At 51.2% G+C, this 135819-nt stretch overlaps 3 protein-coding genes and 1 non-coding gene across 5 annotated transcripts; 3 read left to right on the plus strand and 1 right to left on the minus strand.

Moving 5' to 3' along the window:
- The first annotated feature begins 2623 nt into the window (after positions 1–2623).
- On the plus strand, positions 2624–2817 carry LOC118631320. The gene has a single exon (XR_004959802.1). It is a non-coding gene; the product is annotated as a U2 spliceosomal RNA (small nuclear RNA).
- An 8038-nt stretch (positions 2818–10855) lies between these two features.
- ATP6V1C2 (ATPase H+ transporting V1 subunit C2) lies at positions 10856–52985 on the plus strand. 2 transcript variants are annotated; one of them, XM_036263021.1, is made up of 13 exons: positions 10879–11007; positions 12900–12967; positions 29125–29210; positions 34207–34301; positions 39202–39293; positions 41814–41912; positions 42364–42432; positions 44554–44646; positions 44729–44822; positions 47051–47188; positions 48001–48098; positions 52121–52253; positions 52706–52795. In XM_036263021.1, the coding sequence occupies exons 1-13, from the start codon at positions 10879–10881 to the stop codon at positions 52793–52795; spliced, it is 1284 nt and encodes a 427-aa protein (XP_036118914.1). The 2 variants fall into 2 exon arrangements, with proteins under 2 accessions (XP_036118915.1, XP_036118914.1); XM_036263022.1 differs by lacking the exon at positions 47051–47188 and having other exon boundaries at positions 10856–11007; positions 52706–52985.
- A 458-nt stretch (positions 52986–53443) lies between these two features.
- On the minus strand, positions 53444–78251 carry PDIA6 (protein disulfide isomerase family A member 6). Its single transcript, XM_036263020.1, has 13 exons — positions 78185–78251; positions 71700–71841; positions 66769–66826; positions 66283–66409; positions 64126–64232; positions 62787–62917; positions 61876–61990; positions 61243–61383; positions 60226–60310; positions 60026–60098; positions 58137–58295; positions 54467–54563; positions 53444–53898 (listed from the first exon to the last, which is right to left on the minus strand). Exons 1-13 carry the CDS (start codon positions 78201–78203, stop codon positions 53830–53832), a joined length of 1323 nt encoding a protein of 440 aa, XP_036118913.1. The 5' UTR covers positions 78204–78251; the 3' UTR covers positions 53444–53829.
- Positions 78252–119031: 40780 nt separating this feature from the next.
- KCNF1 (potassium voltage-gated channel modifier subfamily F member 1) lies at positions 119032–120635 on the plus strand. Its single transcript, XM_036263387.1, has one exon. It carries the CDS (start codon positions 119032–119034, stop codon positions 120517–120519), a length of 1488 nt encoding a protein of 495 aa, XP_036119280.1. The 3' UTR covers positions 120520–120635.
- Positions 120636–135819: the final 15184 nt, after the last annotated feature.

The raw sequence follows: 135819 nt of genomic DNA on the forward strand, positions 1-135819 counted from the left end.
GCAAGAGAGTGGGATATCGGTATTAAAGCTTTCACAGGTGGAGCAGTTTCAGGTGATGACAAGGTGCAGGGTGTGGCCACAGGAGTGAGCAGCTCACAGGACAAGAAAGGGACAGTCATTGGCAAAGAGGAGATCCAGGTGCTTAGAGGCAGGGGTGGACGTGGCCATGAGGACACGCAAGCCACCCCTGCTGGGGCGGGAGAGAAATACTGCGTGAAGGTCAGATGCCCGCGTTTTCACTGAGGTAGGAGGGGTGACCAGGTGACGCCACTTCACTCGTTCTTCCATTCATTTGTTCATTTGCTCATTCACGAAACACTGATGGTGGATCAGCTTGACTCCATGCTGAACCAGGCAATATGAGTTTTGTCATCGTCAAGGCCCTGTCATCAAGGACACGAGTCTTTGCTTTCTCTGTCCCATCCCAGGAGGGGCAGAGGGTAGCCTCAGGGGCAAGGCTTTTCCGTGGACATGGAGGCATCTGGTCTGGCACTGGCTGTGTCCATGGGTGTCCTCAGGGGAGGCCCTAGCAGGCAGCCAAGGGAAGTTGATGTGCCACCAGCCTGCTTGCCTGAGAGATGGCTCCAGGGGACCCCGAGGGTTCGGCGTCAGGGGGAGAGCACAGAGCACTCTGGGAGGAACAAGAGTGAGGACAGCGGGGTGGGGGACAGCAGGGATGACCTGGAAGTGCCCAGGGTAAAACAGGCCTCTCCACGCTCACAGATACCTGGCTCAGGGTCACGCCAACCCGCCCCTGCGAGCACCTCTGAGTGGACTGACGCCCCGCAAGCCCCGCTCTGCGTGTCGCTGGGAACAGACTGCCCCCCTCTGCCGCAGGCGTCCCTAGAGCAGCCTTGCAGGAAATTCATGCCGCTCTTCGTGGCTTTTGTGTGTGTTGAGAACCATTGCTCCTTTGTGATCTTCTTACGCAAAATCCCCTGTAAGTGCAGTGCTCATTTTCAAATGGAAAAATGATGGCGTGCTAAGAAAGACGCTGCGGGGTCCGTCCTGTCTGATGTCGTCTGTGGGGCGTCGCTCCGGCCACCTCAGTCCACGGGGAGGGAGAGGGGCGCTTGGAGAGCCGCCTGAACGCTCACAGGTGCCCCCAGCAGTTCTGAACGGGATCCTGAGACCTCTGGGAGGTAATGCTGGGCAGGAGCCTCACTGGCACCCTCGGGAAACACCCACCCACACGGTCCCCCCGGGGTGCTGGGGCGAAGGGTGTGGCCTGTCCTCTGAGCCGACAGCAGGCTCCCTGGAGTGAAAGGGAGGCTGGCTCGGCCATCGGCCAGGAGGAGTGACCCAGAGCCTGAGCCTGTCCTCGGCCCCACTCTGTGTGGGACACTGAGCCCACATCAGGGGCCAGTGATGATTCAGAAACAGGATCAGGATGACCCGGTTTATCAGCAGAGCTGGCCTCAGGCTGAGGGCCAGGGAGGGGATGGGCAAGGCCCAACCACCCCAGCCACCCACACAGTGGCTCCCCCAAAATGTTGGCTGCTTGATGTTGACATTAAAATAGAGGTCAAATATTCAGAGAACCTGACATTCTTGACCTCTGACATTATTAAGCTCAGCGCGGTTCTCAGAATCTTAGTCTCAGCCATGTTTGCCAGCTGTTTCATGCACCAAGGATATATTATTCATGGCAAAGAAACAATACGTATTTATCAAGTAATTAAAGGTCTGATTGATACATGTATTCAATAGCAAAATATGTAACAAGATGAGCATTTGCCTATTAAACAACCATTTACTGTTCTGGGTGTTGGTGATTCAGAGAAGAGTGAGGTGTGATCCCGCCCTCTAAGCAAAGCACCGTCCAGAGATGGGGACAGACGAGTAACCCAGGATTACAGCGTCGGCCACTGAAAACTGTGAGGGGGGATGGGAGGTGCGGGTGGCGTGGGAATTCAAACAAGAATCTGAAAAAGTTTCACAGGAGGCTCATGCTTGAGCTGACTTGTTCTTTCCAGGTTACTTTTTTTCAGTAGATGGTATTTGTGGTAGCTGTATTGAGATAGAATTCACATACTATACAATTCATCAAATAAACTGTACCATTCACATTTTGCTAGCCTGCAAAGGGAGATTACTCTTTTGGGAGGTAACTTTTTATTTTAATATAATTTCAGAAATTACAGAAAAGTTGTAAGAAGGTCTACAGATAGAGACATACAGATATATGGTGAGATTTTACATTAACGGAGAGACATGTTATTAGTATTTTGAAACGTTTGAGAGTGAGTTGAAGACATTATGTCCCTTTGCCATCCCTGTTCCAGCCCTAGAACCACCCAATTCTCCCAGAAGCCCCGGTTCCTTTTAGTAGACAATGGTATTTATTTATTTATGTTTTTATTTTTTAATCCTCACCTGAGGATATTTTTACATTTATGTTCAGACAGAGTGGGAGGGAGAGAGAGAGAGAGAAAAAAAAAATCAATGTGAGAGAGACACATCGACTGGTTGCCTCCCACATGACCCCAACCGGAGCCAGGGACGAACCACAACCGAGGCATGTGCCCTTGGCCAGACTCAAACCCAGGACTCTTTGGTCGGCAGGCTGACGCTCTGATCCAAACTGGCCAGGGCGACAATGGTATTTAGAAATCAAGGTACAATAGCTTCTCGGCCTTTTGGCTAAGATTAAGTGTAGTATCCATTGTTAGCAGTTTAATATCTTATATGTCCTTTATCCAAGGACATAATATATATTAAGTGGATTTCTGGAATTGGGAGACGGACTAGGCGCTTGCTCTGTCCACTCCACGCATCGGCCTGGTATTGCAGAACATCCCCTTTGGGGAAGAAAGAAAGAAATCAAGTATGGACTATTGATGTGTTCAGTGCTACTGGTAAATCATTGCTTCCAGGCTCTCTTAATTAATAGAGCTAGGAAATGATTTATCTATCTATCTGTCCATCCATCCGTCCAGCCAGCCACCCATCTATCCTTCTATCCATCCACCTTAAAATCTAGGAGTTCATTACTGATACCTCTAGTTCCAATCCAGCAACTCAGGGTTCATTCTAGTTTTCTCTTTTTCTGTATTTGTCACTTCCTTCCCTCTTGAGAAATCTGGCTTCCATTATTCATTTGCATTATACGAGGATTGTTAACTCATGCTACTGTGAGAAGTGAACTACTAACTAGTGTGCAGCAGTGACCTTTTAACATCTTGATGCAGTCCTTTTAAGATCTAGATTGTGCATTATATTCATATCTGATCTTTTACAAATTGGAGTCTTAATTTTGCATTTCCACTTAGAATTTTATGATCGTTTCTTATGTTGTTTAATATTCCTCGAAAACTCTTCTTTTTATCCTCACCCGAGGACATTTTCCCATCTTTTGTTCAGATAGAGTGGGAGGGGGAGAGAGAGAGAGAAGCATCAATGTGAAAGGGACACATCGAGTGGTTGCCACCCACACAACCCAACCAGGGCCAGGAACAAACTGCAACCGAGGTACATGCCCTTAACGGGAACCGAACCCGGGTCTCTCTGGACCACAGGCCGACACTCTAACCGCTGAGCAAAACCGGCCAGGGCTCCTAAAGAACATTTTTAATGTCAGCATGGTTATACCATTATTAATTTTCCCGATCCCCTTTTACTGGGTATATATGTTGTCGCCAACTTTTAGTCTTTTAAAAAATTATCTTATAAACATAAATGGATGATTATGAATGTCACTTGTGTTTAACATACATACCAACACTTAGGTACACAGTGTTATACCTTTGTGACCTTTTCAAACCATTTAGAACTTCTAAAACAGAATAGATTCAAGAAGAGCAAAACATTCTCGCTCGGCTTCTTCTGCTTCTCCAGCATTTGAGCTCCTTGTTTTAGGTGATCCAAACAATACTCACTGAGCATCTACTCAGCACCAAGAACTGCACAGTGAATGAAGCCTGTAATCCAAGGTAAAAAGACCTGCTGACTGGGCCAGGGCAGGTTTGGACATTCTGTTTTCATCAGAACACTCTTACTAGACCTTGACGTCCCCATTTCACAGATGAGGAGACCAGAGGACAGAGATTGGGCACAGCTAACAGATCATAGAAATGAGACTTGAGACCAGGTCTTCTCAGCGCTAAAGCCAGAACTCAAGACCCTCTGGGGGCTCTTTGCTGTACCCCAAAGACTCTTCCCAGAAGCCCTTGCCCCACTCTACTTCCTAACAGGTCAATGACATCAAAGACATGTTTGAAGTGACTGGACGCACAAGTGACAAATGAACCACAAGTTTCCCATAAGGCGGAATCAGTATCTTCCAGAAGAACTCTGTAAGGGAGAAAAGGAACTTGGAAACCAGAAACAAAAGGAGAAAAAGAAGCAGAGAGGAGTGGGGCTTTTTTTTTTTTTTGATTGATTTCAGAGAGAGAGAAAGGGGGAGGGAGAGATAGAAACATCAATGAGAGAGAACATCGGCTGGCTGCCTCCTGCATGCCCCCCAGTGTGGATTGGGGCCCACAACCTGGGCATGTGCCCCGACTGGGAATTGAAACGACGACCTCTTGGTACAGGGGTCCACACTCAACCTATGAGCCACACCAGCTGGGCAGGAGTGGGGCTTTTAAGGTAGCTACTACTCATAACACACCTTGACTGAATACTTGGTACGGCCAAGTCGCTGAACCATATCATCTAATCCCCAGAAAAACCCTGTAAGACAGATGACTGATGTAAGTTCCCTCAGCTGACGAGTGGAAGAGTCAGAAATGTTATGACAGACGAACCTAGTCCTTTGGACAGGACTGTGCGACATACACGCAGAAGCAGAAGAATGAAGTTCAAGTCCCAGATCTACCAGGAACTGCGCTCTTGATCAGATCACTTGATCGTCTTAGGCCTGTTTCCTCATCTGTGAAATGAGGCTCACGGAAGTTCTTGCATGTTTATACCTCCTTTCATGCCTGCAGCACACCCTGCCTGGTGTTTTGTAGTCCTACCTTAGTGAGTTGGGATGGCTCAAATGTCTGTTTCCCATACTTGCTTTGCTCTACCACCAGTCTGAGAACTCTGACTTATTTTTACAGATCTCGCACTATCATGCAGCTACTGAAAACAACTCATTGCATGAGGGAATGATCAGAAGACCTTCTCCTTCACTGTGTACATTTGGGCCAATAAATCATGAAAACTCCCCAGCCTTACTTTATCCAACAAAAACTTGAAAACCATCGTGATGTCTGGGCATTGGCTGGATGAGGAAACAGATCTTTGGGCCCTTGAAGAAAGATGCTGTTGACATCAGGATTACAATGAGCCACACTTCCTGCGTAGAACCCTACAGGCCGACTGAGGAAGGAGAGGCTGTGAGAAGTCCAGGGAACGTTTGCTGAGCTCAGAGGTTCCCGGGCTGCCTTCGTGCCTCCGATTCTCGCTCATCCTCAGAACAAGCTGGAAGGCGGGCCCCCTTTTTTTCTGATGGGTGGTCTGCACTCAGCAAGGTTAAGCAGGTTATCAGATGGTCTGATTCCAAATCTGTTTCTTCAATTGCCTCACAAGGGACAAAGCCTCTTACATTTTTTTCCCTCGAGAGCAGTGGCTCTCAACCTTCCCGTTGCCGCAACCCACTAATGCGCTTCCCCGTGTTGCGGTGACCCCTGACCATAAAATTATTTTCTTTCTTTCTTTTTTTTTTTTTTTTATCCTCACCTGAGGACATTTTTCCATATTTTGTTCAGATAGAGTGGGAGGAGGAGAGAGAGAGAGAGAAAAAAAAAAACGGACACATCGAGTGGCTGCCACCTGCACGACCAACCAGGCCCGGGGACAAACTGAAACCGAGATACATGCCCTTAGCGGGAACCGAACCCGGGTCTCTCTGGACCACAGGCCGATGCTCTAACCGATGAGCCAAACTGGCCAGGGCCATAAAATTATTTTCATTGCTACTTCATAACTGTAATTTTGCTACTGCTATGAATCGCCATCGGAAATACGTGTTTTCCGATGGTCTTAGACGACCCCCGTGACAGGGTCGTTCGACCCCCTGGTTGAGAATCGCTGCTCTACAGAGCTGTCCCTCCAGAAATGCTTCCCTGGGTTCTTCTCGGCAAAGCCTAGAAAAATTCCCCGGAGCCAGTTGTAGGTGGAAGTGTGCATCAGTGCTGATTTTGACAGAGCACCTGTGGGCGCTCTCTCCATGAAGTGATAGTTAGAGAGGTCCAGAGGTGCCATCCGGGAGAGGCCCAGAAGCACAGACCAGCTCGGCCAGCCTCGTTCTTCCGGTTCCCAAACCTGACCGGACTGTTCGATCTCCCACAGACGTCAGCGGGCTCAACGCGTAACCATTGCCAACTGCAGAGACATTTCAGGCCTATCTAGCCAAAGCCAGGTTCGTAATAAGCTAGAGATGATTCAGGCTGATGGCATTTCCTGCTCAGGCTTTCTTGTTAGGAAGAGAGAGTATTCTTCATGGCCTGGGTTCTTTCGGGCTGTGGGTACGAAGCACTTTTCATAACCTGGGGGTGTCTGAAAATCCGTGGTCAAGGCACAGACTTGCAGTCACTTAGCTGCGGCTTGTGGGGATTGGGGGTGGAAAATGAGCTGTCAAATGCTGATAGCTGAAGGGAAGGGCTTTCCTTCCATGGTGGGAATGATAGTTGATATTCTCCGAATACACCAAGGGACCAGGTCACACAAGTCTTGACTGATTTCTCCGTGTTAAAGACTGATCTCACTTGATAGGGGAACCTGGAGAAAAACACAAGTCACCTCAAAACTGATCAGTATCTATGTGGCCTTTGAAAATTGCAAATCCAAACCCCTTGGGCAAGTTAGTGTGATTTTTAACTCTCCCCCCACCCCTCTCTGTTTATTTTAAGATATAAGTTGTCTAACAAGATCTCTTTATTTGCCTTTGAAATAAAATGTCTCTGACTCAAGTTCTGAGCTGTGGTAAACTGCTGAAGACATGGGTTAAACGTCACTGATAAGATAGATTTGATACATTTCTTGATCTTTAAAAAGCAATCTACAGCAGGATGCCAAGCTTTATGTATAAAATATTCATAATCTCAATCATGCCCAAAAGTGTATATCTGTTTATATGAATATGCATTAAAAGTAACAAAGAGAATTTGAATGTTAACGGTGGTAATTTTCAGCTCATAGAAACACAGCTGATATTTTTACCTCCTTCTTTATACTTTTCTATGTTTCCCAAAATCTGTATAAGAAGCATAGCATTCTCTTTACAAGCAGGAAAAAAAGTTATTTGAGGGAAGTCAAGCTACCCCTACAGCAGTAGTCACCAACTATTACAAATTTCAATTTTTTTTTTTTTTTAAATCCTCATCCGAGGACATTTTTCCATTTTTTGTACAGACAGAGTGGGAGGGAGAGAGAGGAAGAGAGAGAGAGGGAAACATCGATGTGAAAGGGACACATCGAGTGGCTGCCACCTGCACGACCAACCAGGGCCGGGGACAAACTGCAACCGAGGTACATGCCCTTAGCGGGAACCGAACCCGGGCCTCTCCGGACCGCAGGTGGACGCTCTAACCGCTGAGCCAAACCGGCCAGGGCACAAATTTCAATATTTTTAACAAGACTTTTAAGATGTGAAAGACTAGAAAGATTTATTTTGAATAGAGAGATTTTCTGTAAGACCAGTAACACTGTAGGTCCCTATTATTTTCTTTATTTTTTAAAAATCCTCACCAAGGATATTTTTCCATTGATTTATTTTTCAAGAGAGAGTAGAAGGGAGGGAGGGAGAGAGAGAAACATCAATATGAGAGAGACACATCAATTGGTTGCCTCCCTTACAACCCCGACTGGGACCAGGGATTGAACCTGCAACCCACCTACATGACCGTGACCGGGATTCAAACCCATGACTCTTTGGTTCACAGGCCGTCGCTCTAACCGCTGAGCTAAACCGGCCAGGGCTCCTTATCATTTTCTTAATCAGATATCATGGCATTATCTTGTTCCTGATTCGTCTTTTATTTTGTGAAACAAGCTAGTTAGAAAAAAACGTCTTTATAGGAAGAATGGTGCGGCTTTCTTCTCAATGCATCGCCCAGTCTCCGAGGAGCCCGGTCAATGGTGCTGAACCATGAGGCGAGGAAACCGCCCATTGAAATGGAAACCCTGGGCTCTTTTTCAGAGTCGTGACCCAGTCCTGCAGTTGCACGGACACAAGACTTGGGTCAGAGGCCTGAGCTGCACTCACAGCTGAGCCATCAACCAGCTGTGTGATACCCAGAAGTTCACACTCTCTGCGTGTGCATCCCTACCCTGGTTTATAGAGGAAGTCTGCTCCAGTTGCAGGCTTCTGTTTTCCCTGGCTGGGAGAATGGCATTACTGTGCAAAGTTCAAAATTGGAGACCCATTGTTAATATCCAACCGGGACACTCCTTCCCTGGAATTGCCACTTAATCTCCCGGTGCGCACCAGGTTTCTTCACCCTCGGTTTCAGGTGTCCTCCCTCAGGAAGATGTTGCAAGGGCTGACTAATGCACACAAGTGTCCCAATTGGGATGTTGCGGAGACAGGTGCTGGGAGTTCCAAATCCACAATAGGATTGCAGCCCTCACACTGTGACCAAAAGCCACCTTCTCGTGCCAGCACATGGGGTGACGCCTTACCCTCTTTCCAAAGATCCGACTGAACGCATTCACAATACATGGGCGAGCCTGGTTCAGTAAGGGGTAGCCCATTCTGAAGGCAGCAACCATACCTTCTTCAACTCCCTCCCCCAAAGAATAATTCTGATTAATATTATTTTAAGTCTTTCCCAGGGAGCACAGAAAACATCGTCCACAGAGAAAGAGGCACTACTGTTTCCTCCTTTACTCCAGGGGAAATGAAGTCCCAGAGTTTTCTCTTTGTTTTGCTTTTTAACATTCGCAGGGTGATTTCTGGGGATGGTGAGCTCACATCATGGAGCCGACAGGGAGCTGTCAGGTCCTCCCGTGCACAGGGCGGTCTGGAAGGGCGTCGAGGGAGGTGGGCCCCTCGGGCAGCGGGGAGTTTCCTGGGCCACAGGGCCAAGCTCTCGCCCACGTCGACAGGAAGATCTGCTGCTCCGTCCAGGTGTGTCCCCAAACCTGTGACGCTGTTGCGTTGCCTTCCACAGGTCAGTCCTGTCTTTCGGTAATTGTCCCCGAGACCCTCATGCCCTGTTTCTCGGGGCGGAGGGGGGGCGGCGGCAGCCGAGGGCAGGTGTCCCCGGTCCGGTCCGGAGAGCTTCGCCTCTCTCGCTGCTCTCGGTCACCTGCAGGTCCTGCGGGCTCTGCGACGGTGGGGACCGGCGACCCGCCGATCTCCCAGCACCCCGCCAGGTGCCGGCGCCCGCGGACAGGGGCGCGCGTGTTTTTTCTGAGACTCGAGGGGCAGCGTCCTCTCTGCGCTGTCCTCCCTGACGGCGCGTGGCCCCCGCCGGCGACAGCAGGAGGCAGGCGGCCCGGTATGCAAATAGCCGGCGGGCGGGCGGGGGACCGCCTCCCGCCCCGATAAAAGCTCGGGGCGGGGCGCCGCGCAGAAGCCGCTGCCTCCCGGGAGCCGGCCGTGCGCTCCCGCCCTGCGCCCCGCGCCCGGCTCCCGGTAAGGACGCGGATCGGGGACCCCGGCAGCAGGAGAGACGCGCGCCTCTCGCGCCCTGTGTCCCTGCGCCTTCTCCGGCGGGCACCAGGGAACAGGCGCCTCCGCGGCGCCCTCCCCGCGACCAGGCAGGTGGCATCTCCCAGGTTGTGCACAGGCCAGTTTGTCCTCAGGCCATAAGAGAGGCACTGCGACCAGCGGTGTGCGCGGGGTTAGGAGGGACTACGCTTATCTTGAGTGGAGTGAGATGGGTGTCGAAAAGATGGACGTCCAGGATGGGTCTCTGCCTACGTCCTGTCTTCTCCCCGGCCGGTTGGAGATGCTTTCGGGGGGGGGGGGGGGGGGGCGCGGGCGAGGGAGAAACAGAGTGAGGGGAGAAAGGTGTGGGTGTGTACACGTTTGAATGAGCAGAACTAATGGACTTGGGAGGCCGCAGACGGAGCAGAAACTACCAGCCAGGCCCAGCCTGCCATCCACTCCGCAGAGTGACACCTGGTCTTGTGGAAACACAACTTTAGTAGTCCCTGCTCCCACACTTTTTCTTCTTCTTATTTTATAAAAAAGGGAGTCCTTCTGAAGTCTTTTTTTAAATTATTGATTGATTTGAGAGAGAGAGAGAGAGAGAGAGAGAGAGAGAGAGATTCTTATATATCCCTGAAGGGGGATCAAACCTGAAACCTTGGTGTATCTGGCCAATGTTCTGACCAATTACGCTGCCCTGTCAGGGCCAAACATCTATTTTGAAAGCTAGTGCCCATCTCAATGTTGGTAAGTGAAGATCTGGGGTTTGCCCAGGTGGCCTATTGTAAAAACACCTTGTCTCATGTCTGCCTCCACTCCATCCTGCATCCCAGAATATGCAACGTGGAAGGGAGAAAATATCGTTACAGAAGGTCCCCGAGCCCAGTGTGCTGTCTCCCTGGTTCACGATGTCAGGCAGGGTTCTTTCACTGGACTGGGGAGAGTGGAAGGAAAAGGAAGCGTGCCTCCCTCCCCTCCCCTTCTGAACAGAACCACCTAGGGAAGGACAATTTGGGGGAATCTTCGTGAAGACCTGAGGGCTCTTCAAGTGGAGAGAAGAACACAATGCCCGGCTTGTGCAAGTGGGTGTCCTTGGAATGATGAAATCTGAACTGGAGGGTTAAAGGCACAAAGAATAGGAAACTGGAAAAGGGACAGATTTCAGGGAGGACAACTTCCCAGGGAAAGGCGTGGTGAAAAGTGAACGTTTGACACTTCTCTCCTCCTGTTTCTGTGCGTGTGTGTGCCTGCGGTTCTGCTCAGTACCAGGATAGAAGAAGACTGGAAACATGTCAGAGTTCTGGTTAATTTCTGCCCCTGGCGATAAGGAAAATTTACAAGCTCTGGAGAGGATGAACACCGTGACCTCCAAGTCCAACCTGTCTTATAACACCAAGTTCGCCATTCCTGACTTCAAGGTAAAGTTCCTGGGGAGGAATGAGGTGATGGATTGGGAGGAGGTGGTGTCTTCTGGAAGTCACGGGGAAAGTAAGGACAAAGGCAGCAACACTGAGAATCAGCCTGGGGGTGAAAATGGACAGTGGGAGTCAAGGTCTGGATGGGACTTCATACCATAGCCCCAAATTAGTCACGGTACCTATGGACTTAGAGCGATAGGACAGAGTGAACGGGAAGAGGGGAGGTAGGGAGCAGTGTCTTCAAAAAGTGGGAGGAGCATCTTACACACTTGAGTTCTTGGGAGTTGCTTTCAGATTCTTCCTGTTTCGTCTTCACTATCTTTGAGGACCAATAATATAGTTTAAGCATGCAGCTTGGAGAGTGTCGGCCTTGACTGTGCTCTGGAATCAGGAACAGGGCAGGGAATCCAGAATCCCTCTGGTTCTGTTGGAGAAGCAGGTGGCAGAAAGAGGTTTGGCAGTGCATGAGTGTCTACGAGTTCTTGCACAAGAGGACAAAGTTGGATGGAAAGAAACACGACAGAGAAAGATAGGCACCGTGCTCCCACCAAAGAGAGTGGGCTCTGTAAGATCGTGGGTGTCCAAGGGGAAGAGTGTGGTGAGAGCTGGGAGGATGGAGCCAGTGCGCAGAGCCGGCTCTTCTAGCGCACGCCCTCCCTGTCGCCTCTCCTGAACCTCAGTTTGCCCCTTGTTGGCTGCCACACTTGTTGGTGATGCTCGTGTTTATCAAGCAGTATGCTGGGGACCAGGAACTTGAAACGTATCATCTCAAACCTTTCCAAGTCGCACCTTCGAGATCAGCAGGGCCTAAGAAAGGGCACCGGGGTGGTAGAGCTGGTTAAGCAGCAGCTCTGGATTCTGAACCCAAGTCTTGCTGACTGTTCAAGCCGGCCTCTGTTTGCCCAGTGACAGGTGTGACAGTGAGTCAATTCAACACCCACTCATCATTTACCCTTTGAGAGGCACCGCGCTAGCCTGGAGGGGACAAAGAGGGGAAAATATAGGATCCCCACCCCACGTTCTTAAAATCAAGCTTCTTGGCAAGAAGCAATTTCACCTACCAGAGCTATCCAGGCTCCAGCATTTCCTAGTTACTTTTTAATATCTGACTGGTGGGTGATAATGTGACAACAGTTTTTTCTTCTGATCCTGTGACCAGACCTTTAAATACAATTTTGGACTGTATTGATTTCCACACGAAGAAGCAGCTTGTAAGTAGTCTGAAAAGAAAAGGACCTCCATAAATGAAGGCATGGGAGGAAAAAGCTGTCCCCTGCCCCAGCAAGATCATTGTTAGGAACCTCAGAGAAGCCCTGGCTGGTTTGGCTCAGCGGTTAGAGCATCGGCCTGTGGTCCGGAGAGACCCAGGTTCAGTTCCCGCTAAGGGCATGTACCTCAGTTGCAGTTTGTCCCCGGCCCTGGTTGGTCGTGCGGTGGCAGCCACTCGATGTGTCCCTTTCACATCAATGTTTCTCTCTCTCTTCCTCTCTCTCCCTCCCACTCCACCTGAACAAAAAATGGAAAAATGTCCTCGGGTGAGGATAAAAAAAATATATACCAGCTTGCTTGCTGGTCTATTCCTCCTCTGCTATGGGGATTAATCCATGACTAGCAGGTCACCATTGTAACAGGAAAATGAGCTGAGCAGGCCATGACATCGTAGTCACTTCTTCCTATGGCAGAAATATGATCATTTATCCTATTGGCAAAAAAAATAAAAAAAATTATTTTTAAATTTCCAAATCCACTGATTCCCTTAAGAACTCTCCCCCGTTTCCAGTTTGGCTATTGACCAAGGGCAACTGACTCGAGGCGGAAGTTACAGAATTGCCTGCCTTGTGATGAAAAGGCACCTCACTTCTGAGCCTCTAATTTCTTTACGATCTTTCCAGGTGGGGACCTTGGATTCCCTTGTTGGCCTCTCCGATGAGTTGGGGAAACTCGATACCTTTGCTGAAAGGTAAACTATTTCTTATTTACTACATACAAGCGGGAGTTGGACATTGTTGTCAGACGACACAGTGCTGGCTTTGGCTGAGCCCGTGCTTGCTTAAACCAGGTCCTTGGAATCACGAGAAGAGCCAGGGTGGGTCTGGGGAGGTCAACACCAGCATGCAGGGTCCACTGCACAGTTTTGTTTGCTGGAGGCAGTTTTAAAAAAAAAGTTTTTATTGATGTTTAGAGAGAGCGATAGAAACATCAATGAGAGAAACATCGATTGGCTGCCTCCTGCACACCCCCAGTGGGCATTGGGCCCGACTCGGGGCTCCAACTGAGAATTGAACCTGTGACCTCTTGCTGCATGGGGGGATGCTAACCACTGAGCCACACCAGCTGGGCAGTTTTGTGTGTGCGTGTTTTTCTTTAAGGGGGCTGCCTTCGAACTGAAGAGGACTGTGGCTCAAGGTGCTGACACACTTAGATAATGGGTGCAGTTTCCCCCAAGGCTTTTTCAGTGTTTTGTTCGGGTTTGTTTTTGTAGCAACATGCGCGCCTAGTAAAAAATTCAACAACAGTACAAAAGGAAAGCTATTCAGTGAAAATTGTTTTTCTCTGACCTGCTTTCCTCTCTCCTTTCCCCTTATTTCTCCTCTTTTAAAGCAATGTTGTTACAATTTTCTAGGAGAGCCTTCCAGAGACAGCTAGTACATGTAACTATGAATATACTCTTTACAAAAAATTTTTTTTCTTTATTGATTTTTAGAGAGAGAGGAAGGGAGAGGGAGAGAGAGATGGAAACATCAATGAGAGAGAATATTGATTGGCCGCCTCCTGCATGCCCCCCACTGGGGATCAGGCCCACAACCTGGGCATGTGCCCTGACCGGGAATCGAATCAGCGACCTCCTGGTGCAGGGGTCGATGCTCAACCACTGAGCCACACTGGCCGGGCTGAATATATTCTTAAAAATAATATCATACGAATGATAGCATGTATTCTGCACTGTACTTTTCTCACTTAATCACATAATTAGAAGCAGGCTGGTCCCTCCGTGCACATTCTTTTTACTGGCTGCATGACCTTGAATAGATGTTGCCTTAATTTATTTGAATTTCCCTCTGGATGGACATTTGAATTTTCTGGTCTTTTGTTTTATAAACAATCTAGAGTGACCGTTCTTTTCTGTACTTCTCTGTGCAGACGTGGAAGTGAGATAATTAGAAACGGTGGGTCGCCCTGGTGGTTTGCTCAGTGGTTAGAGCGTTGGCCCGCGGTCCAGAGACCCGGTTTGGTTCCCGCTAAGGGCACGTACCTCGGGTGCAGTTTGTCCCCAGCCCCGGTTGGGGTCATGTGGGTGGCAACCAGTCGATGTGTCTCTCTCACATCGATGTTTCTCTCTCTCTCTTCCTCTCTCTCTCCCTCTCGCTCTATGCAAAAATGTCCTCCGGTGAGGATAAACAAACAAAAACAAACAAAACAAAGCAAAAAGAGACGCCGGGTCAGAGTGTCTGCCTGTGCAGTGTGACTGTCCACATTGCCCTCGAGACATGGTCCCTATCAGCACTCCCACCAAGAGTGTATGAGGATATTTTAGAGTCTGAAAATAATTTGCTGTCTAAAAAAACCTTTACAAATCTAGGGCAAAATCACTGAAAGGATTTCTAGATCACAGAAAAGCATGCAACAGAATATACAAACCACCCATAACTGTGCCGTCCAGAGATAACCATTGTTATATTTGCAGTGTGTACATCCATTTTTTTCTACACTTAAATATGTATGCATACATATATTAATGCGTATACACCTCATAATAAAGGTGACATCATTTTATAAATATTTTGTAACTTGCTTTTCATATCCTGTTCTTCTGAGCTCACCATGAACTATTCCATGGTACTATTATGCCATATGGATTTGCCATCATTTATTAGGTGGTTTTAGAATTATTATCTCTTATTTGGGGGAAGATGAAAATCTGTTTGGCCAGGGATTTTTTTAAAGATGCAGGTGTGATAGGTGAGGAAATAGCCTTCCAGGGCCAGGTCGCACCCCCCGGAAAGGGCCCAGGCTTTGACTCTTGATCTCTGGCTCCATGGGGGGTTCCGATCCTCAGGGCCTGTGGACACGCGCTGCTTCTTCTTGTCAGTGGACTGGGGATATGGCTGCTCCTGTCTTTTCTAGTGCGTTTTTATGGAAAACGAATAATTGGGAGTTCTAGTGGTCAAACTTGGAGGATTTCTAACCTTCCGCATTGGTGCCCTGGGCCGGGAGTTTGGTTCTCTGCGTGCAGTACCCACTGCCTGTGACTACGAGGACTCCCTTGTCACTAACGTTTTGCTGTCTGTGGGCCGTCCTCGTCACCAGGGAGTTTGCGGCTCTCAGTCTCCAGGAAGAAACGAACCTTTGGCTTTCTCATCCGTGAAAGGGGGTGACAGTGACCATCTCGGTGCTTCCAGGGAGAAGTGAAGGGGAGTGAAATCGTGTTAAATCAAGTATCATCAAATCCCAGGACACGATCGGTGGCAGTTGAGAACAAATGGCCTGATCCCTAAATGTCAGCTCCTTCCTTGGGCTGCTCTGCGTGGTGGGTCTGACAGATCCGGCGGAGGCCAGACCACTGCCCTCGGCCCCCTGCCTCGGCCCCCTGCCTGGGCTGGCGACTGCTTGCGGGTTTCCGCCCCACGCACCGAGGCGCGAGGCTGTGCACCGAGGGCCAGCAGCGCTGGCTTAGCTGGACTGTTCCCAGGCCTGCGGCAGAAATGACCGCTACTTAGCATTGTCTCTTTCTGCACCTTTCTAGGCCCTTTTTGGCTACCCATTTTCTTCCTTGGTGCAAGTCCTTTATCCCCTTCTTCACCCAAGTCCTCTCTGGCTCGAACACTCTGTGGCCCGGGTTTAGTGTAACTCCCACCTTCATTTGTGCGTGGCAGTGTCTCAGTAGGCGTTCGGGCCTCGTTCCCTACCTGCTCGTTGTAGACGTTGCTTGTGGTGGTGGGTTGGCTTCTGTCCGAGAAAGAAGGTGAAGACGTGTGAACAGCAAAGGTGAGGTTCTAACTGTGACACACACAGGACCTATATGAATCAAGTCGTGTACTAGGTTTTGTTGTTGTTGTTGTTTCATTAAAAAACAAACAAACAAAAGAAAACAGGCTAAGTGTGATAAGAATGAAAGTCACTGTGTATTGTTTTACTTGTGGGCATATATACTGAAGAGCCAGCCTCGGAAGAGAGGAAAATGAGGTGGTTTGAGGCTCCCACAGTTATTTCTAGCATTTATCTAGTGCAGAGAGCAGGGGACCTTGTCTTAGAGTTCGTACTGGAGCTTGGGGTAAAATGATGGGGTACAGGAGACTGGCTTGAGGTGCGTGGCATGCCCTACCTGGTTGGAAAGCACCCCAGTGTTAGTAGGTAAATAAATGCTCGCTGGTCATGTAACCCCAGGCAGCCTGAACCCGCCGGCTCTGCTTCTGGCCAGGAGCTCGGAGAAGGGCTGGGAGTGTTCAAGGTGTATTGTTTCCGAAGTCTTTTATTATTTATTTACTGGGGCACTGGGGTGTTTTTCCACGTCGCTGGAAGGCGGGTTCGCTTACTGGATGGAGCCTTGCCTTTATTTTTGATTCGTTTTCCCTTCTGCCTTTGTTCATTTACTCTGTAGTTCATAAATACTTGAGAAACCAAATGACTGTGTCTTTGAGAAAGCTGCCCCCCTGTGTTTCATGTTTGAGTCCTTTACCTCGTAGCCCGCTTTGCCATGCTGGTTGGACCACTGTCTTTCCCAGGCACTCAGACATACCTCGTGGGCTTCTGTGGTACGTTGGCGGCTGTCACTATCACCGGAGTGCATTTCCCAGATTGTGGAGTAGCTGGTGGCTCTTCTTTTTGTTTTTAATTTTTTTTTCTTAATTGATTTTAGAGAGAGAGGAAGGAAGAGGGAGAGAGAGATAGAAACATCGATGAGAGAGAACATCGATTGGCCGCCTCCTGCATGCCCCCCACTGGGGATCGGGCCCACAACCTGGGCATGTGCCCTGACTGGGAATCGAACTGGTAGCCTCCTGGTGCGTGGGTCGATGCTCAACCACTGAGCCACACCAGCCGGACAACTGGTGACTTTTCTTTACCTGCATGGTTCCATGGAGTGCATTGAAGGTCGCTGATCAGAGTGTGGATGTATGTGCAGGGGTGCAGATCTCGGGGAGGCGGTTCTGCTAAGGGCTTCTAGAGAGAAGTAAAGTATAATTTTAAAAAACTACCCAAACTCTTCTGTTTCTACAAGAATATCAGATGTGTGTGACATTTCTTCGATGCATTAGACAAACATCTGTGTGACATTTCTTCAACGCATTAGACAAATACCAGTTGAATGTCTGTGTTCGCTGCGTGGTTTCTACCTTCCTCAAAGCTGCTTGGCCGTCCTGCTGTGTGTGCCCTCCTGCTCACTCCAAACACCGGGTCAAACCTTCTCCATGCCCCACTCACCCCCAGTATCATCTGCTCATCCTACTCAGCTCCCCCAGACCTGCGCCCCCTTCGGACCTTCTGATTTACCTTCTCTTGTTCCACCCTGCTGCACCCCTCCTCCATAGCCCTCACCAGAGAGGACTTTAACATTCTCTTGGGACTGTTTGATTACTGTCTGTCTCCCCAGCCAAGCTGTAAGTCCCGCAAAGCCAGCCTTTTGCAGTTACATCCCCAGAATGTACAACACTGTAGCCCCCAGTGACCAGCAGAATGAGTGGATGGAAGAGAAGTTCCTGGAATAGTAGAACTGCGCAAGCCTTTAGAGATCTAATATTACCCCTTCGTGTTCCAAATGAGGAAAGAAGCTTCTAGAAAGAGCCAGATGGGCTGGGGCCACAGGGCAATAGACCCTTGATCCAGATTCACCAACTTACCTACTGATGTCTGTCTGTGCCCACCTGGCCTCTAACTGGTTTCCACCAGCCTCACCAGCACTTGTCTTACTCATTACTCAGATAATTACTGTTGACATGTAAAAACAAGTAACAGAGCCCTGGCCGGTTTGGCTCAGTGGTTAGAGCATTGGCCTGCAGACCAAAGAGTCGCAGGTTTGATTCTGGTCAAGGGCACGTACCATGGTTGCGGTTCGGTCCCTGGTGCTGGTTGGGGTCGTGCGGGAGGCAACCAATTGATGTGTCTCTTACATCGATGTTTCTGTCTTTCTCTTCCTCCCACTCTATCTGAAGATAAATGGAAAAAAATATTCTCGAGTGAGGATTTATAAATAAATAAATAAAATAAAATGGTATAAAATATCAAATGGTATAAAAGGGTACAAAAAGAAATTACTTCCGCATTAGCTTCAGTTTTTTTCCCCATAAGTAACCATTAGTAGGGTGGTGTGGTTCCTTCCCAAAACAAAAATACACATACACTCTCATGCATGCATTATCCAGTTCAATATTTACAAGTCTTTTTTTTTTTTTATCCTCACCCAAGGACATTTTTTCATTTTTTGTTCAGATAGAGTAGGAGGAAGAGAGAGAAAGAGAGAGAGAAACATCGACGTGAAAGGGACACATCGAGTGGCCTCCACCTGCACGACCCAACCAGGGCCGGGGACAAACTTCAACCGAGATATGTGCCCTTAGCGGAAACCAAACCCGAGTCTCTCTGGACTGCAGGCTGACACCGGCCAGGGCCAGATATTTACAAGTCTTGAAGACCTTATTTTGAGATCTCTGCTAAGCAGAAACAGACTTTAAAAGATATATCCTAAGTATCTAGGGCAGAACCTGGCACATGGTTGGTGCAAAGTCCCTACGGCTAGTTCATTTGGCATTCCGCTGAAAGTAGGGGATTGACATACTTGTAACTTTGAATGTTCCCGTGAGCATAGCTCATCTTTCAGTGAATTTATTCTTTTCTTTGCTCCTCTAGTAGAGCTTTAATGCTTTATTCAGTAGAGGTCCTACACCATTTCTTACTGAGTTTTCCCCACATATTAACATTTTTCATTTTTTTGCTATTATAAATGAGATTTTTTTTCTCTAAATGCTTATTGTTTATAACTAAGGATTTCATGCATGACCTTAATAATCTGCCATCTTATTGTTTCCAATGCCTTTCAGCTTATTTTCTAAGCTGACAGGGAATCAAACTGGCGACCCTTTGGTGCACAGGACGATGCTCAACCGACTGAGCCACACTGGCCAGGGCAGCAAGGCTAATAGACACTTTTGAAGCAGGCACATGGCTCAATTATAGTGCTGTTGGATAGCGCTGGACTCAAGCTCTGGACAGTGCTTTTCAGATACACACATGAATTGCCGGGGATCTTAGTAAAATGCAGATTTTGACTTAGTGGGTCTGGGCCCATCTGCATTAAAAAAAATTTTTTGCCTTTATTGATTTTAGAGAGAGAAGAAGGGAGAGAGAGAGAAAGAGAGAAACATCGATGAGAGAGAATATCGATTGGCCGCCTCCTGCATGCCCCCTACTGGGGATCGGGCCCACAACCTGGGCATGTGCCCTGACTGGGAATCGAACCAGCGACCTCTTGGTGCACTGGTGGTCGCTCAGCCACTGAGCCACAGAGGCCGGGCCCAATCTGCATTTCTTACAGGCTCCCCAGCGACGCTGGTGTTGCCAGTCAGTGGACTCCACTTGGCGTAGCGTCTCCAAACACTAAATCTGTGGCTCTCAGACTGCACTGTGCATCAGAACCATGGGGAACGTTTGCTGAAACATAGATCACAGGGCTCCACCTCCGGAATTTCTGATTCAGTAGTTAGGGCTGAGGCGGGGCCTGGGAATCTGCATTTCCACAAGTTCCCAGGTGCTGGTCCTGGCACCGCGACCGAGAACAGCTCCTTCGGGTGGTCATGGGACGTTCTCTCATGGAAGGTTTAAAATGTGTCATTGTGACATACTGGGGCTTGCCAGATTTCTAAGAGCAGTTTCCAGCCACACGATTTTCCAGTACTATTGGTCTCTTGGTTTCCTTTTTGGTGCTTCTTTTTTTTTTTAATGCTCACCCAAGGATATTTTTCCCCATTATCTTCAGATAGAGTTGGAGGGAAGGAGGGGGAGAGAGAGAGAGAAACATCGATGTGAGGGAGACACATCGACTGGTTGCCTCCCTCAAGACACCGACCAGGGCCGGGGACCAAACCACCACTGAGGTACATGCCCTTGACCGGAATCGAACCTGCGACTCTTTGGTCTGTGGGCCGACACTCTAACTGCCGAACCAAACTGGCCAGGGCTCTTTGGTGCTTCTTTATGCAAACACAAGACAACCCCAGTATATATTATTGTATTTTCTCTTTGTAAACACAAGCTAGTAACCCACACGTGCTACTGAGCATCCAGCCTCCTTTTCGGGAGATTTCTCCCGTCTGTGCACAGGGAGCTCCCTGGCTGCCCAGCATCCTCGTGGGGGAAGTGCCTCATTGCATCGGGCAGCCAGGGATGGACACTTGGCTAATTGACTTTTATGGGGACGGGGGCTGTTACCAACCATGCTAAGTGTGTAATTTGTACCTGCATTGTTACTCTGCACGCTAAGTGTGCAGAACCAGATTGCTGGGCCCAGGGGTCATACGCCTTTGTGATTTGGACAGACGGGCCAGGTTTCTCTGGGCTGACCATTTTGCATTTCCAGCAGCAATGAAGGAGAGTCCCCATTTCCCTACAACCTTTCTAATCAAGTGTATTATCAACTTTGGGGGGGGGGGTTATGAACCTGATAGGTAAGTGCTACTTCAGTGTAGTGTAGGCTTTTTAAGTGCCTTTATTTAAATATAAATAAGATGCAACACAAGGCAACATTTAAAAGGTACACTTTGATGAGTTTTGACATGGAAGGTGGGGCAAACGTAAGTTTACAGTTCTTATGGGAAATAATGCAATAGTTAATAAATAATACAAGAGTAAACTGTTTCGCATAGTCACAACTGTAAACCTACCTTTGCCCCACCTGTATATACGTGAAGCCATCACCACAGTCAAGATAATCGACATCTCCATTACCCCAGAAAGTTCCCTTGGGCCCCTCTGTCACTTCCTGGACCTTCTTCAGCACTGAGTGGCCTCTGTCACTAAGATGGTTTGCCGTTTTAGAACTCTTATGTAAGTGGATGACAAGCTATGTAAGCTTCTTTTTTTGGTCTGTTTTTTCCATTCCGTATCGTTATTTGAGATTTATCCGTGTTGTGGTGTGTATACTGAGTCATTTTTTACCGCTGCATAGTATTCTATTTATGGGTAAGCTGCAGTTTGTTTACCCATTCACCCACTGGGGAACATTTTGATGGTTTCTAGTTTGGGGCTATGAAAACTAAAGCTGGTATAAACATTTACGCTCAGTCTTTGCCCTGACATATGTTTTCCTTTCTCCCAGGTAAACACTTACCCGTCGAGGCAGTTAGGGTCCTGGGTACCCAAAGTGTCGGTTCACACATCCCCTCCGACCCTCCAATCTTGGGATTGCTCCCTGGTCCTGTGGGATGGGTGTGGCTTGAAGGGGGGCAAAGTTAGGACCCTCTGAAGTGTGGGGCCCCTGAGCCCGGCCCCCTTGCTATGAACTAAGCTTGACACGGCACCTGCACTGAGTACTGACAATTTCGTGGTCATAGGAAACACCGAATTTTTTTTTTTAAGGAAAGTCCAGTCCTTGTAAAGTTCATTGGAGGTGAGATAGATGAGTAAGCAGACGATCAACCCTGGGTGGCATGTGAGCAAAGCAGGAGCCTTGGACAGATGTCCGTTTCATGTGCTAAGGCCCTTGTCCAGCACGTTTCCTGGAGGCTGCGTACTTTCCAGGAGCCGCCACAGTTCTGCAGGAGCCGCACGTTGGTGCAGTCTTCAGGGGTCTGCTTGTTTAGTGCGCTGCTCAGATGGGGAAACCAGCACTGTCGACTGTGATAACCGATGTGTGGGAGGCTCCTGAGTGAGCCCCGGGAGGGCAGCTGTAGTCTGTGTGTCCATGCCAGTCACACACAACGCTGTCTGCTGTGGAAGGACACTCGGGGCGTTTGTGTTGAGTGCAGGAAGCAACACTGAGTGGGGGTGTGTCCAGCACTATTTATAGTACGTGTTGGGGTGAGTTGCCTCACGGAGGGGACACTCAGGGGCTCATAAAGGCTGAGTAGCGTCCAGGTAGCTGGGGATGTTCCAGGTGGCCCAGGATGGCAGGGTGGGGTGAGGGGGTGGAGAAAGAAGAAGTCGGACAGGCTAGGGTATTGCTTGTCAACTGTTCTAAGGAATTAGAACATCAATATTTGAACGTCTTGGGAAACCACTACTATAGTTTAAACAGTACAATGGCATGCTAAGATGTGTGATTTTAGAGATTCCTCTGGCTGCTGTGGGAGGGGTGGACAGGAGGAGGCCATTGGGAGAGGGCGGGAAAGTAGCGAGGATGCTGTTGAAGGAAACCTGGAGAGAGATGGTGGGACCTGTCTGGGACAGTGACCCAGGATGGGCTTGGACAGACTTATGTAAAATGTGGTGGCGATGGCCTGGCGGTGTGGCTCAGTGGTTGAGCATTGACCCACGCACCAAGAGGTCACCAGTTTGGTTCCCGGTCAAGGTCCATGCCCAGGTTGTGGGCCCGATCCCCAGTGGGGGGCGTGCAGGAGGCTGCCAGTCAATGTTCTCTCTCATCGATGTTTCCATCTCTCTCTCCCTCTCCCTTCCTCTCTCTCTAAAAAATGAATAAAGAAAACAAACTTTGTTTAATATGGTGGTGATGGAGAGGGGAGCGGGGCCCAGGGACTGTGCAGGAGTGGCGCCCAGCATCAAGGGCAGACTGGCCCGTGACATTCTCCTCCAGGCTGGGTCTCCACCCTCAGAGCCAAGAGAAAGGCCAGGACGTGTTTTATCATCTGAGATATAATCCGCACGCTGTGATAGTCACCCCCTTTGACATGTACAATTCATTAGTCTCCAGTATATTTGCAAAATAATACAACCCTCCCCACCATCTAGTTTCAGAACTTGTCATCATGGAGGGAAAAACCCTGTACTCATTAGCAGTGACCGCCCACTGCCCACCCCCACCGGGTGTTTGGAGAGGCTCCAGGGACACCCCAGCCGCCTCTGCAGCTGGAGAAAATGTTTCCCTGAGCAGGCTACTGCTTTCTTCTTTAAAAAAGACTCTCTTAGCCCTGGCCGGTTTGGCTCAGCGGTTAGAGTGTCGGCCTGCGGTCCAGAGAGGCCCGGGTTCAGTTCCCGATAAGGGCATGTACCTTGGTTGCAGTTTGTCCCCAGCCCTGGTTGGTCGTGCGGGTGGCAGCCACTTGATGTGTCTCTTTCGCATCGATGTTTCTCTCTCTCTCCCTTCCTCTCTCTCCCTCCCACTCTATCTGAACAAAAAATGGAGGAATGTCCTCGGGTGAGGATAAAAAAATAAAAAAAAGACTCTCTTAGAGTAAACAGACAGGGATTTAAATGAGGAGAGATCTGCCCTGGCTGGTTTGGCTCAGTGGTTAGAACGTCGGCCTGCAGACCAGAGTGCTGGGTGTGGTTCCCGCTAAGGGCACCTACCTCGGTTGCAGTTTGTCTCCGGCCCTGGTTGGGGTTGTGTGGGTGCCAGCCACTCGATGTGTCTCTCTCACATCCATGTTTCTCTCTCTCTCTTTCCCCCTCTCTCCCTCCTGTTCTATCTGAAGATAAATGCAAAAATGTCCTCGGGTGAGGATAAAAAAAACCCACAAAAAATAAATAAGGAGAGATCTGATGGGGAATACTGTTATTACACCCAATTTGGCATTCTTGAATCGAGCAGGAAATAGTGAAGTCTTGTTTTAGCCCGGTCAGCTACCAAGGAGCCTTGTGGCCTTGGGCAAGTCCCCAGGTCCTGATCTCGAAAGGCCCTTCGGTCTGTGCCCCCTGCGACGATTCTGGGTGGGCAGATGTTATTGTAGTCAAACTTCCTGGGCATGACTAACGTCATGTTAAGGATTTTTTTAATGGGGGGAGAACTTCTTTCATTTTATTTTTTTTAAGGTAATGAAACACTTCATTCTATTGTAATGAACATTCTGATGAACGCATAAATCTCTGTCTATATTTTTGGTTAGCTCCTAAATGCGCGTTTCCTATAGACACTCCTAGACCTGTTTGTACATATTGCTGAACTGTTTTGCAAGGAAGTAGCAGAAAGTGCCATCTCATTGTACCCTGGTCAGCTCAGTGCCTGCAAAAATGTTTGCTTGTTTACCTGGCGGAGCGGAAACGGCGTGTGATTGTTTTCAGGTGTATTTCTTGGAGTACTGGCAAGAGGAAGTGTATTTTCAGGTAGCTCCACTCTTTTGAGGTGCCTGTTCTGGCGTCTGCCCCTTTGTGCCCGTGGCTGGCTGCCAGTCACACAGCTCTGGGCCGCTTTTCCGTGGTGTGCACTGGGGCCTGGCTGTCGTGAGTGGGGACCCTGCTGCTTGGTGGATTGCCTTCCTGGCCAACTGGCCAGGACTTCAGCCAACGTGTGTGGCTCCTCTCCTTTCAGACCGTCGTGCGTGGGGACTGCCCAGTTACTCTGAGAGACTACAGGACCCTATGGCTTTGAAGTAACACTTTGGAACAAGGACCTGCCCTGCCCATGTCCCCTCTGGGGGCACATTTTCTCTGAGGGTACACTGGCTTTTGAAGAGGACTGAGAACGATGTGGGTGAATCAAGCTGTATAAGGCCCACTTGAGTTCTGTTTTGCATGACAAGGGTAATTTTGCGGGGTGACTTTACTTGGAGTAAGCAGAGGGGAACCCCTCTAAAGGGGGGAATAGCAGCCATCATGGCAAGGCCAAAGTCAAAGCATGGTATCTCTGTGGCCAGAATCACTGCCCAGTCACATTTTCCTGATGACTTTGATGTAGGGCATGTTGATGTCATTGTCCCTTGGCTGGGACAAGCCAGAGACAAAGGAGAAGGGTGCGCTGCCCAGGGCTCCCTGAGTCACCAGCTACGTGGATGCTTCTGGGTCTCGCATGGTCTCAGGGCACCTGCACAGGAGGATGGGCCTTTAAAAATAAAATTTTAAAAGTATATGTTTTTAGCCCTGGCCGATTTGGCTCAGCGGTTAGAGCGTCGGCCCACGAACCAGAGAGTCCCAGGTTCGGTTTCCGCTCAAGGCATGTACCTCGGTTGCAGTTTGTTCCCAGCCCCGGTTGTGAGTGGCAACCAGTCGATGTGTCTCTCTCACGTCGATGTTTCTCTTTCTCTTCTTCCCTCTCTCCCCCCCTTCTCTATCTGCAGATAAATGCAAAAAAATAAATGTCCTCGGGTGAGGTTAAAAAATTTTTTTAAATTGATTTTAGAGAAAGAGGAAGGAGAGGGAAAGAGAGATAGAAACATCTGCACGCCCCTCACTGGGGGTCGAGCCTGCAACTGAGCATGTGTCCTGACCAGGAATGGAACCAGTGACCTCTTGATGCATGGTTTGATGCTCAACCACTAAGCCACGCCTGCCAGGCTCAAATAAATTTTTTTTTTTTTATGAATAAACCAGTAGAGAAACTGGCAAAGGATGTGAACACACTATGCCCAGAAGAAAGCCATTTGAGGAGTCAATACTCCTCTGAAAAGATGTCCAGCCTCACTGATGAACAGAGATGCAAACCAGAGACAGTATGATGGAAGTTCTCAGTAGCATCAGACCGGCTGCGATGAAGCCTGAGGCCTGATGTTGGGGAGGGTGTAGGCAAGCGGCACTCACTGTTGGTGGGCGTGCCCACTGGGTCTGTGTGCTTGGAGGGGAGTTCGGCCTGTTTGCTAAAGTTGCAAATGTGTATACCTCTCATTCCAGTGGTCGCTCTTTAGAAACAACTCAATGTGCAATAATAGAGACTGAATGAGGAAGCTCTGTGTCGACATGAAAATGTGTTCCCAGTAAACCGTGGAGTGAGAAAAGTAAATTCAAAACAGCATCCGGACTGTCAGTTTCCCTCCAGTGAGAAGTGTCTGACTCAGTGCTGCCACCGTTTGCTGATGACGGCAGCTAACGATCACAAGTCAGGGCCGTCTTTGCTAACGTGCAGTCGGTGATTTTTCCAGCAGTTACACTTTGGCAGACCCTGTTATTCTGAGATGTTCCGTCGCGGTGGACATGCCTAAGGGCAGTTGTATGGCCACACTTGGAAGAGTCAAAAACTTCATCGAGGCTAGAATTGGGAAGGGCAAAGAGTAATGAACAAAATGATGAGTTCTGATTTTAGATCTGTTGGGGAGGAAGCAGGCATGTTACTTTGGGTGCTATGGAGTGTCAGAGGTCATTTGTTCATTCAACAAATATTTGCGGAGCAGTGGTTTGGTGTCAGACATTGTGGTAGGGGCTGGAGTTACTAATACCTTTATGTACACAAGTAATTGGCCAAAGTATTACAGAGAATACGGTAATAAGAGACAGCAATTTGCATGCCTGGCTAGAAAGTTGATAAGGAGGAGCTGCTGACAACATTTCAGTAGGAGTGTCTGAGAGCAGGGACTGTGCTCCATTCACAGTGTCTGTGTCCACATCATGATGAACAGTGCTTGGCCCACGGTCGCTTAACGTATGGGATTTGCTAAAAGAGTGAGTGAACGAATGAATGAATTTATTGAGTCAGGGTCCCACGGATAAGAGAAGAAACACTCATTAGGATAACTCGAGGAGGGTCATTTATTTTTTTATTTTTTTATTTATTTTTTATCCTCACCCGAGGACATTTTTCCTTTTTTTTTTATCCTCACCGGAGGACATTTTTCCATTTTCTGTTCAGGTAGAGTGGGAGGGAGAGAGAGGAAGAGAGAGAGAGAGAAACATCGATGCGAAAGGAACACATTGAGTGGCTGCCACCCGCACAACCGACCAGGGCCGAGGACAAACTGCAACCGAGGTATGCGCCCTTAGCGGGAACCGAACCCGGGTCTCTCCGGACCGCAGGCCGATGCTCTAACCGCTGAATCAAACTGGCCAGGGCGAGGAGGGTCATTTATGAAGGGACATATAGTTGTGTGGGGGCTGTAGGAGGGATGATGCAGGAACCCAGGCAGATGGAGAGGTGCTGTCACACCCCGAGGCCGGAGGGGGTGAGAGGAAAGAGGCTACTGGGAGGGAACCAGACTTCCCCCGCCCCATCTCCTGCCTGATCTACCCATGAACCAGAGGGTAGCGAGCCCGATGCAGTCCACCAGGCTGCAGGGGGCACATCTGGAGATACCTGCCAAACTCGCAGGGCCGGGCACCAGCATGCATTGCACCCAGCTCCACAGGCAACCCCGGGAGACGAGCAGCATCATGCCCATTTTGCAGCCAGGGAAACAGACTGAGGTTAGTTAGGTGCTGGCTCAAGCCACAGTTAGTGAGGTGCAGAGCTGCTGTTCTAAGAGATGCCGACACAGCGGTAGAGATCGGAGTCCCACGTGGGCCATAGCGACTGTGAAGACAACAGTGTGGCTTGGTGGCCTGGGGCCTCAGAGTCCACCGGTGGACTGGATGGTTGAGGGGGGCAGCTGACTTCTCTGGGTCTCAGTCTTCCAATCTGTAAAATGGGGTCATAGCCATCTTGGAGGATTTTTGTGAGGATCAAATGAGGGAACGATTATAGAATGTTTGGCGCTTGGAAGACTTCCCTGAATGGCAGGTGTTCGCAAAAGGAACCCTCAGTCACACGCACCGTGGAAGGGCTCAGCTTTTGGAAATGTGCCAACATAGGAAACAAATGGCTTCTCTCCTTTTTTTTTTTTTTTTTTTATCCTCACCTGAGGATATTTTTCCATTTTTTGTTCAGGTAGAGTGGGAGGGAGAGAGGGGAAGAGAGAGAGAGAGAAACATCAACGTGAAAGGGACACATCGAGTGGTTGCCACCTGCGCGACCCAATCAGGGCCGGGGACAAACTGCAACCGAGGTACATGCCCTTAGCGGGAACCGAACCCGGGTCTCTCTGGACCGCAGGCCGATGCTCTAAGCACTGAGCCAAACCGGCCAGGGCGCTGCCTCTGTTCCTTTTACCTGGGGCCTTCCAGTGCCCTCCCTGCCAATCCCCCGGCCTCCACACTCTGTGCGGCCAACGTGGCCAGGCCGTGAACATGAGAAGGCCATGTTCTCCATTTGGAAGTCAATGACATGGTCCATGCTCCTGCAAACACCACCTCCCCCCTGGGAGCCTGGAGAATTTGGACAGGGCCTGAGGCAAAGATTTGGATCATCAAGACTTCTAGACTTTGATCCTGTTTTGGCACGTTTTCCAACTGAAGTTCAAATGGATCAGCTTCTAGGAGCAGATACTCTTTGCTACTACATTCTCTGTGCCCGATTAGCTATGTTAATGATTGTCATAATCCTGCAAAGTGGGTACGATCCACATTTTACACACAGGAGAATGCAGACTCAAAGAGATGAAATACATTTGGCCCAAAGGTATACGCTTGGGTGTGGGCAGAGCCATGCAAGGCGGCCCTTCTGCCTCCAAACACTCCCTGCCGCCTTCAGGAGACCCACAAAGTTCGATTTTCTAATTATAAAAGCAGTGCCAGATTGCAATATAAAAATAACTGAAATAGCCCTGGCCAGTTTGGCTCAGCGGTTAGAGCGTCGGCCTGCGGTCCGGAGAGACCCGGGTTCGGTTTCCGCTAAGGGCACGTACTTCGGTTGCAGTTTGTCCCCGGCCCTGGTTGGTCGTGCGGGTGGCAGCCACTCGATGTGTCCCTTCACGTCGATGTTTCTCTCTCTCTCTCCCTTCCTCTCTCTCTCTCCCACTCTATCTGTACAAAAAATGGAAAAATGTCCTCGGGTGAGGATTAAAAAAATAAAAAATAAAATAACTGAAATAGGAAGAACATGTTCACCTAGTGGCATCCATACTTTCTGGATACGTTTGAGTCTTGTTTCCCGCGTAGCATGAGCACAGTAGAAATGCTTCGCAGACCTTCTCCCTGGGGGCTGGTCCCCTGCTGCGCGCCCTGTGACTTAGCCCCCGACTGCGGGTCCTCCCAGGGCTCCAGCGCTTCGCGGTCCGCAGCCCTGCTGCGAAGAACAGCTTCATATTCAGGAAGCTTTTTCCGTTTGTCCTGTTTCCTTAAGACCATTTCCCAGAAGTGGAAATACTGGTTCCCAGGCCGCTGGTGTCCGAAGCCTCTCCCTACGCATTGCAAAGTGTCCTCCTGCCGCCGCCGGAGCTTGAGCGTCTCCAGGGCCCCTTCCTCCTCTAACTGGCCTTTTGTTTGTTCCCAAAGCCTCGTAAAGAGAATGGCGCAGAGCGTGGTGGAGGTCATGGAGGACGCCAAGGGCAAGGTTCAGGAGAACCTCCTGGCCAACGGAGGTAGGTCACGGCGGTGTCATCGCGATGCGTCCTCGGCTCATGCTGGCCCATGGTGGCCCTAGGTGTGGCCACAGGGTAGTGACGGAGGGAAATGTTAGGAACCTGCCCCCCTCCTTCCTGGTGACAGACCCCACACACCAGCTGTTAGCTCATCCCCAGATGTTTTGAAGACACGCCCCTTTGCCAGTTTATGGTCCCATCGTCTTTGTTACCCGGTAGCTAAAATCCTCCGTGAAATTAGAAGTGGAAATGTGTTCGGTGGGGTCTAATGGCTGCTTGGCCCTTCCCACCTTCTCCAGCAGCCTCCGCCCTCTCCTGTATGGAAAGTTCCATCCCGCCTCCCATCCCCCAACCGATTTCTCCTGCCCAGAAACGAGGCTGAACACGCCGTCACGTGCTGAGGGAGGCCTCACACTGAACTCTTAAGTCGTGTCCAGTAAAGAGAGAGTTAGACCAAAAATGTTTGGGTCCATTCATTGTGTACCTAGAATCTGAGTGCACTTGCGACTTTTTAAACGTCAGAATTAGGGGTTTACGCGTCTGTAGAGATTATGCAACCCAAGACTCGGTGCATCTGTATTGAAAAGGAGAGTACGGGTTCTGTGTTAGCATTGATAGCATACTTTCCCTCCTGGCAACCTTAAAAAGACGTATGTGCTTGTTTCAACTGACAAATGGAAACGGTCACACTCCCAGATCTGACTTTGGCTTCGGACGTGTATGTGGTTGAATAACGACACTTTCTTACGTTGCAGGTTTGAAAGAAAAGATGAAATGTCTAAAGAGTAGGTTGTGTGTGGTTTGCTGTGTTGTGTTGTGTGGTGCCCACGTGTCCCTGGGAAGGTGGGATCTCGATCTGGCTGTAGGGGTACGGTGACCAGGTACGACGGGTTTCCCAAGTGACAACCTCGCACTTGGTCACTATATCCGTACAAACCCAGAGAGCGCTTTATTCCCTTCTGCTTCCTGAGGTCTCCCCGCCTCTCCAGCAGCTCTGCCTGAGTCCCAGAGTGAGGATGCTTTGACTCTGGGTCCCAGGTGGACTTCTGCATCCTGGCCAGCAGCCCGCTTCCTGCCCTGACGGCCGTCCTCGGTGTCCTCATGCCTGCTCTCGGAGGCTGGCTGTCATGTGGCCCCTGGCAGCTTAAATGCCCAGCTTAGCTTCGTGGGCCTTGGTGGGCAAGGGGCCTGCTTCGCTCGAGCCCCCCGAGGGAGTCCCTGTGCCCAACAGGCTCGTCCTGCTTCCGCATTCAAAGGAGCCATTTGCTTTGGGCTTTTCTCCCATCTACTCAAACTGGTGGAATTAAAACCAGCAGATCCTCTTAGGACCAATACAAATCCGTAGATTGGAAGTTACCAAAATGCCTTCGAAAACGTAACCTGTTCGTTACACTGAGATTTCTCACTGATGCTCATACACAGATATTTTGTTAAAAAGATCAACTGATCTGCCCTGGCTGGTTTGGCTCAGCAGTTAGAGCGTCTACTTGCAGTCCAGAGAGACCCGGGTTAGGTTCCCGCTAAGGGCACGTACCTTGGTTGCAGTTTGTCCCCGGCCCTGGTTGGGTCGTGTGGGTGGCAGCCACTCGATGTGTCCCTTTCACATCGATGTTTCTCTCTGTCTCTCTTTTCCTCTCTCTCCCTCCCACTCTATCTGAACAAAACATGGAAAAAATGTCCTCAGGTGAGGATAAAAAAAAAAAAAGGCTCAACTGATCTGATTTCCCAGCAGACACCTCATAGGGCCCTAGACTGAAGAGCTGACCTGAGGTAGAGAGCTACTTTTATACATAAAAGCCTGGTCCTTAGGGCACAAGAATTTGAGCTCACATTTCAAATAGCGACCAAAGTGCTTACTTTCTGCTCAGTGTCCGGGTCACTTACTAGTAGGTGACGTTCTGTCACACCATCCTGGGCCAGGTCCCGTGGAGGAAGTTCAACTTTGTTCGACGTGTTTCGTAGTCTCCCGGCCTCCTGCAAGTGGGGTCCCGTGATCTTCCAAGGGTTGTTCTGCACACTAGGCTGTGCCAGCACAGGTCAAGGATGCTAGGACACAGTAAAGGCTCTGAAAAGGTCCGCAGTCCAGCGGCCTTCCCAGACTTAGTCTGGCTGAGGCTTCCCTGTTATTTGTTGGATGGGGAAGTCCTTTTCTTCTGCAGACCTGGTGGCTAACAGGAATCACCGGAGAAACTCAGTGTAGCCCCCGCAGGTGGGATTTTTCTTTTCTTTTTTTAAATCCTCACCTGAGGATATTTTTTTCCATTTTTATCTTCAGGGAGAGAAAGGGAGAAACGTTAATGTGAGCGAGACACATCGATTGGCTGCCTCCCACACGACCCCGACCAGGGCCGGGGACTGAACTGTAACCTTGACTGGAATCGAACCCACCACTATTTGGTCTGTAGGCTGATGGTCTACCGCTGAGCCAAACTGGCCAGGGCCCGCAGGTGGGGTTTCAGTCCACCTCCTCCTGAGCACAGGAGAGAGTTCCGGTGTGTGGAGGGCCAGCATCCTCATCCAGGAGCGGTCAGACCTGGTCCTGCTGCGCAATGTGCTCCATGACCTTGGCAGGTCACCTCCCTGGGTCTTGGTTTTCTCACCTGTCAGTGACTCAGCCCTGTGTAGGCTCTTAGCTTTGCCTGGGCTCCTTTTGCTTTTGTTCGCTCTTTGCCCTGAGCTAAGCGTTGGGCATGGAAGGGCACAGACGTGTTTGATTTCAGTAGAAATGGCCCAAACACGCCATTGTCTCACCTGGGCCCTAGAATATGCACAGACACCATCAGCACCTGAAGGTCCCTCTGGCTGACCAGCTGCAGCCCATTCGGTCACAGGTCCCGCTTTGGCGCTCAGATGTGATCACTGTTGCTCATGCTGCCCGAGTGAGCCTGCCTGGCTCGTGGTCAGACCTCAGGGGCCATCAGTCCTCAGCCTGGGCAGGGGGGTGGGGCCGGTTCTCCAGAGAGCAGGCAGAGGCAGCCACTGGGGGCGCTGGAAGGCCCAAGGACTGTCCCGGGCCCCGTTCTCACCAAAGGCTGTGTGCGTGGACCAGGCAAGGCCACCCTTGGATGCATGACCTGGCGTAATGGTCAGTGTCTGGAGCTGGAGCTGGTGCTCTGGATGTGGGGGCGGAGGAGGAGGAGAAGGAGAAGGAGGAGGTCACAGTCAAAACTTGAGGCCTCTGCAGGGATGCTGCACAGCCTCCTTATCCATCCCCTTCCCCTGCTTCATCCTCGGACACTCCTGCTCGGCTACTGAGTACCAAGCACTGTGCCGAGTGCTGGGCATTCAGAGATGATTGCCCTCCGGGAGCTGCCAGCTGGGGGCAGACCCACAGCGTCAGACCCTCTGTGATGAGATGGAGACCGAGACGGAGCCAGCACAAGGGACGGGCCGAGTCGAAAAGGGATTCCAGTTCTAGTGGAGACGGGGACTCATCCTCTCTAGTCTGACAGCCATGGAGGCCTGGGGATCTCTGAAAATGCACGGAGTCCAGAGCCTGGTCTGCAAAGTATTTCTTCTAAGCAACCAGACAGTGTGAGTCCGCACAATGACCAGGGCTGTTAGGAGGATTCGTGCACGGAGCCCTAGCTCCGTGCCGGGCACCGTGCCAGGCTCTGGAGACACAGAGGCAGAGTCGTCTGCCCTCAAGGACCCCAAAGAGCAAGAGAATCAGGCACGATCGGGCAGCGTCCACAGTGTAGTGGGACAGGCGAGTGTGGGTGGGCTCAGGCCACGGGGGGCAGGGGTGGTTGGTCTCCAATCTGATGTTGCAGGAGAGCGTGAGGGGTCAGCGGTGGCTTGGCTTGGGCGGTGGTGTGTCTACTGGGTGCAGGAGGTGGCAGAGGGGAGGGAAGGGGGAGAGACCCCAAAGCACACACCTGCCCAGCATCTCCTGCCTGGGCTGCCTGGCCCCTGGCCGTGGGTGGGGGATGGTTCCTGCCTGTCAGGGTGTGACCAGCATGCTTGCCCAGTGCCTGGCCCACCGTAGGGATCGGGGACTCCTGGTGCCACAGGAGGAGTCCTTCAAGACCTTTCGGTTCCACCTGTTATTATCCAGATATTCATTCAGGTCCGCCTGTGTCTGGACCCTTCCCACAAGGTCATTTCCCCGCCGTAGTGTGGCAATACCAACATCTATGCTCATGCCAAATGAATACCCAAATCTGTATCGGTCTGCTTGGCTGCTGTAACAAAGTGCCACGGGCTGGATCTTAAACAGCAGACACTGCTCTCGAGTTCTGGAGGCCGGATGGAGAGAAAGGTGCCGGCGGGCGGGGCTCCTGGTGGGAACCTCTCCCTTCGCTGGGTCCGCATGTGGGCCCGTCTGGGTGCGAGCACATGCGTGTCTCTAATTGTAAGGACCTTTTATATACAAATAAAGGACACACACCGAAAAACGCACATTCGTACCAGATACTGAAACCACATGCACTGATTCCAGCATTTTGCTGATGTCTAAAATGCCTTCTTTGAAACAGACCCAGTGTGTTGAAACCACCCCTGTCTAGTGCTTGGACACAGGAGCAGGAAGATGGTCTGTCTTGGGAGCAGGTGGCATCCAGGACAGGCTGCGTGTCTTTGGGGGTTGGCTGGGTGTCCTCTGGCGTGCCTTCGGGGTACCTCATATGAGAAGGCTGACTCAGCAGAGGCATGTGACCCAAGCAACTGGAAAAGGCAGGGAAGTAGCCTGGTGCCCCCAGAATCTCAACCGACTTTGTTCCCATTTCCTGGCAAAGCAAACCTCCTAAATGCAGGTCTCGGGGCAGCTATCTGCATGTGGTGGGGTGTTTTACCGAGGGGTTCAGGGTGCTGCCAACAGCCAGGCAGCTGGCTCAGCACTGTCCCCAGGGGGAACGTGCGCCGTCCCAGAACCTGAGTCTGTCGTCTGGCCTCGCTAACTGCTTCCTCGGTCGCATGGGACGCCGGGTTGGGGTGGACAGCTGTCTCCTTGCTGAGAGCCCCGCTCATGTGTTGAAATGTGTCTGTGTTCTTCCAGTTGATTTAACGTCCTTCGTCACACACTTCGAATGGGACATGGCCAAATACCCCGCGAAGCAGCCGCTGCTGAGCGTGGTGGACACTCTAGCAAAGGTAAGAGAGGCCCTCCCTCGGCGGACACTTACTCTCCTGTGCCTGGGGACCTCTGGCCGTCTGATGCAGTTGTACGTAGCATGTGGACCCCGGCAAAGCAGAGAGGGACCTTCTGGGAGGCTGGGTTCTAGCCCTGCTAGGTGACCCTGGGTGGGGTCCCGTCCCCATCTGCCTCCTGCCAGCCCTGAGCCAGTGTGTGTGTGGGGGTCTGAGGTGTGGCCCTCCAGGCCCTAGGCAAGGCCACAGACCTTTGGGTGCCCTGAAAATGGCAAAGACGACCACCTGCCTGCCCTCCACCTCTTCTAGCCCTGTCACCTGGCTGAGTGTCTGTGTCGCACAGGACAGTCCCCTCGACTGGCAGCTCCCTGAGCCTCCAGTGTCTGACCCAGCCCCGTGCCCTTCACTTCCCTGACCTCCAGCTCTTTCCTTTTCAAAAGGTGCTGATGGAGGGGGGCCCACCCTGACCCGCCCTTAGAACATGCCCCCTGCCCCCTGAAGGTCATTGTTCACTTGCCAAAAAGTATCTGTTTTTGTGGAGAGTTTGGCTTGGAAGCCCTCACTCCTGGGACCTGTCCTCCGGGGGTCCCTGTGGTGCCCGTGACAATAGGGAGGCAGTAAACGCCACCCCGTGTCTGCCCTCATGGTAAGCAGCGGTCTCCAGCTTCTGCTTCCCGGATGAAAGCACATGACTCTGGGGACCCTGGGGGTCTCACAGCCGTGCCGACTCCTGTGTGTCCCACTGAGGTGTCCCCTCTCCCTCCACCACACATGGGGCCCTCGTGGGTCAGTCTCCTGCTGGCCTGCGTGGCTGGGAGTGTCAGCCAGGCCAGGAACAAAGCCCTCCTGTTGTCTGTTCAGAGAGGCAGAGCCTCCTGGGCGTGGCCGGGCGGGCAGGTGAAGGACATGGCCTCTGGGACCAGTCCCTGTGACGCCCGGTCATCCCTCCTGCCAGGCTGCTGCCCTGCCTGTGTCTCTGGGAACATGGGCGGGGCCAGAAGGCTCGGGAATATGGGTGGGGATCCATGGGCACCACTTACATCACAGGTCCCAGCCCCTGCCGGACGGTTGGGCAGTGATTCTGGAAGGAAGGCCCTTCAAGGAGGGGCTGCCTGAGCACCTGGCAGGTGTGGTTCCCAGGAGGCTGTGGTGCACCTACCTCCACCACCAACCCAGAGGCGCGTGGCAGTCCGTGGGGCTGGCCGCACCCTGCCCTGCACTGAGGCCGACGGAACATCTCTGAGTCCCTGGGACAGTGCTCGCCGAGAGGCTGTCTCAGGGTCACCAGACCCAGTGATGAAGGCCCTGGAGCACACAGGGACATCGGTGAGGGTAGAGCAGGGTGGGGGAGAGAACCTGGCTTCTCTCTAGCCCAGGGGATCCAAAGAATGACTTTGGCAAGAAAGCAGGGAGGGGAGGAGGGCACGGGTTTGGTGGCTTTCCTGGTGTCTGAAACCATGCTGGGCTTTGATTTCTTTGACTCTCGTGTCCCCCTGGGAGGTAGGTGTCACCTTCCGATTTCAGATGGCAGCGGCTGAGGTTAGGTGCCCGCCCCCGGGCCTGCAGGGTTGAGGCATCACGAGGGAGGGGGTGCAGGTCCGGTGCTCTGTGCGTGGCTCCTCCCGGGCCCTGGGCTGATGGCCCTGCAGGAACCTGCTGAGTCAGCCCAGCAGGGGCTCTGGGTATGGCCCCGCACCCTGCCCCGCACCAGGGGCACCCATGTGGTGCCCGCAGCCCGGATCAGGCCTGTCCCGGGGGGGAGGTCTCATCTGCTACCTAGACACAGCCTCGTCCCTGGGAGAGCCACAGGGAGACAGCAGTCGCTTGTGGTCAGTGTCGAGTAGCGTCTTCTGGGTGACTGAGCAGGTCACAGTCCTGGACCCTCTCAGCAGCTGGGAAGGAGCCCGCCTGCCGCTCGCTAAGTGAAGAGGAGCGAGGACAGGGAGGGCTTCCGTCCACTCCTGGCCCTGCATAAGCCTGTCAGCCTGTCACCTGGTCGGGGACCCGCCAGCCATGCTGTCAGTCTCCACAGGCTAGGACATGCCGTAGCTTCAAAAAAGCCCCCAAATCTCCGTGGCATAACAGTAAAAGGTCTATGCCTCCGCCGATGCGTGTCCACCCGTGGCTGGCAGGGCCTGCTCCTTGTCAACTCACGTGGGGTGCTGGCTACTGGTGTCCCCGCCACCCGAAACCTCTCTGGGTGCTGCCGGGGGCCTGCCCCAGTGGCGGAGGCGGGGCTGGTGTTCGGTTCTGCGGAACTGGGCTGGCTAAGCACTGGCCGCCCCTCTTCGGGAAGCGCGCAGGTGACCCGCCCGCCCTCGGGGAGCTCAGCCTGTGGAGGGACGGACTCCCCTTCGGAATGACCTGCCCCGTGGATCGGAGCTCGCAGTAATTCCGCGACACCGAGCCCACAGAGGGGCAGGAGCTGACGCAGGTCACGCAGCCGGTCAGAGTGGGAACCGGCGTTCAGAGACGGGCCTGGCTGGGGTCAGAGTGGGAACCGGGGTTCAGAGACGGGCCTGGCTGGGGTCAGAGTGGGAACCGGCGTTCAGAGACGGGCCTGGCTGGGGTCAGAGTGGGAACCGGCGTTCAGAGACGGACGGGCCTGGCTGGGGTCAGAGTGGGACCGGTGGTTCAGTTCAGAGATGGGCCTGGCTGGGGTCAGAGTGGGAACCGGCGTTCAGAGACGGACGGGCCTGGCTGGGGTCAGAGTGGGAACCGGGGTTCAGAGACGGACGGGCCTGGCTGGGGTCAGAGTGGGAACCGGGGTTCAGAGATGGGCCTGGCTGGGGTCAGAGTGGGAACCGGCGTTCAGAGACGGACGGGCCTGGCTGGGGTCAGAGTGGGAACCGGGGTTCAGAGACGGGCCTGGCTGGGGTCAGAGTGGGAACCGGCGTTCAGAGACGGACGGGCCTGGCTGGGGTCAGAGTGGGAACCGGCGTTCAGGGACGGGCCTGGCTGGGGTCTGAGTGGGATCCGGGGTTCAGAGACGGGCTGGCTGGGGTCAGAGTGGGACACCGCGTTCAGAGACGGACGGGCCTGGCTGGGGTCAGAGTGGGAACCGGGGTTCAGAGACGGACGGGCCTGGCTGGGGTCAGAGTGGGAACCGGCGTTCAGAGACGGACGGGCCTGGCTGGGGTCAGAGTGGGAACTGGCGTTCAGAGACGGACGGGCCTGGCTGGGGTCAGAGTGGGAACCGGCGTTCAGAGACGGACGGGCCTGGCTGGGGTCAGAGTGGGAACCGGCGTTCAGAGACGGGCCTGGCTGGTCCCAGAGCCCAGGCCCCGCTCGCTGCGTCACTGTTTCCAGACGCCCACTCAGGTTTCGCTGGCTCCTGGTGAAACTGGAACAGTAAGGGTGGCGCAGGATTTCTTTTTCTTTTTATTTATTTGTTTGTTTGTTTGACTTTTTCCTTTAAAAACACAAAACAAACCTTATTTTAGAAATCAAGATCTGTGGCTGGTACCCGTGCCAGTTCCCTGTTATGGAAGATGCTACCAGTGGAGGAAACTGGAGCACGGCATCACGTGTACTATTTTTACAATTGTCTGTAACTCTACGCTCATTGCAAAGTAAGACACTTTTTAAAATTGTAAAAAAAAATTGTAAATCTTACCCCCCAAAATCAAACATATCCAAATGTAAAGCTAAGCACTAAAGGCCTCCCGTGACATCAGCTGCCCCATTCCCGCTCCCTAAAGGCTACTGACATTTAAAAGTTTATGCCTGGCTGGTGTGGCTCGGTGGATGGAGCGTCGTCCCATGGACTGAGAGGTCCCGGTTTGTCCCGCTCACGGCACATGCCTGGGTTGCGGGCTCGACCCCCAGGAGGGGGCGTGCAGGAGGCAGCCGATCCATGTTTCTCTCTCACATCAATGTTTCTATCGCTCCCTTCCTCTCTCTCTAAAAAAAAATTAAAAAAAATAATTTGAAGTGGCTCCTTCCATCCATATAAAAACTGTATCTATTTCAACTCACACGTGTTCATATCCTACAGATCAGTCTTTTTCATAGAATGGTTCTGGAGATGGCCCGGGTCAGCATGTGCTGATCTGGTGCATTTGGTGACGTGGTATCAGTGTTGTCCCCTGTGGCTGGTGGCGAGCCACCGGTGAGGTGCCACTGACCGTGGCCGAGGAGAGAGAGGTGGGAGGAGATGGGCACAGTGTGTCTCAGGAGCCGTGGGGATGGGCCCTGCGCCCGTGTGTGCCAGCACAGGAACCTACCTCGTTCGTGGCACCTGTGACGTGGGTGCCAGACTCTGGAACTGGCCCCAGGTTAGGGACCCTGGAGCAGGCGGATGGGCTTTGTCAGATTCCCGACAGCTCCCACCGCGGAGAGGGGCTCGCCGAGGCCGGGTGGCTGTGCTCAGTGACTGCACACCCGCCGTGGGAGCGTCATCTGTGAACTGGGCACTGGTGGGCGTTTCCTTTCCCTGTTTCCGGCCCTTGGGGAGGACACTCTCGTGCCTGCTGCACCGGAGTCAGGAGAGCTGGGCCTTGGCCACTGCAGGAGGGTGTCTGGGACGTGCTCCTGAGACTTCTGGAACAAGGGGCTCCCCTTAGCATGAGGCTGCTGACCTGCCCCTCCACAGAGCGGGAAGGGGCTGCTTGGGGCGCAGCTGAGCCCGGAGACCTGGCTCTGTCGGGGCTGAGCCATGGCGGGCCCCCTTAGAAGCCAGGATGAGGGCAGCCTGAGACGGGCTTGAAGTCACCCCAGAAAAGCCAGTCAGGCCTTCCCCGCCTCCCAGGGCCTCACTGTAGGGCCGAATGTGCATGTCTCAGACAAGCCATCCCTGGTGGACGGGCAGGGTTCGTTGTCTTTTCTTTAAGGACACCAGGAGCCATTTGTGCACATTTGAAAAGTTTGACCAACTCTTTAAACTCTTCTGCTTCCCAAATAGCAACTGGCACAGATCGAGACGGACCTGAAATCCCGCACGGCCGCCTACAACACTCTCAAGACGAACCTGGAGAATCTGGAGAAGAAATCCCAGTGAGTGTCCGTGTCCCGAGCCGGGCGGGCAGGACCCGGCTGGGCACGTGCACGTGCCGTGCAGATCCTGGGGTGACCAGGGTCAGTGTCTGAGAGCGAGTGAGACAGACAGACAGACAGACAGACAGACACAGAGGTACTTATTCTTAGAGTGTGCTGGGAGGGGAGGACCTGGAGCAGACCAGGGGGAGGAGGAGCCCCGGCAGGGGTTGATGGCACCTCCCTGCCTGTGCCCAGAGGGGAATATGATGGGGAAGGTGCCTCCTTCCCTCTACCCACCCTCTGCCAGGTTATGAAGGACACCGGGGTGCGCCCCAGGATTCTTCTTCCCCTGTGGGAGCTTTACAGAGGCCCCTCCTCCCATAGGCAGCAGGAGGCGGGTGTCAGCGCCTGGCCCTCTGTGAGTGCCAGCAGGCAGCCGGGGCCCGTGGCTAGAGCAGAGCAGCCTCGGGACTCGGGTGCCCTCTGCACCCACGGAAGGACCGCCGTGTGGAGAGGGAGCCGACTGGCTGGCCTCACAGACACATCTCCAAGGTGGTGGGAGGTGCCCGGAGAACAGCATGAGGCCAGTGTCAGAACGCCCGCAGCTGTCCTGTGAGTGAGTGAGCTCCCTGTTGTTGGAGGCATGTAAGAAGAAGCTGTGTGAGCTCCCGCTGGGGAGGCTGCGAGGTGATGACGAATAGGGCTAAGCTGGCACAGACAGTCCTTCCAGGCTCCCTAGTTTCTGGTTTGGTTCTGTTGCTGGTTCTGTGAAGATACTCTAGAGATAAGAAGTGGCTGGGGGGGGGGGGAGCTCAGAACCAGCTGCCCCCTCAGATGGCCATCCCCTGATTGGCTCACCACTGTGAGCCAAGAAAAAGTCACTAGGGACGTCCCTCCTACTTCCTCTTCTCTCTCCTGCTGGCCCCCGGGCCTGTTGTTACTTTTGAGCACAGCAAACAGTACACTTGTGGGAAATGCGAACCCGAGGGGGAGCTGCACCGCCACCCGGAACCGTCCTCGGTTGCCTGACTCGGTGTCAGCACTACGTGGGCACCAGCAGAGTTGCCCAACCCGGGGGGAGCCACCAGAGGGTAGAGAGCCCGGCGTAGATCCGTGGCGGGTTTTTTTCTTTTTTTTTTATCCTCACCCGAGGATATTTTTCCATTTTTTGTACAGATAGAGCGGGAGGGAGAGAGAGGAAGAGAGAGAGAAACATCGACGTGAAGGGACACATCGAGTGGCTGCCACCCGCACGACCAACCAGGGCCGGGGACAAACTGCAACCGAGGTACATGCCCTTAGCGGGAACTGAACCCGGGTCTCTCCGGACCGCAGGCCGACGCTCTAACCGCTGAGCCAAACCGGCCAGGGCTCCCTTGCGGTTTTGACCAGTGCGCCCAGGGGCCCTTCGCCTGCCACTCACACCCCAACTGTAGACCTAAGAGTGGTCTGGTCCAACCTCCTCAGCCAGCCGTAAGGAGGTTCACTCGCCAACACACAGTGACACCGAGATCGACCTGTTGACACACACTCCGAGGGAGGGCACGGAGGGTGGCGAGGGTGGGGCCGGCACTGCCTCCCTCTCGTGACTCTTTTCTTCATCTCGTAAGCGTCTATGAAGCACCTGCTATAAGCACTAGACTCAGGCCTTACGCTAGATCCTAAAGATAAAGGCCGGAATAATGTAGAACTTCTGCCCTTGGAGGGCTCACAATCATCCCTTCCGCAAGTATTTAGGGAAAGTCTCCGTTGTGCAGGGGTACAGGTGTGAACAAGGCAGGTAAGCCTGGCTGTAAGGAAACCTGGGGCCTTCGGGGCGGGACCCTCAGGGACTTGCCGGCGACAGTGTAGGAGGCCGAAGAGGGACGTGCAGGCTCCCTGGGCAGGCCGGAGAGCCTGTGGGATGGCATTTCACCTAAAGCTTTGGCCTCAGCTAAGCGCTCGAGAGCCATTTATTTGGGAAGCATTGCACGCCAATCGACCTGCTAGCTAACAACACGGCCTAAGTGCAGATGGTACGCGCAGTCTCCTTAGCTGGTCTTGGCCCATTTGCTGTAGCGGCCTTGATCCATGTGCTAAAAATACCATGACCTGGATGCAGACCGGGTTCCACTGGGCACATAGAAAGCTATTTCGGGTGAGTGTCCCCTGGCTGCGGGGCCTGGGAGGCGTGCAAAGTGAACCGGAGCTCTCCCCGGGCCGGTCTCTGCCCAGGACAGCCCGGGCAGCTTCGTGAGCTGGCCACTGTATTGACACTTGAGTAACGTGAGCCCCCAGTGGTCCCCTCCCCGCAGCAGTGACGGCACCAGGGCAGCACAGGTGTCCGAGGCGTTGGAATTAGCAGCCCCTCGGGTGACTGGTGATAGCACCTGAGGCCCTGCCCCCTCCAGAGCTGGGGGCACACTGAGCCCAGGTCCCTGCCCTCCCAGGGAACACCCTGAGCTGGTCCCGCCCCCGTGTGCTGTGGGTGTGCGGGGTCCGAGCCGCCTGCAGGTGCCTGTCTGCTGATCCCACCCACTTTGTCCCACATGGATGCAGGGGGAACCTCTTCACTCGGACACTTAGCGACATTGTGAACAAAGAAGACTTTGTGCTGGATTCCGAGTATCTGGTCACACTTTTGGTCATCGTCCCCAAGTAAGTGGGCAGGGAAGGTGTGCATTTGGGGTCTCAACCATCATGAAAGGAGACTGGCCCTGCCCAACAGAGAGGAGGAGGAGTCACCCACACCGGGTCCTAGGCCCTGGGTGAGGCTGGGTGGTGGTAGCGGGCAGGGCGATGCTGCTGCCCCTGAGCACCTGCTGGTGCCAGATGCCAGCAAGCGTACGGGGTGGCTGTGGGCAGTTGTGCCCCAGGCCACACTGGGCCAGGATTACGAAGATCAGGTGTTCAGAGTCTCACGGGGAGGCTAGGCCCAGGGTGGGGCTGGGTAGGGGGCTCCCAGAGCCCATGCAGGGCCTCAGAGGTTTGGGGCTCTCGGTCCTGCTCACCTCCGTCCCTTGGGAAAAGGGGTCTGCAGCTTCCTGAACATTCAGGACACCCCACAGCCTTTTCTGCAGAAATACTGAACTGCTCTGTGTTCTCGCAGACCAAACTACGCACAATGGCAAAAAACCTACGAATCTCTCTCGGACATGGTAGTCCCTCGGTCAACCAAGTAAGTGAGACCCCAGCTTGACTCCGGGGTCCCTGGGAAGCATGTGTGGGTGCTCTGGGGCACGTAACCACCAAACACGTGTGCCTGCCCCTCGACCCGGAGTTCCTTCACAGCCCTGCACCCAGCCGCATGCCAGACTCCCTCCATCTTTTGGAACCTCCCTGCCTTGCCCTCTCTTCCGGGAAGCCCTCCCTGGCTACCCTCCCTGGCTGCACTCTGCTCTGCCTTGTCAGCTCTGTGTGGTTTCTTCCCCAACCTGAGGATCAAGCAAGGGCCTGGCCAGGATGGCATAGAGTGGGGGAGGGTGGAAACCATCTCAGCGTGTGGCCTGCTGGGGTCAGAGCAGGAGTGGCCAGTGAGGACTGGGTAAGTGACAGAAGAAGGGGTAAAAGAATATATTCATCCTGGGAACACCAGCTGGGAAAGCCCGTGATGTCGGGCTGCGTGCAGCCGCTCGGGGAGGTCTCCCTACGTGATGCTGAGCCAGCCGCAGAAGGTCCACAGCAGGCGGCCGTTTGTTTACGTGCTAAAAGCGGACAAACTAAACCTCACGTGACTTGGGCCCAGTAGAACCATGGGGGTGTTTGTGGATAGGAAATGCCAGGCTCAGCACAGCGGTGACCCCGGGGGTAGAGCAGAATGCCGCGAGGGTGGGGTTTCTGCCAGAGGAAAATGTATATCTTAAGCTGAGTGGCAGATTCATAGGTATTTGCTGTTCTCTGTGCCTTTTTGTACGTCTGGAAGAACTTGTCATTTTAAAGAATGTGACAGTGAGTCCCATTCATCTGCCTCCCAGCGCACGAGCTCAGCCTGGGGACAGCCCTGCCCACTCCCACGCCAGTCCGGTGGCTGGAGGGCACCTGCCAGGGGCTGGTTCTGCGGGGTCACAGATTCAGGAGGCGCAGGGGACAGGACAAGCACAGCCTGAGGTCCCACGGGAGGCTAGAGACAGGAGCCAGGGCAGCGTGCCTGCAGGGGCAGGGGGCACAGACAGGCAGAGGGGCTGACCCTCGCAGCTGGCCTGCTTGGCAGGAGCGTCCCCTGCTCTCCAGTGCTGCCTCTCCATGGGGATACCGGCTGGGGGGCCTTGGCCTCAGACCACACCCCCTGGCCTCGTGCTGTCAGAGGGCCCCTGAGGACAGAGATGACTCTGGAAAGGTCTCTGCAGCCTGGGGTCAGCATCTGTGGGTGTGAGTTCAGGAACCAGGAACGGCCCAGCCGATGTGGCTCAGTGGCTGAGCGTCGACCCTGCACCAAGAGGTCACCGGTTCGATTCCTGGTCAGGGCACATGCCCAGGTTGTGGGCCCGATCCCCAGTGGGGGGCATGCAGGAGGTGGCTAATCGATGTTCTCTCTCATCGATGTTTCTATCTCTCTCTCCCTCTCCCTTCCTCTCTCTCTAAAATCAATAAATGAAAAAAAAAAAAAAAAAAAAAGAGAAACAGGAAAGGGCCCCGTCAGCATGCTCCTCAAGCTCTGCCTGGGTCCGAGGACTCCCATTATCGGGTCATCTGGCCAGCGGGACCCAAAGAGGCTTAGATCGCTGGGCCGACCGACCCATGCCTTTGGGGACAGCAGCCACCGTGGTTTTGTGTTGAGGTGTGCCGGGAGGCTGTGTCTAATTAGAACGCCGTGACATTGGATGTGACATGGCCATTGTGAGGTGGTTTCCACCAACTGACACTCCACCCCGCTTCCCTGTAGCCACAGCATGTCGGCGCCAGGGGCACCTGGGCGCACACGAGGTGACCAGGACCCAGGAGTAGCTTGATCTCAGGCATTTTATGAACAGGAGCCAGACCCCCGATCCCTGCCCAGCTAGGCTCCAGTCCCTCCCTCCCCTCGAGAGCCTGTGTTTGGATGGCATGAAGGCCCCTGGGACAGCCTGAGGCCGAGTGAAAGGGACAGGGAGGAAGGGGAGTAGCAGGCAGCCGCGGCCACAGAGCCAAGAGCTGGGAAGTGGGAGGGATGCCCTGGTCCCCCGGCCTCCGTGCTGTCAGGACCCTTGGGCATAGGCCACCGGGCGGAGGGGGACAGCAGCCACCGGTAGTGACCGCCTCCCATGGGAGAGGACAGGCCCCTTCCGCCCAGCTCCAGCGGGCAGACACTTCTCTCCACCAGACTGATCACCGAGGACAAAGAGGGCGGCCTCTTCACTGTGACTCTGTTTCGGAAAGTGATCGACGATTTCAAAACCAAAGCCAGAGAAAACAAGTAAGCGCCTGGGTGGGCTTCTTCGGGGTGTCCGCTCCCACTGGAAGCTTCGCAGTGAAAGCCTCTCACTTGCTGCTTTAAGGTTCACTGTCCGTGAATTTTACTATGACGAAAAAGAAATCGAAAGGGAACGGGAAGAGATGACCAGATTGCTGTCTGATAAGAAGCAACAATACGTGAGTACCTGCCGTAGGTCAGTGGGTTGTCAGGCGAGGTGGGGACACAGGGGCTCTGCCAGGTCCCCACCTCTCAACTCCGCTGTCCCCAGGCCCCTGGGCACACGCCCCCCGGGAACATGGGCTCTCCGGGGAAAGCCGGAGCAGAGTCTCAGGTGAGGTGACAAGTAACTGTGGAGCTGGTGCCTGAGCCGTGGACCGGGCACTGGGTGCCTTCCAAGACAGGTCTCACCAAGTCTTGGCACTGCCTTCCCTGGGGGCACTGGGCTCATTGTGTTGATGAGAAATCCAGGCTCTCGGGTTAGTGAGCCCTGGCCCGGGGCAGAAGAGCCCGGAGGTCCAGCAGGGCAGGAGGCTCTAGGCAGGGCCACCGCCTCCGAGAGAGGCCCACGGTCGCACTGCTGTCCTTGGCAGAGTGACTTCCAGGTGCGATGTGACGGCCTCCGTCCCTGCGCTGTATTTACCTTTGCTCTGCTCTTAGCAGAGTGGGTGCTTGTCCTTGAGACTTCCTTCCGACGGCAGCCACTCAGAAGCGTCTCGTGTGTGGGGGCAGCCGCGCCGCAGAGGGAGCGGACCAGGCTTTCGTCTTGAAAGGGGAGTCACTCCCCTGCTCTGTGAAATGGGCGCATTCCCGGCGTGGCGCCCTCTGGCTGCAGAGCGGGGCTAAGCCGCGTGGCCCTGTGGGGTAGTGTTCCTGTCCCCTGCCCCAGGCCCAGCAGGGAGGGCTCAGGGAGCACCCCCGTAGTGCAGGGAGGAAGAATGGTCACCTGAACGCCAGGTCTCGGGGAATCGGTGTGTAAACACGGCTGGGGGCGTGCCTGGGTGCACAGCAAGAAGTGTTCTCCTGCGGCCGAGTGTTTGCCCTACGCCTTCCCCGCCTCGGGCACGGGCCTCTGCACATCCGGCCTGAGCTCTCCAGGTCAATGGTCTTCAGAGGGCTCCAGACAAGCCGCCCCTCAGGGTGAGCACCAGCCACGGGGCCCCCGAAATGGGGTTCTTAGAGCCCCGCTGGACTGGCACATCCTCTTAGAGAGGCAATGGGAACTGATCATATAAAAGTGCCCCAAGCATAAATACGTGCACACACGCATGTGTACAGACGTGTGCACCGGAGGAACGCACACACTTCTCAGGTCCTCTGAGTCAGAGCCCTGGGCCCCGAGGCTCAGACTCGTGTGCCCAGGCAAGAAAGGTGCTCACCACCAGAGCTGAAACCCAAAAGGTTCCCTTCTGAACGTCAGCCCTGACACCTGGGAACACCCCCGAGGTCTCTTTAGTGACCCCCAGATCCCTGCCGTGTGTCTGGATGGGAGCCAGATAATGGCAGCTTCCAACCTGTCCAGGAGGCAGGCCCTGCCCGGAGGACAGGTGGTCAGGTCCTCTGGCACCCACCTGTGCGCTGGCATAGACCCCCCGAGGACCAAGGTGACACATGAGCCCGACACCTGCCACCTGGGTCTCAGGTTGCCAGCCGGTGCTTTTTTACACGGTGTAGACTTCTGCGTCCCCCCACGCTGCCCCGGGAGCCCTGCCAGGATCTCGGGGGGGTGGGGTGGAAGGAGACACATGAACTCAGAAACATTCAGTCCCTCTCGAGGCTCTCGCTGTGTGCCAGTGAGCAGGGGATAGCTGAGGTCAGCCCCACCCCGGCCTCTCGAGACTCTCTTACCCCTTGGGCTGTTTGGAGGTGGGCATGACCAGCGCCCTGTGCCTCTTTGGTTCTTGTCAGTCAGAAGGGACAGGCTGGGTCCCGGATGTTCAGTTCCCTTTGAGATCACGGGGTGGGGTTTTCCGGAGCTTTCCACCTGTTGAGAGAAAGGCGTGAAAGGGTGAGGTGTCCGAAAGGCGTGCCTGACTGGCTTCCTGCAGGACCCTGACCGCCAAGGAGGCTGCCACAGGCTGGACTCAGTGGAGCCACCTTGACCGAGGCCACACAGGCCGAGTCTTTACCACTGACACCTCCTGGAGCTGCCCCTGTCCTTGCCTTCCTGACTCAGGCCCAGGGGTGTGGAACCGGCCGCTGCCAGCGATCGGCCCTTTCCCTGGAATAGAACCAAACAAAGACCGTCCCAGCCCCGGGCCCGTCACCCCCCACACCTCCCGTCCGAGGGCACAAGCCCCGAGGGTGGGCTGGCATCGGCTTGCCTTCCCCCCCAGGCGATGGGGCTACTTCTGTGTTTCTGATGCATGTTTCCTGAAAGATTAATAAATCATTTCTGTGCCTTTAGCAAACCTCCTGTGTTGCTCTTAAAAAGGGATCGTCCACCTTCCCGGACCACAAGGTTACGGTAACCCCGCTAGGTAACCCTGCTAGGCCCGCTGCGGGGCACACCGACAGAGAGAGGGAGAGTGAGGGCGAGGGTGAGGTAAGCAACCCCGGGAGCCCGGGTTCCCTGGCTCGCATGTCCTCGCCCGCGCAGGTGTCTTCTGGAAACAAATCCTTGCCTCTCTGTTACCTGATATGGCTTTTGAGGGCTTCTCTTCAAGGAGCCCAGAATGGTGCCTTCTTCCTAATCTGTAGGGCTTCTTTGGGGCTGATCCTGCCCCCCAACAATGGATGGTGCTTATGGGCCAAGGGGCCTCTGCTCTGCCTGGAGGCGGCTGGAGCTGGTGACGGGGCGGGCCCAGCTGGGGGAGGGGTGGCCAGGCAGCCCTGCTGTCCTGCCCGGGCTGGACCCACCCCTGACCTTTGTGGGCAGTTGGAGGTATCAGGTGGGAGCTCAGAGCCTTGGCTGCAAGACTCTGAACTCCCCCAGATGACATTAGTGACGGCTGCCGTGCCCCGAGGGGTTGTGGTCACTGAGGTGGGGCTGGGAGGAGCCCCCTGAACACGGCAGCTGGTGGGTGATGCGGGGACCGGGCCAGAGCCTTCCAAGGTGGACCCCTCGGCAGCACAGTGTCAGGTGGAAGCCTGCCAGCTGCCCACTGAAAGCCCTGAGGTCAGGGGCTGCCCAGCGCCCCGCTGCCCGGTAGCTGGCCTGCTGAGCTTCCCCGGCTCAGGCACCCTGGAGAACGTGGTCCTGGGCCTTGCGCAGGCCTGTTGGACCGACTCGCTGCTTCTGCTGGACACTGGGCATTTCTTCTAAGCTGAGGGCTTGCTCTGTCAGACCTGTGCCCTTTCCTGGCTTGGTGTCGGGCGGAGTGGCCAGGAGGGGTCACGACTCTCCTGTCTCTGCAGGGTCCCCTACTGCGCTGGCTCAAGGTGAACTTCAGCGAAGCCTTCATCGCCTGGGTCCACATCAAGGCGCTCAGAGTGTTCGTGGAGTCTGTGCTCAGGTGGGTGGAGGGGTGCCCGCCCGGGCTGCCTGTGGCGGGGCGGCCGGAGGGAGCCAGCTCTGGGGCCACCGGGCTGCCCGTCCTCGTTTCAGCCCCTACAGCCTCCATAGGGAGGGCATCTCCCTCTGCTCCTCCTGGTCTTGGCCAGGCTGTCCCGAATCCAGTTCCCTTACCTCAGCCTTGAGGGCCCTCTGCCTGGAGCTCTGTCCCTTTCCTGCCAGGATTGGGGCAGGTGCCTCCTCCAATCTGCCCCACCTCACAGGTGCCAGGGCCCAGGGACCCCTGGAGGAAACCCCAGCAACTCGTATTCACCTCCGAGGCCCAACCCCAAAGCACCAGGAAAGAAAACCCAACCCTAACCAAACCCTAACCCTAACCCTAACCCAACCCTAACCCAACCTTAACCCAACACTAACCCTTACCCTAACCCAACGCTAACCCTAACCCTAACCCAACACTAACCCTTACCCTAACCCAACCCTAACCCTAAACCTAACCAAACCCTAACCCTAACCCTAACCCATCCCTAACCCAACCCTACCCTAACCCTAACCCTAACCCAACCCGAACCCTAACCCTAATCCTAACCCTAACCAAACCCTAACCCTAACCCTAAACCAACCCTAACCCTAACCCTAACCCAACCCTAACCCAACCTTAACCCAACACTAACCCTAACCCTAACCCAACCCTAACCCTAACCCAACCCTAACCCAACCCTAACCCTACCCTAACCCAACCAAAACCCAACCTTAACCCAACACTAACCCTAACCCTAACCCAACCCTAACCCTAACCCAACCCTAACCCTAACCCTAACCCAACCCTAACCCTAACCCTAACCCAACCCTAACCCAACCTTAACCCAACACTAACCCTAAACCTAACCCAACCCTAACCCTAACCAAACCCTAACCCTAACCCTAACCCAACCCTAACCCTAACCCAACCCTAACCCAACCTTAACCCAAGACTAACCCTAACCCTAACCCAACCCTAACCCTAACCCTAACCCAACCCTAACCCAACACTAACCCTAACCCTAACCCAACCTTAACCCAACACTAACCCTAACCCTAACCCAACCCTAACCCAACCCTAACCTAACCCTAACCCTAACCCAAACCCAAACCCAACCCAAACCCAACCCAAACCCAACCCAAACCTAACCCAAACCCAACCCAAACCTAGCCCCAAACATAGCCCAAACCTAACCCAAACCTAACCCAACCCTAACCCAAACCGCCGCACCAAAGCTTATTTTACCTTTACTATTTTTTAACAAAAGCAAAGTAGGTTCACTGTGGACACTTTGGAAACTGTAGATAAGCATAAATAATGCATAAAAATCACCTGAAACTTGAGCACCGAGAGAAAACACTGCTAACGTGCTGGTGTGTGTACTCCTTCAGATTTTTGGTTTTTGGCTTTTTAAATTTACAGATGTGCTTCTTTTTTTTTTTTAATCCTCACCTGAGGATGTTTTTCCATTTATTTTCAGAGTGGGAGGGAGACGGAAGGAGTGGGAGAGAGAGAGAGAGAGAGAGAGAGAGAGAAACATCGATATGAGAGAGACACATCCACGGGCTGCCTCCCACACGACCCCGGCCAGGGCTGAGGGCCAAACTGCAACCGAGGTACATGACCTTGACGGAATCGAACCCACGACTCTTTGGTCTGTGGGCCAATGCTCTGAATCACAGACAAACCAGCCAGGGCAAACACTTCTTACTAAATTTTACAAAAATGGAATCAAGCAGGAAGTATATATATTTTGAAGCCTGCTTTTCTGCATGCTTTGAACACGTCCCGTGTCGTGAACACGTCCCGTGTCGTGAACACGTGGCTGGCTGCACCCTGCTTCCGGGAGCTGCCCCTGCTCTGGCCAGCAGCTCAGAGGCTCCTGCAGCCCTTGCACCCTCTCTGGTGGTGCCCCTGCCCCTTCCCCCCTGCAGGGTCTCCTCCCAGCCACCCACTTGGCCAGCCAGCCCTCCTCCCGACACAGATTTCTGGACGGGTAGCTCGTCTTCCCTCCCAACCCCTTCCTCCAGCTTCCGTTTCTGCCAGTGGCCCCCTTGGACACCTCTGCTCCCCGTCCTCACATCCTGCCCCGCTGCCTCCACCCCCGCCCCCGCCCCTGCTGAGCCTGCCTCCACTTTCCCCTTCGGCTGTCTCCCACCTCAGCTGGCCGGGCTGTTGCCACGGGCTCCTACTTGGTTCTCTGCCTCCAGTTCTCCCTTCACGTGGCTGCCAACGTGGTTTAGTCCAAGTGCAGATCGGATCTGACGGAGGCTCCGCGTCCTCCCACCCCCGCCTCAGAGGCTGCAATGACAAGGGTTTCACTGCTGGGTTGACAGGTGTTTTAGCGTCTCTGTGTAGATGGGCCCGTCTGGAAGATGTGTCCCGAGTGCAGTTGGAGTGACATGAACACTGGTAGAGAAGGTCACGTTCATAAGTCCGTGCTGTAGGAAGAGTCCTTCATGGTCTCCCTGCCCCTACAAGACTGTGTATCCCCCAAACAGGATCAGTTATACCTAACACTCTGCAAGCTGCTTTTTCCATCTGCTTTGTATGTGTAGAGCTACTTGATCCGTTTAGTGCCTGCTGCTGGGTCTTCTCTCAATGACGCTTTCCTACTCGGAGCGCAGCGGGGGTGGGCGGAGCCGCCTCTGAGCCCAGTCGGACAGAGTAGATGCTAAATGTGGTAGAGTGACATCAGAGCGAGGATGTGCTAGTTCATCTGGGTGAAGTGGGCCCTGCGAGGGGGCTGTGGCGGGACGGCTGAAGGGGGCCAGGGAGCTGGATCATTTGCCCGGATCTGGGGCGAGGTCTTGGTGGGAAGACATCAGGGAATCATTGATGATTGTGTGTGGATGAGCTCACCTATGGAGTCACAGAGGGAAGGTGCTGAAGGGACCCCTCAGGGACCCCCAGCATTTCAGGAAGGCAGGGGCAGGAGAGTGCTTGGTGTCCACGGAGTGGAAGGTTAAGGTTCTACATGTTCCAGATGTGAGAAGCTTGTCTGATGATGGATGATGATTGACAGGTCACTGGATACTGAAGTTTGGAACAAGAATTCCAGGGAGTTGAGGAGATTCATATTTGGAACAGGGCACGATGGTGCTCTGCTCCAATGCTCAGGATGGGGTGGAACGAGGGGCCCGTGGCTTGGCTGGAGTGGAAGCAATTAGACAGCTCACGTTCACTTCATCTTTCTGCAGCTCAGCTAAGTCTGTTTCAGGGAACACTAACCGCACCATCAGCAGCCAGACGTGAGGACTGGGAGAGTTTGGGAGCCAGGAGATAACTTGTGGACCTTGGGAAATAAAAACGAAGTCCTATTAACAGACTTTGGCCCCACAAATCATTTGCATGTCAGGCCTGCTGTCCTAGCTGGTCGGGGGACAGGGACGTGCAGGTGATGAGTATGAACATCGGAACATTTGCTCGCTGACAGTGTATTTTACAAACGTTGGCAATCACCTAGTGCACGTTTATTATTTATACAGAACTCAATTCTTTGGATGACACCGCAGAAATGGCTGCCAGGCAAGCGATTCTAAATGTACTCAGGCATACAAAGTCCACTTAAAATCTTTTGTCCACCCAAAAGCTTGGCAAAAGGAATCAACAAGCTTGATAAACCAGATTTCTTTTGCTGCTTGCTCCTTTAGTGGAGAAAAACCAGCCCAGCTGGTGCTTAGGCCAATGTTTTGGGTCAGCACGGTCAGTCCAGTGGCCTCCGTCCGCCCCAAGCACTCACCACCTAACAACCACAGGCGCTGCCGTGATCTCTCGGCTCCAGGCAAGAACGATCACTCCAGAAGCAGGTTCAAGTTCTAGAGACTTTTCTTTCCAGAGGATCTAATTATTCATTCCTTCCGACCCTAGACATTTTGCTCAACCGTTTTATTTTCTGGGGCTCTGTTGGTGTCAGCTTTGCATTATTAGAACCTACTTTCTCGTCCCGCTCACTGTGCCCACGTGCCCTTGGAGTAACTGACACATTTCTGTCTGAGAAGGTACGGGCTCCCGGTGAATTTTCAGGCTGTGCTCCTCCAGCCTCATAAGAAGTCATCCACCAAGCGTTTGAGAGAAGTTCTGAACTCCGTCTTCAGACATCTGGATGAAGTAGCAGCTGCAAGTATATTGGATGTGGGTATCTGACCCGGAAATGCTTTTCTATGGTCAGGGTCAGCCCCTCCACACGGGACATACGTTCCCAAATGGTATTTGCCAGACTATCGTGAAAATCTACATTTCACAAAGATGGAAGTATAAGAGGCTGCATAGTGTGTGTGTGTGTGTGTGTTGGTGGTGGTGGGACTGTGCAGGGCAGAACACATGGCCAATGTCTAGAGAGCTTCCTCAAAAATATAAAGACGCCCTGGACTGTTTTGCACAGTGGTTAGAGCATCGGCCCACAGACTGAAAAATCACAGGTTTGATCCCAGTCGAGGGCGTGTATCTGGGTTGCAGGTTTAAAAAAAAATCAATGGGAAGGTATCCTCAGGTGAAGATTAAAAATGTGTGTGTGTGTGTATAAAAAAAGATAAAACCAGGACCAAGTCTGTGCACCTAGAACATTACCGTGTCTTCTGCTGCAGGCATCTGTGGAGATCCCTGGATTGCAACTCAGTAACCAAGACTACTTTCCTTACGTCTACTTCCACATCGACCTCAGTCTTCTGGACTAAAACACGGAGCAGGCAGCACGGCCTTCCGGTCCATGCATGCAGACTGGACGACTACACAAGCTTTCCCTTGGCCCCAACAGTTCAAGTCTCCTACAGAACTTAGATTTTTAGAGAAATTGCTCACAAAAGTTCATTACAGTTGTATTTATTTTTTGTAAGTTACAATAAAGAAATGCTCAGTCCTTCCAATTGGCTCTTCACTTATTTCCTAACATAATTCAAACTTCATTTTTCTGAACGTTTCACGTGAATGGGGCCTGCCTATCAATTGGTCCCTGCTGCTGTATTGTCGTAACACTTCGTGAGGGCGCAGCAGTGTCGCTGACCACCTCGGCTACCTGCGAAAGCAGCTACACTCGGTCACTGCTGAGGGCCCGGACACGGCAGTGGGCAGGAATGCAGTTCTCAATTGCTGACCCCTTGTATTTCATCCTCCTACATAAACTCGCTTTCCACGTCATTCACAGATGGAACTCGGCCTTGCAGGACACATGTAGAATCTGTGTGGCGGGCATCCAGGTGGCATCATCTGAATCACCAGTTCTCAGAATGGAAAGACATCAGGGTCAGACCTTCATCATCGTATTAATTCACTGGCTAAACAGAAGACTCTGAATTTATGATGTGGACACTAATTTCATACATTTGTTGGCATTGTCCAAAATATTGTTTTATTCTTTAATGGAAAAAGCCATTAATATTCAAATGAAAGAATCACATTAAAAAACATAGAAACAGCCTCCAAGAACACCCAAGCAGCAGTCAGAGGGAGGGGAAAGTGTTTCAACAGCCCATCCGTTTTCTTCAAAATATTACTTGACAGAATACCACCCAATTCACTGGCTACAATTCATAGAATTTTTAATTGTTTTCTTGAGATGCAAAAGTTCATTGTTGCAGTGTTTTCAAATGACCAATCAAGTGCTATTTCTTGGTTAGAAAGGCCACTGGTAGATTCATCTGGTCGCACAGAGTGTTTCTTCACTGCTGGAAAATCTGCTCCCAAGAAAAGGAAACTGACGCCTGTGCGGACCTCACAACTCATCTTTCCCCAGGTCGTCCAGCTCCACGTCGCTGAGATCGATGTCGTCTTCCACAGGAAGCTGCAAGACAGAACCACCGTTAGGCCTCTCGCGGAGGCAGGCACGGGGACCCTGAAAGCCTCCTCTTAGGGGAGGAAATTAATTTCTCAAAACCAGCTCCTGCCCAGTCCAGCCTACTGCACGGACGTCTACACAGCAGAGGACAGATGACACATGCTTTCACTGACAGCTCTTTAGCTTGTCCTTCGAGGAGGATGGGGCAGAACTGTACCAGAATGATTTCTCATTTCAAAGCTGTAATTGTACATTTCTGTAAGGCACAGTAAATGAACTCAAGGTTAAATGTGCATTTTGAGGTGATAATCAGAAAAGCAACCTCATCACTGACATTTATCTTGGTTGTCTCCACTGAGAGTATCAACTGCCATGTAGCCCTAGTAACAGGGAGTACGGGACGAAAGGTCTCGAGAGAAAGCACCTCCCAGAGGCCCAGGGGTGGTGCTGGTTCCGGTGCCGCGCCTAGGCTGTTCCGATGGGAAGGATTCACCTTACAGCAGCGAAGGTGCACAGGGACCGGGAAGGTGCAGAGGGAAGAGGAGCCCCGCCACGAGTCCGCCCAGGCACTCACCTCGCCGTCCTTGCCGTCCCAAGGCTCCTGCGTGCTGATGGCTGGGAAAGTCCCGCCTCCAACAGGCGCGGTGGATCCTCGCCCAAAGGAGAGCTCCCTTAGGGGAAAAGAGCAAACCGAGCACGGCGTCAGCGCACGTGGAGAAACACTGCAGAAGAGCGTTTGTCTGCCGTGTTTACTCAGAGGGTTCCCCACACACATCCTGAAGATACCCGGAGCAGCCTACCTTCTTGACCAGGGACAACAGTATCGCCAAGCAAGAAATTCCTGAGGCCTCAGCATCAGATAAAGCCAGTTACTATCAATAATTAAAATATAAAATTGCAATATGTTTTGCTAAGATACAAACTATGTGAAAACTATCACAGCTGAGTGTAAGACCACAGAGAGGCGCTCGGAAAGCTGGTATGTGAAACTACAATCCCACCCTTTCCCGAGTTCTACACAGCGGGCAGAGGCACTGGCGTGAACAGAGCAGACTCCTCGGCCTCTGGTGGCCTCCAGGTGGTGGGCGCTCTCCCCTCACCGCTCAAGCTTCAGGGCAGACAAGAGTCACCCCGCGGAGCAGCATGTTGGGGTGTGCCTTTGGCAGGGATAAAAAACACTGCACTGGAAAGATGCGGAGGCAGCCACGGGCCTGAAAACAAGGCTTCGTCAAAGAAGCTGCCAAATATCCTCTGGTGAAGTGTGCTTAGAAATGGGTAAGAGGAAAAAACCCAAACAGGATATTAAGTTTCCTCTAGGTGTTTGACAATAGTTAACTGCATGGAGGGAAAACTGGCAAATGCTACTTCGCATTTTTTACAGAGTACATCAACGGTTCTTAAATGAGGGGCATTTGGCAATGTAGGGTTGGGGGTTTGGTGGATGAACAAAATGCTAGCCAAGGATCAAAGTATTCATGTGAATAGATAAGGTATGCATGACGTCCCTGATCATCCAAGTATGCGTGATAGGGGTAGAATGTATAGTGTGCATGAGAACAGATAAGGTATATATGTTGGGTTTGGAAAACCTGCCCTGAAAGCCCCAATGGGTTTATCGCCCAAGTGTGAATGTGCTTGTTATGTATCTCCCCTAAGTGAGACAGCTGGAAGAGGAAGTATGCTGGGCTTGGCTGTGAGGTCAGCAGAGACATGATCTCAAGAACTTAATTACCTAAAACACCATGTAACCCAGGCAATCACTTTGCAAATAAATTGGGCTGCATCCAGAGATCTTGAGCATTCTGCTCCCTTGCAATGCTCCCCCTCACTCCAAGCTATGTCTGCTCGTAGTTCATTGCACTGCGATGACCCCTGGTAGGCCAAGAGTCGGCAGTCTAGAGACATTTCGAACTGTCACAACCTATGTGTGTGTGTGTGTGGGGGGGGGGATCTACTGTCTAGGGAGTAAAGGCTAGGGCTGCTGCTGAACATCCTACAATGGACAGAACAAAACAAGAACTATCTGGTTCAAAATGTCAAGAGTGAAAAGGTTGAGAAACCTTGATGTACATGTATCAGTTACAGTCAGAAAACAGGGTGAACAAGCTCTAAAAATCCACGTCAATACCACTCACTGAACAACTGTTACTGTAACAGGACAGAATGCTGACCTCCTACCGGATGGATGCGTAGGCAGAATAAAGACGGATACAGCAGAGTAAGCCAGACCTGTGTCTCACGCAGTCTAACTAAAATCTGCACTAGAATGGTATGACTTACTAGGAACGGCCCAGGCCAACCCAAGCTCTGGCTTCTGCAGGAAATACCAACCCATGCGAACAATACAAAGAAAACCAGAGGTTCAACGTCTTATAATCAGGTTATTTACCATCTCTGAACATCAGCCTCATCAATCAAATATGGAGATGAATCTGCTATTGGACACTTAGTGGACGGGGATGGCAGTCAAACACCTCCCCCAAGCCAGCTTCTTACTTAATGTGGGCGGTGAGAGCAGAGAGCTGAATGACAAGATGCCAAACCTCCTTCGAATAAAACAAAATTCTGAGGGAACAGGCTTCAGACAGAATTCAATTGTTTTAAAAACAAATATTTTTAAGTAGCCAATTCACACTCCTCCCCTCTGCCCCTGTTGTTTTTCTTCACCTAATTAAAGGAACTGGAGAACCTGGCTGCTGCTTTCAAAGTGGACACGGACACGACCTGGTGTCAACCTCGAGTCCCTTCTTGGCGCCGGGTGCACGACGCGCCGCTTCCTCCTTCTATTTCCTGGCTGCTACTCCCAGAGAACGCAAGATGACATTTTCAAGGAAAGATGCAATAACCACTGTCTTGGGTTGACCAGTTTTCAATGGCTGCTACTACACTTCCACATTATTAAAACTTCTGCGGGTCGTTGGACAAACTGCACTGATGGTGGTGTTTTTTTCTTTGGTTTTCCAACTGCCACACTGCAGCAGGTCCGAGGCGGACGCTGCCCAGGCCCCGCGCAGCCTGGGAGAAGCAGCCTGCTCTCTGGCAATGTGCTGTGCCCACATTCAGTCTTACAAAACAGGACCCATATGTAGCTAGAAACAAGTACATGTACCTGTCTCCGTCCTAATCACCACCATATACTTTCTCCACTGGTAACCGGTGGGTTCTGAGGGGTTCTGCCACCTCCAAGACGAAGTACAAGTCTCAAGTTCACAACATGCTATTGTTCTCTGCACCTTTTCCATGAAACATACACCTCCTTTGTACTAACAACAAACAAACTGGAAAAGGAAAACTGGTTGAAAATAAAAGAGAACAGAATTAAAGCTGGGGCCAGTGAGAGTCCAAGGGCAGTCTCGTTGTCACTCATCACTTTCATGCACCTCCTACAGGTTCCTGACACTGGGATCCGCTGTTGAAAAGGACGATGTACATTTTATACACAGTCTCCCTGCCAATGTACTGTGTCCTGTCAAACAGTGAGCTTTCCGAGGGCATGGACGTCTCTCCTAATTAAAACTGTTTCAGAGACAAAAATTCAACCATTTGTTCATAAAATATTTACCAAGAACTTATTATCAGCAAGGCTCTATAGTAGTAGAGATAAAAATTTGTGTAAAAGAAATTCACCCCCGTGGAACTGAGTTATCAGAAAGAGGCATTAGTCAAGTTACCACACAGCTGAGAAAAAGCACAGGGTCAGTGTCTTGCATGTGCCCGAAGATGACTTGGCCAGGGGGGCTGAGCTGACAGCAGGGCAGCAAGAGGGCTCACACCTCGGTTCCCGAGTTTGAGAACCTATCATATTGTTGCCCACTGTTGGAGTAACTTAAATAAGAACATCGTTTTCAAACAACCACCTTCTGAAGCCGATGCCCAGAAATGGAGACCACACCACCTGAGGCCGGGCACGGAGCACCGAGGGTGGGAACGGGTGAGAGGCTGCTTCTCGCCTCGAGCCCTTCGTGAGAATCAGGAAGAGCCCAGACCACTGAACACAATGACAGTGACCCAAGAACAGGAAAGTATGAGCATCATTTGTGATGGCAGAATATTTTCATGAACAAGGAACAAAGTACAAGAAGATGATTTAAAAGCTCAAATTTATAAACATCTGATTCTCCAGAATGTCAAATGCAAAATAATTCCATTTACTGCCTGGTCTCTATAAACCTAATTTCCACCCCAAAACCGTAACAGAATCAAACAGACAAAACCGAAACAACTCAAAAGGGCAAGAAAATTACCTGAGAAACTCGTTAATGCCCTGCTCACTGAAAGACCCTTTGAGAAGAGCAAACTTCATCTTGCGTGCGTTGATGGCTGCCATGGCGGGGTAGCCGAACCCTCCGATGCCCAGCGCGTTCTCCAGTTCAGACTGGGCTCCGGCTTCTGTCCACAGCCACCTAGAAAAGCAGATTGGGTTCAGGGCAAAGATCCCTTTCAAGTTATTTAGAACCTAACTAGCAGATCTTAAAGAACAAAAGATTACACTTCAAATATTTTATAGATGAAATGGGTGTAGAAATAAATAAAAAACAAAAGGTTAAGTTTTTACAAATATATTCTAGATGTGCTCTTGAGTAACTAGAGTTCCTTTCTCATATTCTCTAAACCTTAACTCCAGGAGCCCCCCAAAATGGACTGGTCTACCTACAGGACTGTATCCTTCCTAGTCTCCAAAATCTTATACACTAAGCCTCGTGAATTTTCTGTCTTTGTTACTAATATCATTTAGGTCATTATGTATAGTCTCAAAAAAGTATAACAACTACTTTTTAGAAAGTTATGGATAGCCCTGGCCAGTTTGGCTCAGCAGTTAAAGCATCGGCCCTCGGACCAAAGGATCATGGGTTTGATTCTCAGCTCTGGTTGGGGTCGTGTGGGAGGCAACCAATAGATGTCTCTTTCTCACATCAATGTTTCTCTCTCTCTCTGTCCCCCTCCCTCCCTTCTACTCTATCTAAAAATAAAAAATATCCTTGGGTGAAGATTAACAACAAAAAGTTATGGATATGTCATCATTATTCAATACATATAAAAATGCTCAACCAACTTTCTTTACTTCTACAAAAGTGAAAGGGAAAACTACAGGTGGCCTGTAGGCACACAATAAATGTCTGCTGAACTGACAGAGGCATATAAAGTCATAGCGAGGGGAACAGGAGAGGCACACAGTACCTGGGGCTGCAATGAACGAGGAGGACAAGAAGCAAAAAGATAAATGGGCCCTGGCCGGTTTGGCTCAGCGGTTAGAGCGTCGGCCTGCGGTCCGGAGAGGCCCGGGTTCGGTTCCCGCTAAGGGCATGTACCTCGGTTGCAATTTGTCCCCGGCCCTGGTTGGTCGTGCGGGTGGCAGCCACTCGATGTGTCCCTTCACGTCGATGTTTCCCTCTCTCTCTCTTCCTCTCTCTCCCTCCCACTCTGTCTGTACAAAAAATGGAAAAATGTCCTCGGATGAGGATTAAAAAAAAAAAAAAAAAAGATAAATGGGAGGGACAGAGGCATACTTTGTTTTACAAGTTTGCCTAGAGATGGCTCTTACGCAGGGGAGGGTAAAGAAACGCCTCTAGCCCTGGCCGGTTTGGCTCAGCGGTTAGAGCGTCGGCCTGCGGTCCAGAGATACCTGGGTTCGGTTCCCGCTAAGGGCATGTACCTCGGTTGCAGTTTGTCCCCGGCCCTGGTTGGGCTGTGCAGGAGGCAGCCACTTGATGTGTCCCTTTCACGTCGATGTTTCTCTCTCTCTTTCTCTTCCTCTCTCTCCCTCCCACTCTATCTGAACAAAAAATGGAAAAATGGCCTCAGGTGAGGAGAAAAAAAAAGAATAAGAAACGCCTCTATTTCTTCTTTCTTGATCCAGTCTTCAAGGACGTACTAGAATTCCATTATGTTACTAATTAAGTTTATGCTTGCTTGCCTGGGACCTCAACTGCCATTTGAACTACAATTCCTATCAGAAAAGTATGCTGTGGTACAAATTAGGGCCTTATAAATGAGAGACCTGTATTACTTTTTTTCTTCCTAAATAATACAAACATAGAACACATCCTACAGAAAACAGAGGGAACCAGACACTTTCAAGAAGCACTTACACTTTCCTACCCAAATAATACTGATAGTAAGTTCAATAACTTACCCCCACATTTTCTTTTTGTATTTGTCAGCCAATTTTAGAAGAACTTCCAAATAAGAATTTCTGCCTGCAGCTCCTAATTTAAACACACAAAATGTTTAAAGGTGAAACAAAGGCATCTGCAACATTAAGTGACTTAGCAAGTGTTCCCAGAGCAGGCGGCACAGCACGACGAATGGAGAGTGAGCGTGTGTTCATCGTACCAGTGTCAAGAATGTGGGGCAGGACGGCCACGATACAGAGCTGATGCTCCTCACACGTCTTCTTGGCGATGTCCTCGTTGATGATCTGTGGTACCGGAGACGAGATGGAAAACAAAGAGCACCATTACTTTCATTAAAGAGCAAAGCAAGGGAGAGAGGGGACTTCTCCCAATTGACACTTCCTTGCACGTATTCTAGAAACTCCACCAATAATGCTCTTAAGAGATTCCCCTACTGCCCTGGCTGGCTTGGCTCAGCGGTTAGAGTGTCGGCACGCGGTCCAATGAGTCGCGGGGTTTGATTCTGGCCAAGGGCACATACCTCGGTTGCAGTTCGTCCTGAGCCCAGTCAGGGTTGTGCGGGAGGCAACCAGTTGATGTGGCTCTATCACATCGATGTTTCTCTCTCTCCCCCTCCCTCCTACTCTATCTGATGACAAATAGAAAAATACCCTCAGGTGAGGAATTAAAAAAAAAAGAGATTCCATTATTTACTCCGAAGCCACCTATCTGTAGGGGGTACACACAGTCTCTGAAATCACAATTCCGGGCACAGTGTGGCTCTGACACTTAGCCTTTGAGTAGGTAGACAGACATGTTTATATAAATACAAGGCTCTCTGTGCCTCAGTTTCCTCGTATGTAAAATGGAGATTAAAAACTGTATTTATCACTAAGTGTTCACATGAGAATCAAATGAGGGAAATCTATATAAAAACAGCAGAACAGTGCCTGTTACATGATCAGGTGCTTAGTAAGTGTTGGCTATTATTCTGAGAATGAGAAATAAAAGATCCATTCCATTTTTGAGAAGCTTAGGTATATACTTTTCCTCACAGTGCGATTATCTTAGTGCTAAAGTTATCAAAAGCAGCAATTTATCAGACAGGTTTTGCCCATCTGAACGCACAGAAACACCTGCAAGAGCAGGAAAAGAGCTGACTGGAAAGGTGGAGTCCTGCTGCCGCGGCCCCACTGCAGGCGGGAGGCTCCCCTCACCGAATGGCCGAGGGCTTTACCTCCAGCAGCTCAGGAGGCGGGGCGTTGTCAGAAAACAAGTCGAGGGCCCGGGAGACGATGTCGGATCTTGTCCGCCCCCCGTCATAATCCACAGGAGACTCGCCTTTCTGAAATATCTTGATTGTAGGAAATCCCCTAATCTATTAAAAATCAAATGAACATTTCATAAGAAATAAGGTCATCTTTATGGTTTCTAAAACCACCTTCTAGGCAATTTAATGTAACAAAAATATTCCCCAGCCTACACTGATGTCTGAGGATGGCACACAGGTCTGTTGGGGGGTTTCAGCGATCTGCCAGGTGTGGCCAAACCTTATTCAGACCCCGGATATACACTTAATATATCTGCTCTAGAACAAACGGACCAACTTCAAAAGCCCTATGAACTTGTAAAAGCTTGGGAAAGCTTAAGGCTCACATTAAGCACAAAGAAATAGTGAAATACTGGGGGAAACCGCCCCGCCCCAAACAACAGTCCCGACTTCCAGACTTATTAGTTGTAACAATAAAGTGACTTTATTTCTTTATTACAAAAAAGACTAAACCCCCACCTCACAGGGAGGCCCGGCGCAGTGGATAGAGTAACAGTGAGAAACTGGGCATCTCACAAAGAGAAGAGCCCACAAACGTACCCCGTACCGGCCGGCCAGCATCTGGTTGGCCGTGGCGTCCACAGCGGCGAGTTTCACCTTTCCTTTCGTCTGCTCTTTGACCTCTGTAGCTGCAGCGGCCCATTCTGGCTCCAGGCTATAGAAAAACACCTCAATCTCAGCACAAATGCTTTAACTAACGTGCGCATTTCTGCCCGACCAGTTACATCACACTTGGAAAAAGTTTTCAGTGCAGCTTTATGAAAGACAGGACGCACCCTCCTCATCTGCTTCCCAGTCCTGTCACCCCCCACAATCTGGATGCCAGCTCCCTGTTCATCTGTGAAAATACGACAGAAAACTCCTGGCACCGATGCCAATGTTTATCATTCGTTGAGTCAGTTTTTTGGGAGGAGACATTGGTTACATCTATTATCTGATTCGGCTCTTTCAAAGGGAGCTATGTACACTCACCTATACGTGACATCTAAAAAATAAAAGTAGCCAATCAAGCTCCTAGACACAGAGAACACATTGGTGATTGCCACAGGCAAGGGGGTGGAGGGGGCGCAAGCTTGCGAAATGGGTGAAGAGGGTCAAAAACAGAAAACCCCAAAGCAAGCTAAATCATTATATTTAAAACTCTGTGACTTAGCCCTGGCCAGCTTGGCTCGGTGGTTAGAGCGTCGGCCCGTGGACCAGAGAGTCGCGGGTTTGATTCCGGTCAAGGGCATGTACCTCGGTTGCAGTTTGGTCCCTGGTCCTGTTCAGGGTCGTGCAGGAGGGCAACCAATCGACATGTCTCTCTCACATCGATGTTTCTCTCTCTCTGTCTCTATCTCTCCCCCCACTCTGTCTGAAAATAAAAATAGAAAAATATCCTCGGGTGAGGATTAAAAAACAAAATAAAAACCTCTGTGATTTAAAAAAAGTACTTAGTTAAAAGCACTTACTTTTTGCAGTGTCCACACCAAGGAGCATAAAACTCAACCATCCAAACATCTTCACTGTCAAGAACATTCTTATCAAAGTTGTCGTCTGTCAGCTCAATCACGTCTTTCTTACTTGAGCTTTCACTTCTACCCTGTCATTGTGACATTAAACATTAAACTAAGAGTGGCCCAAAGAACAGGATTCCTATTCTGAATACACCTATTCGAAAAACTGCCTCTACATTTTTACAAAGTTTTTGAGTTTTCGAGTGAAAACTACTTTACTCAATTCAGGGACATCGTGTAATATTATTTTTTTGCTTGTTAAACAGTAACTGCTTTCACACATCACCAGTACATTCAGTATAACACATAACATGTATCTAAATTCTGTCCCTCCCTATTTTTCTTAAGAGAAACCACAGGGCTCAAACCATCACTCCCTAACACTACCCTATAATCCAGACTCGGCACAGCCGCTGGCTATGCCAGGACGATGTGCATCGCTACAGTTACCACCTTTTCATCACGTCTCTACCATTCAAGAACACCAAAGACAGCATTTAATTCTCTTCTTTTCTCAAATACTTTTCTTCAGTACTGATCCTAAATCAGCCAGTATTGCTATCTTGCTTTCTGCTGCCTGGGCCCAAAGCCGCAGGGCTTGGGGAGGTGGCTGTGCTCACTAACCGTCTAAGTTCGCAGCAAAGGCAAGAGCACAAAATCTCTGAGCAAGCTCTAAGTCTGTATAAAGACGAACAAAGGGCCATTTTATCTACATTTATCAGTAAGAATTCAATGCCTTTTCACAGGATCATAAGCATATCATAGTTAACCATCATATATCACATTTCATACAAGGGCATCTAAAATACAATCCACAGAATAGGAACTTCTTTCTCTTCTTCCCCATGCATTCATGTAGAATTTACCATGGACTTTAGGCAAGAGGCCATTCAAATTTCACCTATTTGCTCGAAGTCCTCCAGAGAGCTGACCTCTCTCTCCTCTGTGACCAGGTGAGCAAGGGGCCTGGAGCCCCCGCTGCAGCCCCAGCTCTTCTACTTCAGCCCTGCCCAGCGAGCCTCTCTGGGGCCTAGCTTTCGGCCTGTGCTTGGGCAGGGTGCCCAGGACTGACCGGCTATGGCGAGGGTGGTTCTGAGGAGACCAAATGAGCAGGCTGGAGGGCAGACTCCCTCTGGGGTCACCTGACCCAACCTCCCATTATTTTTTAACTGAAAGTACACCAATGTGCAATATTAAAAAAAAAAAAAAAACAAAAAAATTCTATCTTCTACAAGGGAGTCCACCCTCAGGCTTCAAAATCATCACACCTAAAAGTGACGTTCCAGAGCCTTACTTGTTTCCCAGAGCTGTATCCACCACCCCTCCCCGCCAGGCGGTCCTTGACGAGCTGGCGCAGGGCGCTGAGGGCAGCATCCACAATGGCGTCCGCCGTCCTGCCACCTGCAGGAGAGAAGGGCACCAGCTGAACGGTGGGCGGGCTGGGCGCCTATCAATCAGTGCCTAGCTCTGCAGCTGAAACTCAACAATGGCAACAGCCTTTGGAAGTTTGCCAAAACACGAGCTCAAGACAGTCAGGGGACTATTAACTGACTCAGAAGTATAAGGATAACAATATATGCCAGAGGTGATCTTCAGAGTTCAAATGCAAAACTCTAAATAAATAAAATTGCTTCAGAGAGCCTCATCTCTTTTTATTAAAAAAAGAGTCGTCTGATCAAACTGCCTAGGGAGAAAGAAGACCTGAGAACACCTCAGACCTGATCTAAGCAAACGGCACAGCAGCACCGAGAGTCCGATCAGCTGGTACTGCAGCCCAGGCTGCGGTGCCCGGTGCCACCTCCTAGACAGAAGTGCAGACACAGCATAAAGACAGGCTCTGCTCCAGCCCGAGCCAGCCCCTCCCACCCATCTTTACCTGGAAATAACCAAGTCAAGAAATATACGAACAAAAAAGGCAGAAAGGATTTTCTCACTCTAGACCAAGGGCTGGCAAATTCCTACTTTTCCAAAAACAGGCAGCAAGCTAAATGCAACCCCTACTCTAAACATTCGAATTTTACAAGTTAGTAAAACAAATTATTATTTTGAAGCAGAAAAGCAGAGGTTTACGCAGAAAAATGAAACTGATGATTTGAAACTTCAGAGCTGGGAGTCTAGAGGGAAGGATGTGAGCCAGACCTTATCTCCAGGATTCTGACCCCCAGCTTGGTGACATACCAACTACACTGTATTTAACAAATCACATGCTTTACATGTACGATTTCAGTGATAAAATAGGTCTTAACATGCCCATTTTACAGACAAGAAGTTGCTCCCGAAAGGTAAGTGTCTATTTAGTTATGAAGCCCCAGTGTACTGAGGCCAGCAGTAAAGCCAGGCTGGCTGCCATCCAAGACTCACTCTGAAGATATGCACTCCCTTCGAGTTCCCTTTTGAGAACGTTCCCTGTATCAGCTGGACATGATGCAGGCCACCAAGTACAGATAATACAATAACACTTTGTTTTATTGTGATGCTGACTCTCCTCCCCTCACCCCCAAACTTGTTTTTCTCACATAAAGTAAAACCAAAGATGTTTTACTCTAGGTTGTCACTTATATGGTCCATGTATTAAAATCTTTAAAAAATGTATCAAATGTGCCATAATTTAAACTTTAAATACATTATGCCCAATACTTTTTATTAGGACTATGAACATGGGACCAACCTAGCAATTCTGATCATCTTAAATATAGTGATCTGTTTGTGCTATCTTAAATGAAATAATAGGACTATTCTATAAAAGAACACCCAGGGTAACTAAAATAACATTCAGCCTTGAGAGTCTGAAGCAAGAATTCTCTCTTCAGTAGCCTCAGTGACTAAGAACAGATACTCATGATTTATTTATCTACAAACCGGGGAGAATTTGTAGCACTTATCAACAGTTTGGGAGATAAGTAACAACTTTAATATTATATGTTTACAAGGCATAAAGATTCATGGGTGAAATACTCCATAGGACATCAACAGTTTAAATTGACTTTCACATTACAGGGACTTCTTTCTGCCACACTGCTGTGCTAGACCCTTTTCCTACAGCAGAGGGAAGAGAACTCACAGCAAGAAAACATTTATCAATCTTTATTTAATAGTAAGTAATTATAAAATATTAAGTAGCTAGTCTCTTTTTTTTAAAAATTATAAAGAGAAAGACAAGAGGGAAGCACAGAACATCATTATCCTATCATTACAAAGGCCATGTGGGACTAAGCTAGCATGAATGATAATAAAAAACCATTTACCTGTATGATACATTTAATCTTCAGAACTCAGAAGAGGTAGGAATCGCACTGTGCCATTGTAGAGCTAAGCGGGTTTAGGCACAAAGAGGCTGAGAAACTTGTAGGCAGCAGGGCTAACAAGTTATAGAATCCTTGTTTTCTCCTATTTTTCCTTACCTGCTCAAATAAAAATTCCCACCTGGGGAAGTAGTTAGCAAAGTCCTTACCCTGATAATCTTCTGGTCTGTTTTTGTTGGATCCAAAAATCTTGATGGTAGGAAATCCCTGCACCCCATACTGTCCTCCGAGGGACTGATGTTTATCCGCATCAACTGCACCCACTTTTACAATATCCTGTGGAAATATGAGAGGATTATCTACTTTCAACTGGAGTAGTCCACAGGAACCCATCATCTCATTTGTGTCAAGACAAGAAGATGACAAAGGGCTTTACAAGCAGAATGAATGAGGGTTTCGTCTGGGAAACCAGTCCCAAGTGGTACCATGAGAGTGAAACACAAACTAGTCCATGAAACAGAATGATACAAACAAACAACATAAAAGTTAAAATGTACATCATACCTTCCTAGATGATTTTGGCATCAAAACAAGGGTTTTGAGCTTTGATATACAAATTAGCTCCCTATTCTACATTAAGTCATTTGTATAAGTTGAAACATATACAAGTGCATGTGGACATCTCAAAAACTTACTTTTAATGCAGTTGCTACTTTCTTCCATTCTGGTGTTAACCTTTGGCAGTGGCCACACCTTTTAGGGGATAAAAACACAAATAAGGCAACAGTTGAAGTTTTTGGTCCCCAATTTATTCATTTATTTTTTAGAGACAGACAGAAACATCAATCTGAGAGAGAAACATTGATCAGCTGCCCTCTGCATTCCCCATGACTGGGGATCGAACTGGGACTTCAGTCCATAGACGATGCTCCATCCCGAGCCACACTGGCAGAGCTTTGATCCCCAATTTAAAAACCACCACTCTACAGAGTGCCAGGCAAGGGAATGACGGCTTGCAGGGAGTACAAGCATCAACAAAGCATGAACTTAAAGGAGTTCACTATTTTCGGACTTTACTACAATCCTTTTTCATCTCGTAGTTTTAAAATGTTTCCAAATGACTGCTCAATTAAATTATATTCAAAGAGTTTGAACAAACTATCATTCCTAACTCTGTACCAGAGACTGAAGTTTAGTGTGCATCTGGTCAGCTGTGCCTCAACGTGCGGCTCGAGCTATATGGCTAGACAAAATGCAGATTCCTGGGCCCCGAGAAATCTGAGCTCCTACAGAAGGAGTTTAGGAATCTAGATTTTAATAAATTCTGCTAGTGACTCTTAAACTGACAGGATCTGATATTCTCTGGTATAGTTCCACCTTTTCATTTTACAGGTAAGACATCTGAATTAGAGCCTAAGTATCAATAAGCTTTGGCTCCCACATCAGCTTACGAGTTCGACACGCACACACACTTGCACATTAGTGAGCGTAACAAGTGGGAAGCACTGGGAACCACAAGGTGGTGATGAAAGAGCAAGAGAGACAAAGGAGAGACAAGACCACAAGGAAAACAACCTTAATCTTTTAGGGACTAGTATTTGAAAATGTTGTGAACTATATAACACTCCTAGAAATTGTTTTTATTTTTTAGAGACAGAGAAATATAAACATCCATGTGAGTGAGGAACATCAGTCGGCTGCCTCCTGCACGCCCCCTACTGGGGATCAAGCCAGGCACAGGCCCTGAGAATTCGGGACCTCAGTCAATGAGGGGATGCTCAATCTGCTGAGTCACACCAGCTGGGCTCTAGAAAGCATTCTTAAGAGGCAACCAATCGATGTGTCTCTCTCACCTTGATGTTTCTCTCTCTCTTCCCCTCTCACTCTGTCTGAAAATAAATGGATATATATCCTCAGGTGAAGATTAAAAAAAAAAAAGTGTTTTTAAAAAGTGATATAGGCGTAGTGGCTCAGATGGTTGGAGAGTCGTCCCGTACACAAAAACGGCCGTGGGTTCAATCCCCATACAGGAGGCAACAGATCAATGTTTCTCTCTTAAATAGATGTTTCTCTGCCGCCCCCCCTTCCAGAATCAATAAACATATGCTTAGATGAGGATTTTTAAAAATAACAGTAAAGATAAATACTTAAATAAAAAGTAATATAGCCCTGGCCAGTGTGGCTCAGTTGGGTGGGTGGGTGTCATCCTGTGCACACAAATGTTGCTGGTGATTCTCGGTCAGGGCACATGCCTGGGTTTTGGGCTCAATTCTGGCAGGGGGGTGGGGAGTGGTACAGAAGGCGGCCAATTGATGTTTTGTTCTCACATCGATGTTTCTCTCTCTCTCTCTCTCTCCCCTTCCTTCTCCCTTTTTCCCTCTCTAAACATCAAAAATATTTTAAAAAATAACTGATATACACACCACCTGTTATGTTAATACCAATATAGGTAGTTATAGGGTTCATTTCATTGATATATAATATCCATCATATGAAGACACCATAGTTAGTTTATCTGCAGGTAATTTGTTTTTTTCTTTTTGTAAACCAAGTAAATTCTTTTCTAATTAGGTCTCTGAGGCCTAACAAGCAAATGCCACGTGCCAGCCCAAGGATGAGCACTCTTCACACAGGATTTATTTAATCAGCACAACCCTGAAGGCAGGCCTTATTATTTTCATTTACAGATGATAAAACAGAGACTGAGATGTTAAGAAACCCTCCCAGCACCACCTGCTCATTCCCTGACAGAGCTATCTAACAGGTCTTTCATACTCCAGACCCCACATTCTCAATCACTATGAACAGCACTTAATCCGGTATTTTAAATTCAAGATCTTTCAGGAAATGTCCTGAAATGCTGTTTGTATATACTTATATACAGTATGTTTTGGTGTTTAGGTGAGCTTAGAAGTCTAGGAGTCAAAAATTTACAGGACTTTGTGCCTCTTTCATTTCAGTTTATTATATAAAAGAAGGTGCAGATCAAAGATTGTCAGAGTGAATCCCTTCAATTTCAACATTAAGCAATGTAAAGACAACAAAATGCCACATAAATACAAATATAGCACATCCTCTGATTCAAGGTTCTTCACCCGAGATCCACAGACCCCCGCCCCCCCCAAGAAAGGATTGTAGATAAAAATTTAGGGGCTCTGAACTTTGATGGCAACACCTGGCTCCATTTTCACCAACATTTGGGACTTCCTTCAATTACTACCAAGAGCCACAGTTGGTTAGGACTCAGCTACTCTTCCATCACCACTGGAGTGTTGCAGGTACTTCTGAAGATCATTTCTGCTCACCGCTAGTTCCGAACTCTGGGGCCAGCTGTTAGATCCACTGCTGCACCCTGTCTTTACTGTCCTCGCATAAAGGAGGACTACATAACCATCTGAAGATTTATTTTGATACTTTGATTATGTTAACATTTTCGTTTTCTTCTGTGATCCGCTATGCTTTCCCTTCACCAAGCTGTGCAAGTAGACACACAGAGAGGCTGAGAGGCCTGCTTTAATTACAGTCTCACACCCAGAACACTAGGGAGCAAACCTCTGCCGGGTAACAGTAACAGTTAACCGCGGGGTCCAGACCCCGCCTTCTCAATTATGCTGTCTGCTTTTTGGAATGAGGCATATCCTCGAATATATAGCAGCTCCCAGAAACAAGGTAAATTACTCATGCCATAAAAGATGAAAAAGATCAAACTTGTAAACATTGCATGCAAAGGCAGTCAACAATATAACAGTTTGTATAATTACTATTTGTACTTTTACTAATACAAGTGAGCTAACCCCTATAGAAATCTCGTTTGAATTTTACAACCAAAAAACAAACAGCTTTTAAAAGGCATTAAAATGAACATTATTCACAATGTGACAGTATCAACTTCCAAAGTAAAGTTCTGCCTTAATTTACTGCAGTGAGCATTAAGTGAAATATCTCATGAGGACTGGTACTGTTTCCAAAACTCAGCCTCATGGTCTTCCAAAGGAAAAACTGAAGCCATAAGGAAAACCTTTCATCAGGCATACCTAAAACACACCTACGCAGGTAAGAATTTGACTGACTACCCTTTGTGAGCTTTGAAGGTACAGTTGACATCTAAAAGGACACCCACCACCTTGGGCCCTGGCCGATCTGGCTCAGCGGTTAGAGCGTCAGCCTGCAGACCAATGAGTCGCAGGTTCTATTCTGGTCAAGGGCATGTACCTCGGTTGTGCTTTGTCCCCGGACCTGGCTGGGGTCATGCAGGAGGTGACCAGTCAATGTGTCCCTCTCACGTTGATGTTTCTCTCTCTCTCCCTCCCATTCTATCTGAACAAACAAACAAAAAAGAAAGATATCCTCGGGTGAGGATTTAAATAAACAAACAAATGGACCACCCTGTGTCTCAGGTCACCACGCAGTTCGTCCACACACACACTCTGGCTGTGGCTGGGGGGTTCCCTCCCAGGCACCCGAGGCCTGCTCGTTTCCAGCAGTGAGTCTCCTGCACATTTTGTACCTTTTTGACTGACTTGTCTCTATACTTCTATTTGTTGGGTTTTTGTTTTGTTTTCATTAAATGTTTTAACTACATACTATATTCTGACTATATATAGTTGTACAACATTAATTTCAACAGTAATTACATCTTCAATCCCTAAGGGTTTTTCCAACAACGTATGAAAGGCAAGAGAATAACTAAAATTAACCTAGATTTTCTAGTTGCATATTTCTGGAAGCAACCCTCTTCAAGAAACAGAATGGAGTCAATCACCGGCTCTCCCCTTTCTTTTGCCCAATAGTCTTTCTTCATAAATCAGTTTCCCATCCTACTCACCTCATCATAAGAATAAACCATCTTAAAATATTCAGGGTGTTTCTCTCTCTCTTCTTTCTTGAAACAATCAGCTACTTCAACCATTTTTTTTCCTCTTGGCTCAATCTCCATGGCTTTCAATAAACAACACTTTGTGAAGTCTCCCACTTCCCTCCACTCTTTTTTTTTTTAATCCTCACCCGAGGACATTTTTCCATTTTTTGTTCAGGTAGAGTGGGAGGGAGAGAGAGGAACAGAGAGAGAGAGAAACATCAATGTGAAGGGACACATCGAGTGGCTGCCACCCGCACGACTGACCAGGGCCGGAGACAAACTGCAACCGAGGTATGCGCCCTTAGCGGGAACCGAACCCGGGTCTCTCCGGACCGCAGGCCGACGCTCTAACCGCTGAGCCAAACCGGCCAGGGCCCTCCACTCCTTTTAAACAAGCAGGAAACTGGGTAAACTAGATGGCCAAATAAAATCACATTTTTGTTTGTTATTCCTCATCCGAGGATATTTTTTCCACTGAATTTTAGAGAGTGGAAGGGTGAGGAGCAGTGAGAGACAGACAGACAGAAACATTGATGTGAGAGAGACACATCGATTGGTTATCTCCTGCACGTGCCCGACCAGGGCCGGGGATCAAACCTACAACCCAGGTTCGTGCCCTTGACCGGGAATTGAACCCGAGACCCTTGGGTGCGCAGGCTGATGCTCTGTCCCCTGAGCCACACCAGCCAGGGCAAAATCCCATTTTTATATGGTATTTTTCCCTTTTAAAGTACCACAAATGACTGACAAGTACTTTATAGTACTTACCATGGAGCAAAGAATTCTACAAGCCACAAACTATTACTTTGAATAACTTCTTGGTTGAAATTTGATGGAGTTAATTCGATCACATCATCACTAGAGGAATACAGCCCATTCACTGTGAAAATGAAGGTACAGCTCACCAGACCTGGAAAACAACCAAAAGCAGACCATCAACAGCAGCGCCCATGCCGAAGGGAAGCCCAGGAACCAGTCTTCTTCAATGACCAAGGCCCTTCATACAGGAGGACGGCCTGGGTCAGGTCCCTCCCAACCTCTCCCCTGCCTTCCCTGCTGCTGGTGGAGCCCCTGGGACTTTCCTCCCGCTGGTGCGGCGCCAAGCAAGACGGGAACAGTCTCCACGCTCCTCTCTGGAGCTCCACCAGAAGATTTCACTATTATTCGATGCCTGCACTCTCCGTAGCCCCTCTGGGAGGCAGTACTACCACTGCCACTTTATGAGCAAGGCCACTGAAAACCTGGGAGGTTACATCTAGCTGTGTTGACCACACAGTATTTATTTCTTGTGTTATTCAGTTGCAATATTAGCATGCCATCTTTATTAGCTTTTTTTTTTAAGGGAAAAAGAGTTTCCCTACTAGAATGGGACTCTCTCAAGGGCAATGATCATTTTTACAAGTACTTTTATTTCTGCTAACCCTATCAATGGCACATCACCAGACACTCACAATGCTGCTGGATGAGTTTACAAAGAATTTTCAGCCCTGGTCGGTTTGGCTCAACGGTTAGTGTCGGCCCACGAACCAATGAGTCGCGGGTTCAATTCCGGTCAAGGGCATGGACCTCGATTTCGGTTCGTTTCTGGCTCTGGTCAGGTTGTGGGGGAGGCAACCAGTGATGTGGCTCTATCACATCAATGTTTCTCTCTTTCTCTCCCTCCCTCCCACTATATCTAATCATAAATAGAAAAATGTCCTTGGGCGAGGAATTAATAGAAAAAAGAATGTTCATGTGGTTAATGTTATAAAGCAAATAGTCTAGTGTATTATAATGGCATAGTTTAGCCACACTGTGGACCAAGTATATTTCTGTCGGCCACTCTAGGAACTTACATGCAGATAACAACTATATTTTTTTTTAAAGTTCTGGTCTGGCCAGTGTGGCTCAGTGGTTGAGTGTCGACCCATGCACCAAGAGGTCACTAGTTCAATTCCCAGTCAGGACACATGCCCAATGCCCAGGTTGTGGGCCCAATCCCTAGTGGGGGGCATGCTGGAGGCGGCCAATTAATGTTCTCTCTCACCCATGTTTCTATCTCTCTCTCTCGCTCCCTCTCTCTCTAAAAATCAATAAAGGAAAAAAAATGTTTTGAACTGACTTAAAAATACTTTAAGAACTCAAAAGTCATTTGAATTGGCAGTATTATCAAAATCTCACCTCCTCCTTTAAAATTTTTTTTTTCCCTTTTTTTTTTTTTATCCTCACCCGAGGACATTTTTCCATTTTTTGTTCAGATAGAGCGGGAGGGAGAGAGAGGAAAAGAGAGAGAGAGAAACATCGATGTGAAGGGACACATCGAGTGGCTGCCACCCGCACGACCAACCAGGGCCGGGGACAAACTGCAACCGAGATACGTGCCCTTAGCGGGAACCGAACCCGGGTCTCTCTGGACCGCAGACCGACACTCCAACCAATGAGCCAAACCGGCCAGGGCTCCTTTAAAATTTATATATAGTTTTATGTTATCTAATTGCATTGTTTTATGCCTCCAGAACAATGCTAAATAATAGAATGTTCTTGATTTTAACAGGAATATTTTCCCACTTGCATGATGCTGGCTTTTCAGTTGAAACAGATCAACTGTATGTTATTGAAGAAATTTCTATTGCTGTCTTTCCGGCATCTATGAAGATGATCATATAATTTCTCTTTTAATCTGCTGAGAAAACGAATGAAAAGCGTGAGTGACCTGTCTTCCAAGGTATGTGTGTATATATGCCTCTTAGTCACATTTTCATATGCTGACTCTATAAACAGAATTTGGGAGATTTCAAATGGAACTTTTCTGAATAACCCAATGGTTAATTTCTTTTGGAAGGAGTGCACACCAGTGTTAATTGTTGTATTGCTAAATATTTCACCTAACACTTACATAGCACTTTCAATTTTCAAATCCCTTTCAAATACATCACATCACTTGATTTTTCACAGCACTGCTAACTACAGAGCAAGAACCATCCTTGTTTTGTAAAAGGCAGAATGAGATCAAGGGCCCGTCTACAGCCATATATATATAAGTGGCAGAGCAACTCTCCAACTTCTGTTTCTAAGCTTCCCCCATTAAACCATGTAGTCTTTTTAGTGCTCAAGATAAAAAGGTGAGTGCAGGGGCATGAATAAATAATCACACTGTTCAAGAACACTACATTTGAATTACAGAGATTGCTCATGTAGGAACTTATGAAATAAAACCATGGGCTTTACTGATGGTGATGTGAAGCCACCAGGTTATCATGGGGAGGGGGTAGAGTCAGATTTGCTTTCTAGAAAGAATATCTGGCTGCAGTGTGGGTAGTGGATGGAGGAAATACCAAGGAAAAGATGGAATGGCAACAGTAACATGCTCCTGGGAGCTCCGGCAGGAAAGACCGAAGACTGCACTGGATGTAGTGACAAGGCGACCACTGGGGCCCCTGGCGGCTGCGGTACAGTAGTGGAAATAAGCAGCAGGCAGTCTACAGAATATCAGAGAGGAGGAGGAAACAAGCTGGTGAAAACAATACAGGCAACTCTTTAAACAAGTTTCATTGTAAGAGCAGGAGAGTAAATGGGGGATAGAGGATGGTTTCTTTGTAAAGATGGCAGTGAACGGAGCATGAAGGAAAGAAATATGTGGAGTGGGAAAGACTGAAGATAAAGTACAGGGAATCACGGACCAAGATAAAACGCTCAGTCAGGAGGGGAGGGAACACACAGCCTGGGATGGGATGGCCGCTTCTATTTCAAGAGGTGGGAAAGGGCGAGCGTGGAGACCAGGCCAGCCAAAGTGGCTCCCGATAACTGCGCCGTCCAATATTGCAGCCATGAGCCATACACGGCTACCCCACAGATGTGTGGTAGGCATAAAGAGCACACTGCATTTCAAAAACTTGGTAGGAAAGAAACATTAAACTATTAACTTTTTAAAAAATATCGATTACATGCTGAAGTGGTATTGTAGATATGCTGAGTAAATAAATATACATTAAATTTCACTCATTTTTTGCCTTTTTAAATGTGCCTACTGGAAAATCTTAAATTACCAAAGATTTCACTACATTTCTAGTGGATGGTGCTGCTCAATAATCTTTTCACTGCTGCAGGAAAAGTTAAATAGAGCTTGCTATATTTAGTGAAGTAAGTAAATTAAGATCCTAAGCAAAGACAGTCCTAAGTCTAAATAAGCGCAAAAGAAAGATTGTTTCTGAAGATTCCTCTATGATATCTACTACATTCAAACTTTATCTTTTTATTTTCTTTGTAAAAAGTTTATATATAGATAGATACTTGTTCAATACATTGAGTTCACTGTGAAATTTTCAAAACTGGAAAAGCAAAAGAAAAGCCATCAATAGTCCCCACCAGAACAAGCTATTCGTATTTTGGTGGCTATTCTTACAGACATTTCTATGCAACAGAGGTGGAAAACTTTATTATATTCATATAAATGGGATCATACTGTATATATTCACTTCTGTAAATTTTTGTCACTCAAAATAAATTACAGATATTTTCTCTATAATTATGGATTACTTATTACCCCCATGTAACCAGTATTAATAGCTATATCATGTTGCCAATCCACTACTGAGAATTTGATTGTTTCCCTTTTCACTATTAACAGGTCAATGCTGCAAATGCTTATTCCTGCCCCCCCATCCCAAATGAATATGATTAGTTAAGAGAAAATCTTACAAGGGGGTACAGGGAATAAGGCTAACATTTTGATATATCTGTCCAACTACCCTCCAGAAATGGACATCTTTAACTAAGAATAACACTTCTATGACACTATATGCCAGGTATTGTTCTAAACATTTAAAATATATTAACTCATTTAAGAATTCTATGTGGTATGTACCGTCATGTTCATTTTTAGGCCAGAAAAACTGATTTATCTAAGGCCATATAATTAGAAATATAACATGGTTGCCCAGCTGGTGTGGCTCAGTGGATTGTCCCATGGACTGAGAGGTCTCAATTAAATTCCCAGTCAGGGCACATGCCCAGGTTTCAGGCTAGATCCCCAGTAGGGGGTGTGCAGGAGGCAGCCAATCCATGCTTCTCTCTCACATGCTGTTTCTGTCTGTCTCCCTAAAAAAAAAAAAAAAAAAATCAATAAAAATACATTAAAAAAAGAGAAAGAAATAGCCCAGCCGGTGTGGCTCAGTGGTTGGATGTCAACTCATGCACCAAAAGGTCACCGGTTCAATTCCCAGTCAGGGCCCAAGGTTGTGGGCCAAATCCTCAGTGAGGGGCATGCAGGAAGCAGCCAATCCATGTTCTCTCTCATTGATGTTTCTATCTCCCTCTCTCTAAAAATTAATAAAGACAAAAAAAGAAATATAACACGGTTATGTAACCCCAATTTTCAACCAAAGGTCTGGAGGCTGCAGAAGTATAATCCCAAGGAGGGTCATTGGGTAGATGGTGGCAGAATTCGGTTCTTTCCTTTCTCTTGCCAATCAGAACAGTAATAAAGACTGTACTTGTCCTCCTCAGACTAGAGTCACCAAAGGGATGGTCCATGATTTTTACCCCGGGAATGTGCTTCCTTTCCACACACAGACAATCATGTCTCCTGACACTCAATATAACATGGACTTCGGCTATTTTTCTCTGGTGTTGGACTTTTGTTTGTCTAAGTTTTGCCTGGTCCTTACAGGAGCCCCCCCCCCAAAGTGGCTATCCAATGGAAATGTCTTGATAAAGCTTCGAGACCTAAACTCCTTAAAAGGCGGTGTGACCTAGTAGGGTTAGAAGTAAATCAAACATAGTACTCAGGAACACATAATAAAAGATGTATAAATTCCAACAGCAAAAATATAGCCAGCAACTACCCCACAAAAACTCTCAAAAAGCACAAAAATCACTGGGCCCACTTAAGATGATAAAGTAGGTCAATGCTGACCAATATTTTTCTGTTTCGAAAAATCACACCGCTGTTCCACTCACTGGCAATGAGCACCAATGGGCACCTGGAACATCCTCCTGTCTAGTCTAGTGAGCAGCCGGTTTTGCTACCTGCGGCTTGCTTCCTCCACAGTCGTTAAGGATGCTGTAAATCCACATCAGGAACAGCTGGGTCCCACACCTGCTAGCAAGAGTACATGGTCCCAAAGCAGCCATCTAGAAACCAAGAGGGCTCCCCAAAAGGCTGATTACATTTATTAAAATAATGAGTTAACTGAAAGAACCACAGACTCTTTCAGGGTGTAGTCTGAATTCACTTGTGGGCAACGTTCCCCCCATCTATTCTCTCTGCAGTAATACAGCAAATATTGACACTCTCTTTAGACCTGTGTTAATTCATCAATCCTCAGAACAACCCTGGCGGACTGGCACAGAGTGGCTAAGGAACTTGCTCCCAGTCACACTGCTAGTCAATGCGGGGGAGAGGATGGGACTCGAACCGGGTCTGGGTCCAGTGTTCCGGTAAGAACTGTGCGGCGCCTGGCTGGGACCCAGCGGAGCCCAGAGAAGGGCTCCGCTCTGCAGTGTGTAGAACAGACGCTTACATCATTCACGCAAGCCTGGGTCCGCGGAGTTAAAAGTTCGAGCACATTTAACGCGCTCTTGCGTCGTAAGACCAGCTTCTGCAAGGCATCTCCCTTTACAGGGCAACCTCCAGGCCTGACTTCAAACCTGGGTTTTAACATTTCAGTTTTTCTTAGAAGTAGGAATCCCATCAAAGAAGTGGCGAGGAAGGGCAGCGCGAGGAGCCCGCGGCTCTCCCGGACACCCCGGAGCCTGAGGTCCCGTTTAGGTGGCACCTCCGTGCCCAGCGCCCGCCAGGGACCGCGCCAGGCCGATGACCACGGCTCGAACGCAGCTCCCGGCCGGCCCCAGGCCGCCCCTCCCCCGGCGCTCGGCACGCAGAGCTCGGACCCGGGCTCGGGCTGTCCCCGGAGTCCCCGGCGCCCTGGGTTCGAGCCCAGCCTCAGAGCTCCCTCCAGCCCGCCACGCTCGCGACACGCTCCCCCCAGGGTGGGCTGCCCCCGCCAAGGGCGCCCTCACCTCCCCACGCGTGCCAGAGTCCATCAGGGCCCCACACCTCCGGGGCAGCCCCTGCCCCTCGGGGCTCCCCGATCGCACCCCGACTCCATAGGCTTCCCCTACCGCATCCCCGCGTGGGCCAGGCCCGCGAGCCCCCTCCCCCCCCGGAGCGGGCCTGGCCAAGGCCACGCGCTCGCCCGCTCCCCGGGTGCGGACCGCCGTGGGGATTCGGGGGCCTTCACACCAAACCCCAAGACGAGGAGGGCCGCGCCTACCGAGCACCAGGCGAGCCATGCCGAGCGTCCGCGTCGCCGCGCAGTCCTGCCGCCGCCTCCGCTCTGCCGCGCCGCGCCCCCACCGCCCCACGTCCCGCCCTCGACCGCGCGGCAGGCGCCGGGCAGCGCGGGGGGCGGGCCGGAAGGCGCTCGCCAAGCCGTGGCCGCGGCTCATTGGTCCCTGAAGGCTTCGCTCATTCGCATAGCCAATGGTAGGCGGCCGGGTAGAGGTTATCGGTCTGGGTTTTTTTTTAACGGGGGCGGGACGAGCGGCGGAAGGAGGACTCTGTCGGGGACGAGCCTGCCCAACGTCGGCCTCCAGGGTGGCCTCTACCCCCCAACCCTTCCTGGGCTTTTGGCAGTTTTTTCTTAGACACTGGTGTTTGGTTTTCTTATCTCTTGGGTCGTTACCGTGTTTACCCCACCTTTCAGCCCCTTTCCAGACCTGAAGCAACCCTGGCCTTCCCACCCCGCCTCCTCCTTGTCTCCTGGGAGGGTGACTTTCTCTGGGCCCTTTGTGCATCTAGGACCTCACTAAATGGCATTGATTTTTCTTGTTCCTGGATGGGTATTCAGTCAAAAAACATTTACTAAGCACATACTGTATGTAACACAAGTCACCGAGTATTTATTTTGTTGAATTACTTTAAAAGTCGCCATGCCCTGGGCACGTGATTTGCAAAGACTTCCACAGATAAAACCAGGTTCTCCGTGGGCCTTAGGTTTCAGGGTTCCTCGCCCTGGGTGGAGCCCTCGCAAAGCCTTCCCGTGCCCACGTGTCTTGGAAGATTTGCGAAAGTAAACTATTTAAAAGTATGATGCGCGAAGACTAGGGTATCCTTTTTTCACTCTGATTTCCCCTCCTAGGTTTGAAGTAGACTTGAGCATCTTGTTTTTGTACTAGTAATAGTTTATTTCTCGGAAGTGCTTACTACATAACAGCTCCGACTCTGGCAAAAACATTGGTGAACACAGTGGGGTCCAGGAAGGCTGGCAGGCTTCCTGGAGGAAGTGGCATTAGCCCTGAGCCTGGAAGACGTGCTAGACAAACAGGAGAGTCATTCCAGGAGGAGGGACCAAAGGGAGTGAAGAAGGCATAGCCAGGTGAGCTGACACCGAGAAGAGGAGACTGGCAGCCAATGCCAGATGCTGGGGTGAGGCTGGGGGTTGGCTGTGTGACATGGGGAGATCTTCAGATGTATGTAGGCTGGGCCCTGTAGGTCCTTGAGTTTTTCTCTAAGCTCTCTTTGGGTTTATGGATGCCATTGTGAAATCTGGGATTTGGTGTATCAAGGTAGCTAATGGTGGCTTCTAAAACAAACAGTCCTAAAATTTCATTGGCTTATACCATAAAAGTTTGTTTCCATGTGTTGACTCAGGGACTCTGGCTCCTCCCAACTACAATGTCACCTTCTTTTAAAACATACACCTTTTCTCAACCCGGGAGGTATTGCCACCAAGGAGGAGAAACTGGCTCTTGGAGGGGAGGGGTGAAAAACAATGTTTTAGCTATTACAAGGGTTACAGTCGGTAAACAGATACACAGTACATCTGTGTTTTTCAAATTTCATGGGAGAGAGGAAATTAGGGAAAGAAATATCTGAAAAAACTCCTTGGGAGGATGAAAATGAAAAAAATGAAAAAAAAAAAAAGACTGAGAGCCCTGGCCAGTTTGGCTCAGTGGTTAGAGCGTCGGCCTGCGGTCTGGAGAGACCCAGGTTCGGTTCCCGCTAAGGGCACGTACTTCGGTTGCAGTTTGTCCCCGGCCCTGGTTGGTCGTGCAGGTGACAGCCACTCAATGTGTCCCTTCACGTCGATGTTTCTCTCTCTCTCTCCCTTCCTCTCTCTCTCCAACTCTATCTGTACAAAAAATGGAAAAATATCCTTGGGTGAGGAAAAAAAAAAAAAAAAGACTGAGAAACACTTCCAGAACAGAGCTGTTCAATAGAAATATAATGTGAGTCACAACCACATATGAAATTTTAAAATTTCTAGTGGCCACATTATAAAAAGTAAAAGAGGTTAATTTTAATAATATAGTAATTATACATTCTTTTTATTAGTAGTAATGCAGTTATTGTACATTCTTTTTTTTCATATTAAGTCTTTGAAACCCAGTGCGTTTACACTGACGGCACATCTCAAAGCGGCCGCAAACCCTGAGCAGTCCTCCGTCGCCGGTAGCCTGGGCCTGTCTCCACAGCTACGCACGTGCAGAGACAGCGACCTCGCCAGTCTCTTTCCTTTTAACACCACTATGAGTTTTAAGAACAAAGGATGAAAACCTTTTGCATGACTACATTTCTTGCATTCTAGAACCGTGGCCTATATTGTGGCTCTTTGGGTGCTCAGTGAATGAGAATAGTGTCCCAGAGTTGGGTGATTCGAGACAATTTCAGAAAGTCCCCTTGACCTTGGCTGGAAGCTGGGCCAATCAAACATCAGCTCCGGGCCATTGTTCCTGGAAAAAACAAAAAGGACAATAATAACATTCTCTGAAGTACAGCAGGCTCTCCTTCCTGTTCTGCCTTCAAGGGCTTGATCACCAAGCAGAAAGGAATAAACCAGATGATTTAAGGAGGAGGAAAGGACAGTCCAGAAACCTTGACTTTTTTTTTCTAGGACAATGAACAGAATTTATAGCCCAAATTCCCACCACATTTCGTAGTTAATAATAATAATAATAATAATAACAAAAGAAGATATAACTTTGTATGTGCTACCCCTCAGAATCTTTTAAAGCAAGGTTGGGGGTGAGGATGTTGATGAATAAACGAGAAAAGTTTCTTTTCCTTCTAATCCGCCCCCCCCAGCCAGCTGGGCTACTGTGACTGCTGCTGGTCTCCCTCCCCCACTTCCTGCAGCACTGCTTCCATCCAGAAAGGAGAGAAGAGGGAGGGAGGAAGGCAGGTGGGGCTGGACTAGAAGTACCTCTGGGGGACAGTCTCATGTTTGTTACACTTGCTCAGCAGTGAATGAAATGAAAGCCCTCAGGAAGGAACCGGAATATCAGCTGACCAGGGAGAAAGGCGAAAGGTCCAGGCAGGAGCATGTGGCCTTATCGCTCAGCTGCTGCATTTCTTCTTAAAACCGTGCCTATATTTTATGATCACAGTTACTACATGCTGGTTGCTTCCTTTGTGTCAGGCGTGATGCCAAACGCATTACCTCCATGTACCTATGAAATCTCAAAAACAACTCCCCACCCTTTCGCCCTTGACGGCCTGGTTTAAATGTTAAGTCTTCAGAAGTCTTCCCTGACCACATGGTCTAAAATTGGCACCCCTTCCCTGGCCCCGTGATTTTCTGTTGAAGCCCTTGCTTTTTACCTTCTTAGCAATTATATCAGCTTCCTGTGGCTGTTGTAACAAATTGTCACAAACTTAGTGGTTAAACACAATGCCAATGTGTTACCTCTGTTGGTTAGAAGTCCAACACTGGGCTTCACTCACGGGGTCCCAGGGCTGTGCTCCTTCCTGGAGGCTCCAGGGGAGGATCTGTTTCCTTGGCTTTTCCTGCTTCTAGAGCCGCCTGCATCCCTTGCTCGTGGCCCCTTCCTCCATCTTCAAAGCCAACAATGCCAGGCGGAGTCCTTCCTGTGTCACATCTCTGTTCTCTCTCCTGCCTCCCTCTTTCATAAGGACCCTTGTGATTTCAGGGCCGATCCGGATAATCAGGATAATCTCCCTAGTTTAAGGTCAGCTGACCTGCATTCCATCTGAGATTCCCCTTTGCCGTGAAGTAGAGCTTATTCACCAGTTCTGGGGTTGGGACATGGACATCTTCGGGGGGAGGGGGCCCATTACCCTGCCGACCACAGCAATCATCACAACGTATTACTGATTTGTCCATTTCCTTCTGTCTGACTTGTGGCAGGCTCTGTGTCTTTGGGGATTCATCTGTACCACAGCGGCTGGCCCAGTGCTGACCCCCAGCAGACACTCAGTGTATATGTGTTGAGTGAAGGAATGAACCACCCTACAAGGCAGGTATTATCATGCCTCTTTTGCACATGAGAAGAGGTTCATAGTGGTGAAGAAATGCACCCAGGCTCTCAGAGCCATGTATCTTAGAGTCTATAAAGTCAGGATGGGCTGGGTTATGCTGCAGTAACAAACAACCCTCATCTCAGTGGCTTACAATGAAGGTTTGTTTCTCCTATGCTACCTGTCCGTCACGGGCTGTCTACAGCTCTCCTCCACATCGGCTTCACTCTGGGACCCAGGTGGTAGAGCAACCTTGACCAGGAACATTGCTGTTCTCGCAGCAGAGGGGAAGGGGGCCCCTGCACAACCACACACAGGCTCTTAAATCTTCTGTTCACTCATTTTCACTCCCATTTATTGGACCAAGCAGGACACGTGAGTTCAACCAGTGGGGATTATATTAGTTTGCTGGGGTTGTCATAACAAAATACCACACACTGGGTGGGTTAAACCAAAGGAATTGAATGTCTCACGATTCTGGAGGCTGGAAGTCCAAGATCAAGGTGCCGGCAGGGTTGGTTTCTCCGGAGACCTCTGTCCCTGGCTTGTGTCCTGCTCCTTTCTCTCTGTGTCCTCACGTGGTCTTTTCTCTGTGTGTACATGTTCCTGGTGTAGCTTCATGTTTTTACAAGGACACCGTTCCTATTGTGTTAGGCCCCACTCGTATGACCTCATTTAACCTTAATATCCTTAAAGGCCCTGTCTCCAAATACAGTCACATTGGGGGCCAGGGCTTCAACATACGGATTTTGAGGGGACACAGTTCAGTTGGTAACAGCGATGTATCAATTTCCCTCAGGGAAGAACATCATGGGGAGTGAAAGTGGAACATTTGGCAGAAAATGTATATAATCCAGTAGATTCTAACCCAGCTTCTCTGACAACAAAGTCCAGCGAGTACCCCTTGCTTAGGGTCCCTGTGGTGAGCCATGGGCTCCCTGAGGACAGAGGCTCAGCTCATTCCTCTTGTGTCCTCCATGTTGCCAGGATGGTGGCTGACACCCTGTCATGCTCAGCATCTTCCTTGAACGTGTGTACTATTCTATTTTATTACAATGACAATGAGCCCTTGATAATAAGGCAAGGAAACTGCTCCCCCACCAGTTCCCATGCTTATCTGGACTTCTGCAGTCCTCAGGGACCAGGTCATCCGAGGCAGAAACTGGGGGCTCATCCTGGACCCCCCTGGCTCCTCTGTCCTGGGGTGGGTCCCCAGGTAGTTTCCATGACTGTTCCGATCTTGGCAGGTCTCCACGCTCCTAGGGCTTCTTGTCTGACTGAACCAAATATCTCCCAGGAATCTTCTGGGCCACTCGGTACCCAGGGGCCCTTCCTAAGGGGACCCTCCCCTGGGCAACCCTCATGACCACTGGCTCCTGCAGCCTCTGGAACATGTATGTTTCACATCCCTTCTCCCTCTCTGGGTTGAACAGTTTGACTCCGTCTGCTCCTGCAAGTTCTCATACCCACACCTGTGATGCCTGATACTGCCTGTAACTTTGTCAAAAGCTGTAAAACCAAGGATGTTGACTTTCTGTTCTCCAAACCATGGGTCCTGTGGTTACCAGGATCTGCCCTCATTAACAAGTACAGGAGATTATAAACATTTTTTTTCTTTCACAGAATCAATCACCAAATCCTGCCAAATTTGAAACCTAAATAATATTTCTTCTCTCCATCCACACAGATCCTGGCCTAGCTGAGATTTCAGCACCTTGGGCCTGAACTGTTACAAGAGCCTCCTTGCTTCACCCCTTCTTGGTTCTCCTCTGTTCCATCCTTCCCCACAGCTTTCCAGAGGTTTCCAGAGTGTTCTAGAGGTTGAGAGAGGCCTAGGACCCTTTCTTATTTTATTTTTCAACATACTAAAAGCCAAAGACGTGTCAAAGCAAGGTTCCAAAATTATCATGAATTTTACATGTTTATTTAGAACAGAATTAATGCTTTAATGTAAAAAATGGAATGCTAGCCAGTTGTACTAGTCATTAGATAATTGTAGAATTAACAAAATTAACATAGTACATTCCAAGCGGTGTGACTTGGTAACAAGACACAAGTTCAAAGTAGTTTCATGAATATCACACTTTTCTATCCTGCCAGTATGTCCTTGTGACTAAATATTGAGCCTCATTTGGGGATGACCTCTTAAGTTCGACTTTGGGTTCCATTGAGAATTAGAAGCTGGCCAAAATGTCCTTCCAGCCTCCTACAGTGGCACAAATCAAATGTCAGTGGCTCTGGTGGCCATACTGTGTGGTCCAAAGACTTCCCTCTCTGGCTGTCTCTGCTTAGAATGCCTGCCCCATCCTGTCCTTGGCTAGTTCCCATTCACCCTCCAAGTCTGAGACCAGAGTTATCCCTTCCAGGAACTTCCCTACACGTGTCCCCAGGGAGGGTGAGGGACTGCCCCTCCTCCAGGCCCCACCCACATCCTGCTCCTCCAACTTCTTTTCACAGTATGTGTCTGCCTCCCCCAGTGCTCCATAGGCAGCTTGAAGGGCCGTCACGTGGTCAGATCTATATTCCCAGCTCCTAGCGGTGGCCTGGGGGAATGAATGAATGAACCTTCCAATAAATAAATAAATGTATACATGAATGAAATGCCACAGAGCTCTCTGCCTATCAGTTCTCCGTTTGTTTGGGGCTGGATAATTTTGTTTGAGCTGGTGGAACTAGGTAAAGTTGCAAGACTGCTGCAGCCAAATTCTGGTCCAAGGCCAAAGTCCTCTTAATTTTGCCTGGGGAAGGGAAATGGGGGTGTGGTCACCACTTCTGAGTGTAATCAGAAGGACCACCAGGTGGCAGCAAATCCCCATGCTGGACCGTTACACTGTACTTCTCCTCTGCAAGGCCCACCCAGGGAGCAAATTCATAGAGCCTGCAGATTATTCTAAATTGTTTTCTCAAAAGAGTATTCCCGAGCTCACGCTAACATTCCAGATGCAGCCCATGGAGGCAAAGAAATTTTGCAAAAGCTATCTAAATTCAGGTAAAGACAGAAATTTGTACAAGAAATACTCAGAACGAGGCGCTGTTCTCCCAGGTCCTCCGACCACTCCCGCTGCAGAAGCCCAGGCCCTCGAGAGGGAGTGGCGGTGCCCATGGGCACACGTGGACTCTCCCTTCGCAGAGCAGACCAGAACCCAGACCCGCTACCCAGGGTTACCTCTGTTGGCTGGTTGTCCAGGAGGCAAATGGGGGCCCAGGTGTGGTCTCCTCTGGGCACAAACCCTCAAAGCAGTTCTTCAGGAGAATGTCATTCCTTGTGCCCCAGCTAAGTCTTGGTCCCCTTCTTCTAAATGACCCTTCTTACACAGGGACCAGCCTCTCTCATCCTGAGCTATGAGATGGCCTTCCCACTTTGCTTATGTCAGAGAACCCGGGGGAAGTGAAGACCAGGGTCCTGCTGGAAGATCCCCCACCCCCTTCTTTCTCCCCGAGATTCCTTTCACTTGGTCGGCTTAGATTAGTTTTCATACTTACGACTGGAGCCGCAGGTGGATTTACTACAATAGAGCGAGTACCGTGAGCATTAGATTTGAAGCCTGACAGACAGGCTTCGTGTTAATTGGCCCTGTGACCCCTCATCCCCCGCCCCCTTTACCCTCCACCATACCTCCCCACTTAATCTTTCTTCAAGCCTGTGGCCAGGGCCACAGCTTTGTCCACTCCAGGGGGGCCCATTTATATTGCAGTCTATGTAAATGGCACCTTCTTGACTTGATCTATAAGGGCCATCCCACCTCCACAGGTCCTCAGCTTGCTGGGAATAAACTCTGCACTGGTCACACTGCCTGGGGACAAGGTGACCAATTCCTTCCCGACTGAAAGCCCTTCTGCCGTTGTGGTTGTAGCCTCTCCACTTCCCACTGCAAATATCTGTTCTGTCTGCCTGCTGCGCACGCCGGGCAGAGATGCATGCTTGCTAGGGCTCTGTGGCCTGGATGGGACGTGTCACCAGGGGCCAGTCAGGTACAATAGGCAGCCTTCTCATCACACTTGAGGCTGCAGCCCACCCAGCCCAGCCCCCATCTCCTGTGGTCAGACCAGCTCTGCAGACGGGCAGGCGTCAATTCGGCTTGTAGACCCAGTCTGGCCCAGGCTGCTTCTGCCTTAGGGCAGGGCTCTGCGGCTCCGGTCGCCTTCCCTCGACTGCACCCTCCTTCCCTCCTCTCCCACTGCCGGCTCAGCTGGGACCGGATGGCTCAGAGGCAGGTTCTCCGGGCTCCTCTGCTGCTATTTCTCTGGGCTCAGAAGCACCTCACCCCCCCCAGAGGGTTTCATCAGTCGTACAGACGGGTGACAAATGCCACAGACAAGGGGAGGTCTTGGGACCTCACGAGCCCTGGGGACACTCGTTTCCTGACTTCTGACAGGTAAACAGGCTGGCTGGACCATTGCTGAGCCCCTTCTCAGAAATTTCTGAATGCCAGCATACCTTGGTACAGGCCTTTCAAGCCCCCCGAGTCCTCACACTGATGACAGACTGGGGCTCCCATAGGACAGGGCAGGGGACTCAGGCCCACGTTTCCCTCCTGGCAATGTCCCTGGCACTGAACAGGCTCTCCAGTGACATTTATGAAGTGAGAATGGAAATCAAGGTGGAAAAATTCGATGATGTCCCCAGGGCTAGAAGCTAAAGCATCTGGAGGCAGCACTCTGGGCCCCAGGAGCCTGGAGCGGCAGCCAGCATCTGGCTCTCAGAAGAGCACCCCGCCCCCCACATCGCCAGTTCATCCCTGTATCTCACTTAGCGTTTGATGATGCCACCGGGAAACGGAATTCTAAAATAAATTCCTCTCCCTACCCCATCCCCCAGACTTCTGAAGGTCTAACCCTGGCATTGCAGGTGTTCTAAATTCTGTTGCCAACTGCCAACAGCGTATACGGGGAGCACACGCAGAAACGAAGAAAAATCCCCAGTGAATTTTTCTCTCCTTTGGTGGCGGTGGGCGCGCAGCTTCGAAAGGAGGCAGCAGCTCCGGCTCCGTTCAGGCCCCGCTTCTGAGCAGAGGTGAAAACGGTGAGAATCTCGAGCTGGATCAGAGGGGGGCTGTTTCTGTGTGGGCCGTGTGTGCTGCCTGCGACAGAGTGCTTCAGAGACCAAGACTCTCAGTGGAAAGGGAACATTCTGGAACCTAGATTTGTGTGCCGCCTCCTCTGTGAGGCTTCCTCCCTCCCCGGGGCTGGACACTGATCTCTGACATGGCCACCCGGTGGATCTGCCCCATGCATCCACTCACTCCTCCGGGCTGGGACTCTGAGGGTGGCGACCCGTCGGGCCTGGACTGACCAGGTGCTCAGGACACAGTTGATGGGATGAAGGGCCCGGCTCCTGTGGCCCAGGAGAGTCCTGGTCCTTCTTCGTTATAAACACAGACAGGTAGGTCTTCTCCCTTCCCTTTGGACAGTCAGCGCCTGGCACACAATGGACATTCAGAAAATGTTTGTTGAATGAATGAAGGTCATAGCATGTGCTCATGAGGATGCTGTCCAGGGTGCAGGTGAGACAATAAAGGACCAATCCTTCCGTTTTATTGAGCGCGTGTCCCCTCCGCTGCCGTAACTCAGGTAACCCTCAGCAGCAGCCGGGGGCTCTCCCCCAGGGTCACAGGGCTGGAAGGTGACTAAGGGGGTGACACAGCCAGGTGGGCCGGGCTCCAGGGCCCGTGTTGCTGACCATACCGGCCCACAGTGATGCAACGGGAGTCCGTTTTCCTCCCTGTCTGGCCTCATTCTTGGGTTTGTTTCCTCCGCCCTGCTTTCTCAGCCCCCTCCAGGAGGGGCTCAGCCTGGCTGTCAGGAGAGGCGCTGGCGCAGCCAGCCACGGCCACCAGGTGTCGCTGCAGACAAGGCTGCTTTGGCGCGGAGGCCCTGGAGGCTGGGGCGGGGTGGGGAGCAGGAGGTAGGGCTCCTAGGGGCATTGAAATCCATTTCTGGGCGCCAGGTCTAGAAAACCCTGTGAGCTGGTCTGGGTTCCACCTCTGAGGGGCACCTTTCCGCCGCCCAGCCCTGGATGCAGCAAGGCCGCAATCCTGCTTGGAAGCTTGGGTGCTGCTCCGCCCGGAGGGCCCCACTCACCCAGGAGCCCACCCGGGGCAATGCCCTGCTGGAGCCTTGGCCTGTTTCCTCCCCTTTCGGCAGATTCTCGGTGACAGAACTTCTTAGAGTTCTGCAGTGAATGACAAGGGTCGTTTGTTAATATGGACAACGACAGCAGTAGCTGGAAACGAAATCTCGCACGGGGGCAGGGCACAATCAAGAAGCATCATCCTAAAATCCGGCATGTGGAGAGGGGCCCCCATCTTATAAGCAATGCAGGCACTCTCCCATGAAGGAAACAGGGTGTCCCTGTCTGGTCCAGGTTTCCATAAAGAGGTGAAACTGACTTGGGGTACCCATGAGTGATGGCAGAGGGACCTTCGGAGGTCAGCCCTGTTGTGCAGCCTGTGCATTTTGGAATTGAGAACAGAAACGCACAAGCAGGGTGCCGCGGGTTGAATTGTGTTCCCCAAACAGGTCTGAGAGAGGGGGTGACTAGAGAGTGTCCATTAGACAAAGCAATTAGGAGGCCATGGGTGCCCGTAGCAGAGCTGTTTTAATAAAGCAACAGAGGCAGGGATTCTATGAAACAATAATAGGATACAGGGTGTTTACTCATTGTTTGTATCCTAGCAACGGCATCTTCACAACAGGGGTAAGTGTTCTAGACTGGGAGACCGAATTATACAGGAACAGGTTGTTCTAGAATGTCTGTAGGAGTTTGTCAGCCAATTTCCTACCTAGAGGTACTCAGGAGACTAAAATTACCCCCACTTTTCTCTGAATTTCCAGGTAGCCGATGGTAGGCATTTATTACAGTAACAGAAAACTTGAATGCTTTGCCGGGGTCACCTCTCTAAACTCAGAGCTAACCGGAGGGGAACAGGATAAGAGCGTGTTTCCCGCAGGGAAAATGACCTGTAGGTTGTGCTCCGCCACCTTTTAAATCCAACATCACTAAGTGTTTGTTCTTAAGACTTCACTGTGGGATTATATGTACCTTTTGACAAATTTAGACATTCTTGTACATTACCACAATCAGATACTTAACATTTTTGTCACTTCCCAAAGCTCCACTGTGCCCCTTCCCAGGCAAGGGTCCGTCTGCGGTGGGCCCAGAGCCTGCGGCAGGCCCTCCAGGGCACGCGTGGGCCCTCCTAGGGGTGCTCGGGTCACAGGCACCGTGGGCTCTTGTTCTTGGTACATTTGATCGTGACTTCTCCCCTCGGAGAGTTGCAAACATTTGAGGGTGATGTTCCCTTTGCTTGGTAAGCAATCACCTGGCTTCGTCTTCTCACAGGCTCTGTGGGTGACCTTTGGGAGCCAGCTTTCCACACCACTGAAGCCCGTCTTCGATTTTCCAGATTGTTTTGATCTCTTTGTTGGCTCTTCCTGTCTGTGTTTCTCTGGCTCTGTGGTTTCAACGTGTTGATTTTAGGGGCAGAAGCATCAGCGGTCACAGCCTGCCATCTTCATGTGACTTTCCTTTCAGTTGCATCAAATCAATTGCATCAAAGGGAACTCGTTGTTCCCGCGGAGATTGTTGAGGACAGCACGCCAGGTTCTGATGTTGTACGCTACCCATTTCTGGGTTTCTTGAATCAACAACCCCCTGCCCCCCCTGCAACTTACGTTTTATATTTTCCTATGATTGACCCTGAAATCCAACTAATCTTGATCAGCATTTCAGTTTTAATCAGGAGGGAAATTTGTTCATCATGTGACTGAAACACAGTGGTGATCCTAATAATGGAGAATAATACCAGCTTAATTATTCCTGCTCTTTGTGACTATTTTTAAAATATACGGCCTGTTGGCAGTGAATAATTACATACTGGTACATGTTTCAGCGGTTTAAACCTTTCTTATTTTCTAATTCTAGGTATCTGGTTAGTGAAATGGGCATTTTTATTCACATACAATAAAACATCCAGGTATTTACAAAAATGAAATATGGTATTAAAGTCAGCTTGTAATTACTGCCTATGAAAGCTCCAGCAATACACGCCCTCGAAATCTCCCAGCGGACCTGGGGTGCCCGATGCTGGGGAAGGGACAAGGGCAGATGTGGGACTTGAGGCCAGACGGACTTGTGTTCAAGTCCCACTGGTGTCACTCACTAGGCGTGATGGAGACCATGGTTGTGACTGTCCTGGTCCTTGCTTTCCTCAGATGTGATACGGATATTTGTATCTCATAGGCCTGGCAGGAGGACACTTGCTCTTGTTGTTTGCTGACAGAAGTGAATGTCCTTTTAGCTTTTCAAAGTTATCACATCAAACTCTACACCACCAAGGGCTTGGTGCCTTCCCTTGCCCAGCTTATTCCGTAATGTACAAAGCTGACCAGATCCTTCAAAACGGAAGGAGGGGCATTTCTTCGTGAAGTAATGGCCACGATGGGGAACGGTTGGTGGAATCTGAAAATGGTGGGTTCTAGTTCCTAAAATGAGAGACCATGTCCTTAGCCCAAGCAGGAAGGACACAGCCTGAGTTAACGGGGTGTTGACATGGGCGAGATGGGTGTGGATGAAGCTAAAGGAGGAGCTTGGCCGAAAAGCCTAGAACTGCAGGGACTTCTGGTCAAGACGGCAGGTAGGTAACGCGGTATCTGTCCTCCCACCACCACATCAAAGTGAACTACAGAACAACCATCATGCAAAACCGCCTGACATGGAAGACCTATGACCACGGATTAGAGCAGCAGCCGCATGGGGACTGGGGGGAGGGCGGAGGGGACGGGCTGGGCCCACACCCACGTGTGATGGATAAAAATCAGGGGGCACCTCGGCTGGGAAGGTCCTTCCTGAGGATGAAGGGATCCCCGTCCCACACCAGGCACCCTGCTCAGGGTCGCAGTGCCAGGAAGAGAGTCCCCATCACTTCTGGATGGAAAACCAGCGGGAACTGAGGCTCAGGGAGGCTGAGGCGGCTGGAGCCCCAGGCAGCTCCTTAAAGGGCCCGCGCACGGACTTGTCCGACTCTCTCCCTCTAAGCTTGGAGGGGAGGCAGCTCCAGGGGTACCAGAGACACACAGGGAAGAACTGAGCTGTTTGGCACTGGAGCGAGGGCTGGAGAGGGGGCTTTCTCCCGGACAAACGTACTGTCAGAGGCCCTTGTTCCTTTGATGAGCCCTTCCCGGGGCGGCAGACAGTCCCCATATCTGGGACTCCAGCAACCTGGCTCACACTGGTTGCCCCGCCCTGGTGATTCCCTGAGGCCCCGCCCCACCCAACTTTCAGGCCCACCCAAGCTGTTGCCACTTGCTTAACCATTGGATTGGCCTGTCCTGGATCCTGCTTCAGGTTTTCCTAAGTTCTTTCAAACAAGCAGCATCTGGTCTCAGCGAGCCCCATACCTCTCCTTAAGTAATACACAGAAACAAACACAGGGAGGCAGCCAAAATGAGGAGACAAAGAAACAAATCCCAAATGAAAGAACAGAACAAAACCCCAAGAAAAGAACTAAGCAAAATGGAGATAAGCAACCTAACAGATGCTGAGTTCAAATACTACTTATAAGGATACTCAATCAACTGAGTGAGAACCTCAGCGAACTTAGTGAGGGCCTCAAGAGCATAAAAAAGTACCAGTCAGAAATGAAGGAGGTACTAACTGAAATAAAAAATAATTTACACAGATTCAATAGTAGAGTAGGTAAAACCAAGAAGCAAACCATCGATTTGGAATATAAGAAAGCAAAAAACAACCAATCAGAACAGCGAAAAGAAAAACGAATCCAAAAAAATGAGGAGAGTGTAAGGAGCCTCTGGGACAGCTTCAAGCGTGCCAACATTCGCATCTTGGGGGTGCCAGAAGGAGAAAAGAGAAAACAAGAAATCGAAAACCTATTTGAAAAAATAATGGCAGAAAACTTCCCTAACTTGGTGAAGGAAACAGACATACAAGTCCAAGAAGCACAGAGAGTCCCAAACAAGATGAACCCCAAGAGGCCCACACTAAGACACATCATCATCAAAATGCAAAAGATTCAAGACAAAGAGAGAATCTTAAAAGCAGCAAGAGAAAGGTAGCTAGTTACCTACAAGGGAGTTCCCATAAGACTGTCAGCTGATTTCTCAAAAGAAACTTTGCAGGCCAGAGGGAGTGGCAAGAAATATTCAGAGCGATGAAAAGCAAGAACCTACAACCAAGATTACTCTATCCTGCAAAGCTGTCATTTAGAATCGATGGCCATGTAAAGAGTTTCCCAGACAAGAAAAAGTTAAAGGAGTTCATCACCACCAAACCGTTATTCTATGAAATGATGAAGGGTCTTTTTGAAGAAAAAGATAAAATATATGAACAAACAAACTGGCAATGAATACATATCTATCAACAATGGAATCTACAAACAAAATGAACAGGTAGAACAGAAACATTCTCATAGATACAGAGAACATGTTGTTGGTTGCCAGATGGGAGGGGGGTTGGGGGAATGGGTGAAAAAGGTGAAGGGATTAAGAAGTACAAATTAGTTGCTAGACTGACAAACCTCAAAGGGAAAGGGGTTGGGGGGTGGGAAGAAATAAACCAAAGAACTTATATGCATAACCAATGGACACAGACAACAGTGTGGGAAAAGGCGGGAGGGGGCGGGAGTGGGGAGGAGGGGGCCAATGGGGGGAAAATGAGGAACATCTGTAATACATTCAACAATAAAGATAAAAAATAAAGAGGAACTGTAGGAGAGACACTGCCTGAGCGAGAGCGAGCTGTGGCCGGGTGTCTCCCCGCAGTGGTGTCCATGGGGCCTGTGAGCCAGCCTGCTTCTCCCTCCCGGCCCTGAGTTCACTGGGCACCCACCCCTCACCCTTATCCTCGCGCAGTGCTGACCTGCAGTGTAGTACGGACGCGTGGGGCCCACATTCAGTCTCCGAAGTGGAGTCAGACAAGCATAAGAACCCCCATTTAGATGTATCTTCATCTTGTTCTAATGGTCCTTTTTTGGTTTACCTGTTATATCGTGTGTACAACCTGGTACTTTAATCATATCCACCACTTGTAAAATTTATGGAAGATAAAGGTGCACGTACTGGGGACTCGACTCTAAATACAAAAATAAACCAATGGGACAAAATGTGGGCCAGAAACAGACCAGGCTAACACAGAAACTTGATTTATGACAAAACAAGGCAGTGTGACCTAGTGTTTGAGTGTATGTGGAGGGGGTGCTTTACAGGAATGCTGCTGAGACCAAAATAACCACATAGGAAAGAAAGAGAAATAGAACCCTTCCTCCTGCCATTTACAAAAATCAGTTCAGGCAGATGAAAGACCTCACTATGACATTACCGCACTTTAAGAAGATAATGTTTGCCCTGGCCGGTTCGGCTCAGCGGTTGGAGCGTCGGCCTGCGACCAGAGACCTGGGTTCGGTTCCCACTAAGGGCACGTACCTCGGTTGTAGTTTGTCCCCGGCCCCGGTTGGGGTCGTATGGGTGGCAGCCACTCGATGTATTTCTCTCATGTTGATATTTATTTCTCTCTCTTCCTCCCGCTCTATCTGAAGATAGATGCAGAAGTGTCCTCGGGTGAGGATATATATATGTATATATGATAATGTTTATCTTTACGACTTGGAGTTAAGTAAGAAGTCTTAAACAAGACACAGAGAAATACAGATCAGCCTGGCCAGTGTGACTCACTGGTTGAGCATCATCGACCCTTGCACCAAGAGGTTGCTGATCCGATTCCCAGTCAGGGCACATGCCCAGGTTGTGGGTCAGATTCCCAGTGAGGGACATGCAGGAGGCAACCAATCAGTGTTCTCTCTCATTGATGTTTCTATCTCTCTTTCCTTCTTCCTTCCTCTCTCTCTCAAATCAATAAAGAAAAACAATAAAAACAAAACAAAGAAGTACAGATCATAAAGTGAAAAGTGGGTAAATCTGATTACATTGAAAGTGAGAACTTTCGTTTGTTAGAGGCATGAAGGGAATCCACGAATCTGCGCGTGGCCGGTGGGACTGTAAGCTGGCACGAGAGACTGGAAAGCAGTGTGGCATTGCCCGGGAAGATGCCTACCCCTTGAGACCGAGCCCAGCTGACTCCAGCGGCATGCTCCAGGGAAAGTCTTATCAAGGACGCTCCTAGCAGCGTGGCTCCTTGTGGCAAACAACTGGAAACAACTGAAGTGTGTGCTGGCAAGGGGACGGATAAATAAGTTCCTGACATTTAGACAGTGAAATGCAACACAGAAGGGAAAGCAAATCAATGTCAGGAATATATGATGAGGCCAAAAAAAAAAAAAAAAATGCAGTGGGAGACTGAGCCTCTATCATTCTATTTATGTAAAGTTCAAGATATGCAAAACGAAATACACTTTCAGGGATGCAAACATGGTAATACCATGCCGCACAACAAGGAAGTGTAAACACAATGCACGATAGGTGTGGGGGAGGGGAGTGTGATGGGGAGGACATGCGAGGTTGCAAAGGCGCCGGCCCAGTTCTGGTCCTTAAGCTGTGCTGTGGACATGTGGGTATTTGTAACGTGGATAGTCTTTACACCCTACACAGTAGTTATACACATTCTTCTCTATCTATTTATATCTACTAACGTCTATATCTACTCAATACAACGATGGTTCAAACAGCGTAACTGTTGCATCTTCTTGGCCCTGCCTGCACCTGATAGTCCTTTGGGAGCCTGTAATGGTAACAGGGTCTGTGACTCCTGCCCACCGTGCTGGTGTTCTGAGTAGCTGGGTGAGGATGGGATGGTGCCAAGGACCACAGCTTGGAGGGAGGCAGAAAGTGGGCTCTCCAGGGGGGCACCCTGCACTTTCCATGGTGACCTCAGAAGCAAGGTATCATCTGTGTCTTTCTAGAGCCCATCTGGACCATTTTTTTGTCTTGGGGTGGTTTTGCCAGACCAGTGCCAGGCCCTGCTTGGCCCTGGGAGGTGCCCCATCTGACAAATAAATCACCAGATACCAAGCTCTGTGAGGAGGAGATAAGAATGGAATACAGAAAGTCGATGCACCATCATTCTGCTTTACCTATGGTTGTCAAGGTTACCAGAGCCTCGTGTTTCTTAGTAACCACTCCTCCCAAAATAGCCTTGGTTGGCGCCAGGCAGAGCTGCATCCTGTATCATGATCCCCCTTTCCAGTGTTCTGAGGAGACAAGGAGGCCCCTTTCCGTGGAGTAAGGTAACAGGTGACCACAACCGTTTCTCAGCTCACCTCCACCCGGGCTGGGGAAGCGTTACACCCCTACTGTTCAGGTGAGAAAGCTGCCTGGAGAGGTTAGGTGGCTTGTCCGAAGCCAGATGACTCACAGGTGTCAGAACTGAAGGGAAAACCCGGAGCTTCTGAGGCCGCGGGTGAGACCGCGCCCTGCGCCAGACGCTGCCTCCTGCCGCCGGTCTGTTCTGCGGCGGGGCCACGTGCCCATCAGCCGGCAGCTGGGAAGCTCTGAGCCTGCGGGGTAGGAGCTGATGCTGCCACTGCCCCCACTTTCTCCCTCATCAACAGAACCCCGATTTTCCTGCTTCCTGGGGCCCCCTGCTCAGGGGTGAAGGTTGATCAGCTGTGATGATAGTTCTGTTCCCCTTCTTGGTGGGCTGTTTAAATGTGGAAGGGACCCGTCCTGGCCAGTGGAGGCGGATGAGTCTGCAGGGGAGCAGTTCTGGGGAAGACGTTTCTCTCCGAGGAAAGAATTAGGAGGAGGAAAGGCCCCTCTTCTGGGACCGGTGTTCCTCTGTCCCTGGTAGAGCCCACTCGATGGCCGGGGTCCACTGCTGATGACAGCTGAATGGAAGGGTGGACAGCCCTGGGGTCCAGCTCTAAGGTGCCACCTCTCCCTCGAGGCCAGACCCCTCTATCGGTAGCACCTCAGTGGGTCCCCTTCGGCTGCACCTGCGGCCTTCTGCTCTGTGGTGGGTTCTGTTCAGGTGGGTCCTTCCATCCTGCTGGGCTGTGAGCTCCCTGGGCACTGCCCCTTACCCTTCCCCCAGCCCAGTCTCACATGGCAGAGGAGGTGGCAAGGCCGTCACTGAGTGTGGGGCTGGCCCTCCTGGCTCCGTGATCTCTGGTGGGAGGCATCTGTACCCCCATCTCTGAGGGACTCCTGGGTGACCCTGCAGAAGGTTCCCACCCTTAGAGCTAAGTGCAGTGCTGTCCTACTCAACACGGAGAGAGCAGCCTTATTGTGGGAGCTCTTTCAAAGGAAAATCCTTCACAGGATAGACGATGATCTTGGAACTGGGCAGAAGTTCTGTTAATATGCAGACAGCTATGGCTCTTAGGAAGAACTGTCCCTGCATTGGCTCGTCCGCCCCTCCTAGTGCCTGCTTGCTAAATGCCCTGCGTGTGCTAAGCACTGTGGCTCCGCCCCCACAGGGCCCATGGCCCAGCAGAGTGAATCACACTGTGGGAGCTGTGCCAAGTGCTTGGGGGCTCCAGCACGCGGAGGGGAGGGGGCACAGAGGTCAGGGAGGGGCTGGCCCGTCATTTGAGTTGGAAGGGAACAAGACTGGCAGAGGCAAAAAGCTGGGTGAACTCGAGAATCACCCACTGGGGTCCCCAAGTGCCAGGTGGAAGATGGGGGCTTCATTTGGCCTGCAGCACCTAGGAAGACAAGGAAGGGGTTTGGGGGGACAGGTGGGTTGAGGAGTGACGCTACCTGGGAGAGAAGAGGTTGGACCAGAACCGGAACACGTGGATCCTCGTCCTGGTGTGGCCTCTCAGTTGATGTCACCTTGGTGACATCATTTCTCTTTCTCTGGGTTCTGTTTTCTCAGTACAAACAAAAATGCTGAGACACGGTTCCCCACACACGTGGTTCTCTGGTCCACTGTGCATGAGACCCGTGCAGAATCCAAACGGGTCACGGTCTTGGACTGGGTGTGGGGGCAGGACAGGGACTCAAAGATGCCTCCCTCCTTGGAAGGAAAAGGAGGGGCTGGCTGGAGAGCAGAGACATTAGCTCCATCCCCCTGTGGCCTTGTAGCCCAGGGCTCCCACCAGTGGCTTTTTGATAGAACACCTCAGCCGCCGAAGCCGGTGTTCGGAACTCAGGAATGCTTCTTTCTGCCGTGGATGGTTCTTCTAGCTCTTGACTTTTTCTTCACTTGATTCTCAAGCATGCATCCAAGTTAATGGAGCGGGTCTATGATTAAACTACTTAGACATTTAGAAGACACTGTCCCTGGGTTTGAATGGCCGAATTAGATATGGGGGTGGGGGGCATGGGTAAGATAATTACATACAGATCTTGTCTATCGCCCCTGAAAAAATAAGTGCCCTCAAAGCGCTCAGACACGAGCTACTTGGTGCGTTTCGGTAAAATGCGAAAACATTTCTCCGTCCAGCGGGTGCCGTGGGAGACGCTTCCCAGTGCAGACCTGAGCCCAGTTCTGGGGCCACGTTGCCGGGAAGGCTGGAACCCCTTCTCCTTCGGAGAAGGTGTGACGCTGCTGAAAGCCATCAGGACCGGCTCTGGCAGGACCCACACCTGCTTAGACGCTCGGCGCCATTCTGTTCTTTGCGGTGAATCATCAAATATATTTTAAGTTGTGTTTTTGTTGACGGTGAACTGGAAGCTTCAGGATGTAGAAGGGACTGGGGGGGGGGGCTTAGCTGGGCAGAGTCTGCAGTGAACCCGTGGAGGCCTTGTGGGGTGAACTTGGGCTCCCAGCCTGCGGACCCACAGTGAGTGACTCTGACCTGGGCATCAACACCCATTTGTACGGATCAGTGATTTCCAAAGCTCCCCCCCACACCACTTCCCTGGTTTCAGATCCCTCTTGGGAAAAGGTGCAAATAGTTTCCTTCAAAGGGCACACATCATTTGCACACTCAGAGTCGGGGTGGGTGTGAGCTGTGCCCAGCTCCCCGTGTGTCCAGACTGCAGGGTTACGCACACAGGTGGGAGCGTGAGTGAGGCGCTGGGCGTGGGCCAGGAGGCAGCCAGGAGAGGCGGAGGGAGCACTGCCCTGGAGCCCGAAGAGCAGGGCAGCCCTTGGCGAGTTCACTGACTACTTACTGGAGCCTGGGCAAGGGAGTGAGCCTCCTGAGCCTTCCTTCCCCTCTGTGGGATGGAGTCGGTTCCAGTCCTTCTCAAGGGCGTTGCGGGCGCGCGAGACCTGGAGAGTCAAGCACGCTGTCTGGGGGAGCCCTGGAAATGTGCCAACCTGGGTTCACCCGCGAGCCTGCTGGGCCCCGAGGAGGGTGTGATCAGAGCGTCGGAGGACCCTGGGGTCGTTGCCTGTCCATGGCTCAGCCTGGAAACAAGCGGTCCCCAGCACATTTAGTGGAGCCGTGACCGTGTGCCCGGCAGACACCTCGCAGTCTCCGCCCCTTGCCCAGCGCCAGCCCACCTCCGTCAATGGCAGGATGGAGTTGGTGGTGGTCCGCGGGAGCCTAGATGAACAAGGGAAAAGTGCCTCCTCTCTCCCCTTCCCCTCCCCACGTCTGCTCCTCCTCCCCTTGGCGCTGCTTCCCTGCTGGCTGGCAGGTGCTCAGGAGCTCGAAGCGTTTCAGAGCCACTGTGTTTCACTGTTGCCTCAATCGACTCCCTGCTGAGCAACATGTATCCGCGTGCACTTCCCTACCCTGCGCCTTGACGCGAGAACCCGGGTTTTCACGGTGGAAGACCAGGGACGGAGCTCCGGGACTGCTGCGCCAGGGCCCCCGAGTCTCCGTTCCCCTGTCTGGAGAACTGGGGAGACGCTAGCCGTCCGTCCCCAGTGCCCTGGCACTGAGCCGAGTGGACGCTCCGTGCTAACGGAAGGGCTGAGGGATTGTCACGGAGCAGATGGCCCTGGAGAGAAGGGCAGTGGCCCTCCGGGGCGGGGGGAGGGGCCCAGGCAGGATCTGCAGACTGGGAAGAATTGCTTTTAGGAACTCCGGAGGCTCCCGGGGGTATTTGTGCCCCATAAACTATTTTTTTAGAACATGTAGGAGATTTTATTTTATTTTTTTATTTTATTTTATTTTTTTTATTAATTAATTTTTGTTACAGATGTTTCTCCTTTTTCCCCCACTGATTCCCCCCTCCCCGCCCTGTCCCCAGTTTGTTGTCCATGTCCACTGCTCATGCACACATGCATAGAAGTTCTGTGGTTTATCTCTCCCCCACCATCCCCTCTTCTGGGGATTGTCAGTCTGTACCCCACTTCCACGTCTCTGGGACTACCCCATTCCTCAGACTGTTATGTTCATTATATTCCACAAATAAGTGAGATCATATGATACTTGTCCTTCTCTGTTTGGCTTGTTTCACTCAGGATGATACTCTCCAGGTCCCTCCATGTCGTCTCAAAGGATAAGAGATCTTTCTTTCTTACAGCTGCGTAGTACTCCATTGTGTAGATGTACCACAGCTTTTTATCCATTTGTCTACTGATGGACACTAGGCTGTTTCCAGATCTTAGCTATTGTATGTGCCCCATAAACTCTTTATGGGGCGGGTTAGGTGGTGCGAAGCAGCCCGATTGGGTTGAAACATCACCCGGATTTGACAGAAGTTGGAGGAGGGGAATCAGCTCGTCACCTCGCCTGTGCATCAGAGACCCTATATTTTGGCAGATGGCTCAGTGGAGCGGAGTGGGAACCTGTTGTCCGGGGAGCTCATGGAAGGCCTGCCTGCACTGTCCTCATACTCTGCTTTTCACCAACAACGAAGGGACAGCAACAAACGGAATTTTAAAAGAGAAACATGAAGCCATGGAACCGGGGAGCTGGGCGCCTGAGTGAGCTTTGCAGCCCTTCGGTCCGTCCCTGCGAAGCCCCGTGTGAGGGGCTGAGGCCGACTGAGTGCTGCCCTCCTTCTTGTAGGCAGCAGAAACCCCTGAGTTCCAGGTGCCCGGCGCCCGCAGACCACGTTGCGCGGCCTCCCTTGCAGCTAACTGCTGCCGTAGCACCCACCTTGGGCCCGGAGGTTGTGAGAGGACGTGGTGCGCGCACTCTCCAGATGACTTGCTTAAGTACTTCGCCTGATTGCTTGCCCTGCTCACTCCTCCCGCCTTTCCTGGGCTGGCGTGTGGAAGTGGTTTTGAGGAGCCAGAGTCTGCCCTGCGGAGGGATGACAGCCTGGGGGATGGCAGAGCAATCAGACAGAAGAAACGTGACATCACCGAGCAGGGGCACCTGCCCGCCTTGACCCACTGCCCACATTCCGACTGTCACGAGGACGGGTCTGTGAAACCGTGGCGCCGTGATGGATGGGTAAGGGTCAGCATCCTACATAGGACAGTTCTGCCAGAGCCTTCGCCCTGCCGAGTCCCCGGGCCATGGCTCTGGGTTCTTGATCCTCTCACTTTTTTATGTGCAAAAGGTAAGAGAGGGAGAAGACAATGGCTGTGGTGGACAATGGACTCTCCCCCGGTCCCTCCAGGCCCAGATCCCAAGGTCTCCCCCTGAGTCTGCTTCCTGGGGCCTGGCCCCACTGGCTCGCTCGTGTCTTGTGGCTGGGGTTGGAAAGGGGCTAGCACCTATGAGCTGAAAACTGTCAGAGAGAAACCCCCTCAGAAACACAAGGCTGCGTAGGAGAGAGGCAGACACTTCAGCCTTCATCCTGGCTGCGGAGACTTGGGTGTCTGGCTACGATCATTTAAAAGCCAATTTACCCCAGGAGGCGGGGAATAGAGTGCTCTGGCGCTCAAATGGAGCGGTTTTTGCAGAAGTCAGGCGCTGGGTAAATCAACACTGTTCCCATTTTAAAACCATCAGAATCAAGGTCTATTTGTTAAGCTGCTTATTTGGTGCAGACAAGCTGCCGGGACCACAAAGGCTTGGAGAGGCCAATCTTCCTTCTCAACAAGCACGCCCAGTAGCTTAACCCTTGTGTCCTGCCTTCCCAGCTCGGGGTCTTTGCCCTGGGCACTGCTCAGAGCTGTTGTGAGTGATGGGCGAGTGGGTGACAGCTTTATTAAAGATGAAGCATCTCTGTCTGAGGTTATCTCTTCCACTGGTATTATTTAACTCTTGCTTTGCAAATTAGTTTTTCACATACTCACACATTCTTTTTCCAAGAGACTGTCACAGCTTAAAGGCAGGGGTCATTTCCCACGATGCTTTCACTGTCTTGCTGATAGTATTCAATTAATACTTGTGGTTTTAGGGTGCGTGTGTGTATGTGTGTGTGCACTAACGCCGGGGGTGGAAGAGTCAAGGAGCTCACCCCAGAGAGGCAATCGGCAAACAGTTTTTAAGCCCAGCTGCTTGGGAGGGGGTGGTGGGGGTTGATAACAGGGCAAAGTCAGCGATGATCATTTAAGGGACTTTTTTTTTTTTTTTCATCCTCATCCGAGGCAATTTTTCCATTTTTTGTTCAGGTAGAGTGGGAGGGAGAGAGAGGAACAGAGAGAGAGAGAGAAACATCGATGTGAAAGGGACACATCAAGTGGCTGCCACCTGCACAACCGATCAGGGCCAGGGACAAACTACAACCGAGGTACGCGCCCTTAGCGGGAACCGAACCCGGGTCCCTCAGGACCGCAGGCCGACGCTCTAACCGCTGAGCCAAACTGGCCAGGGCTTAAGGGACTTTTTGTAATGGGGGAGGCTTTTAGGGAATCGGCCCAGATGACATTTTCTCTAACTCCAAACTCAAGACCCTAGTGCTGGCTGCCCAGAGAAACAGAGGTGCCCATTTGCATGGAGGGGTGAGGGGTGTCCCTTCAGACTTTTATTCAAGGGCAGGAAAGACGGGGCGATTGGGAAGAAGAACGTCAGCCAGTGGAAGAGAGATGCAGACGAAGATACAGCTCTTTTCCATCACGTGTCAGCTCGGGACCAGGGACGTTCCCCGTGGATCTTCTGAGATCAGGACGCAGACTTGCAGCCCATTCAGAAACGAGTAGATGGCGAGGGGAGCCGGGAATGACATAGCCTGGCTACGGGGGGCACAGATCAGCCGTGAACAGTGGGACATGACATGGTTTTGTATGCTGTCCTGATGGCTTAGGGGTTGTGGGGTTCAGAACAAGTCATCCCAAGATGTGCCTCAGTGGTATGTAGATTGTTTTGAGCTAAAGACAGTTAAGACCCTGTGAGCTCAGGAGACACTTCTGCCCCCACTTAACTACCCAGAAGAATTTGAATTAGGGGCCTTGTCCATAATAAGAAATTATCAAAGATAACCTCTCTTGACCAATCTACAGGGCAGAGCAGACTTCTATTTACTAAACATCTGCTCTTTTAAAAAAATATATGTTTTTATTGATTTTTTTTAGAGAAAGAGGGAGGGAGAGATAGAAACATCAGTGACAGAGAGAAACATTGATCGACTGCCTCCTGCACGCCCTCCAACTGGGGATCGAGCCCGCAACCTGGGCATGTGCCCTGACTGAGAATCAAACCCGGACCTCTCCGTCCGTGGGACGATGCTCAGTCCACTGAGCCGCACTGGCTCTTCTTATCATCCTGCGCTGACCCTCTGAAGCCCCCAAGGCACCTGACCTGGTCCCTAGCTCAGGATGTTTTATAAGCCACATTCCCTTTCTGCTCCGACCCTACAGTGCATGCGGGTCTCTGACCCTCTCATGTACGTGGGGTTCCCATACATACGTATGTATTAAAGTGGGTTATTTTTCTCCTGTTAATCTGTTTATGTCTGTCTGATGATTAGACCAGCCTAGCAAGAAAGATTAGAAAGAGCCTAGCAGGGTAGAGAAGGTTTCTCCCTCCCCCACAGTGTGGTCCAACGTTCTCAACTACCCCTGCACTGTCGCCACAATCCTGTGTGCAGGTGAAAAGACCTCAGGTATTGCCCACGAAGTGGGTCCCGCTGACATTCTCAGAACCGAACCCCTTCAAGGCTGTACCACCCACTCCGGGCTTACAGGCTGTACCCGCATAGCCGGAATCCCCCAGAACGTGGCTCATCTACATATTCATGCCAGATCACACACCCCAATTTTAATTCAAAACATATGGTTTCTTTAGGATGGCACCCCAACTCCTCGCCCCCGGGCGCCACCCCCTCCTCTGAGGGTTCCGCCTGCCCCGCACCCTGCACTCCGGGTGGAAAGCGCTCCCTTCCCCCAGCTGCGTGTCTGTGTTCACGCGTCCTGTACCCTCCACGGCACCTTTCTGAACGCGTGTTCCTTCATGTGTGGAACTGGGATGCCGGTCATGGGTTCTAGTCTTCTCCGCTGAGATAAAGCACCGGGCGGCTTAAACGATGCAAACTGATTTCTCACAGTCCCGGAGGCTGGAAGCCCAAGGTCAGGGAGCTGGCGGATTTCGTTCCTGCCGGGAGCCCTCCTCCCGGCTTGCGGACGGCCACCCTCTCGCTGTGCGCTCGCGGGGCCGTGGACAGAGAGGACAGGCAGAACTTTCCAGCCTCTTCCTGTGAGGCGCATCCTGTTGGATTAAGGTCCCATCCTTTAAGGCCGCGTTTAACCTTAATCACTTCCTTAGAGGGCCCCGTCTCCCAGTACAGCCGCACAGGGCTTAGGGCTTTACCATGTTAATTTGGGGGACACATCCAGTCAACAGCACCAGATCCCCAGAGCACATGAGGGCTAGATGATAGAAGCAGAGGCCCTCACTTGATAAGTGGGGAAACTGAGTCCCGATGGGGAAGTGGTGTAACAAGTGAGAGGTGTGAGCGTCGTGCCCACCTTGCCGTGACTGTCCAGGGCGAGCGCCTGGGGCAGTGCCAGCTACTGTGCAAAGCTCCAGGAAGGCCCTCAGGAAGCGCTCGGTCGTTTGGTAAGTGTTCCCCTGAGTCTAGGTGCTGAGAGTCAAGGCAGGTGTCAGATGTCGCCCGAGTCCAAACTGACAATTCCTCGGGGCCAGATATATTTTGGAATCAGATATTTTTTTCAAAATTAACTAAAGTAACACAGGCTATACTGTGTGCATCGAACAACGCCCCCTAGAGGTCTGGGCGGCACCGTGAGTCAAACACACACATTTCCAGGAGAAGCTAAGCCTTGGCCCCTCAGGCGGGACAGGTGAAGACACACCTCAGGTCAGGGCTGGTGTTGCCCCCGACGAGAACGCACAGAGCTGTGAATGGGCCCTGGGGACCTGCACATAACAGCACAACAGCACAACAGCCCTGAGTCTTCGGCGGGAGGAGGAGGGAAACAGCGTAGGGAGGGGAGACCTGGTGCCCGGGGCTTCCTCCCACAGCCTGTCCCTCAGCGTGTGCCCCAGAGACGCGCGGGCAGCCCGTCACTTTGCGGGGCTGGGGGGCTTCAGCCAGGGCTCCCACCTCCCAAAAAGACTCTAGCAGTTTCCCATCAACTGCCTGCGGAGCTGGAAACGGCCCCTCCCCCGCCCCACTGACGTGTGCAGATGTTTCTGTCTGATCAAGGGTGTGATTAACACCTGTCAAAGCAGTGGGCTGGGAGGGGAGGGGGATGGCACCCATCGCAGAAACCGGTCCTCAGTTTTCAGTGTCTAGGAAGAACACTTCCGGCTGGGAGAGGTTGCAAAGCCATCTCACACGACGAAGAGGTGGATGGTGTTTGTCTGGGGTCACGCCTCTGAGTTCACGTCCGACTTCAGCCGATGCGCCAACAGGTGCCTGATGAGCTGTGGCCATTTGGTCAGGGATGGACCCAGAGCCACACACATCCATGCCAGCTCTGGGAGCCACATGTCCCCTGGCCCCTCTAGAGTCGAGAGAACCTTCTATGGGCAGAAGGGATTATCTGTTAGCAGTGACTTTATCTCCATAGGTGTTTTGTACGGAGCCGAAGAAGGGGAAGGGTACCTTAGAATCCCGCTTCGCCAGTTATTGTAGGGAGCTCCGCAGTCGATTACATTTAAATCCAGTGGCAAATGAATTGCTGCGAGAGTTGTGGTCTCCTGGGACCCATTTATACATGTCACCAAGGTTTTTATTTCAATTTTGAAAGATGCCAAAGTTAGTCACACACAGTAGGTTGATGTGGCCGTAATGATGACAATTGTGAGGAGCGGTGTGTGGCACCATTTGGTTTTTGAGGATTCTCACATTCCTTATCCCCTCTACCCCTCACAATAGCCTTACGACGTAGTTTCCATTCTGATGCATCCAGTTTCTAGACTTACCGACTGACTCGATGGATGGATGACTTGCAGAAACGAGGGAGAGGACGCCCCGCCGGTGTGGCTCAGTGGTTGAGCATCGATCCAGGCACTAAGAATTCGCCGGTTCGATTCCCGGTCAGGGCACATGCCCAGGTTGTGGGCCCGATCCCCAGTGGGGGGCGTGCCGGAGGCGGCCAATCCATGTGGTCTCTCATCGATGTTTCTCTCTCTCTCCCCCTCTCCCTTACTCTCTGTAAAATCAATAAAGGAAAAAATTGTTTTTAAAAAGCAGTGAGAGGAGCTGATGGAGAAGTCACACATCTCCCAGAGACGATCCTTTGTTTTCCTGCATTGGAGGGCGGAGGTCGGGATGGTGCCGTGAGCCTTATAAGGACAGCAGTCATACTGGATTAGGGTCCAGCATAATTCGTAATTCACCTTAAATTAATTATGTCTGCAAAAGCACTCGTTTGAAGTAAGGTCGTGGACACTTGGTCTTGGACCCTGACCCCGGCACAGAGCTCCTACAGCCCTTGTCATTTCCTGAGGAACATCCAGAAAGGCATCTTTGGTTAGGTTAATGAGGTGGTTTTTGAGGGCTGGCTCCCCCAAGAACCAACCGGTAACGAAAGGGTTGGAATTTCCAGTCCCACCACCAGGGGGCGGGGAAGTGGCCGAAGATGGAATCAATCAATCACCAAGGGCAGTAATTTCATCCATTACGCAATGAGGTCTCCGTGAGAATCAGAAACAACAGGGCTCTGGGCTGTGAACACGTGGAGATGAGGGGGAGCCCCACGCCCCTCCCCACTTAGCTTGCCCCGTGCATCTCTTCTCTCTGGTTGTTCCTCAGTGTGTCCTTTTGTCATTAACTGGTGATCTAGTACATAACCTGTTTCTCCAGCCATTCTAGCGAATTAATCAAGCCCGAGGAGGGGGTCACTGGAACCTCCAACCCACAGCCAGTTGGTCAGGAGCGCACTTGGGACCTGGACTTGTGCCAGGGACCTGAAGTGGGGGCGTGGCTGGCAGTCTTGTAGGACTGAGCCCTTCACCTGTGGGATCTGATGCTATCCCTGAGTAGACAGTGTCAGAAGTGAGTTGAATTTAGTTGGCATTGGACAGTTGCTTGGTGGTGGGGGGAAGATCCCTCCATCCGCCACACACGTTGGAATTGTGATCAGAATCCTCTTAGTCACATTCATAGGTAGCAGGGTTATGACTTCAACATATACTTTAAGGTGTGCACTTTAACCCATAATACACTATTAACACTATTAACAATGAGGTCTGTGATGCCGCCAATGGTCCTGTAACTGCACTAATGCTGCTGTCAGTCACCAATTTCAGCACAGCCTGAGGACAACCAGGGAAACAAGCCTGTGTCTCTAATTATGTCATCAAAGACAGGGGACCATAAAATGGGGTCCCAGATCATGAATCTACGTTGTCCTTGGCTGTGAGCGCTGATAAGATGAGGGCTTAGCCCTCTCTAGGAATAAATAGCTCTGTGTTAGTCTGGATTCTCTAGAAAACGGAGCTGGAGGAGAGACTTTTGGGGGAAGGGGAGAGACGTTCCAAGTCTGGCGAAGTTAGAATGAGGCGTAAAGGAAGTGAGACAAGACGGGAGGGAAAGCGAATTCGGAGCAACGCGAGATCAAGCAGGCCACAGCCCCTCAACAGCGCAGCAGATTTCAAAGTGACGGGGATGCCTTGGGGAAGCCATCGGACCACTGCACTGCGGAGCGATCCATCAGGGTGGGGGTGTCTAGGAAGGGCAGGAAATTCAGCAGCCACCCCCTCTGCCCGTCTCTCCATTGTGGTTAAAGTTTGCCCTTTGGTTGGTAACTCTTCCACAACTCTAGGTCACGTGGCTGAGCCCCCAGAAGCAGCCACTGGGGAAACGGGAACCACGAGCTCCGCGCCATCTGAGCCTGGAAGTGGGAGGTACGTCCAGGCAGCCACCGGGGTAGAGGGCAAGCGGCCAGCTGCACACGGAGGCCACGCTGCACACGGAGGCCACGCTGCACACGGAGGCCACGCTGCTGCAGGCCGGGCGGCCCAGGGTCTGCATCCTGTTCACACCAGGCGAGGTGCGGCAGAGGCTGCAGAGAGGTGCCCTTGGCTGCAGCCCTACAAGGGACCCACCGCTGGATGCTGGGCCAATCTAGGGGGCACGTCTGGACTGATTCAGTCTTTAAATGACTCTATTTTGGAAACCCTTCAGGTGGTTAGCTCCTCGCTGCCATTAATCTGTGGATATTTTGAAAATGGGAAGTTGATCTCAGAGGTTATCAGAAACAGGAGCCCTCAGGTGTAGGCTCAGACCTGCTGCACCTTGGCTCAGCTCGCGATGAGAGCGTCGGTGGACACCGCCCCTCCTGGGCCTGCACCCCGTGCACACGGCACAGTCTGTGCCAAGAAGTGCTCGCCATTCCTGAGACAGAGGCACAGACCTGCAATTCTAAAGCCCCAAGAGGAAAGAGCCGGGGTGCAGCTGCCCTTCTCTGGCTCAAAAGCTGGGGAGGTGAATCTACCTTAAAAAGAACAGGGACTTTTGCCCTGGCCAGTTTGGCTCAGCGGTTAGAGGGTCGGCCTGCGGTCCTGAGAGACCCGGGTTCGGTTCCGCTAAGGGCACGTACTTCGGTTGAAGTTTGTCCCCGGCCCTGGTTGGGTCGTGCGGGTGGCAGCCACTTGATGTGTCCCTTTCACGTCGATGTTTCCCTCTCTCTCTCCTTCCTCTCTCTCCCTCCCACTCTATCTGTACAAAAAATGGAAAAATATCCTCGGGTGAGGATAAAAAATAAATAAAAAGAACAGGGACTTTCAACAATAAAAAATAAAAAGAAATAAAAATTTTAAAAAGAGCAGGGACCTGGAGATGTGCTGGTGGCCTTAGCTGTTTGCTCCTACCTGGCTGGCTGTTTCCCCGTCACTCTCTTGGTGATTCCTGCACGAGAGAATGTGTAGGCAAGCAGAGTGCTGTTCATTGTGGAAAATCTTCACTTGTCGTTTAAGAAATCATTCCCTTCTCTCTGTGTACTTTCCATCTCTCCTACCTGCAAAATCCCTCAAATTTAGAGCCTTTGGCATCTATCCACCCATCATCCATCCATCCATCATCCATCCATCCACCCACCCCTTCATCATTCATTCCTCCATCCATCCATTCATCATCTACCCATCCATCCTTTTGTTTCTGGGTTGCCAAGCAAAGACGTGAATGGTAAAAGATCACCTTGGCAAGTGAAGAAGCAACTGAGACTCAAAGAGGCAAAATGACTTGTCCAAGGTCCTACAGCTAGTACGTGGCAGAGGTGGGACTCAAAGCTTAGTTCTCTGACTAGACAGCCAAACTGTATAGAAGGGCATCGCCTTCGTGGTCTCAGGGCATGGAATGATTTCACTCTCAGGAAGTAGAAAAAGGCCTCTTCTTCCTGAGAGCTTTCCTACTTCCTGCATGTCATGAGCTTTCCATCACTAGAGGCATCCAAGCGAAGACTGACACCTGCTTGTAGGGATAGAGTGGATGGAAGGCCTACACGAGCTGTTTCTGAGGTTCTTCCCATGGTCCATCTGTACAATTGTGAAGTCCTATTTGGTTGTTGTAACCATCAAGTAAGAAACGTCTACACCCCCAAGGGCTCTGTTGTGTAGCCTGTGGAGTGACTGAGGCACAGGATGCTCCCAAGAACACTGAAACCATATGCATTTGATGACTGGATGCTGATTTGGAGGAAGGCACTGAGCTCATGACATCATAATTATTTGGTTCTCTTGCACTGAAACATCCCACAAATGACAGTAATTATCAAGTCCTGCCTGACATTTTCTTCAAAACATGAGCAGCAGTTCTTGAATTTTCTCCCTTTAGTCCCATCCCCCTTCCCTCCCTCTCTCCAACCCACCTCCCACTCCGCATCCTCCCACTCAACCTGCACACACAACTTTCTACTTCCCACTCTCTGCCCTTTCTCTCCTTGTTTGATCCCACAACACCCCCAGGAGCAGACATGGAGCTGGGACAGCAAGAGATAAGCACTTGTCAACTGCTTCCCGGAGCAGGACGCTGAGGAGTTTGGAAGGAGTTGGTTAATGTTGGGCTGAGCCAACTCCCAAGGCTCTTCGCTGAATTCCACCAGGTAAAAGGAGGTGGCCGTCTCCATGCTTCACGTTCCCTTTCTTCTTGGCTGTGCTGGAGACTGGATTTCCTACACAGCAGCTCATCTTCAGTGAAGAACAGGGGACTTGGACATACACACTCATTTTCAACTGGGTTGTTTTCTTACTGTTGAGTTTTACGAGTTCTTTGTATATTTTGAATAGCAGTTCTTTATCGGATATGGCTTGGAAAGTATTTTCTCCCACTATGACTTGTCTTCTCATTCTCTTGACAGTGTCTTTCACAGAGCAGAAGTTTTTAATTTTAATAAAGTTCAGCTTATTAATTATTTCTTTCATAGATCATGCCTTTGGTGTTGTATCTAGAATGTCACCGCCATACCCAAGGTCACCTAGGTTCTCTCTCCTCTTCTCTTCTAGGAGTTTTATTGTTTTGCATTTTACATTTAGGGCTATGATCCATTTTGAGTTAATTTTGTGAAGGGTGTAGAGTCTGTGTCTAGATTCATTTTTCTTGTATGTGGATGTCATGTGTTGAAAAAACTATCTTTACTTTATTGTATTGCCTTGTTCCTTTGTCAAAGATCAGTTGCCTATATTAATGTGTGTGTTTATCTGGACTCTGCCCTATTCCATTGATCTGTTTGTCTGTTTTCACCACTACCACAGTCTTGATTACTGTAGCTTTATGGTGAGTCTTCAGGTTAAGTAGTGTCAGTCCTCTGACTTTGTTCTTCTCCTTCAATATTGAGTTGGCTGTTTTGGGTGTTTTGCCCTCCACATGAACTTCAGAATCAGTTGCCAATATCCACAAAATTGCTTGCTGGGATTTTTATTGGGATTGCATTGAATTTATAGATCAAGCTGTGAAGAACTGACATCTTGACAAAAACCAGTCTTCCTATCCATGAACATGGACTATCTCGTCAGTTATTTAGTTCTTTGATTTCTTTCACCGGAGTTTGTAGTTTTACTCATATAGACCTTGTAGATATTTTGTCAGATTTATACCTAAGTATTTTATCTGGGGGTGAGGGGCAGCTAATATAACAATGTATGTCTGAGTTAATCAAAGGGAGATTCTTCTGGCTGGGCCTGGCTTAATCAGGTAAGCCTGAGGACTTGGGCCTTCGCTGAGATCAGAGAGGTTCTGCTGCTGGTCTCGAAGAAGATTAAGCTTCCATGACTTCTGTAGTTGCAAAGAAATGAATTCTGCCATGTGGGCAGGGAACAGGGTCCTGAGCTCCAGATGAGACACCAGTCCCAGCCACATTTTGCATGAAGCCTGTGAGACCTTGAGTCGAGAACCCAGCTAAGCCTCTGGATCCAGACTCCGGATCCGTGGAACCTGTGCGGTAGCAGATGCTCATGATTTTAAGGTGCTGAGCTGTGGTAACTCATACACAGTGACAGAGAACGAAAACACTGTGTACAGCACCGACCTTTGGTGAACAGTCAGTTGGGGGATGCAAATATGGGTCTTCCCCATTTTTCAAATCTTTACAATGAGTATATATTCATTTTACAATGAAAGGAAAGGAAAATGTTAAAGGACTTGTTTTTCGAAGAGTTTCCTTCTCTTTTTGCACTCCCAGTGTGCGTTAAAGGCAAATTCAAAAGCAAAGAGCGCCCCACACCCTCCTGGTGACTGCTTTACTCCAAACTGTGGGCCTGTTTTCCAACTGTTTTTCTTTCCCTAAGAAACTCAGAGGAACTTGAGTGCAGCCCAGAGGGCATCCTGTCCCCCAGCCTCCAGGCAGGTGCCCTGGCTTAATGGCTGTCACCTGTTTCTGCACATCTGGGATGTGTGGCGGCTCCGTCATGTTCTCCGGCCTCCCACCACAACAGAGCTGGCTGAGTCACAGCTGAGCAGAGCCAGGGAGGAGGAGGTGTGGGGACGCATGGGGATCCACCCACAGTGGGCTGGCACCCAGGAAGTCAAAGTCCTCCCCGTCCCTCCTCCTCCTTCCCTCCTCCCTCCCTTCCTTCTTCCTCTGTTGTCTTCACATTTTCAGCATCTAATAGTTCATAAAGCCCGTTCCCATCAAATATTTTACTTGTTTCTTATAAGATCTTGTACTAGTTCCATTCTGCAGATGAAAAAAACTGAGGCATAGAAAAGAAACAAAGCTCAGGACCTGTTGTTTCCGGATGATTCAGTTTTATTTCATTCTCCTCTCTATCCACCCCCAGCTCTTCTCCATCCAACACCCCCTCCCACCAGCCTCCTGCACTTGACTTCCGGCGACGGTTTATTCCGATGGGAATAGGTGGGCTGAGTCTTCAAGTCAAGCAATTCTTCAGGGTCCCAGGGGTCTCCCACTACATTGATAGGTGCACAGTGAATAACGAAATGTAAATTTTTGATGGAGTACGGAACCAAATCATGATGAAAGGTATTATTAAATTTAGCAAAACACAAAGAAAATTTAACTGAACAGACCTGATTATGCCATAAAAACAGAATAGATTCCAGCTCACATCATACGTCATCTAGACAAATCACTTAGATACCCATGTACTGGTTTTAATTAGTGCCATAAAAATTAAGCATTCTGTAGCCCAAAATGTTATTGTTCAACAAATCAAAAAATACATATTCAATAAAGAACAATACAGCTCAAACAATCACTCCCATAATGTCTTCCCTATTCTTTCCCTTCCCTATTTAAATAAAAAGCCCACATGAGTCAAAATTGCTACTGCTTTCTGTGCCTGACAGTTTTATGTTCCCTCATCCCCCCATGATATCATGAAATGTACAATTTTAATAGAAGTCACATACAGGATGAAACATTCCATTTTTAGTAAAAAAAAAAAAAAAGTCCAGATTTTTTTCCTGATTTAATCCTTCAGGAAATTCTCAATGGATATAGGCTCCTGGCTCAAGTTTCTATGCATCAGTGACCGTCAATGAGAAGGTGGCAAATAGATTTTTTAAAAAAAATCTGTAGTAGCCCAGTCTAAGCCTTCACAAAACCCTGCCAGGATCTAGAGGTCAGATGACAAGAGGTCTGTGTCCAGAGTTTGAAGGAGGAGGAGATCTAGAGAGGACTTGGCAGGTGTGAGGGAGGAAGGAGGATGTCATAGTCTGCTCCAGCTGCTATAAGAAAATACTTCTAGCATCTGGAACTAAGATCAAGGAGCTGTTAGAGTTTCTGGTGAAGGCTCCCTTTATGGTTTGCAGATGGCTGCCTTCTTTTCCTTGGAAAAAAAATTAAAATATGTTTTTATTGATTTCAGAGAGAGAGGAAGGGGGAGGGAGAGAGAAACATCTATCCATCTATCGGTTGCCTCCTGGATGCTCCTTAGTGGGATTGAGCCCGAAACCCAGGCATGTGCCCTGACCAGGAATCAAACCTGTGACCTCTTGTGGCACGGGACAACGCTCAGCCAACCGAGCCGCACCAGCCAGGGTGAGCTGGCTGCTTTCTTGCTGGACGCTCACATGACCTTTCCCCTGTGACTGTGTGTGGAGAGAGACCTGTGGTGTCTCTTCTTATAGGGACACTAATTAGATTCAGGCCTCACTTCATTGACCCTGAATTATCTCCTTAAATGCCCCATCTTGAAATACAGTCGCATTGGGGGTGAAGGCTTCAACATATGAATTGGGGGGCACAGTTTAGTCCATAGCAGAGGAGGAGGTGGGCCCAGGGAGCACACCAGGTGAGAAGGAACCTGACCACCTGACCTGCAGGTACACTGGCCAGGTGAGCGGCGAGGCCGGGCCGATGAGTGAGGTTTGGGGAGTGTGAAGGGTTGGGGACACGCTAGGCTTGGACATGTCAGTAGCCAAGGCTCTGAAGCTTGTGGTGGTTTGAGGAGTCTGGGAGGTGGGACGTGGGGTGTGCAGGTTTGTGTGCAAGGCAATTGCAGTCCCCTCCCTCGGTGATGCCGGGGCTACTCCCTCCAGAGTGAGGTTCGCGGGCCTACCTTGTTCTTCCCTCCTCTGCTGTCTGGCACAGGCTGGCCTGGCGCAGGCTGGTCTGGTGCTTCCACAGGAGTCTCCTCCCTGCCCTCTTTTGTGACCAGACCTCCAGCTTCAAACACCCCTGTCTCCTTGACCTGTGATTGCCAGCTGTTTCTCTCTCTCCTGCCTGTTGTACCTGCTCTGCTGTGGGCTGTTTCGGGGCATTTTCCCTGCTGAATTTTACACCCCCGTCCTCTCCCACTTCAGCTCAGGACAGCTCAGGACAGGGTTTGCAGAAAGGGTGTTCTGGAGCTGGGTCAGCCTCTGGCTACTATGACGAGAGTTAAGCGTCCTTATTTTTACCATGTGTGATGCACTCTGACATTTTCTATTATATACTCTGTGCTGGTAATGCTCAGTAAGTTCATTGCATGGCCAATCAACTGTTGAGTGATGACTGACGTCTGAGTAACTGATGTGGACTCCAGACTCCTCCCAGGGCCGACTAGGCTCCATGTGGGCTGCTTGCAGCCTTACCCATCAGTGCCAGGGCCTATCAACCTGCCTCCAAACACGTGCCTTCCTCCCAGTGGCTGCCCTCTCCCAGGTGAGGCGGGCACACAGGTGAGGGCCTCGGCCTGAAGGCTCAGCTCCAGTGTGTGCTCTTCCCGAGGCCTCTGCCTCCAAGGTTGTTGGGCCTCGAGGTCTCCAGAACTCCTGCAGCACCCTGGACCCAGTGACCGAACCAGGGGTGGCTGGGGAGCTGCACCTGCCTGAGGGGTCGCTATCACACCCCCCGAAATCACACCTAAGCCAAGCAAATACTGTTTCTGAGCAAATGCAGCCTCTCCCTCTTTCGGTCTCTTCTCAGGTTTCTAAGACTGTGGGCCACCCCTCGGCACCCCTGCAGGGAAACCCAGGAGCCTCCACTCCTGGCACATGCCTCTCTGCGACACCGATCACTCGGGCTGTAATAATCAGTTATAAAGAATACACTCTCTCCTAGGGTGTGAACCTGCTACCAAACCCCAGCGTGTGAGTGTGTGTGTGAGTGAGTGTGAGCACGTGTGTGAGTGAGTGTGTGTGCACTTGCCATTAGCACTCAGTACATATTTGAAGAGATGATGGAATGAATGTGGGTTTTTTTGTTTTTGTTTTTTAATCCTTGCCAAGGACATACTTAGAGGAAGGGGGGCGAGAGAGAGAGAGAGAGAGAAATAGTGATGTAAGAGAGAAATATAAATCGGTTGCCTTCTGCTTGTGCTCTGACTGGGGATCGAACCCACAACCCAGTTACGTACCCTGACTGGGAATTGAACCAGCAACCTTTCGGTGCACAGGACGATACCCAACCAACTGAGCCACTCTGGCCGGGCTGAACGGGGTTTTTAAGCCCATTAAGCTTGGACTAAGATGCCACTGGAGCCAACCCCTGCTGGTCCTAGGGACCCATGAAGGGCAGCTGAGGCCAGGAGTGAGTGAGGAAGGGCTGGCGCGTGGACGGGCGTGGAAGGGGCGCCACGCCGCGAGTGGAGAGAAGAACTGGCCTAGAGCCAGGGGGGCCTTGGCTCAAACCCGGCTCCACCACTACCAGCGTGAGACCTGGACATGCAGGCAGAGCATGTGGGCTGAGACGGCTGGCTGGCTGGGTACAGTCCCCACCGTGCCCTTGCCGGTTACCTGACACCTTGTTTCCTCCAGAGCTGCTGTGGAGACTGAATGAGGGGAGGACGCAGCATCCGAAAGCGCTTGGCTGGCGATGCGTTTAAAATAAATATCATTGACTTCTGGTCAGGGCGGCGGGAGGTAACGGGTCTCCGTCCTCCACAGCCACAGCACAGTTACAACTAGACTCCAGCACCACCAGCACTCAGAGCCGCCTGACGCCCAGCTGAGCGGAAGGCCCGCGGCTACGGATTAGAGCAGCAGCCGCAGGGGGACTGGGGGGCGGAGGGGACGGGCTGGGCCCACACCCACGGGTGGCGGATAAAATCAGGAGGACACCTCGGCTGGGAAGGTCCTCCCTGAGGACTGAGGGGTCCCCGTCCCACACCAGGCGCCCCGCTCAGGGTCCCAGTGCCAGGAAGAGAGTCCCCATCACTTCTGGATGGAAAACCAGCGGGAACTGAGGCTCAGGGAGGCTGAGGCGGCTGCAGCCCCAGGCAGCTCCTTAAAGGGCCCGCGCTCGGACTTATCGGACTCTCTCCCTCTGAGCTCGGAGGGGAGGCAGCTCGAGGGGCGCCAGAGACACACAGGGAAGAACTGAGCTGTTTGGCACTGGAGCGAGGGCTGGAGAGGGGGCTTTCTCGGGGACAGATGTGCTGTCAGAGGCCTTTGTTCCTTTGGTGAGCCCTTCCCGGGGCGGCAGACAGCCCCCATATCTGGGACTCCAGCAACTTGGCTCACACTGAGGAGCCCTGCTGACTCCCTGAGGCCCCGCCCCGCCCCACCCAACTTTCAGGCCCACCCAAGCTGTTGCCACTTGCTTAACCATAGGATTGGCCTGTCTTGGATCCTGCTTCAGGTTTTTCCTAAATTCTTTCAAACAAGCAGCATCTGGTCTCAGCGAGCCCCATACCTCTCCTTAAGTAATACACAGAAACAAACACAGGGAGGCAGCCAAAATGAGGAGACAAAGAAACAGGTCCTAAATGAAAGAACAGAACAAATCTCGAGGAAAAGAACTAAGCGAAATGGAGATAAGTAACCTAACAGATGCTGAGGTCAAAATACTGCTTATAAAGATGCTCAATGAACTTAGTGAGAACCTCAGCGAACTTAGTGAGGGCCTCAAGAGCATAAAAAAGTACCAGTCAGAAATGAAGGAGGTACTAACTGAAATAAAGAATAATTTACACAGATTCAATAGTAGAGTAGGTAAAGTCAAGAAGCAAACCATTGATTTGGAATATAAGGAAACAACCAATAAAAACAGCAAAAAGAAAAAAGAATTAAAAAAAATAAGAATAGTGTAAGGAGCCTCTGGGACAGCTTCAAGCGTGCCAACATTCGCATCTTGGGGGTGCCAGAAGGAGAAGAGAGAGAACAAGAAATCGAAAGCCTATTTGAAACAATAATGGCAGAAAACTTCCCTAACTTGGTGAAGGAAACAGACATACAAGTCCAGGAAGCACAGAGAGTCCCAAACAAGATGAACCCCAAGAGGCCCACACCAAGACACATCATCATCAAAATGCAAAAGGTTCAAGACAAAAAAAGAATCTTAAAAGCAGCAAGAAAAAAGCAGTTACCTACAAGGGTGTTCCCATAAGACTGTCAGCTGATTTCTGAAAAGAAACTTTGCAGGCCAGAAGGGAGTGGCAAGAAATATTCAGAGTGATGAAAAGCAAGAACCTACAACCAAGATTACTCTATCCTGCAAAGCTGTCATTTAGAATCGATGGCCATATAAAGAGTTTCCCAGACAAGAAAAAGTTAAAGGAGTTCATTACCACCAAACCGTTATTCTATGAAATGATGAAGGGTCTTTTTGAAGAAAAAGATAAAATATATGAACAAACAAACTGGCAATGAATACATATCTATCGACAATGGAATCTACAAACAAAATGAACAGGAAGAACAGAAACATTCTCATAGATACAGAGAACATTTTGTTGGCTGCCAGATGGGAGGGGGTTTGGGGGAATGGGTGAAAAAGGTGAAGGGATTAAGAAGTACAAATTAGTTGCTAGACTGACAAACCTCAAAGGGAAAGGGGTTGGGGGGTGGGAAGAAATAAACCAAGGAACTTATGTGCATAACCAATGGACACAGACAACAGTGTGGGAAAAGGTGGGAGGGGGGTGGGAGTTGGGAGGAGGGGGGGTCAATGGGGGAAAAATGAGGAACATCTGTAATACATTCAACAATAAAGATTTAAAAAATTAAAAAAAAAATAAATATTATTATTGCTCAACCTTTCTGAGTCTCAAGTTCTTACTCTGTAGTAACAGGTTATAGGTTTATTTTAAATGAAAAGGTCATAACATTTGTAACACAAAGTTTCACCAAACAATACTTAGTGTGATGTATTCTGATATTCTAGTATCTCATTAAAGAACATAAGTATTGTCAGTGAACAAGCAAATTGATTTCATGATCCATTAATGGATAGAAACCTACATTTTAAGAATACCAGCCTACAGAATATGTTTTAATAGACTTTATTTTTCAGAACAGTTTTAGTTTCATAGCAAAATTGAATACAAAGTACAGAGCGCTCCCACACATCCCTGCTCCCCCCAACTTCCCCCACCATCAACATCCCCCACCAGAGTGGGACATGTGTTACAATCAATGAACCTGCGATGACACATTGTTATCACTCATAGTCCATAGTTGACATGCGGTTCGGTCTCAGTGCTGTACGTGATGAGTGTGGACAACAGTATAATGACATGTGTCTCCCATCACTGTGTCATACAGAGGAATTCTGCAGCCCCAGAACCTGTCTGTGCCCTGCTAGCGTCCCTCTACAGAGGATTTTTCATCGTTGCCCAGGTCACAGAGATCCTCTATAATTCGCAGCACAGATGATGGAAGCTGTTGCAATGGCTCTAGCATGTGAGTGGCTGACAGACAGCTGTGGCCACAAGGCTGGGGGACAGGGGAGGGTGTGTGGGACATAGTGCAGGAAGGTCGAGCAGGTCTCGGTGAGAGTAGGGAGCAGGGAGGCAGGAGCCATGGAAACTGGGGGCTCTGGAAGCTAGTGGTGATGGTTTGGGGCCGCAGAGACATGGGGGGCAGAGGTCAGCAAGCACTTCGAGGGGACTGTCAGCTGCTAACCAGCACGGTCCATCAGCTAGGGCAGGGGCACGGCTCGGAGTTCAGAGGAGCTGGGCTCGGCTCCTATTTCGCGGTGTGACTGTGGGCAAGCCCAGCTCTCCTGCAGGGCCTGGACCCATGTCCTCACTGCACGGTGCTCGGGAAGAGGTGGGAAGTGCTCCCCGGAGCAGGGCAGCTTTAGAGAGGTGGAAACGCTCCGAGGGCCAGGAGCCGGGGCGCAGGAGTCGCCTCTGAAGGGCTTTTTGAGCACTTTTCCCTGCGGAGCAACAGGCAGCCGCGTTCTTGCACTGTCTTCCCTTAGAGAAACTTCCCGGCCCGATTGGACCCGCTGCTTTGAAGGCCGGGGTCTCGGCCCGGCGGCCCGCGGCGCCCGGGAGGGGTGGTGCGCGGTGGCGGCCGCTGCGCCCGTCTGCCCAAGGGTTAACCCGTTCCCGCGCAGCTCCGCGCGTGCCTTGCAGCCTCTCACCAGAAGAGGGGAGGTTTGGAAAGCTCTTGACGTCAGGCTGGAATTCCTATTGTGTTTAGAAACGGCTCGGGCAGAGCAAGCCCAAGTTCGCTCTCCGAACAGCTCGGCGGACTGCGCGGGGCCGGTAGCTCAGGGAAGCGTGCGGCGTAGGGGACACCCGCCGCGGCCCGCGTGGCGCGGGGACCTGTTAGCGGCTGTCTGCGCGCCCCCGGGGCGGAGGACCGTGCCTGCCACTCACCAGGAGACCCCACGTCTGCAGGAAGCCGAGCTCAGGGGTGGATCGCGCCGCCCGGGAGGCGAGGTGAGGGGTCGGGACGAGGCCGGTGGCCGCGAGAGCCCCCGCCAGCGCGCCCCGGAGCCCGAATGCCCGCCCAGAGTCCCGCCGCCAGGTGCATGCCTCCTCCGCGGCGCGCCCCAGCCGGCTGCTCCCCGCTGTGACCGCCCTTCCAAGCAGGCGGGCACCGGCCGGGCTTCCCGAGGGCCACGCACCGGTGGGACCCGCGGACCCCCGGGCGGCGGCAGCGGCGGCGGCCGCGGGGCGCGGAGCCGGGAGAATGGACGGAACCGGGGAGCGCAGCCTCCCGGAGCCGGACAGCCAGGGCTCCCGGGCTGGCGAGGACATCGAGATTGTCGTCAACGTGGGGGGCGTTCGGCAGGTGCTGTACGGAGACCTCCTCAGCCAGTACCCCGAGACCCGGCTGGCGGAGCTCATCAACTGCCTTGCGGGGGGCTACGACACCATCTTCTCCCTGTGCGACGACTACGACCCCGGGAAGCGCGAGTTCTACTTCGACCGCGACCCGGACGCCTTCAGGTGTGTCATCGAGGTGTACTATTTTGGGGAGGTGCACATGAAGAAGGGCATCTGCCCTATCTGCTTCAAGAACGAGATGGACTTCTGGAAGGTGGACCTCAAGTTCCTGGATGACTGTTGCAAGAGCCACCTGAGCGAGAAGCGCGAGGAGCTGGAGGAGATCGCGCGCCGCGTGCAGCTCATCCTGGACGACCTGGGCATGGACGCGGCCGAGGGCCGCTGGCGCCGCTGCCAGAAGTGCGTCTGGAAGTTCCTGGAGAAGCCGGAGTCCTCCCGCGCCGCGCGGGTGGTGGCCGTGCTGTCCTTCCTGCTCATCCTCGTCTCGTCCGTGGTCATGTGCGTGGGCACCATCCCGGAGCTGCAAGTGCTGGACCCCGAGGGCAACCGCGTGGAGCACCCGACGCTGGAGAACGTGGAGACGGCGTGCATCGGCTGGTTCACGCTGGAGTACCTGCTGCGCCTCTTCTCCTCGCCCAACAAGCTGCACTTCGTCCTGTCCTTCATGAACATCGTGGACGTGCTGGCCATCCTCCCCTTCTACGTGAGCCTCACGCTCACGCACCTGGGCGCCCGCATGATGGAGCTCACCAACGTGCAGCAGGCCGTGCAGGCCCTGCGGATCATGCGCATCGCCCGCATCTTCAAGCTGGCGCGCCACTCCTCCGGCCTGCAGACCCTCACCTACGCCCTCAAGCGCAGCTTCAAGGAGCTGGGGCTGCTGCTCATGTACCTGGCCGTGGGCATCTTCGTCTTCTCTGCCCTGGGCTACACCATGGAGCAGAGCCACCCCGAGACACTGTTCAAGAGCATTCCCCAGTCCTTCTGGTGGGCCATCATCACCATGACAACAGTGGGCTATGGTGACATCTACCCCAAAACCACCCTGGGCAAGCTCAACGCGGCCATCAGCTTCCTGTGCGGGGTCATTGCCATCGCGCTCCCCATCCACCCCATCATCAACAACTTCGTCAGGTACTACAACAAGCAGCGCGTCCTGGAGACGGCCGCCAAGCACGAGCTGGAGCTCATGGAGCTCAACTCCACCAGTGCTGGCGGCGAGGGCCAGGCCCTGGGGTCCCGCAGCGATCTGGACACCCTCCCGCCAGAGCCCGCCCCTGGCAAGGAGGGGAGCGGCAACAGCCGACTGAGGGTCTCCCACAGCGACACCTTCATCCCCCTCCTGGCCCAGGAGAAGCACCACAGGACCCGGCTCCAGAGCTGCAAGTGATGGGAGCCATCTGGGCACAGATGGACAGATGGTGACTGTCCTTTGTCCCCTCCCTCTCCTGGAGAGAACTCTGAAGGCCCTCTTGGGCACCTCTGATAAGGCTGGGTAAGACCCCTTTGTACTGCTGGCTGTCCAGGAGCCAGAGGGGAGGAAGGGGTGTCCAGGAGTCGAGGGCAACGTGGGGTGATGGAGGCTGTTTTGTGGATGGCAGGAACCCTTATCCAGTTCTGTATGTCTTTCAATAAAGCCCCCTGCTCTGTGCACCCGCCCACGTTCAGGTTCTATCACAGGCTGAGTATTCTCACCCTTGCCTGCCCCCCAGATGTGGGTGGCTCAGTCATGCTTCTGTGCCAGGCCAGTGCCAGGCCAGGAGGTAGGTGTTCAGCCCAAGGGGGTTATTTTTAGTTGAAAGCTAATTAAAGAAGGGCTCATGCACAGGGTTCGGAGCCAAGGATCCTCGCCACATTCCAGGAGGCTCTGCGCCTGCCACTCCTGTTTCCTTCTGAGGAAAAGCTTGCTCCCGGGCACTCCCGGGAGGGGGGCTCGCAGAGCCGGGAACACCAAGCAGCGTGGCTACCTCTCATTTGTCACCGTGCAAGGCCCTTTTCACAACTCCTTTCCATTCCTTCCAGCAACCCTGCTGGATAGGTATCCCCATTTTACAGGTAAAGAAACTGAGGTCCAAGGCCCCACAAAAGAGGGCTTCAATCCCAGGTCTGATGATCCCAAAGCCAATGCATTCTCTTTGCCACCAGGTGACCTTAGGACAGAGGCATGTGCTGGGCCCATGAGGGGAGGCTAAAACCCAGGACAGACGCTGAGCTTCCCCAGGATGGGCAAGACTGTCCTCCAGCTCCTCCTTCCTTCTAGAACCAGTACCTCTGAGGTATTGGCTGAGTGGACAGACCTGAGCATGACCCGGGGGGCTCAGTGACAGCCTGGTTTGAGAGCCCCGGGGAAACAGGCAGGTGGACCTGGGTTGGAAGCCCAGGGAAGGAGGAAAAGGTTTCTGAGGTGCCTGCCAGCTCAAACCTTCTTGTCTAGTCCCTCCCCACTAGCTGTGTGGTCTCAGGCCTGTGGACTCAACTCTCTGATCTTCATTCGGAATATGTATGACACGGGAGTATTACTTGACCTCAGAGAATCACCGTGTCAGCACAGTGCCTGGCCAGTAGGAGCCGGCAGCCATTTCTGCTGCTCTGGCTGCACCCTGGCCTCCCCAGGTCTGGGCTGGGCAGGCGGATGGGGGAGGGAGGGGCAGGGCACTGTCACCCTGTTCTCAGTCAAAGGCGGTCTCCTCGGCACACTTTGTCCCAACAGGCCTTTTTCTGGGCTCTCACCTTCCAGGAGCCCAGAGCCCTGTTCCTCCTTCCCCTGCTGAGGCGGCTGGTGCAGAGGGAGGAGCCTGAGGGGGGCGAGGACCAGGTGGGAGGTCAGGAGAGGTGGTCTCCGGTCTGCACCACCCTGGGCAGGTCTTGCCTCTTCTCTGGGCCCCGGTTTCCCCTATGCATGAAAAGGGGTGATTTCCTGGGCTCCCGTAGGTCTCGCCTCCCAGGCTCTCAAAGCCTAGGGCTGTAGGACATATTGTCTGGGGACTCCAGGGGGTGGGAAGCTGTCATGTTGTAGGGGGTCTTGGGGGGCCTCGGGGGAGTCAGGGTGCAAGTCCCTGAGCCAGTGTTGTGCACCCTCCTTCACATGCTTCTCCAGGGAAATGCTGGGTCATGTGACCGTGGAAGGCAGGGGAGGGAGGTGGGACTCAGTGGGAGGGAGGAAGGGGTCGGAAGAGGAGCTTGTTTTGCGGGCTCAGTGGAGCCTGCTGAATGGGTAGGTGTCCTCTCGTGGTCCCCTGCCCCAGAGCCCTAGGGAAGCCCTGCACCTGTGCTGGCCCGAGGGCTCTGAGCCGGGAGGGGAGGGAAGAAGCTGGGGACAGGAGACAGCAGGAGACAGGCCAGGAGGTGCCTCTGTGCTGTTCACCTGGGGGTTGGGAGAGCGTCTTTACACCCACAAAAACATCTTACTGTGAGAAGGAGACTGAACCCCGAGTGGGGAAGAGGTTCGTATGATATCCCTCGTGTTAGGATCAGACAGGATCCCGGTCCCAGAGGAGCCCAGAGCGTGACAACCCTTAAACGGTGTCATGCTTTGTCACAGAGGAGTGTCCAGGGAGCTTTGGGAACCAGGCGGAGGGGCAGCCTGCTCTTCCTGGGGACTCTCTGTGGGGCGCATGGGAACCACAAAATCCCAGTGTCCAGGCTGCAGCGGTGCCTGTTCCCATGGAATCCGGGCTGACACCAGGCATCACACAGGTCATCTGGAGGTCTTGCTGAAGTGCAGATTTGAGCCAGTAGATCTGGGTGGACCCCTGAAACTCTGCATTTCCGACCAGCTCCCAGAGGAGGCGGCCGCTGCGCTCCTTGGACTGCACTTGGAGCAGCAAGGGCCGCAGCAGGAGCTGGCCGACCATGGCCCCGCACCTGGGCCTGGACAGCCCATGAGTTCAGATGGTTTTTACATTTTAAAATGGTTTTTAAAAAATCAAAGAAAGAGTAACATTTCATGACATGTGAAGCGTGCCTGAAATTCACGATTCCGTGTCCAAGTCCAGCCTCATGGGAACAGAGCCACGACCCTGGCTCAGGCTGTCCCTGGCTCAGGCTGTCCCTGGCTCGCGCTGCAGGGGCAGAGTCGAGTGGCTGTCAGAGATGGCACAGCTCTCAGCCGAATGTGTCTCACTGGCCCCCCGCAGCAAGTTCGCCAGGCCTGGGCCAGGGCAAGTGGCGGCTCAGTCCCGGAGCTCGAGCCCAGGGCACTGCCAGGAGCAGCCCGAGCAAAGGCGGCAGAGTGGGCGCCTCCGGGAGGGCCGACCCTCGTCTCTCCTGTCTCTGGGGTGCCCCGTTGTCGCGGCTCCCCTCCTTCTCTCCTGCTGAGATGCTCCGGATCCGGGTTTCCTGTGGCGGGTCCTCGGCTCCTGCTTTGGAGGCCGGCTTCTCTCTCTTCTCTCCTGGGCTCTATCTTAGCGAATCCCCCCCGTCCTGGGCACCCAGTCTTCTCTGACTGGGGCGCATCTGACAAACGCCCTGCATCCTGTTCGTTTCTATTGAGAGAGAAAGATGTGTTTCTTGGAATTCCAGGAAATCCAAGTTAAAAGGAAGATATGCGTGTGTGTCCCCCCCCCGTGCTGATGGAGAGCTGGCTTCAGAGCGCGTGCAGCTGAATGAAGGAGGATTGATTAAAGGCCCGGAGATCCCCTCGGACTGACGGGTCCATTTTGTTCCCGTGAAGCTGGGCGCACACGATGAACGGCCTCCTGAAGACAGGACTGTGTCTGCGTGACTGGGGGGTGTGTGTGTGAACAAATCATGTGGTGAGCTAGTTGTCTGCGGTTCTGTAGATGGGGAAACTGAGGCCAGAGAGCAGAAGCAGCAGGCTGGGGGCAGAGGAAGGAGCTGGGCCCACAGCCTGCGGCCTACGCTTCTCCAGAGGCCAGTGTGAGCCTTTCCTGGCCCCGTCAGGGCTCAGTGCCCGCAGGCCCACCGTGTCTGCCCTGGCTTCCGGGAGGGCAGGGTGCCGTCCTCTGACCCCTCGGAGGCACCCTGCAGAGGGACTGGCTCTGGCCGTGGTGTTCGAAGGGAAGGAAGAGGAGGGAAACATTTTCCTGGGCAAGAGCTCTGGACCAGATGCTGTGGCCACGCCGCCGGCTCCAGTCTGGCAATGGTGGGAGGCGTCGGGCCTGCAGTCTGCCAGCTGGGTCTGGGTGCCAGCGACAGCGATGACATGAAACACCGGAAGATGAGGGGATCTATGACCCACCACTCCCTGAGGACACGTGAGAGAGGCGGGTAAGACCCCCGCAACTGTTCAGAGTGTGGTCATGGGTGAGCATCCCTGGTTTACAGGGGTCCCGCTCATGGAGGAGTTTGGGCGCCGGGGAATGGGTTCGAGGCAGGGGCCCTTGCCGGCCCCCAGCCCTGGTGGTGAAGGGGCAGCGGGAGAAAATTAATATTTTTCTTTATTGATTTTAGAGAGAGAGGAAGGGGAGGAAGAGAGAGAAACATCGATGAGAGAGGACATCGGTTGGCCACCTTGTAGGAGGATAACTAAATGTCTCCCAGTCCCCTGACATCTCCTTGGGTGACGAGGACAGATGTTTCCAGGGAGGCCCCCCGCTTTCTGCCTGTGAGAATCAGCTCCGGGCTCTGTGCACACAGGACCCCATGTGGCAGTAGGTTTGAAAGGGGATTTCAGGCACAATCTGGGGTGGAACCCCTGCCCTGGCCGCCGAATGCCTTCCCCCTTGTAGCAGCCTCAGGCATAGCTAGAGGGGTGCTGTGGGCTTCCCAAGGGGAAAGACAAAACACACAGAAGCACGAGTTCGGAGATTCTGCTCCCTCATGGTGCAGTTGGGAGGCTTGTCATCAGCCAGCCAGACTCGCTGCCAGGGCTGCTGGAGCGACAGGCGACTTTAACCCCCTCTACGCGGCCGCGGAAAGGTAGGGCTGCTTTGGCTTCAGGTGACTCACCGTAAATTGCCTGTGGTCACACAGCCAGAGGGAGGTCAGCGTGGCATCAGCCTCACAGAAGAAACTCGGAAAGCTTCTAGCTTATTCCATACTTTGGAAGAAAACATCGTAATTACCCCAGTACTTTTAGACCCAAATCGTTCCCCAGCCCATGGGGCCCTGCATCCCCAACAGACCTCGGAGCCTCCCTCCCCTGCTTCCTCTCTCTTGCTTGGTTCCCTTTCAGTCTCTCACTCCCTCCTGCCACAGGGCGTTTGCATGTGCTGCTTGCACCCTCTGATGGACTTGCTCTTCTCTCCTCTGCTTACTCATTGTGCTTGCCCATCTCCCCTCGGGGTCAGATGCCACTCACTGCACACATCGCTCTCTTCCTACACTAATCACATTTACAATTTTACCTGTGTTTATGTGACTTTTATTTATATAAATAACTTCTGTCTCTCCCACTAGACTGTCAGCTCTTTGAGGACAAGGACCAAGTTTTTGCTTCTTGAACTCCCAGAACACAGCAGGTGCCAAGCACATAGTGTGTACTTAATAAGTATATGGTGAATGAAACAACTTACCCCTCACTTGGAAATGAGACATTTTAGCTATGTCAATAACACTCCCCAGCCTGTTCAATCTCTGCCAGACACTAAAAAAATGTTTACTTCTTCTCCAGCTACCCTTATTGCTTTCCATAATATACATAAACATCTATTTCTCAACAGGTCAGCCCTGGTCAGTATCTCTCGACTAGACATGACATAGAAAGTGAGGTTAGGTGCTCATGGTTCCCTGTCCTTCCCTCCCCGCTTACTGCCCACTCTCCGGCCCCCATGCTTCTAGTCCGTGCATTGCCAAGTTTTAAAACATGTACACTCTGTTCTGTGACTATAATTATTTCTGTGCTTTGACAGTCAAGCTGATTCTAAACAAATTTAAACCAATAATCAGCATTTTAACTATGATGATTATATAATAATTCTTCTTCACAGAAATAGAGAAGGAGATGGAACCTGATGCCACCAGGTGAAGGGGACAGTGCATAATGTTTTGTTTTCATATTTTGATATGCTTTCCCATCATCGGTGGGATTACCCCCTTCTCCACTAGTACTTGCTAAAGATGAATGTGTTTTTCCTCTTGTAGACATTCTTTTCAGAGCCTTCTAATTCCCTGGTTGGATTCGCACCATTTGCTTTGAGGTCTAGGGCACAGTTGTCATCCTGGGATCTTTTTGCATCTTGCACCCCTGGGATTGGTGTCAAGTTTTGAGTTGCTTGGCTACTGTCATCCTCTTTCTTGGATTCCATTTTTGTTTTGCTGGAGATATATCCTTGGGTATATCTCTCAGGATAGATCTATGGATGAATAACCTGAGTCTTGTGCTTGACTGACTCTGTCTGCCCCGGCATGAGATGGATAGTGGACCGAACAATACTTTTCATGCTACTTTGTCCAAAGTCAGTCTCCTGTTTGTTCTTTTGCAGGTCATTTAATTTTTCACTCTGGAGGCTTTTAGGTTTTCTCTGTATCTTTGGAATTCTGAAATTCTTTCTTTCAGGACATAAAATTGCACCTAGAAAGTATGCAGATTTTAAAGCTTTTCCCGTTCAACACTTGGTAGTGACTTTCAATTTGGAGACTCAAGTCTTTCTTTAGACCAGAGGAATTTACTTTTTTTTTTTTAAATCCTCACCCGAGGATATTTTTACATTAATCTTCAGATAGAGCTGGAGGAAGAGAGGGAGGGAGGGAGGGAGAGAAACATTGATGTGAGAGAGACACATCGATTGGCTGCCATCCACACAACCACAACCGTGGTCAAGGACAAACCGCAACCTGAGGTATATGCCCTTAACCAGAATCGAACTTGGGACTCTTTGGTCCCAAGAGGTGACGCTCTTACCCCTGAGCCATACCAGCCAGGGCAAAATTTACTTCTATTATTATTTTATTTTCTCTGCTGCATTTCTTCTGTTTTTTTCCTCCAAGGACTCTTATTAGAAATTGAGGATCATTTCTACATATGTATTAATAATAACTTTTGTTTTGTTTTCTCTTGCCTTTCTGCCTTATATGTTAAAGATTTCATTGGCTTTATTGTCAGTATTATTGATTTGCTGTTCAGCTATGCTCATTTTATTATTCACCTAACTGCCTCAATGTTTTGGAATTATAACTCTGAACGTCCAAGAAATCCTTCTTTTCTGCTTGTTCCTGTTTGATATCAGCTCGCAGGCCGTCCAGCTCAGCTCTCTTGTGAAAGAAGTCACTGTTGTTTTGAAGGATCCTGGACTTGGAGGTCACCGTGGGTCACAGTGGGATCTTTTCAGTGTCTGAGTCGGTGTCTGCATGGAATAGGCAGGGCTTTGGGCCCAGAGAAACCTCTCAAATCCACACTGACCAGCGGTGTGATCTCACCTCTAATAGCCTCAGCTTCCCGTCTGTAAATGGAAAACATTTCTGACCTCGCAGACCTGCAGGGAGGATGAAAGGGAGATGCGGACGCTGCTCCCGGGGCCCTGGCTCTGGCTGACTGTGGGTGAGCCTTCTCATTCCCTCGGCCCAAGGCCTCCCCTCTTCCCGCACCCTTTCGCCAGGGTGGAAACTGCCTTTTGTCGTTCTTCCCCCGGCGCTGTCTGGCTTTTGGACTATATATATGTATGTATGTATTTTAGTCGTTTCTGGGCAGCTTCTCATGCATATTCAAATCCAAGCAGTTAGGGCTCTGGGAAAGGTCCAAATGTTTGTTGCACAGTGTAACTGATCTTCACACAGCCACACACTAAGGGCCGGGATGGCTCCGCCCCCGCACGGGTCCCCCGCACGGGTCGGGCCGGAGATCAGCACACCGGATCCGCCCGCCTGCGGACTAGTGGGGACTTGTCGGGGCTGGAGCAGCCCTTTCCTCCCCCTGGGTCTTCTCTTTGAACCTAGTGCCCGGTTCTTTGTTCATCGTCTTTCCTGCGGGTGGCCTAAGGTCGACAGGGGGTATCGGGGAGGTCGTGATGTCCCTAAGCTCCGGACAGGGCACCACCACTCAGGTCACAGGCCACCTCGCAGGGCTGCCCCGAGGCCAGCGCTGCCCGGAGATATCGACAGGGGGCGCCACAGGTAATGCGGCAGAAAGGGAGCAGGCTTCCAGCAGCAGGCGTGGGCTTAAACTCTTCCTGTCCCTCCTCCCGTGAGGGTGAGGCGAGGCGCCCCCTGCTGTGGCACCCGCCGGGAAGGCAGTGCCATGTGAGGGAGGTCCTGGGTTGCATCTGCTGAGATCACATCCTGGCTGACCAGCTGCCTGTCCACAGAGAGGGGGTGGTGGCAGTAGTACTGAGCTGTCCCAAATAAAGCACTTGCAGGTGTCCCCGTGCGTGGACAATCAAGGCTGACTGTGTGGCATTGTTGCTACAAAGCCCGACAAGAAGACAGTCACCCTTTCTTTCATCGGGAGAGCTTCGGAGACATAGAAATATTTCCAAGCCTTTTAAGAAATATATTCGTAAATCCATATTTGATCTGCAAGAGCAACGAAAAAGGAATGTCTACCCTGGCTGTTCGCAACAAATCAATAGTAACTGATTTGGGGCAAGAACTTTGTACATATTTGCAAAAAGAAAGTCATCTCCACTTGTTCTAAGCATTTGACAAAAACATGTGACGACTGTACCAATTGTCTGCGACCGGCAACACAGAAGGCACAACCCATCAGCTCTGTTCTATTCTAAACACGCTAATGAGCCAAGGAGAGCAGAATATGTTTTAATAAAGACGATAGAAGCTGGCCGCCTGCAGGAAGCTGGGAGCCATCACCTCTGGACATGCATGTGTGTCTTTTTTCTCCGCCTCTTGAGTTGTGGAGAGAGGCACCTGCCCTGGGTCTCTCCAAGACGGGGAAGGCTGTGACAGTCCCCTTCGCACAGGGAGGGGTGCTGGAGAGGGCTCCCTCGGAAAGCACTTTCTTAGCCTTTTTCATTATAAACTTCATATATGCTTCTTATATGAAATTAAAGTAATTCATAAGGTACAAATTAAAAGAGTGAATGCAACCACAGAGACAGCTAGCTGTCATTCAGTTTGGTGCGCCCCTTCCAGCTCCCTGCCCAGGCACAGTGTTGCCCACAGGGGCACACGGTTCTCTCGGCCTGTGAGCTGAGGGGAAAGGGGTCACAGCATGCTGCTGTCTCCCCCAGAAAGGGGTCTCTCTTCATGGCCTGCGGACGGCCACCTTCTGCTGGGTACACACGTGGCCTTTTCTCGGTGTGTGCAAGTGGGGAGAGAGTGAAGAAGGGGTGGGGGAGCTGCCTCCCCGCCTCGTCTTGGAAGGGCACTAATCCCATCGTGGGCCCCGCCCTCACGGCCTCATCTAACTCTAATTATCTCCCAGAGGCCCCATCTCCAAAGACCATCACATTGGGGGGTAGGGCCTCAAGGTAAGATTTGGGGGAGCAAACATTCAGTCCCAACAGGAGGAAGCCCTTATTGGGCACCTCCTGTGTGCCCAGCATGGTGCCAGCTACTTTACACCCACTGGCTTGTTTGTTCTCACACACCCTGAAGGGCATGGATTACTCTCCTACACATCAAGAATTTAAGACTTGTGGCAGAGATGGGATTTAAACCGAGATAGCCCTTTTGCTACTAGGTGAGGGGTTCATGAAAAATAAAATTCAAAAATGGCCCCAAAAGGAGGGGAACTGCCCTGTTAGAGGTGACGGGAGGGCTGCTCTGGCCGCCCTCATGCCCCTTTCACCCTCTCTACCCATGCAGGCCCCCTAGGGAGGAACAGACCACAGGAGGCTGCTCTGCAGACCAAGAGGCCTGGTCAGCCCAGGAGATGCTCTGTACTGACCCTCCGCATCACAGAGCGGGTTCTCAGAACACTCTGTCTTGTGTCATCAAGCCTCAAATTAGGCAAAATAAATCCTTAAAGATAGTTTTATCTAGTGATTACACTGGTTGTTGAGCAAACCTTAATAGTAATTAGTCTGCCAAAGATAGCAGCCCCTCAGAGAGCAGAAGAAATGGTAATTACTGCAACCAGCCTTTCCAGCTACTTACTGCAAAAATGAACACCCCCTGCCTGCAGGATCTCCCAGGACCATTTTAAACCCTGGAGCCTAAGGTGCAGGGCTGTGCTGCTCACCAGGTGCGCAACCTCTTGGCCACTCCCCTTCCTCACCCAACAGGAGGGTATCACAGCTTCGCCTGCATCACTGCACTGGCGTCCAGCCGTGCAACCTCGTGCTCTCGCCAAGCACGGGTGGGGCAGGGCTGCCTCACTGACATGGGGGTTTGAGACGAACCTCCAGGGCCCTGCGAGCGGGACAATGGCCTGAGCAAGGGGCGTCTGATACACGGCGCATCAGCAGGGAGCACATTACCAAGGACCTGGGATCTTGTGCCAGGACGAACTTTATCCTGGAGGCCAAGAGGGGCGACCAGGGATGACAAAACCAGGTGGCTGGGTAAGAGGAAAGCTTTCAAGACGGGTGGCAAGGGTCTGGAAGGGGACAGAGGGAGGGAGGCCAGTTAGGAGGCCTTGGCAGTGACTGGGTGAGGGGTGGGCTGTCAGAGGCCTGCCAGGGACAAGTCACAGACGTCCGAGGACCTGCCCACGGCATTCAGCAGAACGGTTCCTAATGGAGAGCTGTTTGGATGTCTGTCTCCATGTGGTTTTGCATAATCTGAGATCTCTGTCTGCCACTGCTCAGGGATGGTGACGGGAGCCCCAGCAATGGAGGGATCCCAGGGACGGTTGGGGACGACGAAGGAAGCAGACGGGGATCCCCTAGGGACAGCCTAGTGCTAGGCTGCAGGGGGAGCCCCTTGGAGCCATGGAGCCGGCAGCAAAGGGAGGGACAGGAGGAGCGGAGTCAGAGCCTGTGCGCAGCCAAAGACGGGGCAAGCAACCGGCGTCCGGGTCACAGGAGGGTGTCAGGTGCAGAGGCGACCAAAGGGGATATTTTTATAAACACAGGTTTTTCTGATGTATAGAAGTATTTTGTCTTTAAAAAAACAAACAAACAAACAAACAAAAACAGAAAAGTATAAGAAAGTGAAACCAACTAGCAACTGCTGGTCGCGCATGACTTTTAACCCTATGTACAGGTTCCGACGTGATGTCCTCATGTCTACGTTACACAAACACATTACACATACACAGTGTACCCGTAGGAATAAAACACAGTCACGTTGCAGACATTGTTTTGAACTCTGTAGCGTCGTGGGTCATAAAGAACTCTGCAGAGCACCGTCCTCTGCCACACTGCACGTCGGGTGTGCCGTGTTGATCACAAACACTGCGACAGAAGTGATGCGCAGGCTGTCCCCTCCTGGCCGAGGGACCCACCTGGGCAGAACGTGGGTGATGAGCTAGAAGCAGAACTGGAGGCCAGGGCAGGCTGGGGGGGTGCGGGCCCTGGCTGGACTCTTTTTCCCTCCCCGGGCCTGGGAGGGCCTGTCTTCACACCCCCGCCAGTATTAAGCAAATGCTGCAATGCAAATTATTGCAACGCTGCTAGTGCAAAAGGCAAAACTGACATTTCTTTGTGATCTCCAAAAGCTCTTGAAGTGATCAAACCCACCGAGCCGCGGAAAGCTACCTCCTGCTTAGCGGCCCTCGGCCAGTCCCATGTGCCCTGTCTGGGAGTCGAAGCAGCGACCTTTCGGGGCACCGGACGATGCCCAACCACGCGAGCCACGCCCGCCAGGGCAGAACTTCTTTTCTTTTTATGGCAGAACAATATTCTGTTGTGTTGATGGGCCACGTTTTGTTAATCCGCGCATCACATACATTTGGGTTGGTTTTACGCAATGTTGTTGGGCATATGCGTTCGTTTCTCCTAGGAGTTGACCTGGAGTGGAGTACCTGAGTCACATGATCACTCTAGGCTGAACTCTCTGAGGACCCTCCGGGCTGTTTCCCATTTCACATCCCACCAGCAGTGTCTGGGGCTGCAGTTTCTCCACATCCTCGTCAACACGTATTTTCTGTTGTTTTGATCGCAGCCATCCTGGTGGGAGTGAAGTGATATCTCCCCGTGGCTTGGATTTGCATTTCCCCGATGACTAATGACGCACAGCATCTTTTCATGTGCTCATCGGCCATTTACGTGTCTTCTTTGGAGAGTGTCTCTCCGATCCTCGGCCCATGTGTTCGCTGACTGTTTGTCGTTGGTTGTGGAAGTGTGCCCCTTGATCTTGGCTCTCCCTGAGGTCCCATCTCCCTTACCCCCCTCCCCCAGATCCTCACCACAGTCCACCCCTTGCCTCCCTCAGCTTGAGCAAGTCTTTTGTTTTGAGAGGACAAACACTGATAGTAAACTTCTCACATTTCCTCCTCCTGTTCTATAACCCCTTCCAAGGTGCTAGTTTCCCCTTTGGGCTTTTCATTTGGATATCATCACCCCATCCAAATGCCTCCTGTGGGCAGCACCATCCTGGCTCAGTTGATGTTTGGGACTATATTTAAATATATCCATTAAACCTTAGACAATTAGCATCATTCTGAGACCTCCTCCTACTTGGGAGGAGAGAAAACCATTTGCCTCACTCAGCCATGGATTCATGAAGAAACTCATCAGCGAGGGGCCGTCTAGGGGGCCCTCTCTATTTGCCAAAAAGTCACCAGTCACTCCCTCACCTCCTAAGCCCAACACAATGAATGTCACACGTTGACGATTTGGGTGGTGGTCCAGAGAACATCATCTTGCCGGCAAACACGGAGAACGTGTGATTTCTTCCGATTTCTTCCGGCCAAGTCTCCTGGGGAGGGTTGTTGGCATGACCATGGCTGGCTAGAAGCACCTGTCGCTTCTGACCTGGAACCGGCAGCTTCAGCTCCAGGTGTGCCCTGGTCCCTGAGCGGGGGTGTGTGTGTGTGTGTGTGTGTGTGTGTGTGTGTGTGTGTGGCACGGAGCGAGCCTTGGAACAAAGGGATAAAGTAGGAGCTGGAATCTCCGGAGCTTGCAGAGGGTGGGGGCAGGGCAGCCTTCCCCGGCGCCTCTGAAATCACCCCGCAAGGGCCGGTTCCGGTTTCACAGCTGCGTGGGACCAGCCCTTGGAATAGATTTCCAGCTGGTCCTGTTCTAGATTGAAGTCAATTTAAATTGAGTTAAAATATCAAAAAGGATGGGCCTCAAGAAGCACGCGGCTCCTTCCACCCCAGGACGAGACGTGCGAAGGGAGTGGACACAGAGAAAGGCTGGAGGTTCGAGACCCGCATTTCCCTGCCGAGCCCCCCCTTCCTGCTCTGCACACGAAGTCCTCCAGCCTCGGGGGGCATGCGCACACTGTCCCACGCAGTCCTCATCGCTGGGTGGCATCCCATTTTCTGGATGAAGAAACTGAGGCTCAGGGAGATTAAAGGACTTAGCCAAGGTCGCTTAGCTAATTTACGGCAGAGCCAGTGTTCAAATCCAAGTCCGTGGACTCGGAGTCTGTCCCCTGTCCATCATGCCCAGCCACAGGCCGCATTCGACAGCAGCACATCCAAGCACAGTGAGAGTGTTTATGCCCTGGCCGGTGTGGCTCAGCGGTTAGAGCACGGGTCCGCAGACCGAAGAGGTTCGGGTTCGATTCCGGGTAAGAGCATGTGCTGTGGTTGCAGTTTGGTCCCTGGCCCTGGTCGGGATCATGCGGGAAGCGACCAGTCGGGGTGTGTGTGTATGTGTGTGTGTGTGTGTGTGTGTGCCTCCCACTCTATCTGAACATAAATGGAAAAGTGTCCTCAAGTGAGGATTAAAAAAAAAACGTGTTTAAAAGAGTAACTGGGGAAAGTCTGCCGGCCAGCTCCTTACCCCTGCATCACTTGGCCCCTTTTCAAAAGGGGATAAAATGCACCCTCGAAAGTTCAGCGCTGCTCTAAGAATAACCGGGTTTGACGAGCCCTGCAAGGTTCCTTTTGATTTTCTCATGGTGCGTTCATACATCTTTTCTCTTGTTTAAAAATATTTTTATTGATTTTTTTTCTTATTTTAGAGAAAGAGGGAGAGAAAAATAGAAGAAACATCTCCTGCATGCCCCCCACTGGGGATCAGGCCCACAACCTGGGCATGCGCCCTGCCCGGGAATCGAACCAGTGACCTCTTGGTGCAGGGTCGAGGCTCCACCACTGAGCCACACCGGCCGGGCACATCTTTAATTTATATCTAAACTTTGGGTACAAGTGATAAGTTGTCACTGAAGCCCCAGAGGGCACCCACTCATTTGCCCAAGGCAGGGTAGTTGCTGGCTGAGGTCCTGGCCTGGAATTCCCAGGCCCAGGTATTGTGTCCCCAGAGGAGCGGTCTGTCCTCAGAGGGCACAGCTTGGGAGACTGGGGGTGCACTTCTAAGGCTTTTGCCCTCAGGACGTCAGTGACCATCTCGCCCTTGGCTCTGAGCTCCTTCCCTAGACCTGCCGCAGGGTGACCAGGCGAGGAGTCTCCCAGACTGAGTGATTGTCCCTCTTCAGCACTGTGGGGCATCCCTCCTCCCTTCACAGGGCACCTGGGTGCTTCCTCCCGGTCCCTTGCTTGTTCCTCTCAAGCAGTTAGAGCTGGGTTTTAAATTCCACCTGGCTTCTTAAATCAGTCTCTATAGTGCGAGGGCTGTGTTGGTGAATCCTCTTTCGGTTGTAGTTGATGGAAACTCAACTTGAAGTAGCTCAGAGGAAAGTCAGGTTTTATTGTGAGACTCGGGCCATCAGGGAAAAGCATCAGAGCCTCCAGATTTTCTCTCTCGTCTCTGACTCTCCTAACAGCAGACTGACCCCCATCTACAGGGCAACATGGCGACCGACACCCCCGAATCCCCATTGGTTCTGCTTGGGTCTGTTAAAGGATCAATATTTTTTAAGAGTAAAATTGGGACTCTGAATAGAAATGTAAAATAGATACAGAACAAAGATTTTATTTAGCTAATTAATTAATGTGAAATCCCAGTTTAAAGGAGAATCCAAAGAAAATCAGGAATGTTGGAATGAATTTGCTAATAGATGCAAGACTGACTTGTTCCACAGAGGGTGGCAATCAATTGCAATTCAGCAGGACAAAAATTATCTGCATTTCCACAAAGAGAAATAATTTGCTATGTGATCAAGTCTCCACAGTTAACTTTAATCTTCAAAAAGTTGAATAAAAATGAAAGAAAATAAGAGACAGACCTCGATCATTAAAAGGACATCTGGTCATTTTTCAACCCCCTCAGAGTTTCACAATTTTTCTCGTCAGGTCACATGCCTTGGGAGCAACGACCTGTGGCCAGAGAGCAGAGCGCTGTGATTGGCCCAGCTTGGGACAGGTGATCACTCAGCCATTGTTCTGTCCAGAAGGCAGGCTGTATATCCCGACCACAGCTACAGGGAGCCCCTCTGAGGATCCTGGGGTCTTTCCCAGAGACAGTGAAATAGTGTCTTAGTCCTGACACCCCCATCCTGTCCTCATGTTGCCCACTGAGAGCTTACTCTGAAGTCTGCATCTACATGTCTTCTCCAGATGTTCTCTTCCCCACACTTACTTGAATGCAAGAGCAAAGCCTGTATTTACAGTTATAGTTGACATTCGTCCCTAAGTTTCTCATGCGTTCTTCCGGACCAGTTTTCCAGCAGTTTCCAAAGCCTTCACACCGCTGATTGCAGACAGCTGTTCACCTGCCCACCACACGCTGGCACGTCCGGTCAGGTGGCTCTGCCCCTGGTGCTGAGTGTCGTCTGCAAACCTGCACAACGGCCCTGCTGCGCCGCGTGGCCTTCCCGGAGCAGCCGGACAGCACACAGGCGTCCGCACATGCCTACTCCAGCAGACGCCCCCGAGGCA

Source organism: Molossus molossus, unplaced genomic scaffold (assembly GCF_014108415.1).
Source record: "Molossus molossus isolate mMolMol1 unplaced genomic scaffold, mMolMol1.p scaffold_m16_p_15, whole genome shotgun sequence".
Lineage (NCBI taxonomy): Eukaryota > Metazoa > Chordata > Mammalia > Chiroptera > Molossidae > Molossus > Molossus molossus.

Coding starts and splice junctions, on each gene's coding strand:
- ATP6V1C2 (XM_036263021.1), top strand. CDS start 10,879: ATGTCAGAGTTCTGGTTAATTTCTGCCCCTGGCGATAAGGAAAATTTA. Junction 39,294..41,813: donor AATCTGGAGAAGAAATCCCA/GTGAGTGTCCGT, acceptor ACATGGATGCAG/GGGGAACCTCTTCACTCGGA. Junction 48,099..52,120: donor TTCGTGGAGTCTGTGCTCAG/GTGGGTGGAGGG, acceptor CTGTCTGAGAAG/GTACGGGCTCCCGGTGAATT.
- PDIA6 (XM_036263020.1), bottom strand. Junction 60,311..61,242: donor CGCCTCCTGAGCTGCTGGAG/GTAAAGCCCTCG, acceptor CCGGTACCACAG/ATCATCAACGAGGACATCGC. Junction 58,296..60,025: donor TACAAAAAGAAAATGTGGGG/GTAAGTTATTGA, acceptor CTGCTTTTCTAG/GTGGCTGTGGACAGAAGCCG.
- KCNF1 (XM_036263387.1), top strand. CDS start 119,032: ATGGACGGAACCGGGGAGCGCAGCCTCCCGGAGCCGGACAGCCAGGGC.